The 122,201-nt window shown below is 35.3% G+C and overlaps 2 protein-coding genes and 2 long non-coding RNA genes across 14 annotated transcripts; 2 read left to right on the top strand and 2 right to left on the bottom strand.

The window, feature by feature from the left end:
- Window positions 1-2,795: 2,795 nt before the first annotated feature.
- On the bottom strand, window positions 2,796-31,496 carry LOC105228730 (protocadherin beta-9). 10 transcript variants are annotated; one of them, XM_049448792.1, is made up of 6 exons: window positions 30,020-31,495; window positions 14,997-15,298; window positions 5,498-6,541; window positions 3,833-4,146; window positions 3,438-3,760; window positions 2,796-3,386 (listed from the first exon to the last, which is right to left on the bottom strand). In XM_049448792.1, the coding sequence occupies exons 1-6, from the start codon at window positions 30,084-30,086 to the stop codon at window positions 3,124-3,126; spliced, it is 2,313 nt and encodes a 770-aa protein (XP_049304749.1). In that variant the 5' UTR covers window positions 30,087-31,495; the 3' UTR covers window positions 2,796-3,123. The 10 variants fall into 10 exon arrangements, 8 of the variants coding, with proteins under 8 accessions (XP_049304749.1, XP_049304742.1, XP_049304743.1 ...); XM_049448785.1 differs by having other exon boundaries at window positions 3,438-4,146; window positions 30,020-30,500; window positions 30,619-31,494; XM_049448786.1 differs by having other exon boundaries at window positions 3,438-4,146; window positions 30,020-30,500; window positions 30,993-31,494.
- Window positions 12,659-14,990, top strand: LOC125776504 (uncharacterized). Its single transcript, XR_007421768.1, has 3 exons — window positions 12,659-12,879; window positions 12,940-13,075; window positions 13,129-14,990. It is a non-coding gene; the product is annotated as an uncharacterized LOC125776504 (long non-coding RNA).
- A 5,810-nt stretch (window positions 31,497-37,306) lies between the features above and the next one.
- On the bottom strand, window positions 37,307-117,842 carry LOC125776501 (uncharacterized). The gene is made up of 3 exons (XR_007421765.1): window positions 117,700-117,842; window positions 37,873-38,002; window positions 37,307-37,653 (listed from the first exon to the last, which is right to left on the bottom strand). It is a non-coding gene; the product is annotated as an uncharacterized LOC125776501 (long non-coding RNA).
- LOC105228854 (protein hunchback) lies at window positions 93,286-102,252 on the top strand. 2 transcript variants are annotated; one of them, XM_011208844.4, is made up of 2 exons: window positions 93,286-93,822; window positions 99,188-102,252. In XM_011208844.4, the coding sequence occupies exon 2, from the start codon at window positions 99,243-99,245 to the stop codon at window positions 101,652-101,654; it is 2,412 nt and encodes an 803-aa protein (XP_011207146.2). In that variant the 5' UTR covers window positions 93,286-93,822; window positions 99,188-99,242; the 3' UTR covers window positions 101,655-102,252. The 2 variants fall into 2 exon arrangements, with proteins under 2 accessions (XP_011207146.2, XP_029408362.2); XM_029552502.2 differs by lacking the exon at window positions 93,286-93,822 and adding an exon at window positions 97,839-98,316.
- Window positions 117,843-122,201: the final 4,359 nt, after the last annotated feature.

The following is a 122,201-nucleotide window of genomic DNA, read 5'->3' as shown; positions in this document are numbered from 1 at the left end:
AGCACGGACAAGGAGAAAATAGACCAACTCGGCAGCTAGACGTTTCATTTACCGACATAAACGGGGTTAGATCCTCGAAGTATCCCTTAGACGAATCCGAGTCCACCTATGACCTTTACAGCTATTTGCAACCAAATTTACAACAAATTGGACTACAAACGGCAGAGTTAAACACCTTCAAATTTACAGTTCAAACTCGATTTCAGTTCGGTTAAGAATTAATGTAGTAAAAAAAGTAATTTTATTTGGTATGGGAAATCGATCTAAATTAGCGCTTTAATTGAACAAAGGCCTGTTAATTGATCAATTAACTCCTGAACGAAAAGGCTGTAACACCGAATATTGTGGGGTTTGACGTCATTAACTTTTTGGTATTAAATTCCGAATTAAAACTCATTTGTCCAATACAGTACAGTATTAGGTTTCGTGCAGTAAGGAGAGGAGATCATTAGTTTCAATGGTTGGTATGTATGTTAAGTTTATACTATGTCAAGAGCTAAATAAATATTTTTAGCAATGATGGATTGTGGTTAATTTCGCTATCTGAAGTAAGTATACGTAGATGATATACATGATAAGAGGGTATGTAACCCTCTTATGTTAACAGTTTTCTCCAGAAAAATTCGCGAAAAATGCATGTTTTTCGGTCCCTTTGATAACTCGTATTTTTCTTGAGACAAAAATTGAAAAATGTGCATCAAAAGCCTTTACAACTCGTATTTTTTTCCCCTAAAAACCGTACATGACGAAAACATACTAGTACGTTTTTTAACCGTTATTATTTTACAGTTACGCTTATTCATAAGTTTTGCTTTGTTTTCTAAAACTAGCGTAGATTAGTATCAATTAGGACGCAAGATGTCAAGTTCTCGTAAGTGCAAAATATTGCCATTTAAAAAAAAAAGAAATTATTCTTGCCGTAAAAAATGGTGAAAAACAAGTAGAAATCGCGAAAAGGTTCGGTAATTCGCCATCTACTATCACATCAATTTTGAAAAAAAGTGATCTGTATTTGGGTTTGCCCTCAAACACCAAACGTAAGCGCCAAAAATTTCCAGAATACCCGGAATTAGAAAAGAGAGTACTCACTTGGTTTTTGCAATGCCGAGAATCTAATACTATTCCAGTTGGAGGACATTTACTAAAAGAAAAAGCAAAGGTGTATGCCGCAAAATTTGGCTTAACACAATTCAACGCAAGTAATGGCTGGTTGGGCAATTTCAAGAAGAGAAATAATGTAAGTTTCAAAAAAGTTTGCGGTGAAAGCGCGGCCGTTGATGATGAAGTGTGCGTTCAATGGAGAGAAAGCATTCAAAAGTTAATAGAGAATTATGAGCCCAAGAATATTTTCAACGCGGATGAAACAGGTCTTTTTTACAAGTGTCTTCCTGATCGCACTTTGTCTTTAAAAGGCCAAAGTTGTCATGGTGGCGAATTGAGCAAGGATCGTCTTACTCTGTTGCTTGCTGCAAATATGGATGGGTCAGAAAAATTTAAACCATTAATTATTGGTAAATCCATGAAACCCAGATGCTTTAAAAACATCAAGACGTTCGCTAAACTTTAACGGTAAAAATTCAAAGTCATGGATGACACGTAATTTATTTCTTTAATGGCTACAATTGGTGAACCAACAAATGATAAAACAAAATAGAAAGATTTTATTATTTATTGATAATTGCACCGCCCACACTGCAATGGAACCTTTGAGCAATGTGTAGACTGAATTTCTCCCACCTAACACCACTTCAGTTTTGCAACCACTCGACAAAGGCATAATCAAAAGTTTCAAAACATTGTACCGTAAAGAAGTTGTTGTTAAACTGCTTGAAAGCATCGAGGAAAAAAAGGATTATTCCATATGCCATATGCAATGAATATTGCTCATAAAGCCTGGACAAATATCAGTAAATCGACTATTAAAAACTGTTTTCGAGCTTGCGGTGTTTTTTCTATGGCTTTTAATAAGATGTCTTGTAAATTTACTATCAATTTCCTCAAAAACCGTATTGTGAAAATTTTGAAACTTCAGAATTTGCGTGGCTTCTTAATGTCGAAGATATTTTTTAAAAATTCACTTTTGTTTTGTAGATAAAGGGGGGCGGCAGAACATCCTTGGCCCCGGGCGCCCGAAGTTGTGGCTACTCCACTGAATATATTTAAACTTCGCATTTTCTTTGAGTTTCATTGGTTTTCATTTTTTATTATCGGTCTTGCACGTTTCATATATTTTTGCTACACATGTGGAGCTGTAGCAAATGAAAATTTTTATTAGCTATGCTCTCTAATTTTTTGCTACCGCTACGCTAGAGCAGAGCACAGCACTTCATTTTTTGCTATAGTTTTTACCTATCTACCTTTTTACAAAACTCGAAGCAGAGCAGGGCACATACTTTTACATTGTTATGCTATGGCTCCCGACAAAGTGAGAGCGGTAGCAATAGCAAAATGATATTCTACGGGAGTAGCGTAGTTTTTCAAACGTTGGTGAGCGGTTCTCACATTTCCTGGGACAGGAGAGTTGGGCATATCTTTATTTCTGGTGCTAATGCTTGACTAACGTAAGAATTAACTAATCAACTAAATTTTCGTTCACAAGAATTTGTATTTTAATAAATACTAAATAAATACATTATTGAGCAAATATTTACATGTAAATAAGTATTGACATATTTTAAGGAATTATAAGTCGACTTAAACTGAAGTAATTTGGTATTTTTACTGTTCTATGTTCTGTAGGTATGTAACTCCAACCGTCCCATTTATCCTATATCCACTTATGCTTTTTCAAAATATACACAGACACAGATTTTTATTACAAGTAATTCTTAGAGAAACAATAATAAATATAATTCCACCGGCGAACTGACGTATGTACTTCGCCAATGAATTTAAGTTTTCATATACAAAATTTTAATGTGGAAGTATAAAGTGGGAAATTCATAATAACTGTAACTGTTTTCGTTGAAGACATGGAATGACAATTATTCAAATGACTATATTATTATATATTATATATATGACTAAATAAACAAATCTAAAAATTATCAATTACTATGAAAATTTTCCAGTTTCGACAACAAGGAGGATTGAGGGAAAGTTTTTGATTGATTTTCAAAATGTCTAAAAATATACAGTTAAATTATTTTCCGAAGAGCCCATTATTTCTGTTGCCGCCAGAAGATTTGAAGCTCTAACGATACTACAGTCTAAATTTGGTATAGAAGTTGCTCCTCTTTGCAAACTACTTGACTCTTCCCACGCTGTTTCTTTATTGTTGTTACCTGATTCCCTGTTCTTGTTTGAAAGGGAGTCATTCTCTATTTCATCTTCTTCGTACAACTGCCCATTGGCAGAGGCTCGTGACACTATACCTGGAAGAATGACTAATGATGCTCTTGGCAATAATTACATAACAGTACTAAACTTAAACTTACTTCTTACTGTCGCCGCATAACTTTCTCGCTGTCTTTCCCGATCACGCTCCTGATCACCCTTAGCTTCATGTTCCAAATTCGTTACCAGACCCTTGCCAATTGCGGAATGATTTAGACCACTGCTAATTGGGTTTGACATTGATATATTACCGTCATGCTTCATATGCAGTACAGAAACTCCACTATTGCCGCTCGTGACAACAGTTCCAGTACCATTATTGGAAATTTTTTCGTGAGTAACCAAGTTTGCGGAAGACATTGTGCTGTGTGCGTGGCTGTGGACCCGATTTCTTCCTAAAGGTGGTGTGCCCTTTCGCCGTTTGCTTTTTGAGTGGATTATGTAACATGTGAGAATTATAATAATAATAATAAATACACTTATGATTATGCCTAACATTCCTATGAAACTGGTACTCCAAGACGTTTGAGCAATTGCGAGTCTTTCCATGGTCACAGTGACTGGCACAGAGGTACTACGTGGTGGAATCCCTGAATCAGTTGCTGTGGCTATTAAATGAACTGTGGATTCATTAAGCCCTTGTAACTCCTCAGGACGCATGTAAATGCATCCCTTAGTATCTATTTCAAAAAGACCAGCGTGTTGTCCTTTCAACGATAGCTCAAGTTTGTCGTTACGATCCCCATCGGCTGCTTCTACTTTTCCAATAATTACACCTTCCAATGATTCAGATGACGAGTGAAGAGCCTGCTAAATTGTATTTAGAATAGAATTTGGTAAAATAAGATATTTTGGACTAAAATATACTGACTAATCCGAGTTCAGGAACTATAGTCATGTTGAATGATATTACGTTATAAATATATAGGACTAGGAGAAGGGTGTACAGACTTCAGATTTGGATCAAACCATATCAGGTGATCCAGGGAAATTTCGCAAAATCACCGAATTTGAAAATTAGCAGTTTATTAGGGGGGCCAGAAGCATACCCCGTGACATAAATATATCGTTAAAATTCTTTTTTTCTGTTAAAGTTATTGAAGGTTAGAGCAAAATAAAATTGTAAAATTAATTTCTCATAAACTACTAGAGATAAATCGATTTTGTGAAGTCAAAGAAAACTATTCGTGCTATATTATAGATATTTTTTCACCGTCCATTTGTTTAAATAATAATATTTTAAATAATTATAATTTTTTATTAAACTATTGACATTTCTTTGTGTTCTTCACGCTAAAAAAACTGAAAAGTATGTGACACAACGCGGAAAATATTCACCTTTGATAATCTGCAAAATTTTGCTTGTACTAAAAAACTGTATCTCTTAATTTGCGGCAAAATAAAAATACAAAGAAATGTAAATTATACATTATTCTAATTATGTTCGTCTATATGTACATTATTATTTACAATAATTTATTTTACGAGTACTCTATTAGAGCTATTGATTATTTTCCTTATAATTTTATGCTTTTCTTGCGGCACAGATGTCGGGAGTTTACGAAGCGCACTGCGCATCGATGGATCTGCACGTTTTAAGAGTGAAAGGGGGGAAATTCAATATCTTTGGAATGGCATGAATAAACAAATTTTTTTTCAGATCATTAAAGGTGAATATTTTCCGTATTGTGTCATGCACTTTTGAGTTTTTTTAGCGTGAAGAACACATGAAAAATTTCAATTGTTTAATAAAAACTTATGTAAAATATTATTATTTAAACAAACAGACGGTGAAAAAATATCTATACGAACATTTTTCTTTGACTTCAGAAAATTCAATAACTTTAACAAAAAATGAATTTTGATGAAATATTTATATCATATTTTTTTTTGTTTATGAATTGTTTTTACTCTTATCATATATATAAAATATGCTGTATTTTAAGTTGGATCGAAATGAAAACAATGTGTTAAATTTTATTCAAATCGGTTCATTAGTTGAGGAGTTATCTGGAAGACGTGATAGATACATACATATGCAGATGTCCAACTGTAATGTGAGTATATTTAGTTAGGGAATTTCAGGAAGAACTACATATATAAATCTACTTGGTTAAGGATTTCTCTTGGAAAAGGACTTCAAATGTACATATGTACTTACGTTCTTTGGAATCACAAACTCGTAATGTGTCTCTCGAAATCTAGGCTCCCAGTCATTTACATCGATAACTTCCATCGTTATATCTGCAGTAATATTTGTTAAACCATCCGTTGCCATTACTTGAAAATTATGTTTTGTCATCTTCTCATAGTCGAGAGGCTTAACTAATATAACTTCACCCAATGAACCCACACTAAAAAATTGAGAATTTACAGGATCCAATATTGTATATTTTAAGTGTTTTCCCGGTTTGTTAGAGGGCAATGCTAAAATGCGATTTCCCACAGCCGTATCTTCGCGTATTCGCATGAAAAACTTTTTCTGCACAAATGACAGCGCACTTAAATCAGAACGCACTCCTTGCCGTGTTAACATAACGGTTGTTAAAGCATAGCGATCGGCGTTGTCTATTTGTGTTGCCTTCACCACTAGTGTCGCACCGTTAACTAGATCCGCATAGCCAATGGGTGTCAGTAATGTTATAATGCCGCTATGAGGGTTTATTCGAAAGTATGTCGTATCCTGTGATTGAACAATTGTATACTGAATAGGAGCACATATGCCTTCATCCTGGTCCACAGCGTTTATGGGTTCTGGACGTAACCTTAAATCACCGGGACGTCCATCGCTCGGGAGCTCTCCAGTGTAGGAGTTATATTGAAATTTAGGGTTTTGGTCATCTGCATCTGTAATCACTACTCTTAGTGTTGTGTCCGTATATTTTGGCGGACTACCCTGATCTTGAGCCCTAAGTTTCACTGTAAAATTTTGCATAGTTTCGTAGTCCAACGACTTTTTTAGTACTAATGTACCTTCGAGAGGGTTCAAAAACTGGACAAAATCCGAATACGGCCCGGGTAATATTTGGTATTCGACCGTAGAAAATGGACCTGGTTGATCTGCGTCTTCTGCATGTGCACCTTGTAGTATTCTTGTACCGGTTACAGTAACTTCAGAAAGCGTTACGGTATATGGTGCACTTATCCAAATCGGGGAGTTGTCATTGACATCGATTACGCGTACATTAACCGGAATCACAAAACTCTGAAAAGCAAATACGAAAATCATTACTTTGATCGTCCATATTATTGAAGAGTTCCTAAATTAAAATTTATTTATTTATTATAAGTAATAATAGTGAAGTATTACTATTAATGCAAATGGAGCATTAGCTTGCAGCACTTACAGCTGACAGCGCTGAAGTGCCTGATATGTATAAGTATGTCAGAGCGGTAAAATGAATGTTTTGGTTGAATTTTGTTTGGTACCGGATTCTCTATTATTTTAGAAAAAACGATCGTCTAGGAGTTGCAAATGCTTTCAAACAAGGAAAATAGTGATCCCATCTGAACGAATTACGGAGATAATTTACAGCGTTTGTCCGGATAGTAATAGGACTAAGTCGATTTAAAAAATTTTATTGAACCAATCGTTACAATTCTTTAAAAACTTTCCAAATAGGCTTCTTCTGCGTCGATGCAGCGCTGCCAGCGCTATTTCCAAGCACGGAAGACATTCTTCTTGCCTTGAGAGCCGAGATGCATGCTGCTTGGAAGCGGAAGCGTTGGGATGCCGGCCTTGATTAGGTAGCTGGTCACAAGAAAAGCGGTGTGAGCTGAAGCGAACAAGAAAAGCGGTGTGAGCTGAAAGCGTGGTGCAACTTCCAAACGGCTGCGATGTCTTGTCGGACCCGATTGAACTTTCGTAAAACTTGGCGTTGACGGTTTATCCATATTCATGGAACAAATTCATAGTGGACGATGTCTCTGATGTCAAAAACGGCAATGAGCATCTTTTCACTTTCGATTTGCTCATTATTCCCTTTTTTGGGCGAGGAAACGCCGGCATGTGCCACTCGGAAGATTGTCTCCGAAACACACCACTTCTTGCTGAAGCAACATCTGGGTAAGCCTGCTTGATCATATCAAATGTCTCTGTTGCAGATCTAACCTCTAACCAACGCTGCATTTTCGGATTGCACCACTCACAGAAACACGTCCCGCGAAAATGTTTGTACTGACTCTCCAGGTGGCCGGAGAGAACTGACCAGCCGCTCGTTCGTTAGCAATTAACACCCTCTACCGAATCCAGTCGGTGCGCGCACGCTCCGAAGTACAGTCGCGGCGAAAGAAAATCAGTCCTATAATTTCTTGAGTATAGATTGTTCTTCTTCTTAATTGGCGCAGACACCGCTTATGCGATTATAGCCGAGTCATTTAGTATACATTGTTATTTTATATAATATGATATAGTCGAAGTCGTAGTGTATAAAATATATTATATGTGAAAAATGTTGTTTGCAACGGCTGATTCTGACATTCATAGGCGATAATCTATACCCGACAAATTCGTATAAAAGAAAATTGTCAATTGTTGCAAAACGCCATTATATATTTTAAAGAGAACTTCATAAAATGTGTTTATAAAATAAAAAACTAGCTCGATCCTTAGGAAACAAGCAAATTTCAGCTTTGAATATATAATACAGATGAACACAACAATCTCTTCTTACAAATTATGATTTCTTGTTACTAAAAGGGGTCGTCTCAGTGTGAAATTTTCGATAAATCGATTTTTTTCGGATAGTATACGCTGTAATAAATATCCTGTCAAATTCAAATTATTAAAGAAAGGGAATGGATCGAGATAATTTTTAAACGCTTTTAAATGGGGTTTTTCAAAACGGTATTTACTCTCAAAAGAACAGTTTTGAAGATATCTAGTTCCAATTTAGAAACACTTTTAAAGTCATTCTCTATCGCGCTATGAAAGTTTTTTTTTTTTTGAAATCTTCCCATTTTTTCTACGAAAAACTATCAAAAAATAGTTCCAATTCGATACTTTTTATTCAAATCGTCACCATTTTGTCAGTTTTCAAAAAAAAGCTTCCATAGCGCGATAGCGACTTTTCTAACTACAAATTAATAATCTTTTTGAAATTTTTTTCTTAGATCAAAATTGAGGCCGCAATCGTGGACATAGTAAAGGACCTTTTCTTATGTGTAATTTCAATAAATTATTCAACTATTTTACTCTTCTTTTTCTTCACTGGCATAGACACCGCTTTCGCGATTATAGCCGAGTTAACAACAGCGCGCCAATCGTTTCTTCTTTTCGCCTCGTAACGCCAATGGGAGATTCCAAGCGAAGCCAGGTCTTTCTCCACCTGTTCTTTCCAACGGAGTGGGGATCTTTCTCTTTCTCTGCTTCCTCCAGGGGGTACTGCGTCGGACACTTTCGGAGCTGGAATGTTTTCGTCCAATTGGACAACATGACCTAGCCAGCGTAATCGCTGTCTTTTAATTCGCTGAACTACATATGTCACTGTCGTCGTATGTCTCATACAGCTCATCGTTCCATCGAATCCGATGTTCGCCGTGGCCAACGCGCAAAGGACCATAAATCTTTCGCAGAACGCGGGAATAATGAGTGAGTTATAGAGTTTAGTTTTCGTTCGTCGAGAGAGGACTTTTCTTCTCAATTGCCTACTTAGTCCTAAGTAGCACCTGGTGGCAGGAGTTATTCTGCGTTGGATTTCCAGGCTGACATTGTTGGTGGTGTTGATACTGGTTCCAAGATAGACGAATAATTTTGCGGGGATACCAAATTCAGACAACGCGGCATAAAGGTAGCTACTTTTCGTGAACAAGGCAAGAAAGCTCTAAAACATGAACCAAAAACGTTTCAATATTTGTAAGAATTCTGCCATCGACCTTAAATAATTATACTCTCGCAACAAAGTTGCTAAAGAGAGTATTATAGTTTTGTTCACATAACGGTTGTTTGTAAGTCCTAAAACTAAAGGAGTCAGATATAGGGTTATATATACCAAAGTGATCAGGGTGACGAGTAGAGTTGAAATCCGGATGTCTGTCTGTCCGTCCGTCCGTCCGGGCAAGCTGTAACTTGAGTAAAAATTGAGATATCATGATGAAACTTGGAACACGTATTTCTTGGCTCCATAAGAAGGTTAAGTTCGAAGATGGGCAAAATCGGCTCACTGCCACGCCCACAAAATGGCGGAAACCGAAAACCTATAAAGTGTCATAACTAAGCCATAAATAAAGATATTAAAGTGAAATTTGGCACAAAGGACCGCATTAGGGAGGGGCATATTCGGACGTAATTTTTTTGGAAAAGTGGGCGTGGCCCCGCCCCCTAAAAAGTTTTTTGTAAATATCTCGGAAACTACTATAGCTATGTCAACCAAACTTTATAGAGTCGTTTCCTTTAGGCATTTCCATATACAGTTCAAAAATGGAAGAAATCGGATAATAACCACGCCCACCTCCCATACAAAGGTTATGTTGAAAACCACTAAAAGTGCGTTAACCGACTAATCAAAAACGTCAGAAACACTAAATTTTACGAAAGAAATGGCAGAAGGAAGCTGCACCCAGGCTTCTTTTAAAAATTGAAAATGGGCGTGGCGTCGCCCACTTATGGACCAAAAACCATATCTCAGGAACTACTCCACCGATTTTAATGAAATTTGGTATATACTATTTTTTTAACACCCTAATGACATGTACGAAATATGGGCGAAATCGGTTCACAACCACGCCTTCTTCCAATATAACGCTATTTTGAATTCCATCTGATGCCTTCTCTGTATAATATATACATTAGGAACCAATGATCATAGCGGAATAAAACTTTACACAAATACGGTATTTGAGCTGAGGTATCCCTTGTGGAAAAATTGCCGTGATCGGACTATAACTTTTCAAGGTCCCTGATATCGAAAACGAAGAACTCAGTGCCCAACCTAACCTAATCTAATTTTTGACCGAAAATATCGGTAAATCTCTTCAGAATTTCTAATTAATTTTACAGCAAAATAAAAAAAATATGTAAATGACGGATAATGAAATCTGGATTATCACTTTATCATGCGAAAGTATAAAATGTTCGGTGACACCCGAACTTAGCCCTTCCTTACTTGTTTTGGATTTAGGGATACTCAAAATAGTAAACTACGTTTCTTTTTTTTTTGTGGTTTCTTGTAACGGGCTACAAATTTCAGTCCAGATTTATAAGAAGCGTTTCAGCGTAAAAATGAGTTCTAAGAAACCTGAGTGCTAGACGGTAAAACAGCTGAATTCTCGAATTCTCGGTCATTTACAAGGGTGGGTGTGACGTTCTAAGCGAAGAAATATAATGTTGCTAAAACCACAATTTGAGGCATTAAAGCAAAAAAGACAAATGCTTTTAAAATGTCTAAACAACAGGGCGTGGAAAAAGAAAAATATTGCATTCGTCAGAGCCGTCCAAAATAGAGAAAGCTTGGTTTACTCGTATGAAAAATAAGAACTGGCCAGTAAGTGCTTTAATACTTAAAAAAAACAAAAACCTGTATTCAAAATTAAAGGAAAACGAAGCTGAATTTTACGATACCGATGGAATATCAGGCGAAAAGAAAATAACCGAATTCGATTTGGTCAGCGATCAGCTGTATAATGCTGATGAGTATGGTTTATTATCACGAAGCTGCACTACAGAAACAGCCTCCAAGATTCAATAGTAGCTAACAATAAGAACTGCAATACATCTTTTGAAAAGTGCTTGGAGCCATGTGAGTAAATAAACCCTAGCTAATTGCTGGAAGAATATTTTTAATTTCGTGGAAAACGATGATGATCCTGAAGATAGTATGTCGTTGGTGATTTTAAAATAGAAATGGGAAGCTGAACTTCGCTCCTTGTTGAGCAACACAATCGATCTCTTGCACAGTTTAAATCCTAAGATTTGTTTTTGTCCGCAGAAATGCTCAAAGATATATAAGTTACCAACCATTCGTGAAAGAAACGAAGATATTTAAGTAGATAATGCGGACGACGATATTGAACCACAGGACGAATCAAACGAAGACAGCATCTCAGAGACACCGGGGAAAATGAAACCAAATAAAGCAGTTGAAATTTTCAATAAAGCTAATATGAAGACGTCGATCAAAACGATGTAAATGTACTGATACTCCTAAAGAACAAAGCTGTATTTCAATTATTAAAAAAAAAAAAAACTGAGAGTACAAAAAGTATGAGTTATTATTTTAAATAACTTACATTTCCCAACATATCCTTTAAGTAGAAATTAATATGTACTACGTATACGAAACAATATTAAAATGTGAATTTGAATGTGTAAACATGCATATATTAACTTATTATTTTTGGGTATTCGAAAAACTTAACATTTCGCAAATGTGAACTATCTTGGTTTTAATTAGTTCACGTTTTCGAGCGTGAGCTGTATACTTATTTCCATACATATGTTATACTACACATAGTATATTACATACATACATATATAGTATATAGAATGTGTGTCTATAAAAGTGTTCTGCTAAATTAACTTTCTTAAAAATCTATGCTTTCACCGCATTGTTTAGCTTTGGAAACAACTTTCAAAGTATAAGGCTTGTTGTCAGTGTGAATGTAAACTACCGACACGAGTTTGTGTACCGTATGCTGTCGACATATGTATGTATGTAAATTACCACAGGTAATAAATGAATGAAATAATAAAATGAAACACAATACCCACATAGAATTTAATTCATCAATATAAATATATAAAATTTACATTTTTTTTTATTCCTTCACGGACACATGAAAGTTTTGTTTTTTTATGCTGAAAAAGCCTCTGATAATTTGAGCTCCTAATTTTGACTTTAAGTACTTCTTTTTCGATTTTTCACGCTTTTAACATATTATGGAAAAAATTGAGTAAGCGGCTGGTTTTATCGAACGACTTGTGTGAAAAAGTTTTAAGAAATTAATTAAAAAAAAAAAAAAAATAGTACTTCCTCATACAGTATGAAATAATATTTAAGTTAAGCACGATGTAAGGGCTAATGTGGGTAAAAATTACAATTGAAGGGAGTTAGACTACTCGTATTTCCAGCCCATACTTATGCCTTTTACGCTTTATACGTATGTATATATTAGGGTGTGTCATTCTGAGGCAACCTTTTTTTTCAACTGAAAAACAGGCTCAAAACTTTCGAAAATGTGAAAAACAACGTCACTCAAAAGATGAGCTCTTAATATTAATATTATGAGGTGCCTCTTTCAAATTTTCTGTTTTCCATATAACATATAACACAACATAACATGGAAAAAAAATCATTTTTTTTGTGGTGGTTATTGTGCGGAGGTTATTATATGTGCAAGCGATGGCTGCCAGTGGGGATGGTAAACTCGATTCCCATTCTACTCGAAAATCGAGTTTTCTCGTAAAATAATCGATTTTTTGTAATCGATCTTCAGTAGTCGAAGTCGATTAAGAATCGATTCTTGACATTCGAAAAATCACCAAGAAAAGAAGTGCAACATCTTTATCTTAACAGAAAGGGCTACTACAGTTTAAACGTGATGATTGTATGTATAAAATCTGAATTATATTAGAAACAAAATAGTATAATTTCTTAAAATGTTTAGTTTTGTGATTAGAAAATGTCTATTCGGTATGTGGATGCTAGGCATGCAGGCGCAAATCATGACTCTTTTGTTTTCAATGTTAGCGATTTGAAAGTGCATTTACAGAACAACATACAGAATAACACTTCGATCTTGTGTAAGACTTTATCGTATTTATTGCTAAAAAATTGGAGTAATGTAATTTCTTAGGCGATGCTGGCTATCCTCTGTACAAATTTTTAATGACGCCTTATCGCTTGGCGGAAGCTTCTTCACCCCAAGCACGCTACAATACAGTACACTCAAGCCCGGAATATTGTAGAGCGGACAATTGGTGTACTCAAGAGTAGATTTCGATGTCTTTTATCTGTACAAGGTTTACATTACACTCCTGAAAAGGTTACGCAAATTGTGAATGCTTGTTGCGCATTGCACAACATTTGCCAAGACTTTCAAGTGGAATCTCCGGAAGAAATACCATCTACTTCAAATACTACAATGACCAATGATGTTTTGGACATAGAAAGAGAAGAAGAGGATACGGCTCGAATAATTCGCAATAATATTATGACTTCCCTCTAAATAATTAAAATATTAAATTTCATTTATTCTTTCTAATGTGCTATTTATTCAGGCATATATTTAAATTTTATTTAAATAAATTCATTTAATAACAATAAGTTTGTCACGATGTTTGTAACACCCAAAAGGAACCATCGGAGACCCTATAAAGTATATATATAAATGATCAGTATGTTGAGCTGAGTCGATTTAGCCATGTCCGTCTGTCTGTCCGTTTGTCTGTCTGTATATATACGAACTAGTCCCTCAGTTTTTAAGATATCCTTTTGAAATTTTGCAAACGTCATTTTCTCTTCAAGAAGCTGCTCATTTGTCGGAACGGCCGATATCGGACCACTATAGCATATAGCTGCCATATAAACTGAACGATCGGAATCAAGTTCTTGTATGGAAAACTTTGACATTTGACAATGTATCTTCACCAAATTTGGTATAGATTATTTTCTAGAGCAACAATGTAATCTCCGAAGAAATTGTTCAGATCGAATTACTATAGCATATAGCTGCCATACAAACTGAACAGATAGTTACTACCAGAAATGCACCTGTGAAAGGTATTTAGCTTCGGTGCAACCGAAGTTAACGTTTTTTCTTGTTTAATGTAAACTTAAACTATGGTACAAAAATATAAAATATCACTGCATTCTTCAATATAAACTTAAACTATGGTACAAAAATTTCCAAATTGTGGCTTTCCTCTTCCTACTTCTGGAAACTTCTCCATTAACTCCACCAATTTTTCGAATTGCTTTTTGGTTGTAACTTTATTTTTTCTAAAAATTTATAAAAAATATTAATTAAAATTAATTTAACATTGATTAAAATAGTTATTTTACACGTTCTCCATTTTTCTTTAATATTTAAGTCGAAGCTTATTTATATACTAGTCAACCCCACTTGTACAGTAATACCAAAAAAAGTTGAAGTTCGATCATACTTCAACCGCAATTTTTTTTGACGGATTGAGTTGAAGTTGGCAATACGGAATTTTTAAACTTCGACTGAAATGCAGTTGGGTTGAAAACCGCAATAGTATTAACTATACTTACATATATCGGTATTCTGCTTGATGTCTCTAATTGTCACAATCTTCATTTACTACTATACAGTATACTACTTTACTGTATCTGCCAGAATACCAAAATGAGACTCCTGACTAACAGAGTCACTAAATGAAGATTGTGACAATTAGAGACATGAGACAATCGCCTCAAGCAGAATACCGATATTACTATTGCTTATTTGTTTATATTATGTGAGCGAGATCGCCCAGAATCGTTTATTGTTACTTTTGATATTTATTTGTTTATTTAAAAGTGGCTGTGCCAAAGTAATTGGATTCATTTAAGTGGAGTGTGAAATGAATATGTCACTTTCAATTAGGTAGAGTGTGAAGTAAATTCGTCACTATATAGTATACACAACTTATTTTTCAAATGCATTCATATAAGAAGAATTAAAAAAATTTGGTTGATACGAGTAGGACAAGCACTTACCGGATCAGTAGATCGACGACGAGTACAAATAACATTTACATAAACTGATGAGGGTCCCAGAACTCCTTCCTTGTCCAATTCCACAGTTAGAGACAAATCTTTGGTGCTTGATATTATTTTTATTGGAGCGTCTTTTTCGCGTAGAGATAAATCAATATCACCTCCTTCTATTTCGGGATTTCCATTTATTCGTAGCTTTCCAATAATAGCTCCTACTTCCAGATCTTCATTGGCGAGAAAGCTCTCTGCTGAACCGCCACCTTCAAGATAACAACGTGAATCCAAGATCGCACCAGTAGTGGCTAAAATAATAATAAAAATTTACGTATTTTATATATTTAGTATTTTAATTTCTTATTTCCAAGTGTGGTGCTAAAATACCTTCAATACATATGGTACTCGTTTTCTATAGTCATTACATTAATAAATTTAGAATTTATTAAAATAAAAATTGTAAAGCTTAATTAATTAAAAAAACTAATATAATATAAACAAGTAAGAAAGGGCTAAGTTCGGATGCAACTAAACATTTTATTTTTGCAACTTGCAAAAATCAGAGCCAGGGAAATACCTTAAGATGTAAAACGTCAACCAGAGGATCGGAATCTACAAATTCGGTATAAGATTTGTTAGAAAAACGAAAATCATTATGCGTAGTATTATCTATTTTTGGCACAAATATATAATGTTACATATGAGTAAAACACGTTTTGTAAATTTCTTGAAATAACTCAAATATAAGTATATGATACATCCAGCATAAAGAAACAAGAAAAAATGTTAACTTCGGCTACACCGAAGCTAATATACCCTTCACAGGTGCATTTCTTTTAGTAACTATGTGTCCAGTTTGTATGGAAGCTATATGCTATAGTAATTCGATCTGAACAATTTTGTCGAAGATTATATTATTATCTTAGAAAATAACCTGTGCCAACTTTTGTGAAGATACATTGTCAAATGTGAAAGTTTTTCATACAAGAATTTGATTCCGATGGTTCAGTTTATATGGCAGCTTCTTGAAAAGAAAATGACGTTTACAAAATTTCAAAACGATATCTTAAAAACTGAGGGACTAGTTCGTGTATATGCCTACAGACAGACGAACAAGGCTAAATCGACTCGGCTCAACGTACTGATCATATATGTATGTATATACTTTATAGGGTCTCAGACGCTTCCTTCTGGGTGTTATAAACTTCGTGACAAACTTAATATGTATTAACAAATTTTTCTGCTCAGAAAATTTGGTTGTTGTAGTTTTAGTATATATCTCCATATGTACATTAAACTTAATAGAGGGCAGGACCAGGCCCACTTTTTCAAGAACTTTTTGATCAGAGGTGCCCCTTACTACTGTGAATAGTTATGGATAAACAGGAGCAATCAAAACAAAACCCTTATTTCTAAACATCTTTGGGCGTCATTGTGCTTTTGTTCCAAGATATCGCCATTCGAAACGATCTGGTTGTGGAATGGTTGGGTTATTTATGCTATTAAAGTTTTTAATTTGGTCCCGTTCGGTATACCAGGTTTGGAAAAATTTTCCAGTTTTCCATCTTTTTCTTGTTTGTAAATGATATTTTGCAAATCAGCAGGAAGGATATGCTCAAAGATGTTATCGTAGAAGAATTACAAAAAATTTTACCGGAAACAGAAAATCGTCAACAACTCGGTATAAGAGAAATATGGGACGATATTTCAAGCTCTTTGTGGTATGGGATAGATACCGAGAGTTGAAGAGGGAAGCGAGACGCATTTGCAGACACAAAAAGGTGAGAGGAATAAATGCGCGGGTATGAAGAGCTTGACAAACTGACCGACAGAGGTAATGTTCGAACATTCTACGAAAAAATGTGACGACTAACATAAGGTTTCAAGACTGGAGCATACTCTTGTAGAATCCACAGAGGTGATTTAGTAACCGATGACCAGAGCATACTAAAACTATGGAAGGAAGACTTCTCCAGCATGCTGAATGGCAGTGAAAGCATATTCCCACGAGAAGGCGAACCCGATTCCCAAATCGAGTAGCAATTAACCGTCTGAAGAACAACAAAGCAGCGGGGCTGATGGATTGCAGGGCGAGCTATTCAAACACGGCGGCGAAGAACGGATAAGGAGCTTGCATCAGCTTCTTTGTAAAATATGGTCGGACGAAAGCATGCAAAACGATTGGAATTTAAGTATGCCCTGCCCAATCCACAAAGAAGGGGACCCCAAAATCTGTGTCAATTACCGTGGGATAAGTCTCTTAAATATCGCATATAAGGTTCTATCGAGCCTTTTGTGTGAAAGATTAAAGCCTACCGTCAATAAACTGATTGGGCCTTATCAGTGTTGGTTTCGGCCTGCAAAATCAACAACTGACCAGATATTCACCATGCGCCAAATCTTGAAAAAGACCCGTGAAAAGCGAATCGACACATACCACCTTTTCGTCGATTTCAAAACTGCTTTTGACAGCACGAAAATGAGCTGCCTTTATGCCGCGAGGTGTGATTTTGGTATCCCCGCAAACCTACCTGAGCAATACCAAAAGCTCCGCCAGGATCCGGAAGGATCTCTCCGACCCGTTCGATACCAAACGAGCTTTCTGACAAGGCGACTCCCTGTCGTGCGACTTCTTCAATCTGCTGCTGGAGAAAATAATTCGAACTGCTGATCTAAATAGAGAAGGTACCATCTTTAATAAGAGTGGAAGCAAAGCAAATGGGTCTGGCAGTGAACAAGGCAAAGACGAAACATCTCCTGTCATCAAACAAACACTGTCACTGTGACAGTTATAACTTGTAGATAATTTCGTCTATCTTGGAACCAGTATTAACAGCAACAACAATGTCAGCGTCGAAATCCAACGCAGAATAGCTCGTGCCAACAGGTGGTACATTGAACAGAGTAGGGAATTAGTAAAGTAAAGTCCTCTCTCGACGAACGAAAACTAAACTCTATAAGTCACTCATTATTCCCGTCCTCCTACATGGCGCAGAGGCATGGGCGATGACAACATTTGATGAGTCGACGTTACGAATTTTTGAGATAAAGGTTCTGCGAAAGATTTATGGTCCTTTACTTGCTGGCCACGGCGATTATCGCATTCGATGGAACGATGAGCTACATGAGATATACGCCGGCATTGACATAGTTCAGCGAATTAAGAGACAGCGGCTGCGCTAGTAAAGAAGAAGAAAAATTAGTTATATAATCAATTCTTATACATTGTTAGAGTATCTTGCCGATTGTTAACCGATGAACGCAAACTTTACCGCCCTGAACTCAAACTTTGTATCATTAAATTATATTGTTATTAACTGAAAGCAAATCTTCACATTCCTATTTCAGAAACCAATGACATTTGAGGAGAGCTTGAAGTGGTCTACCAAGGCATGTTTCTGACCAATAGTAAATGAGCTGATTCGAAACTCGCTTACGATATGCTCTACTAAGCATGTGCACTTATTTAAAATTTCAACTTTCACGATTTGAACAAAAAGACGATTGCATGACATCGAAACTTTCTTGTGTGCAAATGACGTTTTGAAGCCAGTTTCAGTGTTGCCGCACTAAAACTATTCTCCTGAATGAGATTTTAATATTTTGTTAAAAGTGAAATTTTATGTGCAAAAAATAAGTAAATAGGTCGATTCATTTGTTTTAAATCATCGATTGTTATTACAAATGATACATATGTATATCAAGCTATTGTATGCTTCTGTTGGTAAAATAACGTCAGACTTGTTGGCAACACCACAGCTGCTCATTGCTTTCGTCAAAATAAGAAATGGTTTTAATTTAGCGACGGCGACAATTGGAAGCCTGCTGCCAAGAAGTCGTGCTATCATCTAAATTGATTACCAGTATAACGACCAAAAATAATGTGTGTGTATGGGACTGTGCGGTACTTACAGTACGTTTCAGCCTGGTATGCGAATTGGCAGGTTTTGTCTGTTATTTTCAGCCACATAGAGGAGCATATTGTAGTGTTACCAAAAAGTTGTAATGTTATAAATTTAAATACTAAGAATGAATCAAAATACTAAAAAATTTGCAAGCCTGCTGCCGTGAAGTCATGCTATCTTCTATGTAAATAACTGTTCCCATAAGAACGTGTGTATTTTAATTTTCGACATATAATAGGGGGATTCTCTTGTTCTTGCAAGATTGCACAATGACAAAAAGGCAAAAATCCTATACCGAAATATGCAAGGCCAAGAAAGCACCCATTGCAGAATCTAGTGATATACGAGGGCTGCTATATATATTTCTGGCCTAATAATGAAAATAGGAATATTTATCAACGAAAATGGTTTTATTGTTTTTCAAAATATTCTCCATCAAGATTTATACACTTTTGCATGCGCTCAAACCAATTTTCGAAGCACTTTTTCCACTCCGATTGAGACACCTCCAAAACATGGTTTTTGAATGCTTCAACAGCATCTTCTGGCGACAAAAATCGTTGACCACGCATTATTTTCTTGATGTGTGGGAATAAAAAGAAGTCATTGGGTGCCAAGTCAGGGCTGTACGGCGGATGACCCATCAATTCGACGTTTTGGCCGGTCAAAAAGGCGCTGGTTTGAGCCAATGTGTGAGAGCTCGCATTGTCATGGTGCACAATGATTCGTCTTCTCTTGTTCGTTTTTCGAATTTCTCCGAATACTTCAGGCAAACAAATGGTAGTGTACCACTCAGAATTGACCGTCCTACGTTGCTCAAGCGGAACAGTCGCCACATGACGTTGGATTTGGCTAGTCTTGGAAGACCCACACGGTCGATTGCTGTTTTGTTTCGGGATTATACGCATAGATCCATGATTCGTCACCTGTGGCGATTTTATAAACGTCTTTTGAAGCACCGCGATCGTATTTTTTCAGCATTTCTTTACACCAATCCACACGAGCCTTTTTTTGAGCGATTGTCAAATTGTGCGGGATCCAACGAGAACAAACCTTTTTTACGGCCAGATGTTCATGCAATCTCGAAAGTATGCTGGTGGGAGAAATGCATAGGCATGCCTCTATCTGAAGGTATGTTACATGACGGTCTTGCATTATCAGTTCACGTACGGCATCGATGTTTTCTGGCACAACGGCTGTTTTTGGACGACCTTCACGGAATTCGTGTTTGAGCGAGCGTCGGCCCCGATTGAATTCGTTGTACCAGTTTTTCACAGTGCTATAGGATAGTGCTTCATAGCCATACAAAGATTTTTTAATTCCCTGTAAATAAAACAATTCACGATTAAATGACAAAACGTTCTGAGTGATGTTATGCTAAAAAATGTCAAACTTTCCAATGGAAATGTTAGATTGCACCTGGCAATACTTAATGTTGCCTAGGCCAGAAATATATAAGTTAGCACCAGCTAAGTTGAAACCAAAGCTGACACCAACACTATTGCGCTAAGTCAACAATTACAAAGAACTGGGAAATAGCCCAGATGCGCGCTCAGCAAAATTGTCAATATCAGCATGCGCCGATCAAAATTCTGGATCGACCTAAAAAAGGAATAAGCAAAATAAAACACTTGCAACAACATCCGGCATGCGCCGACCATTACCAATTCCAATACTTATTGAATTAAGTTTTAGTATTAATGTTTTGGTGATTCAATAAAGGTCTTGCGACCAACGAAAAAATCTTTTTTTAGACTTGTACAATACAAGTCGATAACTTACATAGCAGCCTACGTATGAACGGCTGATTCGGTCAATTTATTGAGAATGTAGCATTTGAAAGTTTTAAGGGACCGTCTCAGTGTGAAACTTTCGAAAAATCATTTTTGTTTTGCATTATCGGATAATATATGTATATACATATAATAAACATTCTCTCAAATTTTGAAATTAAAATTATTACGGTCGCTACAGCGTTTCTTGTAGAAAGGGAACAGAGTGGGGAACGAAGCGAGACGTTCTTTAAACGCGTTTTTCTCAGAATGGTGTTTTCCAAAACGGTTTCCACTCTCAAAGGAAGAGTTTTGAAGATGTCTAGTTCCAATTTGGAGAGCATTTTTTTAACTTAATTCTAACTGTCGAAAAAATCGTACTTTTTGTTTAAACCGCCGATATTTTGTCAAATTTCAAACAAACTCTCCATATTGCAGATTAATCATCTTTTCGTGTCATTTTAACAATTTATTTAGGCAAAAAAAAAAACATAAAAAATAATAATTTTGTATTCGTCATGAAAGTATTTATTTATATAAAAAACCGGACAGATTAGTTAATTTCAACAAATTCATAAAAAGTCGCGAAAATCAGTGATTTTCCGAAGGGTCACATTGAGATGATCCCTTAGCATATTGATAAACCGTCCAGTAAATTAGTTTCAGCTGAAAGGTAAAATATAAAAATTTCTGTAGAATTTGTATTTTATATAAAATTAATAAATTTATTGTGGCTTCTATTTTGTCCCTGCTTTTAGCACCGTTAACTGCTTTTAATTCAAAAACATTTATAGAGGAATCTTTTACAAATTGTATTCAATATTACAAACGAAACAAACAAACATCTGACTTTCTTAAAACATCACATTATGATTAGTTCACTTAAGCAGAGACATTTTTAAAAATCTAAAATTTTTAGTTAACGTTGCAGAATTAACAAAAAATATACAATTAAATTAAAAAATGTGTTATATTTTATGAAAATCCATATGAAGAATAAACATACTTTCTTTGCGAAATTGTATTATATAGTTCATAATCTAATCTGTTTTATGAATGTTGACACTAAGTGGAGTTCATGTGCTCTACATGAAGAGTGCTCCAGATTTTTTATACATTATACCAGCATTTTAGATTTGTACGAGTCTAAGGCGTATAAATGTATTTTTATAAGAAAGAATTTATACATGTTTTATGTATTTATATGATTATATGGCACACAGTAGCTACTTGATTACCACACACCTCTGCAAGTGTGGTTTATAGATTGAAATCTGGTAAGAATAACGCTTACTTTCTAGTGCTAGTAGAGATGTTATTAATTTAAGAGGTCTTCGTAGCAACTACGATGCATTTTTACAAGATACACGAAAACTCTTCACTTTATTTTAAATAATAACTTTTACGTACATATATTAGTCTAGTATAAAGTAAAATTTATGTATAAATTATCTAAAAGAATGAATCGAGTTATTTAAATATGGACTATCTTAATTAAGCAAAGACTGATTAACATTATTCGTATTTTAAATTTACAATACCGTTATGTAACCGTAGAAGTATTAGTTACATAAACAAAAAAGTTATACTTGTTTAATATTTTGGAAGAGCATAAAAAATAAATTGTTTTCACAGTTAAAAATTTGAGTCGTGCTCAGTCCAGAATTTGAAGAGTTGCAATAATTCAGTGGTTACTGTATTGGTAGGAAAGAGTGTACATATTATGTACTTGTATGTACGCACATAAAGTATGAAATATTTATACAAAAGTAGTTTTCCACAGCAGATAAAAGATACGTAAATGGAAGAAATGCAAACAGAGGTATTCGCGACAATTTAAGTATTAAATGTACTTATGTACCTAGCACTTAATGTACCTAAGTGAACGTACATAAGTAAGTGACCGCAAAACTGTTATGCCAATACACTAGTATCTAGATATTTTCTAACCAAATGTACCTGTAACTTAGATTTTTGTTTTATATATGTACATGCACACATATGCAACTTATCTGGCATACATACTTCTCGCACGTTACCCAGTTGGAAAATGTCTTGGCAATGCATTGCATTATGTGTTGAAAAATCCATGGTGTTACAAGTACAGCGATCAAAAACAATGTGAGTGTATGAGACTGTGCGGTATGTACATACTATACATATAGTACAATTCAGTTTGGTAGTACATATCTAGTTTTTTTAACACCACTGAGAAGCATGTTTCAGCGTTACCAAAAAGTAGTAATGGTATATGTACATTTAAATAACAATAATTGAATCCAAATATTAACAAGTAAGAAAGCGCTAAGTTCGGGTGTCACCGAACATTTTATACTCTCGCTTGATAAAGTGATAATCGAGATTTAAGTATCCGTCATTTACATATTTTTTTATTTTGCTGTAAAATTAATTAGAATTAAATTCTGAGAGATTTACCGATATTTTCGGTGAAAAATTAGGTTAGGTTAGGTTAGGCACTGAGTTCTTCGTGTTCGATATCAGGGACCTTGAAAAGTTATAGTCCGATCACGACAATTTTTCCACAAGGGATACCTCAGCTCAAATACCGTATTTGTGTAAGGTTTTATTTCGCTATCATCATTGGTTCCTAATGTATATATTATACAGAGAAGGCATCAGATGGAATTCAAATAGTGTTATATTGGAAGAAGGCGTGGTTGTGAACCGATTTCACCCATATTTCGTACATGTCATCAGGATGATTAAGAAAATATTATATACCGAAATTCATTGAAATCGGTCGATTAGTTCCTGAGATATGGTTTTTGGTCCATAAGTGGGCGACGCCACGCCCATTTTCAATTTTTAAAAAAAGCCTTGGTGTGGCATCCTCCTGCCATTTCTTCCGTAAAATTTTGTGTTTCTGACGTTTTTTGTTAGTCGGTTAACGCACTTTTAGTGATTTTCAACATAACCTTTGTATGGGAGGTGGGCGTGGTTATTATCCGATTTCTTACATTTTTAAACTGTATATGGAAGTGCCTGAAGGAAACGACGCTATAGAGTTTGGTTGACATAGCTATAGTAGTTTCCGAGATATATACAAAAAACTTAGTAGGGGGCGGGGCCACGCCCACTTTTCCAAAAAAAATTAGATAGAAATATGCTCCTCCTTAATGTGATCCTTTGTGCCAAATTTCATTTTAATATCTTTATTTATGGCTTAGTTATGACACTTTATAGGTTTTTGGTTTCCGCCATTTTGTGGGCGTGGCAGTGGGCCGATTTTTCCCATCTTCGAACTTAACCTTCTTATGGAGCCAAGAAATACGTGTACCAAGTTTCATCATTATATTTCAATTTTTACTCAAGTTACAGCTTGCACGGACGGACGGACGGACAGACAGACATCCGGATTTCAACTCTACTCGTCACCCTGATCACTTTAGTATATATAACCCTATATCTGACTCTTTTAGTTTTAGGACTTACAAACAACCGTTATGTGAACAAAACTATAATACTCTCTTTAGCAACTTTGTTGCGAGAGTATAAAAATTTTAACAATTGTAATTATTTTTTTGTAATGAACGGATCGAATAAAAAGTATACGTGGTGTTTCTGTGTGGAAGAAACACAGTACATGAAACAGATATGCATGCCGGGAGTTCTGTCATGTTATGGAGATGTATGTACCTATGTTTGTCCTAGGTGTGGGAAATGTAGTGTTTATCGATGGTTGTATGGATTAGTGGAAGTATCTTAATATGCTTAAGAACAATCTCAAAAAGAGCGAAAAAGTAGGTATTGCAAGTATATTTAAGCTATAAGCTAACTAGTAAGGAAGGGCTAAGTTCGGGTGTCACCGAACATTTTATACTCTCGCATGATAAAGTGATAATCGAGATTTCATTATCCGTCATTTACATATTTTTTTATTTTGCTGTAAAATTAATTAGATTAGTAGTTCCTGAGATATGGTTTTTGGTCCATAAGTGGGCGACGACACGCCCATTTTCAATTAAAAAAAAAAACTTGGGTGCAGCTTCCTTCTGCCATTTCTTCCGTAAAATTTAGTGTTACTGACGTTTTTTGTTAGTCGGTTAACGCACTTTTAGTGATTTTCAACTTAACCTTTGTGTGGGAGGTGGGCGTGGTTATTATCCGATTTCTTCAATTTTTGAACTGTATATGGAAATGCCTAAAGGAAACGACTCTATAAAGTTTGGTTGACATAGCTATAGTAGTTTCCGAGATATGTACAAAAAACTTAGTAGGGGGCGGGGCCACGTCCACTTTTCCAAAAAAATTACGTCCAAATATGCCCCTCCCTAATGCGATCCTTTGTGCCAAATTTCACTTTAATATCTTTATTTATGGCTTAGTTATGACACTTTATAGGTTTTCGGTTTTCGCCTTTTTGTGGGCGTGGCAGTGGGCCGATTTTGCCCATCTTCGAACTTAACCTTCTTATAGAGCCAAGAAATACGTGTACCAAGTTTCATCATGATATCTCAATTTTTACTCAAGTTACAGCTTGCACGGACGGACGGACAGACAGACATCCGGATTTCAACTCTACCCGTCACCCTGATCACTTTGGTATATATAACCCTATATCTGACTCTTTTAGTTTTAGGACTTACAAACAACCGTTATGTGAACAAAACTACATATAATACTCTCCTTAGCAACTTTGTTGCGAGAGTATAAAATTAACCCAAAGCATAAAGCACATTTTACATGAATATGGGCTCTCTGAAATTGGACAAAAGTACTGAAGCTCCAGCATTGTCCTCAAATTTCAACATATTTTTACCTTATAAAGCGCTTTCCAAAGTGATTGAAGGAAAATAACCCCAGATTATAAAAAATTGGTTGATTCAATGCCCAAACGTCTACAAGCTGCTGAAAATAACAAAGCTTTTACAACTAAATATTAAATATTATTTTTCAGCATTCAAACTTATTTTTTGTATCGTTTCTGTATATTTAAAGCGAATAAGCACAAATCTCGGGGCCCGACCGACCAATTTCGGATAAATTTAGTACGTAGCATTCCTCTCATATTCCTATGTCACAGTGTGAAAATGTCTACTTTCCATATAACACAATTTTAAATTCCATTTAATTCTTTTACCTTCTAGTACACAAATAGTAATTAATATAATGGGATACAATTTTACACTAATAATTCCTTTAAAGTATGCCACCTTATATGCAATATGATATACAATATAAATTCAAGAGAATCCTTTTCTGACAATAGTAATTATGTGTATCAAAAATGAGTTGAAACGGGTCAATACTTCCTCGAGTCCCCATATACCTTATATAAAGATTTTCGAGCTTCCAGGTGACTATGTTGGATATATCGGCAAATATTGCATTTGAGTTATCTCAATTAAAATTACGGATCATTTTTAGCTCGTAACAGTATATCTTTGTGCCTAAAGTATGTAGATACAATTGGGCGAGAACTTGACCTAGCACCCACATAACTAATTTCAGTATATTCGAACATCTGACTTCACTCCACAAGATTCCTGATTGTATGTGAGGTACCTTAAGGAAGCCTAGGGAACATTTTTTTAGTATGTGGCATGTTAATAGTATTGGTATTGGCAAAAATGAATAAAATCAGGACGATACTTAATATAAAGCTTTGTCAACATCTGAAGTTATGTCTCGGTGTTTGATCTTTGCAGGTTGCAAGAATATAAAATGTTCGATTTCACCCGAACTTAGCTCTTCCTTACTTATTGCAAGTGTTTTAAATGGAAAATAATAAAAACAACAATAAACGTTAACTGCGGTTGCACCGAAGCTATGTATAACACCATTCCCAAACACAAAACATACCAGGAGTTGATTTTGCTCAGCAGGTTTATATGGCAGCTACATGCTAAGTGGAAGGAAAAAGGAGGAAAATTTTCAGATTGATATCTTAAAAACTGAGACACTAGTTGGCATATAAACACAAAGATAAATCGGCTCAACGCGCCACTATCGTTATTTATATGGTAAATGTCTATATTTTATAGGGTCTCCGACTTTCTCTTCAGGGTGTTAGATAAATAGACATAAATTAAGGTTTGCTTCGCAACCTAAGCTCTAATGTGTGCTACCCTTGTCAGAATGACTCAAAACATTGATATATTAAAGTGCACTGGTGTGAGCTGTTATGGCGATGTGATTCCTATCCTGCGTCTGCAGAATGCTGTATGTATAGTTAGCAACATGTACTCAGGAGTTCCCCGCTTCTTGTCGCAGAACCGTCAATTTCAAGGTGACAAGTTTAATATAAATTGTTTAGGGTATAAAAATACATAACTTGCAAGAAATTTTTATTTACATTCTGCTGATATTTTCACGTTTGAAGCTTGTTCATTCAAACTATATATAAATGAACTAATTCTTCCCTCACAAAAATTATTAAATACTTTTATAAAAATTTTAGGAAGCATCAACGCATATCCAATATACGTACTATGTACATATGTATGTGTAAAATTGTAAAGCTGGCATTGGGCATAGCTGCTATGCAAGTATAATAATACGTGGGGCACAATGGACCCTATGTCGCGGTGCAATCCTCAGTGTTTTATAAAAAAAACCTTATAGTTTTTAAAAAGTTTATTATTTTTCAAGCTCAATGGCAGAATTGCTGAAGACAATAATGTCTCAAATTGCCGTGATAAGATTCTTCAGATAAGTACCCTTCACAACTTTCAATTCTGAGTCTGTGATGACTGCAAGGTTGAGCTTCATGAATCTATAATACATTGACGACATACAAGATTGCTGACAACAAGGCCTGTGAAGTGGCTATCCTCATCTTAGGCATTGTATTCTTTATCTTGAAGACCCCAAAAACGGTCGCAACCAAACCAATTTTTCCATAAATATTGTTATTGACAGCCTAGGGTAAAGCGAGTATGACCCTAATCTTAATTAGGAATGAGTTAACACATGCGGCTTCGCATAAATTGATGGCGCTTTGATCATCATGTACAATAAGAAGATCATGCATAGTGGTAAGATTTTTCATGTATTTGATTTTTAGTTGGATTAAAAGAATAAAAGCGTCATTCATAAAACTAACAAGTAAGAAATGGTGCAACCGAATATTTTATACTCTTACAACTTGCAAGAATTAAAGCCAGGGAAATACCTTATAGGAATCAAAGAAGTTTTATATATACATACATATACTCTATATAACTCATACACTGGCCGACAAATTCGGCATAAGATTTGTTGGAAAAACGATATTCATTATATGTAGTTTGTAGGGGTTGGGTTAGTATAGACCCGATATTATCAATTAACTAAGGTGCCTCACATACAATCAAAGTTCAAAAATCCTGGTAATCGATATAAGGGGGCCAGGTCAAGTTTTCGCTTAAATTTATCCATTTTTGGCACAAAGATACACTCACAAGATCACGATTAAAACACACTCTCCCAATTTTATTGAGATAATCAAATATTAGCTGATACATCCAGCATAAAGTCACCTGGAAATTTGAAAATCTTTATATGAGGTATATTGGGGCTCATACAGACATACCATTGTCAAAGAAGGATTATCCCTGAATTTCAATTATATATCTCACACCGATCCGATTTTGCTTATTTTAACACTGTAACATAAGAATTTTAGAAAAATTATACGTACTTAGTCGAAATCGGTTGGTCGGGTCCCGAGATATGGGATTTCACCAAAAATTGGGCTGTACCACGTCCATTGACTAATATTCACACCAGCTCTCATAAAGCATATTCATACCATCTTGGAGGAAAAATTTAATGTCTTTGGCGTAATTATTTATGGATTTATTGCGTTTTTAGTAGTTTCGAACAGTATCGTTATATGGGGAGTGAGCGGGGTTAACACTGACGGTTGAAGTTCTTCTAATATTCGAGATGAGCAAATTTGCTTGTTGTAGCTTTAGCGGTTTAGGAGATATGTATGTACATTCTGTCAAAAAAGTACTTTCCTCCTCTCATCTCCCGCTTGTATGGAAGACAAGTAAATTTTTTTTTTTGGGTTGGTATAACTGCCCTTAATTATGATGCCAAAAATTAGGGCGATCTGTCAGCCAGTGTGTTTACAGCAGCTGTTTATGTCAGTCGACCTCAGTAGTGTTTGTCGAATTGTACAAAATTTTTTAACGTATTTGTGTTAAATTTTGGCCAAACAATCAACAAATATCATTGAACAAGTACCGAATCTCCCTGATTTAGCTCCATGTGACTTTTACCTTTGAGTTGAAGGTCATCCCGGAAAGGGCCAATAACAAAATGATTTGACGATTGGACGAAGCGTTGGAACATGTGCATCGCTTCAAATTGATGTTCCTTTCAACGCGATGAAATAAAATTGGATGATGATTGAAAATTTTCGTTTTATTTATAAATTCCGGATACTTTGTACATTAAACCTATTAGAGGGCGCAACCACGCCCACTTTTTCAAAATTTTTTACACACAGGTGCCCCTTGCTACTGCGATCTTCTGTACCAAATTACATTTTTATATCGTAATTAAGTGCTTAGTTACGACACTTTATATGTTTTCGGTTAATAGCGATTTGTGGGCGTGGCAGTCGTTTGATTACGCCCATCTAGCAGTGAATATGCACACCAAGTTTCATCAAGATATCTTAATTTTTACTAAAGTTACAGCTTGCACCAACGGACGGACAGACAGACAGACAGTCACCCGGATTTCAACTTTTCTCGTCATCTCGATCATTTATAAATATACAAAACTATATCTACATATCTCGATTAGTTATAGATTAGAGTATAAAAAGTCTCTGGTTACTTACATTAAAGTTTACTTGTAAGTGGATGCATTATGGTGTGAATGTGTTTTTATGCTACCTTTTGAGAATGATTTCAAAACAGTGGTTGGTGGGTCTTTGGGGCTCCGGACAAGGGAGTTGAAGTAATCGATTGACCTGAACAATATCCAGACTTAAATCCTGCAGAAAATTGATGAAAGTAAAGTCTGTAAGGACTCGACTATGCAAGGTGCTAGGACTTAGTACTATTCTCTAACGCTGTAAACATAATCTATATTTACAATTTACGATTTCGATGAGGAATAATATATATAGTATTTTATTATTTAAAGTATTGCCTTTTAATAGTTTTTTCGCCTTTGCGATATCTATGGTGTGTTATATTCTTGGCTCAGAACAATCTCGGGGATTAATTTCATTAAAAAATCTTAAAATATAAGTAAAATAAAAGCTAAAAATAAGGCCGAAAAAATGATTAATTAAAATTAACTTCATGTTCAGATTTAGTTTTTTGAGAGTTTGTTGAATTCAACTATTTGCTGATTATACAAACATAAGTGTGAATACTAAAAAACTCACCATTTAATTTGAGATACAGGAAAATTGCGCCGTATAAGAGAATTGTGCGTTGATAAGTAATCCTCATTTTCAATTCAAAGTAAATTCAAAATTGTTGTTCGGAGTGATTACAGTCACGGATTTCTTGATAATAGAAACTGTTTAGGCTGTCGTTGCTTTTTATTGTGTCGATTAAAACTAGTGATTTTAATGGCAGTTAAACTATATTGTGCATTAGCATAGCAGTCCTTTTGGTCGATCATATTTGTATCTGATTATAATTTCGTTGCTATCAAAAAACTATGACTAGTTTTTGTGGTATTTGCCTTTACACATCATTATAATACCATTTTTGATTCTCAGTAAGGAAGACTGTAACTTCACTGCACAAAATATGATTTCGAACTTTCTTGATGTTTTGGGTTTTTTACATATAATTTATATGGACACAAATGAATTTGAAACAATAGTAACTATAAACAGTTACAATAAGCAATTGCAGCTAAAAAAGGGAGTTTTAAGCAACATAATTACTTTTATTACAAATACGAATGCACTCACACATACATACATAAGTACACATTTAAAATTTAAGATTTGTTAGATCCTTTAACTTGTACCCCAATATTAGGCGTTATGCACCATAATTCATCAAAAATAAAAATAATTTTGCTTCACTTGAATGGTCAGAAACATAAGAAACACCACCGTAGTTCATGGTTCTTTCATTTGCGATAACTACTATGTTTGTAAGCAGTCATATGTACATAAAAATGTGTGTTTACACGTACACATTACAATGTTGTCGTGACGAAAGTCAAAGGGTGGCTTGACCGGAAGCCGATAGCATTCAAAAGAGTCATTCACCTGGAACACTTTCAACATTTAGTGTAGTCGTGAAAACACTGACCGAGCGGCAAGCAAAAGTGGCTCTAAGTTATTGTATATTTGTAATTTCGAATTACGTGTCACAAAAAGTGCACCCTCATATTACCCGCTCTAATTTCGGCAAAGACGGTGAAAGAGTTCTGCGAACTTCGTTCTCAACTCATTTTTATATATATATTACATATATTAAAGAAAATGCGCACAAATAAAATTAATCGGGATATGATGGTTTGTTTTAAAAATTAAATAAACAATATTCGAGAAAATAGTTCGATTTGTCAGCACACTTTCTAAACCGTTGCGGCACCGTTGCTCGGAATACTTAGACTAAATATCAGTATTGTAACTAAACAAGAAATACCCTCTTGCTTCAAAACTTGACGGTTACGGCTCAATGCGGCAGTTTGCTTACCAGTAGAGAATGCGCGGCTTAAGTATGTGCACATACACACACATTTATCTATACAACTAGTTGAAATTTTTACCAACTTAAGCTGTGTACCAAATGGTAGGAAAATGAAAATTCTTATATGTACATAGATGAAAGTGATATTTTGACGTTTTTCGTGGTGAATCCGATTGCCAGAATTTTACACAGTTCAACTTATAAATATGAATACAATTATGTTATAAAATATGTTATTCATTTGTAATTATTCTTTTCTTATGTTGTTATTTGTTTCGTTCAATACAGAAATGATACTCTAAATAAGGAAAGTTCTTAAGTTCTTTTGATTTTATTTATTTATTTATTCGAAATATTGCAAACTAAAATAAAGACGAAAGAATTAAGTAAAAAAATTATTTAAAAAAATATGTTTGTAGTTGATTTAAAGGTCTTACAGTAAATGTATTTATGTACTATGTATTTGTATATATAATTATATTTTTACATATGGCTACCGAATGCGAGTAGCGTCGTAGTAGCCTAGCACGATGCCTAAAATTCTCAATTAACAAAAAATTTTCAATATTTGGCATAGCAAAATGTAAAATTTATTTACCATAACAAAATTTTTCCCCCTAACTCATCACAGATAAAAATGTTTGGCTTGCAGCCTTATTAACCCATAAATTATTTAAATTTACGATGAAATATGTTTATGTACATGCATATTATGTAATGTTCATTGCGAAAATGAATAATACACCGATAGTAAAACGATAAACTTAATAATAATTTGTTTGTTTTCAGTGTGAAAATTCCGTGAAACGTATAATTGTGATCTGATAGGAAAATTTTCCTACAGGGTTGATGTGAGCTATGCTTAATGCAATAAACTTGGCCGACCAAAATCTCTCTAACCGAGAAAATTTTTCCTTTCAGCTGCATTCGTTGTTGCTTTTAGGCTTTCGTATGTAATTTTGTGATGGAAATGTTTCCACATCACTCCTCAAGCGTTTCAATATTTTATTTACTTGTGTTTTTGAGTCGGTTGCTAAAGATGTAAGAATACAAGTGTGTGTGTGTACAGTTTTGCAACGTCACATGCGTGAATGCTTAGGTTACATACATAAATACATAATCTGTACATGCTTGCAATGTAATAGAGGGCTATGCCGATAGCCATTGCGACGGCGCAACTTCTCATAGCCTACATTCAATCAAGCTTTTTAAGAAAACATAACGTTATAAAATGAAATAAATGAAAATGTGATTTCTAAAAAAGAAAAAATTATATGTATATTCCATTGTTAAATTATATAAACGTATAAGGACCTAAAGAAACTCATAGAAACTTAATAGTTCAGTTAGAGGGTGACTCGTAGGGAGGGATCCCTATACATAACCAAAAATCAGTTGTTTTTGTGTTATTTGCCTTAAGCTAATTTTTAATTTTATTCTTTACATACAAAAATAAATAATAAAATTCAAATTTCAACATATTTAACATATTTAGACTGTGTTCAATCAAAAGCTTCTTTGTCGCCCATTAACGGCTGTAATTTTGTTCGCATACAATGATGTCGATTTTGTTTACAGCTGTTCTTTGTTATTGTAACATACCATGATAATTTCCTAAGTATGTACATTGCTGTGACCAACGCTCATGATACTTATTAATTGCTTGCACTGAAAAGTGATTGTAACATTGCATATACCACGTACTAAGTATGTATGTGGATACTTAAATAAAAGTAGGTCCTTATTATATTATGTCCAAGATACATACATATATTAAGTTGTCACGAACATTCTAACACCCAGAAGAAAACGCCGGTCCAAATCGCTATAAATACATACATAAACATTTGCAACCATAATTACTATTTTATTTAAAACCATTTTTTTACTTTTGATAAAGTATTCCTTTTTCTATATTCATTTTTTTTTTTATTGGAGGTCTTGTTTATACAAATAATCATAAAAACTGAAACATTAGTTTCGATTGTTATGGTGGTAAAAATACATAAAATTAAACAAAGTTAATATTCATGTGTTCAAAATATTTTGAATTTTAATTAATTTGAATTTAATTAAAAAAAATATTTTTTTTTTCAATTTTTAGTTGCATAGCCATTATTTTCAATAACTTAAGCACATCTAGGCATTGGAGCTACTAGACTTCCAATGTAACTGTAAGGGATCGCACTCCATTCCGTTTCCAATCTGGCGAAAAAAAAAGTTCATCACCATTCCGGAATATTTCACTGCCGATTTTGCGTTTAATCATCTGAAGTCTGAACCCCACACGTAAACGGCAGCATAACACTACTTAAAATGTCTCTATAATTTACAGCAGTCATCGTGTCAGTTATACGATGATTTGGACCAATAACATTACTGGAGAAGCACCCCCACATTAAAATATTACCACCTCTGTGTTATACTGTGGCAGTGGTGTACCTTGGGTTATAAAATTCACATCGCGAACGCCGAATGCTTTGCCATCTGAGCCTCGGAGGTTGAATTTCGATTCATCTGACCATAAAATGGAGTTCCAATTCTGATTAGTCCAAATTAAGTGTGATGGTGCAAAATTTCAACATCGCTTTTCTATTTTTTGCTGACACCAATAGTTTTTTCGTACATCTGTAACTACTCGGAACAAACTCCAAGGCCAGTCTTGTTTGTCTACTTTGAATTTCGGTTTTAGCTTCTCTTGGAACTGCTTTGAAATATTTCGTAAAGAACTTTTTTATTTGCCGGTCTTCTTACTGTGTGGATATTTTCAGTCCGAATAACACGGCAAATCGTTGATTTATCTATAGAATATTTTAAGGATATTTCTTTCTGCGAAAGTCCATTTCTAAATGATCTTTTATTTTTTCTTTAAGTCCGAACTGTATTTATTGCATTCCATTTTCAACCGAAAATATTACAAAGGTCAGAAAATACGGAAAAATATGTTAATTCTAGAAGCGCGAAACACTAAATTCAAACTTTTCGTAAAATAAAAACGCATGAAGTTCAATTAATCATGTGGAATGTGATTACGTTATATGTTGCCTTTTGTTAACTAGCAAAATAAAAAAAAAAAAAAATCGGTTGCAAATGTTTTGAATGCTTGCTTTTCTTATTCTCCCCTGGAATATTGCTTTGCTTTTGTTATAGGTTAAAATAACTATATTAACAGTACATATGTATGTGACAAATACATTAACTAAAGCTCAGAAAAACAAAGATCACAAAAATTACTTTAGCAACAAAAAAAAAATTGTAAAAACAAATATTTGATTTTGTTTGCAAATGTTTTGACCACCACTGTAGATATGTATATAGCCATAGCCATCTGTGTATATACGAACTAGTCCGTTAGACTTTGCACACATCATTTCTATCCAAGAAGCTGTTCATATGTGGGAACCAGCCATACAAACAGAACATTTAAAATTATAAACTAAACTTCCTTATTTGTAAAGCTGGCTTCGGTAATCACAGTAAAAAGAGGTAGTTTAGTAGTACATAGTGTGTATAGCGAATGTACGAGTATATATGTACATATATTGAGAATACTTCCTGATAGTTGATCTGGAAAATACATAGTAACTAACGTAATCGGCTCCCAAATCTTTAAATGTTTTCAGAGTCGGTGAGCGAAATTTTTCAGAGACAGCTAAACAAAACCGCTTGAAATTTTTTACATTTTTGTTCTGATCATCATCAGTACCACCCCGTTCATAATGGCTTCAGAACGTTGATAAATACTTTCATTGTTAATTTAATCATTTTTTTATAAAATATCCAGACGGAAATATTCACAAAAAGTAAAATAAGTTAAGTAAAATATTAAAATAAAACTAAAAGAAATAAGTAAGGCATAAGTTGGAGTGTAACTGGAAGTTGCATAAGTAGATCAAAAGCGATGCAATAATTATAGGTGTTGCAAAACTTTTTTTTATCGCATCGAAGCAATAATATTCTTCCCAAATACAAACGATTTCTTAGAAAGATGGAATGTACGTATATATGTACATAAGTATGTATAAGCTATAGTGACTTGGACTGAATAATTTCTTCGTAGATTGCACCGATGCACAGTGGTCGGTCTTGTATGGAATCAGCGGCCAAAGATACTTTCACTACCTATATAACAGTGAAACTTTTCCCAAAGCTTTTTAAAACCTCCCTCTCCCGTTTCCCACTCCGACACCCTCTTATGGTAACAAGTTTTAATTAATTATATTAAATTAGAAAAAGTTGATAAACAAAAAAAGGAATTTTTTGAATATTATTAAACTAAATCAAAAACTCATTTTAATAAAACTGATTTACTTTTGCATGATAGTTTCTTTGACTGGTGATGATAGGATCTAAGCTCAAAAGTAATCAGTTTAGCAAGTCCTGATTTGTAGCGATCCGTTAGTGCTTTCATGTATGATGGAGTCGATACATCTTAACGTCTTTATTGCTTGACTCAGCAGATTCTTCTGAGAGCCCTCCAATTGAAACTGGTGCATATTCAATAACATCTGGAGCGATGTTATGACTGAAGGAAGATAATACCAGGAATAATATGAAGTTAATTACTTTGCAGGATCTAGCGCAAATCTACTGCTAAATTGAATTCGAACAGGACAGCAATAGCGAGTGGACGAAGGTCTGCAGTTTTTCCAAAAATGTTTACGCTCTTCAGCATTTTGCGACTTCATTATCAGTTATACAGGGGCATTTGTCGTGACAAAAAAATTGTTGTTTTCCAAATTATTATTTTTAAATTTCTGCTTATATTCGCTCTGCCCAGAATTGCCATCAAAGCCACATATTCCTATTGATAATAGGTAACTAGAGGACTCATTCTGTTCGTTAACTACATTTGAGACGCAATATGGTCTCATAATTTTTTTATCTCAACTTCAACATCAGATTCTGAGAACTTTATTTGCTCAGGAAAACTGTTTTTCCTTTAAAATGTTATCAGAGCTCGGTAAAAAGTTAATATGAAGGTTTTTGCTAACGAAGCTTCTAATAAGTAGACACTGAAGCTTTATTAAATTTGCTTCGGTGAGAGGTGATATTTCTTCACACATTTTCTAAACACCAAAATTCAAAAATGTAACATAATAAAAGTACGTATAAGACAAAGATTTGATTAAAGTGAGAAAATGATAAAATGAAAACCAAAGCTCAAATATGTAAATAGATTTATGATGAAAAAAAACATAAAAAACAATAAAATATTTACGAATATACATACACGTAAATACAAATAATTATACAAAATTACACACAAAAAATCGCATGCCTGGTAGAATAACATGAATAACAAAAAAGTTGCAGCTGAAATCAATAGCATAGACTTAGAAAACATAAACTAATATAAACAGACTTGATTCATTTGAAGGCGAGACAGGGATCACAACTTTTTGTATACCTTAAATCGATGTATAAAGAAAAATATACCTCTCAAAAGGTCACTTTTAAAGCAATTGTTTTAAAATAATAAAACAACATATTATTACATAAAAACAACTTTATTACATTACATATACCTTTATTATCAATACTCATTTCGATTTATGGGGATTAAACACGATTTTACATTGCATTTTAATTTATTATAAGAGATAATTTTTAAGCTATTTTCACTGCACAGTCCGCGTGTTTCTATTGTCAATGGGATGGAGCAAAAATGTATTTACCGTTAGTTTTATTGGTATTTTAAGAAATAGCTTTGATACAAACTGTGGTAAATTTCAAACTTTTATTTTTTTATTTTTGGCCTAAGAAATCGACCAGTGTGCGTTGCTAGTTTGTTTGGCATTGGGCGCAGCACCGCTGGCGAAATTGTGATGGATTTTTGCCGTTTCTATGCAGTTTGCGATAATCTTGCGGATTGCATTAATGTATATCCCCCATATCCTCAAGAACTAAAAAAGAACTGTGAAAGGGTTCAAAATGATGGGAATTCCACAATGCTTTGGTGCTGTAGTTGGATGCCACATCGAAGTTCAGCCCAAAAAAGACGAAGCCATAGATTATGTATTTCATACAAGTGTGTTTAAATTTTTTTATTACTTGCAGATCAAAGTTTACGTACATATATTTGAGAGGAGCTCACTTAAGCATTTCCATGAACACGCTGGTATTTTTGAACAAAATAACAAAGAAATTTAAGGCATCAATGTACCTGTGCTTCCTATTGGTGATTCAACCTTTCGTTTATCACACCACATGATGAAACCATACCCATATGTGGATAATCAATCACCAGGAGAAAAGCTCTTTAACTATCGACTGTCCAAATGTCGCCGAGTTATTGAGAATGCTTTTGGTCAGCTTAAAGCGCGCTTCTGTAAAATTGGAAGAGGCTTGCAAGTATCTCCTAAAAATATAAATATTATAATTAGAGCGTGTTGCATTTTGTACAATTTTCTAAAGATTGAGAACTATGAAGTTTCTTCATCTTGGATTCACAGCAGAAGATGCAACAAGACATCAACCCAATCACACAACAAGATTAGGAGAAAAGGATTCAACAGCGACAGCAATTAGGAATGCCATCGCAATGAGTTTCCAAAACGGTACAAAACACTTTACTTACCGCAGTAGCTATTGTATTCCACAACATTTCCAAAATTAATATTTAGTTTAAATTCATTTTTATTATATTTACATTTTTTTCAAAATTAATATTCAATTTAAATTCATTTTTATTATATTTTTTATAATACCTATAAACTCTTTTGTATTACTACTTTGTTGTTCGATTGCAGTAACAACTCTCTCAGTCAATACTTCCCCGTCCTCCACCACTGTCTTCAGCAATTCGTTTTGTTCCTTTGCCACTTTTATTAGTTCGCCCATGTAATTTCTCTTTTTACTTGTAGATGTACCCGCTGCTACTGTCGATCTACCTAATGGCGACAATGATGGCGAGTTCGTCAATGTCATTACTGGCGTACACACCGGTTCAGGCGACATTGGTTCCGGTGATCCTATAGCTATAGATGACTGGAACGGAAGTAATATTGAATTCGATATGTTTTAAAGAAAAAAATATTTGAATAATAAACGTGTAAAACTCAGCTTACCAGCTGCTATCAGTCCGATAATTTGATGGACCGCATCAAAGTGTTTCTACAGCATAGTATACTTATGTATATTTTTGTGTAAGATACCGTATTTTAACATGCACTTCTTTTGGAGTAAATTTGTGCGCCATTTGCACAGATACATATGTCGGCAAAATGGCGAAATCGGACCACAACCACGCTATTTTCCGTTTCGCAGTTTTTATTTAACTATAATTATTTCACCATACAGTTAGTGAATTAAACATCAATGAAGTTATCGGAATAAATCTTTCACAATAGTACCATCTCACGGCGCAAAATGGTCGAAATTGGATTATAAGTTATTACGCCGCCAGAAATAGTGTCAGTGCTTGTCCTAGTCCTCTTATACCTCCTATAAGGATTTACATACATACATATGTAAGATTAATTGGCATTTATGTAAGATATAAAAATTAGGTGAATGTATAACAATATGTCCGCCATAGTTTAATAACGAAATTCGGTGAACTAGATCCACGAATTATTCTAACCGTCAGAACCATATATTCGGTTCGGTTATAACCGAACTTTACAGCCCTACTCTGAGAAAACTTCACAACTGGTTTGTTTAGGATTTCAAAATGTGAAAGAATAACTTAGGAACAGCTGCATCATTACAGCATATTATTTAAACATAAATATCTTTTTTTAATAATACATGCATATATATTTACAAATAAAATCTTATCCAAATTATTTAAAAATAAATACATCTATCTACTTCTGGCAACGATGGCGTCGAATAAACATGTGTGTATAACTTGCTCCAAGATTATAAGGGGAAACTCAGGAAGTATAAGCTGCAATAGTTGTAAGAATTGGTTCCACAAAAAGTGCAGCGACTTGAGTGACGATGGTTTCAAGAAAATTGCTGCTGCGTTTCGGAAAACTGGTCATATTGTTTGGCGGTGCTCTGGCTGTCACTCAGAGGTTAGTATTATGACAGTGATGAGGACGACAATGATTTGCCGTTATCAACAAGCAAATCAGAGTTGGAGAATATGTTCGAGAAATACTTAACACCGTTTAAGAAAACAATTGAAAATATTCAGACCAGCGTTGCAGGGATTCGGCTGGACTTGAACAAATTGGCAGAGAACAACAGGGCATTCTCGCAGCATTATAAGCAATTAGAAAAGAGGGTCGGCACTGTTGAGATTAAATTAACATCGTTCGATGCACTTAATGTGGATCCCAACATTATAATATAGGAGATAAATGATCGCAATAAGCGTGAAAGAGAAGTTATTGCTTTGAACGTGCCGGAGTCTGAGAAACCGGTAGGCTATGATCGACGTCTGGATGATTTGGAGAAGGTTGTCGCATTATTACCACAGGAGATGTCAGAGGTTGGTCCGAAACTCAGTCTCCGTAAACTCGGCCGTCCTGTGGTAGGTAAGATTCGTCCGCTATTACTAACTACGGAGTCTGTAGCAGATGCTAGGAGTCTATTGCGTATCAAGACAGCTGGTGAGTCTGGCATCTCTTTTAAGGCGAACCTAACTCGAGCTCAGCATCTCAGGAATCTACGTACGGAGCTTGATAATCTAACTAAGGGCGGAGATTACAGCAAGACAATTAGATACATTAATGGGGTACCGAGGATAGTCGATAAGCAGACTTTTCGTGCGCCAAAAGAAAAGCCTAAAAATTCGTAAGTTAGATACATATATACTATCAAAATACTCGAGGGTTAAGAACAAAATTAAAAGAGTACTTAACCTCATCAGCAGAACATCAATGTGATTTGATTTGTGTTAGCGAGTCATGGCTTCATGAATCAATATGAGATTGTGAAGTTGTAGATGATACGTATTTAATATTTAGGAAAGATAGAGACAACCAAACAAGCAATTGCACGAGAGGTGGAGGTGTTTTCATTGCGATGAAACGTAATATTAATGCTGAACTACTGCCAACTAACTGTAGTAGTGTCGAGGAAGTTTTTATTAAAGTAAAATGTACCGAGGGCGATCTTGTGGTTGGATGTGTGTATATCCCACCCTGTCGTCGTTGGATAAGTATGCGAGTCATATGTCAACAATTTCGTATTTAAAGGAAAAATATCCCAACTGTGCATTTATTATTGTTGGCGACTATAATCTCCCCAGTAGCTGTCCTCAAGATGAATGTGCAAATATGGTATACAGTGAGATGAGTGTGGCTAACTGTTAACAGTATAATCAAATTCGTACGAGTAATATAAATGATCGTACGCTTGATTTATGTTTTAGCAGCATTGAAATATATGTGGACAGTGCCGAGGCTATTATTGATGAAGATAAGCACCACCCGGCTATAAGTATACGTGCTGAAATTAAGGCCAACCTAAAAACGAACGTGGCACCGACTTATGCATTCAAGAAGGCGGACTACTGGGGATTGAATTACTTCTTTTTGAGGATTAACTGGATTGAACTGTATAAATTAGTATCACTGGATGACAAGGTAAACTGGCTATAGATAGAATTAACGATCGGATTGTGCAATTTGTTCCTGTCCATACGAACAGGAAAAGCAATTATCCATGCTGGTTTTCTAGGGAGTTGATAGGGAAAATACAGCAGAAAAAAGATGCGCATGCAACATACATACAAAAGATTGAAAACCAGTTACGCCTACAATGTCTTTCGTCGGTTGCGATCGGAATGCAAAAGAATCGGCAAAGGGTGTTACAGCGCATACACGTCCAGGATGGAGGAGCTTGTACGGGTAGACACGAGTCAGTTCTGGAAATTCATCAAAAGCAGGAGACGGAACAATATGGATATTCCATCCGCCGTGTCGTGGAAAGATAGTGTAGCTACGACGAGTGGGGAAGTGAGCAATATTTTTGCGTCGTTCTTTGGTAGCATCTATGCGGGGAAACTTAATGACAATGGGGAACCAATGCCCACAGCTCAAGCTGCTGAAACATTGACTAGTTACGATATGAAACTATCGAAACTCACCATCCGCTTCGATGAAGCAAATGTGCAAACTAGATGGAAAGAAGGGAGCCGGACCAGATGGAATACCAAACATATTACTGAAGAGCTGTGCAGTCGGACTGGCCGAACCAGTAACCCACATCTTTAGTAAATCACTGGAGATGGGTATTTTTCCGTCGGCGTGGAAACGCTCGTATATTTGTCCAATTTACAAGGCAGGGTCGAGATCTGAGGTGTCCAACTAAAGGCCAATATGCATACAGCCGGCAATGGCTAAGTTGTTTGAGAAACTATTTTTGCCGCAGGTGAATTTCGCCTTCACACAGTGTTCCCATCTGGGGCCAGTGCTGTTTAGCATGTTTGTAAACGACATTAGGACCAAAATGTCGTCGGACTTTCTACTTTATGCTGATGACCTCAATATTTTCAGAAAGATAAGCACTGTGGATGATATTAGCGCATTACCGCAAGACCTCGATAGATTTGAGGAGTGGTGCGACGAAAATAAATTAAGTTTGAATTTAAAAAAGTGCGTGGTGATGTTCTTGTCACGGTCCTTGAGTCGTCGTACAGCTGTTTACTGTATTGCTGATCATAAGCTAGAAGAAGTCACAGTTGTAAAAGATCTTGGTGTCATGATCGACAATGCACTAAATTTCACCGGGCACATTGACAAAATTACATCACAGGCATACAGGACACATTTTCAGATGTGGTGATGACTTCAGGAATGCTGATACGTTCGTAAGGTTGTACACGACTTTGGTGCGTCCGATGTTGGAGTACTGTTTAGTGGTTTGGTCTCCCCAGACCGACTGCCTCATTGACAAAGTGAAGAGAGTGCAGAAGAAACTCTGTAAATATGTCGCGTACTTCCTGGGACGTAAAGCATGGGTCGGAGGCTCGGAGGAGGTTCGTGGTCAATTTGGGATTTGTGTCGGAGACAAGTATCAGATCTCTTGTTTGCTTTCAAATCACTGAATGGATTAATCGACTCTCCGGAAATAAGGAAACAATTCGGCATTGTAGGCCGTATGCCTGGTTTGAGGTCGCACAGACTGTTAAAAACAGTTAACTCATCGAAGAACTACGTGCGGGGTGGACCGAGGAGCAGGGTTGTAGACTTAGTCAATAGACATTATGAAAATATTAATATGTTTGGTTGTACATATGCGAGCTACGTCTCTAGGGTTAAGGAATTAATTAATAATGTATCAATACTGTATCATTAATGTGTGATTTGCCTAGTCATGGGTATGCCTTCTTTTTATTTTTATTTTTGTTACACTTTTCTGTACAAAGCCGATTGGCGTGAATTAATAAATAAATAAATAAATACATATATTTATTTTCATTCATTCTCAGAAGGAAGTAAAATGTACAAAAACCGTAAGTTATATATTTATTGTAATGTTTTTTATAATAGATAACGCCTTTGGAATATTTCCTTCATTCTATTAAAATAAAATAATTGCAAATTTCTTTAAAAATATTGAAATTAACAAAACACAACCGATTTTGTATTGTGGTTTACTTTCAGACAACACAAATTTGTGAGGTAATTGTGACCATTTGTGCTTTTGAAATCACCTCAGGATACCGAAAAAGTCACAACTCACAAAAACCTCACAATAGCGAGGGTGGTGATTTTTGTGAGGGCACGACAATAGTACTATAAATCGCCTAACCAGAGAACATAAAACATAGAGAAGGTGCAAATCGAATTCTGTATGAAGGTTCGATTGCGCGGCTAACAGAGCTTATAGGATTCGCGAAGGGAATTCACCATTCTCGCTGCTATTTAGCAGAAATGAGCATGTCTCTGGCAGAATTATATGTAAAACCACTAAATTCATGCGAGAATGAGTAAAGAGAAATGATATGAAGAAAAATATACAAAGTCACACAGAGAATGTAAAAAAGCATTCTCTGAGTCACATATGCATGATGATCTTGTATCATATGAACCATTTTTTTCAGAAAAATTATAAAAATTTTAATTTTTTTACAAAATCGTGATAAATTAGGAAAAAATAATTTAGTTATATTATTATTATATTTCAAAAAAGTTATATTTAATTCGTGTATTACAAAGTGAAGATGTATCAAATGAACTTCATTTCTTCAAAGAAAATTGATGACCTTCATGAAATATGCATATTCGCATTATTTCGTTATCATTTCCATATTTGCACCAGTAGAATTTCTATGGCATATATGTACATACATATATTATTTCTTTGGCACATTTGTCCGTATGTTTACGAAAGCAAATGCGAGCCACATACATACATATGTTCATACATTCATAATAACAAGTGTCGCACGCATCTTTCGCATCTCCGTTTTCACGGTCAACCAATGGCCGAAACAGGCGTTTTGTCAAAGAGTCAAATGCTGAACACATTGAGCGGGGATGACTGCAAGCGACATCTGTCAAATATTAAAATATACACATTCATATGGACACAGTTATGTAGTTGTGCAGCTGTCTAAATAACTGTGTCCATAAGAATGTGTGTATTTCAATATCAGATTTAGATGGCGCTTGCAGTCTGTAGTGTTCTATATGTTCAGCACATCAATCTGTCGAAGCACTGACGCGACGAGACGCGAAAGAAACTAACAAACGATTGCCGATTGTTACCGCTTCCCTTGCCGCTGTAACAGCTTCGCCTACGATCTAGCGTAAATTTGTATGCATATGTATGAGCTTGCATACATATCGACGCAGATTTTTGCGAGTCACGGAAAAATATTTTAGACAAATATTATAAATCGACAACTCCTATGTTGCCACTTTTCTCACTTCTTTCTGTGAAGAAGCATCAGAAAGATGTTCAATTTATGATTTTTAGCTTTTGCCATCGTCGCGAAAAGACGCTTGTTGGCAAAGGCATGCTCGGGGAGATGTTACAGCGTCTGTTTATATGAATGAAGCGAGGTCGCTTGTGGCATATGCGCCTGCGTTTATGAATGAAATCGTTTTTGTTGTAGAATTTACTACATTTGGGCTTCGCCAATTCGGCTGCCCTATTGACTTGCCATGCTTCTGCTATTTAGACAATTGTTGTTTTTGTAGAACAATGCTTCAATTTTTTGTTGGCGACATATTCACATGTGTACGCATATGTATGTTTGTATGCTTGTGCATTATTTGTTCGCAAGTGTATACAAATATATGTACATATACATAAGTATATATGAATGTATGAACATGCAGATCAATGCGCGCACATATGTATGTGATGCTTCTTCACAGAAAGAAGTGAGAAAAGTGGCAACATAGGAGTTGTCGATTTATAATATTTGTCTAAAATATTTTTCCGTGACTCGCAAAAATCTGCGTCGATATGTATGCAAGCTCATACATATGCATACAAATTTACGCTAGATCGTAGGCGAAGCTGTTACAGCGGCAAGGGAAGCGGTAACAATCGGCAATCGTTTGTTAGTTTCTTTCGCGTCTCGTCGCGTCAGTGCTTCGACAGATTGATGTGCTGAACATATAGAACACTACAGACTGCAAGCGCCATCTAAATCTGATATTGAAATACACACATTCTTATGGACACAGTTATTTAGACAGCTGCACAACTACATAACTGTGTCCATATGAATGTGTATATTTTAATATTTGACAGATGTCGCTTGCAGTCATCCCCGCTCAATGTGTTCAGCATTTGACTCTTTGACAAAACGCCTGTTTCGGCCATTGGTTGACCGTGAAAACGGAGATGCGAAAGATGCGTGCGACACTTGTTATTATGAATGTATGAACATATGTATGTATGTGGCTCGCATTTGCTTTCGTAAACATACGGACAAATGTGCCAAAGAAATAATATATGTATGTACATATATGCCATAGAAATTCTACTGGTGCAAATATGGAAATGATAACGAAATAATGCGAATATGCATATTTCATGAAGGTCATCAATTTTCTTTGAAGAAATGAAGTTCATTTGATACATCTTCACTTTGTAATAGTCCAATTAAATATAACTTTTTTGAAATAATTTAAAAATTAAAAAATATAATTAAATTATTTTTTCCTAATTTATCACGATTTTGTAAAAAAATTAAAATTTTTATAATTTTTCTGAAAAAAATGGTTCATATGATACAAGATCATCATGCATATGTGACTCAGAGAATGCTTTTTTACATTCTCTGTGTGACTTTGTATATTTTTCTTCATATCATTTCTCTTTACTCATTCTCGCATGAATTTAGTGGTTTTACATATAATTCTGCCAGAGACATGCTCATTTCTGCTAAATAGCAGCGAGAATGGTGAATTCCCTTCGCGAATCCTATAAGCTCTGTTAGCCGCGCAATCGAACCTTCATACAGAATTCGATTTGCACCTTCTCTATGTTTTATGTTCTCTGATTGTACTATTTGCAATTTGAGCGATATGTTTATTAAACGGTAGATGACGTTAAAATGGATGCGTATGAACTTTAGCATGGTTACAAACCAATAAAAATTTAACGGGTAGAGGGCGCCACACAAGAAAGTATATATTGTCACCTAAAATGCAAAGCAACGTAACAACATTTTCGGAATATTACAGGTGAAAGAATGAAACACGTAATAAAATGGAACTTGAGTGAAACAAAATTTAAATATTGGTTAAAACTGGGTTATATCGGATAGCATAACCTTAAAATGTTGGATATATGTACTTATGTGTCTGTAATTTGAAGTATTGATCATACGTTATTTTGCATTTTAGGTGACGATATAAATAAGTTAATACATACATACTTGCAAGATGTTGCTACAGATTTTGGAAATAAAGACGTGGCCCCGCCCAGAAGAGGCCTAATGTACATATCTCCTAAACTACTAAAGCTACAATAAGCAATTTCACTCAGGACAAATATCATAAGAACTCCTATCGATGAAGGCCTAGGGCCTATATTCGCTATTTAACATTCTTCTGATAAAAAAAAAATAAAATAAAATAAAATATATCAATAAAAGTAAGTCTAAGTTTATGATTTAATATAAGTCAAGAAGATACAAACTTTGATTGAAACTTTTTTTCTATTAATGACATGTGGCGCAAAAAATACCTTTCGATGTTTTTTGGAAAATGAAAAACGTTTTTAAAAAATGAAAAAACTATAATTCTGCTTATGGATTATTTTTATTAGGTCTTTTAAATTTTTTTACATCAAGCTGAGAATATGATATCATGTAAATGGCCGCCGCCACACTTTGGCCAGAACTTCCGGTCCTCACATTCTTGACGGATATTGTCTTTAAGAGCAGCAAGAGTCTGAGGCTTGTTGACAAAACCCCGCGACTTCAAAAAGTCCCACAAAAAGAAGTCTGGAGCGGTAAAATCAGGCGATTTTGTGTTTACTACACAAATGCCAAAACAGAACTGACATTAGACGTCAATTGCAAAATTTATAGGATCTTCTGATCATCTTCTGACTTTTGCACCACCCATTATAAAATTTTACCAGTACCTGAAGCATTTTCGTAGCTTTAATTCTTCCTTACTTGTTCTCTTATGGCTGATTCACAAAGAACTTTCGCTTCCAAAACGATGAGTACGTTCACATCGAAGCTCACCGCAGCAAAGCGAAGCAAAATGTTTTACATCACTCATCTTTTTACGCTTTCTAAAGCATCACTCGGTATTATTATTGTAGCTTTTTAGTTTACCAATTGGTGGCTAAAATATGAATTGTCAAGCAAAGGGAGGAAATTTGTATGTGAATGTGAAAAATAAAAATTCTGACAGAAGAATGTGAAATTTTACCAATTTTCATGGTGAATCGAAAGTTAGAATATTGAAGGTAAGCGTGGCTGTAGTTCCATTTCGCTCATTCTCACACTATAATATAGGTATCTCATATGAATTTCAAGTACCAAATTTGGTTGAAATCAGCCTTGCGGTTCCCGAGATATATGATTTTACCTAAAAATGGGCGGTGCCACGCCCATCGGTCGATTTTTACACCGGCTCGTATAAAGTCCTCTTATACTACTTCGATATAAAATTTTATGTTCTAGCATATTTTGTTATGATTTATCGTGCTTTTAATATTTTTTAACAGATCTGTTAAATGGGGAGTGGGCGGGGTTATCATCCGATTTCTCCCATTTTTAACCTGCCGGTAGGAGTTTTTATACTATTTGCGCTAGGTGATTTACGTATATTAAACTTACAGTTACAATCATTTATATATACTATATGCATGTATACAGCCCTATATCTATCTCGATTAGTTTGTTTACCCTACGTACAAGCGTTAGGTGAACAAAACTACATATTACACTCTGTAGCAACATGTTGCAAGTGTATAAATATGTAGCGAAAAGGTTCAACTTCATTGTTTGACGAAATTGTGGATGAATTACAATCAAATTTTGGATAATATTAGTTTATTTTGAAATTCATAGTTAAATTATTATATTTTACTTCCTGTCAGCGAAAATTTTATTAAAATCATTGGAGACAGATAAATGAAAGAACGGATTGCATTAGTTTTTGATATTTCTAAGAATTTCTACATGAGAACTTATTTTGAAGTATTGAAGTATTTTTATAAATATAAACATACACATGGAGTACAGTCTATTTTGTGGTTAAAGCAACAGCATAGAGGTACTCTGTTAATAGAAAAATACACCCTTTCAATTTCATTAAAATAACCCCCACATTGAGGGAAGATGAAGCCATGTGTAAAAGTTCACGCAAGTGAACTTTCCTCTGAACGCCATTCAATTGAAAGTGGTTAGAAACGATTCTTTAACATATAATTCAAGCAGTTCGTGACTTCCGGTCTTGGACCTCTGAGTAGCCAAAACACATCAGTTTCAAGGCGAGCTAAAGTGAGAAGGCAAATCAACCCTCCTCGGGGATCCTCCAGCGTTGTGCGTTGCGTTTGGGAGCCTCGAATGAGGGGTCCCCCTTTTTATCATGACCACTGCAAAAGTATTATGGATTACGATATGACCTGAATGTTCGGTCGCTTTATTGGGAAGATGCCGCTGCCCAGCTGGTTGATGTCCTCGTGAAAATAAGGATTGACATCACCGCCGTCCAAGAAGACCGATGGACCGGACCAGGGCTGAGATGAGTAGGTCCCTGTGGCCTTTACTACAGTGACCTTATAAAGGAGCGCAAATTCGGTGTGAGATTCTTAGTAGGAGAGGGACTCCATAGCTAAGTCCTGGAATTCACCCCGGTGAATGAATGTCTAGCCACAATCCGAAGTTCTTCAGCATATCGCTAATTTGCGCCCAAGCCCCGACGGAAGAGAAGGACGAAGTGACCAAAGATGTCTTCTATGAGCACTTGGAGCGCACCGACGATATGCTACGCAACTTTAACGAGTTGGCACAATGGTCCATCCCCAAATAGGTTGATGCTGATCGAGTTCGCTGGTGCTAGAAATATGGTTATCTGTAATACTAGATACCGGCATAGGAAAATTCATCAAGATACCTGGCTGTCTCCTGATCGAAAAGCCACCAATTACATCGTACATGTTGTGATAGACGGAATACACGTTGAAAGTGTTTTAGACGTGCGTACGCTCTGAGGTTCTAACATTGCCTCGGACCACTTTCTTGTTGCAGCCAAGATACGCACCCGCCTCTGTGTAGAAAAAAAATGCAATCACAACAGACAGCCGAACGATTTTCCACTCGACGTGCACTCCTTCTTTCTGAGAGCACTCATTAGCAACTCGGTATAAGGGAACTGTGAGACGACATCAAACGAAACCTAAGTACCTCGCAACGTTACAATCGACCACAACACGTGCGAAATAAGAGAGAAGTCGAAATGCGTGAGTATGAGGGACTTGACAAGCTGAACGATATGGGTAAAATTCTGGGGTCCGAAAATTCTACCAAAAGATGCGACGACTAGCATACTCTAACTCCCAGAGGGGATCTACTGATTAAAGCCAAGAGCATACTCAAATTATGCAGGGAACACTTCTCCAACCTTCTAAATGGCAGTTAAATCATAACACCTGGAGATGGTGAACTCGTTTTCCCAATCCAATTGGAGCTGACGTTTTATTGCCCGTTCATGAAGTCGAATAGCAATTAACAGTCTGAACAACAAGAAAGCGGCGGGGCCGATTGTTTGCCGGCCGAGCTATTTAAACAATTTGGAATTTAAGTATGCTCTACCCAGTCTACTACCGTGTGATAGCGTTCTCAACATCGGATTTAAGGTTCTATCGAGAGTACTGTGGGAAAGGTTAAAGCGCACTGTTGACAGACTGATTGGACCTTATCAGTGTGGCTTTAGGCCTGGAAAATCGACAACTGGTCAGATATTCACAATGCACCAAATTTTGGAAAAGACGCGTGAAAAGAGGACAAAACCTCTTCGTCAGTTTCAAAGATGCTTTTGTAAGTACAAAAAAGAGTTGCCTTTATACCGCCCCATTTGTATCTCTTTCTCCAGGTTGGACAAAGAAGCTAATCAAATGGGTCTGGTAGTGAACGAGGGCAAGCCGAAATATATCCTGACATCAGAGAAACAGTTGTCGCATTCGCGACTTGGCTCCCACATCACTGTTGACAGTCATGACTTCGAAGTCGTAAATAATTTCATCTATCTTGGAACCAGTAATAACACCAACAACAACTTCAGCTTCGAAATCCAACTCTTACAAACAGGTTCTACTTTGACCTAAGTAGGCAATTGAGAAGTAAAGTCCTCTCTCGACGAACAAAAACCAAACTCTATAAGTTACTTATTATTCCCGTCTTGCTAAGTATATGATGCAGAGGCATGGACGTTGAAAACATCTAATGAGTCGACGTTACGAGTTTTATTTGAAACATTTCCATTGATCAAGGTTTGGAGATAGGTAGAGTGGCTGCCTCACCACGCAGTTAGGAGTTAAGAAGGCGCATTGTGATGGCAGTGGGACTAAAGTCCTCTCCCTCTATTCCTTTCTCTTTGAATTATCCCATTCTTCTGAGCAACCCCCGAGACGTCATCAAGAAAACTACGAGACGCTTCCGCTAACCTCTTAAGGTCATACAAAAAATAATAGACATTACACTCCTACTCCAAATTAAATTGCTTCCTGCAAATCTTTCTGAAAATTCTTAAGTACGGAAGGCCACCATGGGAACCTAATCCTTCCCACATTTTGTCTTGTTGGACAAAACAATTTTAATGCTTATCGGCAAGAGTCTGTGAAGTGTTTAACGAGGATGTCCAGGTACTCTTTGTTCTCTGGTTGGAATAGAGGAATCATAGGAATACCTTTTTAGCTCTTGTAGGTGTAACTACCAGATCGTTTTATTATAACTCCTAAAATTCTTTATTTTTACTACATGCCCTCAAATTGTGTATTCAATCGACGTTAGGGCGTCGCTCAATACTTTTCTTTCATTATGCCAGTTACATAACAAAACCCTAGTACCTAGTAAGTAGTTAAAGAGCGCATACTCCTTTCGTTGATTTATGTACGTGCTATCGCATACTGTGTGTTGAGTCCCATACTCTCTCTCTTCTTCCTCATACGGCAAATAACTTGACACCAGTCGTTATTTACTACCGTCTCCCAGCTTCAGGGGCGGATCCAGAGTAGAATTTTGGTGAGGGAACTATATAATTTTGTACTTGCAACTTCAAATATTTTTTCGCGAAGTGTCACTTATGATGAAAATAACGTATAACTTTTTACTTTTGGTGGGGGAATTCTTCGCAGTTCTCCCTCAGTGGATCCGCTCCTGCCCAGCTTACTGTTGTGGTGTCATCATTACTCAAGCTATGTAATACATATGAAAACATTGGGTTTTTTATTAGCTTTGTAAATAATGCGGTTTCGAGCCAAATCAGCAAATAATTTTGAAGGTGTCACGCCTCTTCAGTCTCTTGGTTGAAGGCTTAGCATTTTCAACTGACCTCTGTCTCTGTCTATCACTGTTGGCCATTTAAGTGTAAAATTTTACAAAACAGTTCACGGGAAGTCACTCAACAGGTAGGCAGCACGTCGCTTCTTCGCGTTCTTCGACCTTAACACTTCGCCATTATCTGGCAGGCGCACCACTAGCGTCAGCACTTTTGGCATCTCCCTGCTCCCTTTCCTTAGCATCAAAATTTTGGCTACTGGGTTTTCTACCGGCTGAAGCTGGTGCTGTTACTTTCCTGGATCCAGTCTTGTCTTCAACTCCTTTGCCCAAGCTTCGTTCCTGTCTTTGCATTGGTCGTACTTGAGCTCGTTACAAACGCTAATATCTCCTGGGAACAACTGGAATTTTTATGGGAGATTCGGACTCCGTTCAATTCATATTTTTGTTGTTGATTTGACTTAAATTTTTGACCACGAGTCTAAAAGAAAGTATGTCCGCTTGCATATAGCTTCCGTTACGTAAATAAGACTATCTTATTACGGATGGTGTCAGGTATCCGGAAGCTACATTCGAGAATGGGGAATTCAGGGGCCCCCAGAAAGGTTGATTCCGGGCACGGGTGGATGAAACCTTGATCCAGCCCTTTTTGTACCTTCTGAATGCAGTGCTATTGAGCAGCTACGAACACAAAGGTAAAAAGTTACGTCACTACTACAACAGGAGCTAACTGTTGCTTACTCGTTCCTGCGCATGCCCCGATGCTGTGGTATCAATCACCAGCCGGTTCAGCGGGGGATTTTGTATATGTTACAAGTCTGGGCGATGAATACAAAAAAATATTTCAAACGATTCGTTCCAATCACTATATCTTCTTCTTCTTTACTGGCGTAGACACCGCTTACGAGATTATAACCGAATTAACAACTCCAAATCGACTAAGCTCGACGCGTTGATCATTTATAATTTAAAGATATTCGGTCGATTCTTCTTTTCGCTACGTGGCACTAAATGGATATTCCAAGCGAAGCCAGGTTCTTCTCTACTTGGTTCTTCCAACGGAGTGGAGGTCTTCCTCTTCCTCTGCTTCCCCCGGAGGGTACTGTGTCGAATACTTTCAGAGAGTTATCGTCCAAGCCTTATAGAGTTTGGCTTTTGTTCGTCGAGAGAGGACTTTACTTCTCAATTGCCTGCTCAGTCCGAAGTAGCACCTGTTTGCAAGATACATATGTACATATGTATAGTCTGCGTTGGATTTCGTGTCTGACATTGTTGTTGGTTTTGATGCTTGTTCCAAGATAAACGAAACAATTTATAACTTCGAATTTATGACTGTCAACAGTAACATGAGTGCCTAGTCGCGAAAACGACGACTGTTTGTTTGATGACAGGAGATATTTCATCTTGCCTTCGTTCAAAACCAGACCCATTTGCTTTGCTGCCTTATCCCTGAAGAAAGCAGAACTAACAGCGAGGTTGTTAAGGCCAATAATATCAATATCATCAGCAAACGCCGGCATCTGTACACTCTTTAGTAGATGGTACTTTCTCTGTTCTCCAGAAGTAGGTTGCAGAGTCACACGAAAGGGAGTCGCCTTGTCTGAAACGTTTGGTATCGAACGGCTCGGAGAGGTCCTTCCCGATCCTGACGGAGCATTTCGTGTTGCTCAACGTCAGTTTACACAGGCGTATTAGTTGTGCGGAGATACCAAATTCAGATATCGTGGCATAAAGGCAGCTCCTTTTCGTGATGTCAAACGCAAGCTTTGAAATCGAGGAAGAGGTGGTGCGTGGCGATTTCCTTTTCACGAGTCTTTTCCAAGATTTGACGCATGGTTAATATCTGGTCAGTTATTAATTTGCCAGGACTAAAGCCACACTTATAAGTTCCAATCAGTTTGTTGAAGGTGGTACGAATGGTTTTATTGTTTTTCTCCATCAAGATTTATGCACTTTTGCATGCGCTCAAACCAATTTTCGAAGCACTTTTTCCACTCTGACTGAGAAACCTCCAAAACATGGTTTTTGAATGCTTAAACAGCATCTTCTGGCGACGAAAATCGTTGACCACGAATTATTTTCTTGATGTGTGGGAATAAAAAGAAGTCATTGGGTGCCAAGTCAGGGCTGTACGGCGGATGACCCATCAATTCGACGTTTTGGCCGGTCAAAAAGGCGCTGGTTTGAGCCGATGTGTGAGAGCTCGCATTGTCATGGTGCATTATGATTCGTCTTCTCTTGTTCGTTTTTCGAATTTCTCCGAAGACTTCAGGCAAACAAATGGTGGTGTACCACTCAGAATTGACCGTCCTACGTGCGGAACAGTCGCCACATGACCAGTTTTGCCGAAGAAACAGGCGACCATTTGCTTCGAAGTGCTTCTTCCACGAACAACTTTCGTTGGATTTGGCTCGTCTTGGAAGACCCACACGGTCGATTGCTGTTTTGTTTCGGGCTCATACGCATAGATCCATGATTCGTCACCTGTGACGATCTTATAAACGTCTTTTGAATCACCGCGATCGTATTTATCTTATAATATCGAATGTATGCTGGTGGGAGAAATGCATAGGCATGCCTCTATCTGAAGGTATGTTACATGACGGTCTTGCATTATCAGTTCACGTACGGCATCGATGTTTTCTGGCACAACGGCTGTTTTCGGTCGACCTTCACGGAATTCGTCTTTGAGCGAGCGTCGGTCACGATTGAATTCGTTGTAACAGTTTTCACAGTGCTATAGGATGGTGCTTCATAGCCAGACAAAGATTTTAGTTCATCGATGCACTCTTGTCGTGATAATCCACGTCGAAAGTTGTGAAAAATGATCGCACGAAAATGTTCACGAGTTAATTCCATTTTTTGGCCGAGATGAATTTTTTAATTCCCTGTAAATAAAACAATTCACGATTAAATGACAAAACGTTCTGAGTGATGTTATGCTAAAAAATGTCAAACTTTCCAATGGAAATGTCAGATTGCACCTGGCAACACTTAGTGTTGCCTAGGCCAGAAATATATATAGCAGCCCTCGTATTTAATCTTTCACACAATACGCTCGATAGAACCTTATACGCGATGTTGTGGAGGCTTATCTCATGGTAGTTGGCGCAGATTGTGGGGTATGGCAGGTCCCAAACCCAGCGCACAGCGGATGTTCTTTGGCTACCCAGAGGACACTTGGTCAAAGAACGGAGGTCGTCAGCTGCTTGAGCCATATGTAAAAATTTCGTTTCTAGCAACCCCCAAGTGAAGGTCGATCAGGGAACTTTCCTCACTTGTGTGAACTTCTACACATGACTCCATCCTCCAGATCTTTAAAAAAATCTATGCGAAAAAGTCTCGATGTATGAGATCTTAGTAACCGGAAGATCCTCCAGCTTGCAGTTTTATATTTTGTCCTTAATATCAGATAGAAAATTCCAACTGGAAAAAATGTAAAATTATGACTTACGACGTTTTCGTAAACCTACCCATTCAAAGGATCTTATTATTATTTTTTTTCTTATAAGCTGACTCCCTTAGAAAGTAGGCCGCTGCAATGTTGAGGTCGGAACTCTGAAATGCAAAAGAAATCAATATGGTTGATTTGTCTCTCACACGAGAGATGCTAGACGACTCTGTCCTTACGTTGAGGCCCTTGACCTCTCCTCTATAAGTCCATGGCTCTAGGATCAGGTTCTGGTCACTGTACTCATCCTTGTCGCGGTTCTGCTCCTTCAGTCTTTCCAAAAGCTCCTATGTGGAGAATGGCTTCTTTTCCCGCTCGACAGAAATTTTCAAACCTTTTCCAAACTTCAATTTTTATAATCTGTATCTTTCGTTTATTGCTGCATTTGAAGACCATCAAATATTCCACCTTTAAATTTTTCCAGACTACGGAAATTTTCTACAAATGCCACTAAAAGGTCCACGTCCAATGCCTTGACAACTTGATATAGCATTCTTAACTTAATCACGTATTACTTCCCTTAGTTAATTTTTTTACCCTGTCATTCACATCCATTTGATGATTTCTGAGTAATCCAGGCGAATTACTTTTAAAACGAAAGCGAAGTAAACCAGAGTATTTTAGGCATAATCTTAGATAGCTTCACATTTGATTTTAGTAAAATTATTCGGACATTTTCTGTAAGGAGCGTGATTATAAGGATCACGTGACGTTTGTATGCGCGAAAAAGGTGCACAGAATTCTAATCATGACTAGAAAACTAAGTTTTTATTACTAATTCAATATTTCGTAAAGTCGACACTTGAAAGCGTAAAATTTTGCCAAGATTTCAAGGGCAACAAAAAAATGTTTTGTTTAGTTTTACATAAACAAATTGCATGTAAAAAACTACCGAATAACAACTAACGAAGTAATAAAACTTGTGTGAATACTAATGTGGTTATTAACGAAGGGAAGTATTTTCGTAAATTTTATTTTACGAATGTAGTTATTTATTTAATTAACAAGAGAAAAATTCCAACATCGCATTAGCGTTTGTTTTGAACTTCAACTGTCAAAATAGTTCTTTTCATTTGGCATAGGAATTTGTAAAATATCTTTACACCAAGATAAAAATTTTGACACATACATATAGCAGAGAAAAATGTTGGTTTTATAGAATTGTATGCATAGAGTTCACCAAAAAGCAACCATATATCGAACCCACATGAACTGTAGCATAATCACAAACCAGTGCAAGTTTAAAGAATAGATGACGCCCTACAAGAAGTTATGTGGCAACTCCGCCTACAGCAAATTCCACATTACAACTACAGCTGTTAAACTGAATAGCAGTTACGAGGCTAATGCCATTGAACAGTTACTATTCTAGCAAGTTCTGAAGCTACCACATGCTAACACATTTTATATTTTAAAAATACAGAAACGTTCATTTTTCAAAGTGTTGTTGTATTTCATACAATAGTCATTTGATACTATTGGAGCAAAAAGGCTTTTAACGCTAAAGTTATAATCAATCAAATAAATTTCTTACAGATTTTTTTGAATTGTATGCATAGAATTCACCACTTTGAAAGGGACAAGTAATCCTGGGAACAGGAAATGCATGAACGACGTTAAATTTTAAAATATCTCAGAAAAATAATAATAACACAATTAAGTAAAGACATTGTTTTAAAATCGAAGCGATTCGAAATATTTAATAATGAAAACAGTATGTATAGGCCTGACCACCGAAGGCTTTTTCCAACATTATTAACGTTTCTGCACCAGAAATTTGATTACACACAGAAAATTTAATGGAAATTCGCTATTGAATAATTTCACTCAACTTAAAAATCGCCGAATGCTCTTTATGTACTTTAGAAAGATAAACTTACATACATATGTATATTAAACACTTATGATTATTTTGATGTGACATTTGGCACAGATATCATTGGCAGTCATACCAACATAGAAATCACCGAATGGGTTTTCACGAGAAATTTAAATTAAAAAGTATTACTCTTTTTTTCCACAGATGTATGTACATATCGCTCATTTACTTCAATAGTGTCATAACTCAAAAAACGCATTTTTTCAGGAGAGCAATTTTTAGTTTTTAGCTTTCTTTTGTGGGTTAAATAAAAGTTAAGATCGCAGATTTTCTATGCAAACTAGTGATATGTCATGTGTAGTATACATTATAGAAGAAATTCGACCGAAATTAATGATTTCCCAATTTTTTCTTGAACAAAAACTTTTCTGCTTTGAATTATGTCATTGTTTCTGAAAAAACATAGAAATTTCTCGGTTATAAACTAAATGTGTCATTATTGTTGAGAAATAAAATACAAACCCCCATATTCATAATCAATAAAAATGGTTTATAAAGTTTTTTAAAATGACATTTCCAGCTAAATTTCCATTTATAAGAGCTTTATATTTATTTTTTATGAATAATGGGCGAAATTTATACATTTAGACATTTTATTTTCGGGGGTTTTTAACGTAAAAAAAATAAAATACAAAAATTCATAGCATCAAAACATATTTTTATATGAAGTTAATTTTCAGTTTTTAAAAATAGTAGAAATAATTAAAGGGTGATTTTTTAAGAGCTTGATAACTTTTTTTTTTAAAAAAACGCATAAAATTTGCAAAATCTCATCGGTTCTTTATTTGAAACGTTAAATTGGTTCATGACATTTACTTTTTGAAGATAATTTCATTTAAATGTTGACCGCGGCTGCGTCTTAGGTGGTCCATTCGGAAAGTCCAATTTTGGGCAACTTTTTCGAGCATTTCGGCCGGAATAGCCCGAATTTCTTCGGAAATGTTGTCTTCCAAAGCTGGAATAGTTGCTGGCTTATTTCTGTAGACTTTAGACTTGACGTAGCCCCACAAAAAATAGTCTAAAGGCGTTAAATCGCATGATCTTGGTGGCCAACTTACGGGTCCATTTCTTGAGATGAATTGTTGTCCGAAGTTTTCCCTCAAAATGGCCATAGAATCGCGAGCTGTGTGGCATGTAGCGCCATCTTGTTGAAACCACATGTCAACCAAGTTCAGTTCTTCCATTTTTGGCAACAAAAAGTTTGTTAGCATCGAACGATAGCGATCGCCATTCACCGTAACGTTGCGTCCAACAGCATCTTTGAAAAAATACGGTCCAATGATTCCACCAGCGTACAAACCACACCAAACAGTGCATTTTTCGGGATGCATGGGCAGTTCTTGAACGGCTCCTGGTTGCTCTTCACCCCAAATGCGGCAATTTTGCTTATTTACGTAGCCATTCAACCAGAAATGAGCCTCATCGCTGAACAAAACACGCGCGCGAAACACATTTCGAACCGAACACTGATTTTGGTAATAAAATTCAATGATTTGCAAGCGTTGCTCGTTAGTAAGTCTATTCATGATGAAATGTCAAAGCATACTGAGCATCTTTCTCTTTGACACCATGTCTGAAATCCCACGTGATCTGTCAAATACTAATGCATGAAAATCCTAACCTCAAAAAAAATCACCCGTTAGTAAATAGTGGAAATACATATATGATTGAATCACAAATTGTTATAAAATTCTTGATAAAAGCGTGGAATCAAGTTCTTTTTAATTAATTCGTTGATATCTTGTCTTTTATTATTAGGAATTTCGATTTTGGAGTGGTAGGCTTTTTGTAAATCAATCGGTGTACTATGTTTCTTCTTGGATTTGATTATAGTGGCTTCCCTGAACTTCTCCTCGGCGTATGATGATTTGAAAAGCACAGAGTTGGGTGACTCTCGTTGAACCTTCAGGATTTTCACTTGAGAGAGTTAAATTTCTCCCATATTCAATGGACCCATGTCATTAGAGAGTAATTTGAGGTCAAAGAAATCTCCATAAGACACTTCTTGCACTAAGAATGGGTGGCCTGTTTTCTTAGCTGATCGAATTGTAGTAATGAATGAGTCAGTGGTGTCAACGAGTTTCATACAATTGGAAATAAATTGCCTCTGCTTCTCAATGTCGCCAAGAGCCCAATATGAGGAAAATATCTCTTTTCTCTACTCTTCGCTAAATATATTTGAACATTTATACCGACAGTTTTCACCGCACGGAGGTTTAATTTCTCTTTTGTTTCGAATAATTTTTTTAAGCTTTCATAGTGTTCAGCACTATTTCTCTTTTTTTTTACAATACATATTTTTCTTCCAATTTTCTGGCTGCTTCCTCTTTTTTTTTTCATCGCCGGACTAACAAGAATGGTGGAAGAATTGTTTATGTTTGAAGTTGATGTGCTTGGTTGCAGATCAAAGGAGTTTTGTTCAGGTACTGGCGTACATAATTCTAGATCTGGAGAATCTTCCTCGAAGCAGTTATCATAAATTATGCTGTTTACCGCGGTCGGATGTGGTGGGTTATCACTGGCTATCACTGGAATCGTTAGCAGAAACTGGGAAGTATGTCACATCAACTATGGAATTGTCACTATCTTCTGAGAACAATGATGTAGAAGATCCGCAATTATTTTTGGATAATGACATTTCCAAGTAAGCTAGAAAAAGTCGAAATTCGTAATTTTATTATCAGCAATAGCGTATCATTTTACGCTATGAGAAGGTGTTTTATATTATAGCCGATACTATTTTCGTAAATAATGACATATTTTATATTAACACAAAATCGCCATTTCTACACAGCCCATTTTTTCACGAAAAAAACGTCACAAAACAAAATACCTAGTTATGTAAATAATTTATTTTCAACAACAACGTCACATATTGTGTTGCGCAAATTATCAGGAACTAAAATTTTTCAACAGTATAGTCACAACGCAAAATAATACCATTTACATGAAAATTAGCAACATGAAAAATATAACTACCTTTTCACATAAATCGCTGTAACACAAAATATATCGTTTTTTCGGAAAAACTAATAATCTTTACACGACGACGACTCATGTTAAATTGAAATGTGTCGATGCTGTAGCAAAAATTTGACGCGTCACAACAAGTGGAATAACGGCACTTTTTCATCTCACGCGCTCAATTTTCTACTAATCACAGAGAATTTTTTATACAATATTAACCATGATATTGAGCACATTTTTTTGTATTTAACTCAAAAAATCAGTTTTTTGAGTTATGACACTGTTGAAGTAAATGAGCGATATGTATATACTTTGAAGTTAAGTAAGTAAGTAAACTTATATGAGTAGAGTCCACAAACCAGATTATGTAAAAACCTAATGACACAGCTACACAGAGTCATAAGTAAACAGAGGCAGCAACCGTTGCTTTTTTAATACTTTTTCGGGAAAGCACTAATTCTTTTTTTTGAAACGGTTACTAATCAAATGAAAAAGGCACTAAAAAGTATTTTCGGATATTCGCTAACAAAGCAGATTTTGCAAAAGTTAAACAAAATTATTAATTATTATATTATATTCTGATGTTTGGACTGTTGAAAATTTGACGCGGTCGGGCCGACCAAAGCTCCATACCGACACTGAAGCCCAATCAATAGTACGTGATGTAAAGGCAAATACAGCTTAAAGCGCAGTTCAAATATCAAAAGATATGTATAATGTATGTAGATGTCAGGTAAGCACTTACATAAGTGCCAGAACAATCAGGAGTATATTGCACACAAGCGGTCTATATAGGCGAATACCACGCAAGGACTCCAAAATCGCCTTTGATACATAGGCGATTCAACAGAAGCGCTGGTAATTTGAAAAAAATTATATAAATGATGCTGTAAAATTCTGGGAAAACATTCTGTATATGGTCGAAAGCAAATCCAATATATTTGTTTATATATTTATATACATATGTATGTATGTACGTATCAATACTAATATTATAAAGCTGAATAGTTTGTTTGTTCGAATTGAATAATATTTTTGTGTTGGATAGTCCATTTATCGAGGAAGGCTATAGGCTATATAGCATCACGCTGCGACCAATAGGAGCGAAGAAACAGTGGTAAATGTGTAAAAAACGGGGGAAATTATTTATCTTTGAGGGCTTCCGTTCCTTGCGCTGCGAAAGCGGTTCAAGATACACAAAAGTTATGTATGAAAGAATTATTTCTCTTTTAATGATCTAAAAAAAAGTCCGTGACTACCGTTTTTGTGATAACTAATTTGGTCGAAATTATTTTTTAGAGTTGTATTAACATAATAATATTAATTTTTCTATATTTATTGTTATTTTCTTCTGTCGTTACATGCAGTATAAAACTATTCAAATTTTTGAGGTAATCCGTAATTTTTATGGTTAGCAGTCATTTTATTATTTTAGATCTTACTCGCTGATGTTAATTCTTACTCTGCTTTTCTTAGAAAATGCCACGGAAGCGGAAATCTAGTATATCCAAAATGGCATGGTAGTTTTATTGACTGGTGATTTCCGTCAAACCCTCCCAGTGATTCAGAGGGGGACACCAGCAGATGAAATTCAAGCGTGTATTAAATCATCACGCTTATGGTCGACAGTTGAAAAACTCCGCCTGAAAACTAATATGAAAGTGCATCTTCAAAATGACGTGAATTAAGGACTTTACCCAGAAATGTTGAAAATTGGCGATGGTTGTTTAGCTGTTGACGTTGAAGGCTATATATTACTGTCAAGAGAATTTTTTAATTTGCAACAAAATTTGTGTAGTGATCAGGAAAAATGAAGGAATATTTGCCAATGGATATCCTGTGGAGTTTTTAAATTCACTTGAACTATAGGGTGTAGCGTCACATAAACTTCAATTGAAACTAAATATACCAGTAATGGTTATGCGAAATCTAGATGCTCCTTTGCTATGTAATGGAACAAAGCTTCGGATAACAAAATTGGGACAGAACATGCTTGGTGCTACTATTTTAACAGGTGTCGGTAAGGGAAATATTGTTATAATACTTCTTCTTCTTTACTGGCGTAGACACCGCTTACGCGATTATAGCCGAGTCAACAACAGCGCGCCAGTCGTTTCTTCTCTTCGCTACGTGGCGCCAATTGGATATTCCAAGCGAGGCAGGTCCTTCTCCACTTGGTCTTTCCAACGGAGTGGAGGTCTTCCTCTTCCTCTGCTTCCCGCGGCGGGTACTGCATCGAATACTTTCAGAGCTGGAGTGTTTTCATCCATCCGGACAACATGACCTAGCCAGCGTAGCCGCTGTCTTTTAATTCGCTGAACTATGTCAATGTCGTCGTATATATCGTACAGCTCATCGTTCCATCGAATGCGATATTCGCCGTGGCCAACGCGCAAAGGGCCATAAATCTTTCGTAGAACTTTTCTCTCGAAAACTCGCAACGTCGACTCATCGGTTGTTGTCATCGTCCAAGCCTCTGCACCATATACCAGGACGGGAATTATGAGCGACTTATAGAGTTTGGTTTTTGTTCGTCGAGAGAGGACTTTACTTTTCAATTGCCTACTCAGTCCGAAGTAGCACCTGTTGGCAAGAGTAATCCTGCGTTGGATTTCCAGGCTGACATTGTTGGTGGTGTTTACGCTGGTTCCAAGATAGACGAAATTATCTACAACTTCAAAGTTATGACTGTCAACAGTGACGTGAGTGCCAAGTCGCGAGTGCGACGACTGTTTGTTTGATGACAGGAGATATTTCGTCTTCCCCTCGTTCACTGCCAGACCCATTTCTTTTGCTTCCTTGTCCAGTCTGGAAAAAGCAGAACTAATGGCGCGGGTGTTGAGACCGATGATATCAATATCATCGGCATACGCCAGCAGCTGTACACTCTTATAAAAGATTGTACCTGCTCGATTAAGTTCTGCAGCTCGAATAATTTTCTCCAGCAGCAGATTGAAGAAGTCGCACGATAGGGAGTCGCCTTGTCTGAAACCTCGTTTGGTATCGAACGGCTCGGAGAGGTCCTTCCCGATCCTGACGGAGCTTTTCGTGTTGCTCAACGTCAGTTTACACAGCCGTATTAATTTTTCGGGGATACCAAATTCAGACATCGCGGCATAAAGGCAGCTCCTTTTCGTGCTGTCGAAAGCAGCTTTGAGATCGACGAATAGGTGGTGAGTGTCGATTCTCCTTTCACGGGTCTTTTCCAAGATTTGGCGCATGGTGAATATCTGGTCAGTTGTTGATTTACCAGGTCTGAAGCCACACTGATAAGGTCCAATCAGTTTGTTGACGGTGGGCTTTAATCTTTCTCACAATACGCTCGATAGAACCTTGTACGCGATGTTGAGGAGGCTTATCCCACGGTAGTTGGCGCAGATTGTGGGGTCTTCTTTTTTATGGATTGGGCATAGCACACTTAAATTCCAATCGTTGGGCGTGCTTTCATCCGACCATATTTTGCAAAGAAGCTGATGCATGCTCCTTATCAGTTCTTCGCCGCCGTGTTTGAATAGCTATTCAAACTGTGCGCGTTTATTTAATACAAAATCACACAGGCGACGCAGATTAGAGGCTGACCGAAGCCAAGCGTAAAGCTCATCAATGCGTGAAAACAGTTTTGAAGCGTTTTAGGCTTTAAATTGGGTAACAATTGTGGCTCGATGCGATGGTGCAGTATTATCGTGTAAAATCCATGAATTGTTCTTCCAAAATTCCTACGCAAAGTCTCAATACGGCCAAATAGAACTTCTTATTGACCGTCTGTCCCTCCGGAACATATTCTTGATGCACCAAGGTACAGTTAAAGAGGTCGTCCATAACGAGGCACATGCAGAAAACAGTTTTGATACGTTTTTCGCCGCCTACCCATGCTGAAATAGTTAGGGCATATACAAATATACATATGTATGTATACTATATACAAAATAAAATCGCACCCAATATGCGGTACGTAGAATCGATCAACGCTGATCGAAATAGTGATGTCCGAAATGGAATAAAGTATCGATATATATTGTATCGGTAATTTTTGAATATATCGATATTGATATTTTTATTTAAAAATATCGATATATCGGTATGATATGAAAAAAAATATTTGGCCTAATCTACTTTAATCATCTTACATTACTAGATAAATACTAATCAGTAGACATATATAATTTTTAATAAATCAAGAATAATTAAAATATTAATTATTTATTAATCGAACCAATATTTATCTGATACTGTAATTTATTGGGTACTGCGAGATTCACAGCAGATGCCACTCTCTCTCTGAGGAAACCGAGGACGTAAGCGATATCAAATACTTTAGAGCTATGTCGGAAAGGACTGGGTAAAATGACGACAATCAATACAGAATTTTGTAGGATTCTCTTTTCTGGGTATTATAGGCTGATCTAGATATTGCTTTAGTTCGCTAGGCAGACCATCCGTGGTTGAAGTTGAAAGTAAAGAGTTTGCTGAAGCTGCAGCAATATCTATCATAATGTTTTCATGTCCGGATCACAACGACGGCGAATAATTTTATGAATTTTGGTATTGGGAGTGGGTCTGAGTTCAGACGTCTATGTTCTAAACGTTTTTTTTTTACAGTGCAGTTATTGCAGTGGAAACAGCTAGCTCTAAGCTAAAATGAATACGCTTAAAGCCTGGGTCTAAAATTGTTGCTTTGGCCAGATGTAAATGTCGCTTTCGTGGTTCTAGTTTGGCAATAACTAACTTTAGTAAACTCTTCTGAACAGCAATACCAAATTCGGTGAAAGGTTTTACTTGTTCAAGGCCTTTCTGAAGTAAGTCACGTACTGATCGCCGCTAATTTCTTCAGTAGCTTGCTTAAATGGGGTAAGCAATATTATCAGATCTCATATGACACCTAACTCCGAAGAAGTTATCATATCAAGACAAGAATTCCACTTTCTGCTTACTGATTGTATTGTGTTAATACTTCTCCCTCTTTTTTTTGTCCCTCTTGTTTTGCTCGCAAATCATCCATTGCGTTCACAGGTTGTTTAAAATAAGTATGTTACAATGGCTTTGACACGATTGGCAATTTGAAGAACTGGTGCATTATCTATTGTTGCGCCATCCACTATTAAATTCAACAAATGTGCCATGCAAGGAATTCTTTTTCCATCTTCCAAAAATTTCTTCACTGCAGCAACCATGTTAGCACCACCATCAGTGGTAATTGATAAGATGCAATCCTTTTCTATTGAAAACTCGTCGGTAATATTTTCAAAGCTCGCGCTCGCGATGAGGTTATAATACGCGGGACGGATAACAGACTGACACTGACAGACGACAGTTGAATTGAATGACAGACACTGACACTGAAATGACATTTACACTTGACAGACAAAGTTGCCTACTTAAAAGCCAACTTTAGTACTAAATTAAGAAGTAGGAAATCGAGTCGACCATAAACAAAAAAAGTTAAAAAATGTAAGTTTAAAAAAGGGTTTTGAATTTTTTGATCATACAAATATTGATTTTTATACCTTTTCAATACTTGTAATATTATATCGATACCTCGATATATCGAAACAATAAATATCACTCAAAAATATTGATACATTGAAAAAATTATCTCTATATATTTATGTATCGATATTTTTTCGACAAGCCTAGATCGAAATCAGTTCTGCGTTTGGGCCGACTTTCAGCGTCCACTGTGTGTAATAACAACTTCAAAGTTGCTAAAATTAGTGTTTACTATTTTTTGACGCTCACAGTATCTTCTTTTTAAATCTTTAAGTGTGTTTATTTGTAGTATTGAACACACAGTTGTATGTTTTTATTTCCTTACATATGAGTATATGCATGTAGCATATTTCTTTGTTCATATTCGCAGAATGCGTGCTTTCGTCTGATAATCAGTTGTTGATACTTTTTAAAAAGGTAAACAATGGATTTTTTTCACTTACATATTTACGTACAAACAAACGCACATGCGTGCGTAGGAACATTGTTTTTAATACCATACATACAAAAGTCAGTTCTATAATCAAAATAATTGTAATTTGAGTTAGAACTATGGTAACTACTAAATGCCACTGATTCGTTGCTATCTGTTAAAGCGTAAATAGATTTGTGTCTTTGCTGATCTTACATATACTATTACTATGTATGTACATATAAATTGTGGAGCTGGTAAACATACATACATACATACTTGGCATGCAAATATTTACTCGCACTTGCTTAGTTTTCCAAATTCAATCAAAAAAGTGGGTTTCATTCAACCTAATTTCTAGACATTTTAAATTCATTTACCACAATTTCTTCTGGGGAGTAGAAAAATTATTTTTATTATTATTGGCTTGGACTCGTTATCTCAATACATAAGGATAGGTGTATATGTACATATATGTACATATGTAAGCAACGTGGTAGGAAGATTTTATTTATTGTATGTGTATTTCACATTCCATGCGTACATACATATGTACATATCGCTCATTTGCTGCAAGACCGGCATAAGTCAAAAAAATCGATTCTCCAGAAAACGCGTTTAAAGTTTTCAACTGACTACAACCTTACACGGTGACTCCAACCTTACACCTCTTCTCAAGCGGAGCATATAAGAGGTATTCATATGAATTTTTCACTCAACATGAAGTATGATATAACGAACAATTCTGCAGCATTAACTCAAAAATCACCTTTTTTGATTTATGCCGGTCTTGCAGCAAATGATTTGTATAATAAAAACCTTTTTATATTTACATATATTAAATAGCCCAGAGATTTGTGATATCGGTATATGATAGCTAGGATGGTAGGAGAAGTAATATAAAAAAGTTCGGATGATATTATGCTACCAATTTGGCTAAAATTGTAAATGTAGAATATGAAATTTGATGTACTGACGTATGTATGTACATACATATGTATGTACATATGTTAATGAGTTACCCCACTTTCAACATAAATCTTCTATGGGTTGAGTGCGCGGTTAACATCTGATTTCACTCACTTTCATAGTGCATAATTAAAACCTAAAAGAGCTTGCTCAAATGGGTTAACCATGTACATACATATGTATATGTAGATCGAACGATAATTTAACGTGTATTCTTCTTCTTTACGTAGACACCGCTAATGCGATTGTAGCCGAGTTAACAACAGCGCGCCAGTCGTTTCTTTTTTTCGAAACGTGGCGCCAATTGGAAATCCTAAGCGAAGTTAGGTCCTTATCCAACGAAGTGGAGGTTTTTCTCTTCCTCTGCTTCCCCCGGCGGGTATTGCGTCGAACACTTTCAGAGCTGAAGTTTTTTCGTCAACACGTACGACATAACCTAGCCAGCGCAACCGTTGGCTCTTTATTCGCTGAACTGTCAATGTCGTCATATATCTCATACAGCTCACCGTTCCATAGAATGCGACATTCGCCAAGGCCAATGCGCAAAAGACCATAAATCTTTCGCAGAGAGGACTTTACTTCTCAATTGCCTACCCAGTCCAAATTAACACCTGTTGGCAAGAGTTATTCTGCGTTGGATTTCGACATTATCTACAACTTCGAAGTTATAAGTGTCAACAGTGACGTGGGTGCCTAGCCGCGAGTGCGACGACTGTTTGTTTGATTACAGGAGATATTTCGTCTTGACCTCGTTCACTGTCAGACCCATCTGTTTCGCTTCTTTATCCAGTCTGAAGAAAGCAGAATAACAATGTCAATATCACTGGCATATGCCAGCAGCTGTACACTCTTATAGACGGTTGTACCTGCTCAATTAAATTCTTTAGCTCGAATTATTTTCTCTAGCAGCAGAATGACGAGGTCGCACGATAGGGAGTTGGCTTTTCTGAAATCTCATTTTGTATCAAATGGCTTGAAGAGTCCTTCCCGATCCTGACGGTGCTTTTGGTGTTGCTCAACGTCATTTTAACATCCATATTAGTTTTGCAGGGATACCAAATTTAGACATCACGGTATAAAGGTAGCTCCTTTTCGTGCTGTCAAAAGCAGATGTGAAATCGACGAAGAGGTGGTGAGTGTCGATTCTGTTCTCACGAATCTTTTCCAAGATTTGCAAGGTCTAAAGCCACACTGATAAGGTCCAATCAGTTTGTTGACGATGGACTTTAATCTTTCACACAATACGCTCGGTAGAACCTCATACGCGATGTTGAGGAGGCTTATCCCACGGTTGCTGGCGCAGATTGTGGGGTCTCTTTTTTTGTGGATTGGGCAAAGCCCACTTAAATTCCGATCATTGGGCATGCTTTCGTCTAACCATATTTTACAAAGAAGCTGATGCATCGCCACCGTGTTTGACCGGCCGGCAATCCATGGGCCCCCGCCGCTTTCTTGTTCTTTAGACGGGTAGTTGCTATTCGAACTTCTTCATGGTCGGTCAATGGAACGTCTACTCCATCGTCTTCGATTGGAGAAATGGGTTCGCCTTCAACTGGCGTTGTACGTTCACTGCCATTCAGCAGGCTGGAGAAGTGTTACCTCCATAATTTAAGAATGCTCTGGGCATCACCTCACCTCTGGGGTTTCTCCAAGAGTATGCTCCGGTCTTGGAACCCCCTGATAGTCGCCGCATTTTTTCGTAGAGTTTTCGAGCAGTAGCTCTGTCAGCCAGCTTGTCAAGCTCTTCATACTCACGCATTTCGATCTCTCTCTTCTTTTTTGCAAATGCGTCTCGCTTCTCTCTTCAACTCTCAGTATCTATCCCATCCCGCACGTATTCTGGTCGATCGTAACATTGCGAGGTTGACAGTCTGTTTTCTCTCCGCTGCAGCACGGCACTCCTCGTCGTACCAGCTGTTCTTTTGCATTCTCCGAAAAGCAATGGTTTCGGATGCAGCTGTACGTAAGGAGCTTGAAACGCCGTCCCACAGTTCTCTTATACCGAGTTGTTGACGAGTGATCTCAGAGAGCAGAAGTGCAAGTCGAGTAGAAAATCGTTCGGCTGTCTGTTGTGATTGCAGCTTCTCGACGTCGAACCTTCCTTGTGTTTGTTGACGTGCGTATTTTGCTGCACAGAGGCGGGTGCGTATCTTGGCTACCTGAAGATAGTGGACGCACGTCTAAAATACTGGAGACGTGTCTTAAGTCTATTCTTCTTCTTAATTGGCGTAGACACCGCTTATGCGATTATAGCCGAGTTAACAAGCGCCTGTTTGTTTGATGGCAGGAGATATTTCGTCTTGCCCTCGTTCACTGTCAGACCCATTTCTTTTGCTTCCTTGTCCAGTCTGGAGAAAGCAGAACTAACGGCGCGGGTGTTGAGGCCGATGATATCAATAAAAACAGCTTTGAAATCGACGAATCGGTGGTGAGTGTCGGTTCTCTTTTCACGGGTCTTTTCCAAAATTTGGCGTATGGTGAATATCTGGTCGGTTGTTGATTTTCTAGGTCTAAAGCCACACTGATAAGGTCCAACCAGTTTGTTGACGGTGGGCTTTAATCTTTCACACAATACGCTCGATAGAACCTTGTACGCGATGTTGAGGAGGCTTATCCCACGGTAGTTGGCGCAGATTGTGGGGTCTCCTTTTTTATGGATTGGGCAGAGCACACTTAGATTCCAATCGTTGGGCATGCTTTCGTCCGACCATATTTTACAAAGAAGTTGATGCATGCTGCTTTTCAGTTCTTCGCCGCCATGTTTGAATAGCTCGGCCGGTAATCCATCGGCCCCTGCCGCTTTGTTGTTTTTCAGGCGGGCAATTGCTATTCGAACTTCTTCATGATCAGGCAATAGAACGTCTGCTCCATCGTCATCGATTGGGGTATCGGGTTCGCCTTCTCCTGGTGTTGTGCCATTCAGCAGGCTGCAGAAGTGTTCCCTCCATAATTTAAGTATGCTCTGGGCATCGGTAGCTAGATCACCTTGGGGGTTCTACAGGAGTATGCTCCGGTCTTGAAACCTTCTGTAAGCCGCCGCATCTTTTCGTAGAATTTTCGAGCATTACCCCTGTCGGCCAGCTTATCGAGCTGTTCGTACTCACGCATTTCGGCCTCTTTCTTCTTCTGTCTGCAAATGCGTCTCGCTTCCCTCTTCAACTCTCGGTATCTATCCCATCCCGCACGTGTTGTGGTCGATCGTAACGTTGCGAGGTAGGCAGCCTGTTTTCTCTCCGCTGCGACACGGCACTCGTCGTCGTACCAGCTGTTCTTTTGCACTTTCCGAAAACCAATGGTTTCGGTTGCAGCTGTACGTAAGGAGTTTGAAATGCCGTCCCACAGTTCCCTTATACCGAGTTGTTGACGAGTGCTCTCAGAGAGCAGGAGTGCAAGCCGAGTAGAGAATTGTTCGGCTGTATGTTGTGATTGCAGCTTCTCGACGTCGAACCTTCCTTGTGTTTGTTGGCGTGCGTTTTTTGCTGCACAGAGGCGGGTGCGAATCTTAGCTGCAACAAGATAGTGGTCCGAGTCGATGTTAGGACCTCGGAGCGCACGCACATCTAAAACACTGGAGACGTGTCTTCCGTCTATCACAAAATGGGAGGATGGAGTCATGTGTAGAAGTTCAATCAAGTGAGGAAAGTTCTCTGATTGCCATTCACTTGGGAGTGGCCAGAAACGATTCTTTTACATATGACTCAAGCAGCTCACGACTTCCGGTCTTTGACCAAGTATCCTCTGGGTAACCTAAGAACATCCGTTTGAAGGCGAGCTAACGTGAGAAGGCGAAACATCCCCTGCATAGGGTTGTGCGCTGGGTTTGGGACCCACCACGTAAAAAAAACACCCCCAGTGAATAGTCGTCTATTACAACATGTGTATTAGTTGTGAGTTAATTCGGATGATAATGATAATGCGTCCCGAACCTTAATTTTTAATTCACTATACGTATATACATACTATGTATACATGAGTAAAATTATATTTTCTGTATTTTGAGAGTCCAATTTTTTATTATGTTAATATACTACATACATATGTATGTACAATACATATGTATGTGCCCCTAAAATACAATAAAATTGTCAGCTCTATTCATTGCTTAGTTTGTCTGTTGTTGCCGCTAAGGTTAGACGTGTTTTTATACGTCGTATATGACGTGTCCATATTTGCCAAATATGGCTGCGTGTGACTTTTTTCTATTACCAAAAATTTAGAGAACCTCAAAAGCACGTTGTTTCAACCATGATGACATTAAAAGCGCATCGCTGAAAGAGCAGAAAGTAATCTCAAGAATAGTGTTTGAGAAATGTTTCGACGATTAGAAGTAGTGCATAACGTGGAATGGGGACTATTTCTAAGGCGACGCCATTATCGAGATAAATAAATAAATATTTTCTTAAAAAAAATTGTATGTAATGAATCCAACAGAGTAAGCTTAAACTTGAAATCAGTAGGCTGATAAAAGGACGTCATGTGAAGACTATGAACATTTCAAACTCTGTCTACTAAACCAACTGTTATATACATACATAATTATGTATGTGTGTATGCAGACAAGAAGATGAATATATTTATGCCACTATTCGTATATACTTATGTATGTAAGTAATATACTGTATGGTAGATAATAGTGAACCTTTGATTATATTGCAATGTCTTTTATTCTTTGCAATTCTCCTTTTTTGCGTACATAAACATTCCTTTTTATGGTTGCTTTTATCAGTAATTGTAAGCCACTAACGGTTATTTCACCCCTAATCCAGATATGAGGGTGGTAATACATACTTACATGAACACTAACATACAATGGCTGATGAATTTTAGTATCATATTTTTGGTTTAATGTTTTATGACGCATATTTTTAGTGGAAGCATATTTTGGTTTTGTCATTTCCGCAATAATTCGTTATATTATTCTTTATTTGATGTAAGATAAATAACAAATAAAGCCAAAGTTTTCCATACAATGTTATAAAAATAAATAAGACTATGTATGCAAGTATGGGTTATGCGGATACCTTCGGGCTTTAATAATTATTATTTATGAATATGTATACATATGTATGTAAACGTATAGAAACATATACATATATTTACATACATATATACATATATGTATGTATTTATATATGTATAACGTATCGAAAAATTATTATGCGTTATTTATTATGCCTTTATTGAAACTGTTTTCGATTATGCAATGTTAGTACTTATGTACATATGTACATATGAATATGTTTCCATTTGCATACATAGATATATGTACTTACCTACTTGTATACGTCTGTATGTATACCACATCCTGCAGATTTTTAAACCCTGAACAGGGTATATTAAGTTTGTCACAAAGTTTGTAACACCCAGAATGAATGGTCGGAAACCCTTTAAAGTATATAAGTATATACATACATAAATGATCAGTATGTTGAGCTGAGTCGATTTAGCCATGTCCGTCAGTCTGTCTGTCCGTCTGTCTGTATATATGTATACGAACTAGTCCCCCAGATTTTAAGATTTCGTTTTGAAATTTCGCAAACGTCAAACTGAACGATCGGAATCAAGTTCTTGTATGGAAAACTCTCACATTTGACAATGTATCATCACGAAATTTGGTATATCGGTTAACTATAGCATATAGCTGCCATACAAACTGAATGGTCGGAATCAAATGCTTACATGGGAAACTTCCTCATTTGACGAAATACAAAAGTACATACATATGTATGTATCTTCACGAAATTTGGTAAGAGTTATTGTTCATAGAAATGATGTAATATCGGAAGAAATTGTTCAGATCGGCTTACTATAGCTTATAGTCGCCATACAAACCGAACGATCGGAATAAAGGGCTTGTATGGAAAACTTTCGAATTTTACGTGGTATCTTCACGAAATTTGACATGGATTACTTCTTACAGTAAAAATGTAATCTCCGAAAAAATTAGTCAGATCGGATTACTATAGCATATAGCTTCCATACAAACTGAACACATAGTTACTAAAAGAAATCCACCTATGAAGGGTATATTAGCTTCGGTGCCGCCGAAGTTAACGGTTTTTTTTTGTTTGTTGTTCTCTTAAAACTTTTTGTAATATATCACACCAAATCAAAATAAAAACTATAACTTCATAAAAGACGTAACAAATTAGTAAACAATATTTCAAAATGGGGTTCTGTGCAGATTTCATTAAAATATGGGCAGTGCCACGCCCATTGTTCAATTATGACTTCATTGCAATGAGGCGCTTTCTTACTGTCTTAATTATAAAATTTTTCTGCTCTAGCGCATTTACTTACTACAAGTAGATTATCCCATTTTTTTAGTTTTCAACATAACCGTTATCTGGGGATAATCTGATTTTACCAATTTTCACAGAAGTTTTCAAAATAATTATTTTTTGGCAAGTTTGGTCGAAATAGGTTAAGCGATTACATGGGTTTCTTCGGGCAAAAAAGCCCTGAGATATGCTCATTAAACCTCTCATAGGACGGGGCCATGTTCACTTAAAAAAATTTAAGCCGCTTTTCACTACAATACCTTGTACCAAATAACGGTTTTATTTCTTAATATTTTGCCGATACCATTTTCCAACCAAACTTAGATTACATTCAATCTACTCGTATTCACTTATAAAATAGCTGTTTTTGACATTAAAATATTCACATCGTTTAATATTTGTTAAAAGAAAAAAATGTAATGTCATATTTTGTTCTAAAAGTCGTCTTGTTTTAAATATTTTCCATTTAATGACAATAATAGACGCACTTTTTGATTTGGGAAGTCGATTTCCACGTGAATTGTTTGTTTACATTTTTTTCTTTGTAGTAGATAATGTAATGAATTTCCCTACTGACAAACAGATGGCGCTAAATCTGAGGCGCACTGGGAGATTACAAGTAGATTAGCTTCCAATCTCCTCGGTGACAAGATTAACAAGTGTCAATTTGGTCTAGGGAAATCTTGCTAAATCTAGTAAATTGGTAAGATCATTTAATCAACAGCCCAAATCTCGAGATTAAAGTGTGGTCGGAACATCGCTTGCAAGGGACGGGCAGACACATAGTCACTCGGAATTCAACTCATCTTGACATCCTGATCATTTATACATACATAATTCTATATTTATTCCGATTGGTTTTAGATGTTAGAAGCACCTCTAGGAACATGTTGCGAAAGTTTAATAAGTCACAATACATTTAATATATATTTTTACTAAAAATCATTTAACTTTTGCTTAGAAGTCAAAAACTGGGTAGAATCAACTGCAATTTGAGCAAAGAAATAAATTGTATGATAGTTTCTATATACTACTTGTAGTATTTGCTAGAAAAAATGTGAAATTGTAGTCAAATTATTCAATTGTTTTAGAAATACTAAAGATAAATTTGTGACAATAACATTAAATACCATTGGTTTAATTAAATAAAATTCCTTTTTGGAATGATTTTTTTCGGTAATGCACACGCATTCAGGGCAACTTGAGTAAATTCCTCTTCAATAAATTACGTTTAAGGATACTCAATATATCCATCAGTATCTGCAAGTACCCAGACGAGAGGGGTAAGCTTTACTTAAAAAACCGTCAAAATAGAATCCTGACTATACAAGCATGTCAACGCTAAATCCAAATTCAATACATTATTATAAACCTCGGAGATGGCAATGGCTCTCAGTGTCTTCAGCGTATTTTCATTTAATCGATTTTAGCCATTCGCTAGATTGTTGGATAGCTTCAGCACCATTGTGTTCGTGATAAAATACTCTCTCCAAAACACGTCTACAACATTATCGGAAAATTACCCACTACCAAAAAGCTAAAATTACATAAAAGTTCCTGATCATCAGCATACTGAAAGACATAATGTTGTACATTATGTTGTATGACCGGTGTAAACTTCTAAACTACTTAAGCGATTGCAATAAAATTTAGCACACTGTGTTAAGTTTGATCCAACTTAAAATACATATGTATATGTACATATGTATGTAGGACAGTTAATATCTAAATTATGTGAAAAGACAAAACAATCAATCAATTAAATTTTCTTATATTTAAAGTCATAAGCATATGTTTAAAATTCATGTAAGAATTATTTCAATATTTTATTACTGCAAGAATACTGAATGTTGTTATTGAAGAAGGTTTTTTTTCTTGGACGCACCATGTGAAAACAGTAAAACCAGTAACTATGTATATCGGCAATAACGTTTTCGTTATGTTACTAAATAATATTTAAACTGTATTAAATAGTTTATTACAATAGTACAAAATGTACACCATCGCCACAGCAACATTTTAACATCATTTTAAAAGCAGTAAGTTGGATTATGTTTTGATACGAAAAATGTAAGTATATGTATATGTATATGCGGTATACAAAATTAGTATTAATTCGGGCTTGATAAAAGTATGCTTAATCCCACCTACGATAAATTTTCAGTTAATCGACTTTTTTAGAGTTGTTCTTAAAAATAGTATTGCTGTCAGGTAATGTTTTGTGAAAATTATTGTAAAACTGCTACGTAAAGAGTATCATTTGAGTTAAGATAATTTAATTAGAATTTATTTAGGATAAATAAATTTATTTAGGGTAAAAAATCGGTTGTTCCAAGTCCTATGCCGAAGGATCTATAAATTTATCAAACCCTTTAAAATTGCAAATAAAATAATTAATATTCAACCATAGTGGTGTCAAGTTGTTTGAAAATTAGGAAAAAACTGAGAGAATGTTGTATGAGGGTGCCTTTTCTATTTCCAGATTAGAGAATAAAAGTTGTTTTTCATATTATTGAACTAATTGTCGATTTTATTTATGCACTGTGAAGTCATTCGGTATAAAGTCAGGACTCTACAGTGGATAACTTATCAAATCGATATTTTTAGTGCTCAATAACGCAGTTGTTTCAGTCGAAGGAGAGAGTGATTTCTAGAAAGAAAATTGGCAAACAAATGATTCTGTAATACTCAGAGTTTACTGTTCTGCGATGTTATTGTACTATGGTTGCGACATGTCCAGTTTTTCTAAAACCCATACATCCAACGCGAACAAATACTTTTACAGTTGAATCTTCATGCAACATTTAATGTGTGCTGGTCCTACTAATACCTATAGTTGTCTCAATCTCACATGACGATCTTGCTATATCAGTTTGGCCACATCATAAATAGTATCGACTTTCAAGGAATTCTCGTATTGATCTACGACCTCGATTGAATTCAACATACCATCGATAAACACTGGCCTTTCATGACTTCATCGTTAAAAACTGAATTAAGTTCATCTATGAACTGTTGCTTAGTTAATCCACGTTGAAATCAATACTAATAAAAATTACTAATAATAATTGAATTAAGTTTTTAGCTTGGTACTTTTTTTAATACACATAAAGTATAAAAACGTTCAATAAAATTGTTCACAAAATAGTTTATGCTTGCAATGCTTCATACAAAATACTTATGTATATATGTACATATGCCAGTCACTGTACTTTATCATGCTTAAGTTCTGTTTATACACATATGTATGTATGTATGTCGGATATATGTATGTACTATATACATCTCGTCACCTGAAATGCAAAATAACGTAACAACATTTCCGGAAACTTACAGTGGCATGAATGAAACACGAAATAAAATGGAACATGAGTGAAAAAAAATTTAATATTGGTTAAGACTGGTTTATATCTGAGGGCAGAACCTGAAAATGTTGGACATATGTAATATTATGTATGTATTAATTGAAGTAGTGAATTGTAATCAATAAGACACTCAATTTCGAATTTTTTGATGATACGTGATTTTGCATTTCAGGTGACGATATGTAAGTATGCAAAATTTCTCGATTATTTTTATTAATTTAATTTTTCGATCATTTAATTGTACGTCTGATTTAATGTTCGTCCTTACGTCTGGACATACATATGTATGTATGTACGTACATATGCATGTGTGTGTAAAAGTATATAAGACAGTAGTATTATTGTTCACATACATACATATGTACATACGTTTGTAATAGCACCAAATACCAAACATCCACGATGGACACAAATGTGTATGAATTTTTCGCGCCAACGCGCTTACAACAAGGTATTACACTACTGAAGCTTAGATCTATCCAATTCCATGCTTTCCTTAATAGTTGTTCGTTGCGTTTTCATTTCAACGCAAATCTCGATTCGAAACAAAACACAAACTACACATTGGTGACCCCTGTGGCGAGGATTTTGGTGAACAACTACAAAAAAATGCATACAAAAAAAATCAGCATACATATGTAAATATGTATGTACTTACATATATGTATAATATGTATGTACGAGTGCATTTACATTAAAGTGAGCATTTTGATTATGTTTGAAAATCAGAATTATTTAAAACATTTTGCACGGCCAGCGAGGTGTCGCTGAAGACCGAGTGGACACACTTAGGGTGTAGATAACGGTCAACTGCATATACTCGTACAGAACGCATTGGTCAACCGAATGGGTTTGCGAGTGCAGGAGTGCATGACCCCTTGTCAACGAAGTAACAATAAAAGCAGAAATAATGTGACCTTATAAATTTCCGCAACTTCGCACCAATTGCTGCGAAATCGGGGTCAGCCGTGGCGAGAAACACAAAGAGAAAAATTAAACATTTAACAAAAATTCAAATGATCCTTTCCCTAAATTTTCAACATTTATTTTGCTTTATGTCCATGGGTGTGTAAGCATGTATGCATGTGTGTTGCGTATGATCCTACACGGTCTCAGAGGTCACGTATAAGAAGCTGTAAAAGAAGTTCAACACTTTAGGGGTGGAAATTAACGGATGATCATAATGCAACTGCCACAGCCGCAATTGTTGTGTTATATCTGGTAGAGATGACCCGGTTAGCTGGCGCTCGATTTTAAATTTATTACCTTTTTTTGATTTTACTATGTCCACTTACATACATACATACATACATATTTACAATCCCTTTGTTATGCTGATAGCAGTTGTAGGAGCTAGGAAACCCCTAGCGCTTTTGGCAACAATTTTAACGGAATCAAAAATATTTGCTGTATACATATGCAATCTACTTTTTGATATAAGTATTAACAGTTTTGATCCCGAAATGCACACAATTTACACAGGGCGGTCATAAAATATGATGAGTGTATACATACATGCGTATATAGTATGTATACACATATGTACACATATGCATGTGAATACATAGGTACGATTGAAAATTGTAATGCGTTTATTTATATACGAGGGATTCTATAAAACGGATTTTGAAAAATTTAAGAATTTATATTGGTTCACACAATTTGCCCAATTAAATCCGTGAACTCTACGAAAATATCAATTATTAAACTCGATTATTTTTTCCTTTTTGGTACATGCAAACCTCATTTCTTAAAAAAAAACACTGACAGTTAGTAGTTAGTCTCTGACCTTTTTTTTATTATAAAAAAAAATATTTTATGCGCTCATCAATACAAGTTGGAAGCTGATTTTCTTACTATTGAACCGTTAAAACTAATACAATATGTACGAATCATAAAATAATATTTGCACCTATTACAAACTTTTTAACTTGATATTTTAGTCGATTCTTCCTAAGTACATACATATGTACATATGTAAGTATACGCATGTTTATGTTATTTATTCATATTTATTTACTTTTTAAAGTTTTATTTTATATACATACAATACACCAGTATTGTAGAAAGATGTATTTTTTTCTCACTATTGTACTCTTGCAACCATTTGCTACATAATATTATAGTTTTGATCACCTAACGCTTACGTACGACCTAAAACTAATCGAGATAGATATAGGGTTATATACTATACTATATATAATATATAAAGATCAGGATGACGAGAACAGTTGAAACCCGGTTAACTGTCTGCCTGTCCGTCCGTGCAAGCTTGTAACTTGACAAAAAATTGATATACATATCTCGATGAAACTTGGTACGTGGGTTTCCTAGTACAAGAAAAATTACAAGTTCGTAGGTGGGCGTAATCGGACCACTGCCACGTCCACAAATCGCCATTAATCGAAAACGTATAAAGTGCCATGGGCCATTGAACCTTATCAGTGTGGCCTTAGACCTGGAAAATCAACGACCGACCAGATATTCACCATGCGCCAAATCTTGGAAAAGATCCGTAAGAAATAAATCAACACTCACCATCTCTTCGTCGATGTCAAATCCTTTTGACAGCACGAAAAGGAGCTGTCTTATGTCGTGATATCGCTATTTGGTATCCCCGCAAAACTAACACTGCTGTGTAAACTAACGTTGAGTAATACCAAAAGCTTCGTCAGGATAGGGAAGGACTTCTCCAAGCCGTTCGAGACCAAACGAGATTTCAGACAAAGCGACTCCCTTTCGTGCAACTTCTTTAATCTACTCTTGAAAAAAAAATCGAGCTGCAGAACTTATTTGAGTAGGTACCATCTTCTATAAGAGTGTACAGCTGCTGGCGTATGCCGATGATATTGATATCATTGGCCTCGACATTTCCGCCGTTAGTTCTGCTTTCTTCAGACTGAATAAGGAAGCAAAGCAAATGGGTCCGGTGGTGAACAAGGGCAAAACGAAATATCTCCTGTAATCAAACAAACAGTTCTGGCACTCGCGACTTGGGTCTCACATCTCTGTTGACAGTCATAACTTTGAAATCGTAGATAATTTCGTCTATCTTGGAAACAGTATCAGCACCACCAACAATGTCAGCCTAGAAATCCAACGCAGAATAACCCTTGCCAACAGATGCTAATTCGGACTGAGTAGACAATGGAGAAGTGAAGTCCTCTCTCACGAACAAAAACCAAACTCTATAAGTCACTCATTATTCCCGTTCTGCTATTTGGTGCAGAGGCATGGAAGATGACAACATCTGATAAGTGGACGTTACAAGTTTTCGAGGGAAAACTGTACGAGATATACGACGACATTGACACAGTTCAGCGAATAAAAGACAGCGGCTGCGCTGGCTAGGTCTTGTCGTATGTGTGGACAAAAACACTCCAGCTCTGAAAGTATTCGACGCAATACCCGCCGGGGAAGCAGAGGAAGAGGAAGACCTCCACTCCGTTGGAAAGATCAGGTGGAGAAGGACCTGGCTTCGCTTGGAATTTCCAATTGGCGCTACGTTGCGAAAAGAAGAAACGACCGGCGCGCTGTTGTTAACTCGGCGGAAGCGGTGTCTACGCCAGTAAAGAAGAAGAAGAAAGTGCCATAACTAAACACTAAATAAAGATATAATGCTGTAATTTGATACAGAGGATGGCAGTAGCAAAGGACACCTGTAGTCAAAACTTTTTGAAAAAGTGGGAGTGGCTCCGCCCTCTAACAAATTGAAATTACATATCTCATAAACCACGTAAGCTACAACAACCATATTTAGTAAGTACAAGTCTTATAAGAATTTCTACCGACAGTGTGATGGATGATGGATAACCCCGCTCACACCCCATATAACAGTACTGTTAAAAACTACTAATCCAGAGGCATTCAATTTTATCACTGAGATGATATGTGGGAGCTTTAAGGAAGCTGGTGTGAAAATTTGACGATGGCCGTGGCACCGTTCACTTTCTGGTGAAATTCCATATCTTGGCATCCGCCCAACCGATTTCGACAAAATTTAGTACGTAGGATTCTTCCTTTCTAACTGATTTCGATAAAATGTAGTACGTGGTAGTCGTTTCTTTTATTTTTATGTCACATTGTGAAAATGAACAAAATCGGACAACAATCACGTACACTTTTCATATAGCACAATTTTAAATTCCACTTGATTCATTCAGCTTCCCGTATACAAATGAAGAAGCAATTAATATAACGGGATACAACTTTGCACGAATAATGTCTTTAGTCTGTGCCACCCTATAACCAAAAATTGTTTAAATTCCTTAAAAAAAATATTTAGACTCAGGTAACTATAGTTGGCTTTTGATCGAATATGACCGTCAACTTGTGTTATATATAACTAAAATTAATGGATAATCCTTCTATTATAATGGTAGGTCTTGGTTTCAAAATTGGATTGAATCGGACCAATACTTCCCTTAGCCCCTATATACTGCATTATATATACTTATGTACATCTCGTTCCGGAACCACCGCGTTCGCCTGATTTACCTTCCTGTAACTTCTGGCTATTTAGCAAATTCATATGACCACTCCGATGATACCGTCTTGACTCAATTGAGGATATAAAAGCTGAATCGAAGAAGGCTCTGATAGCCATCACGATTGAAGATTTTTCCAAATGCTATGATGATTGGAAATTTCGTTGGTATAAGTGTACTCCAGCGGAAGGGAATTACTTTGAAGAAAATTATATTTAAAAAATTTAACTTTCAATTTAAACTATTTTTCTTGCTTTGATTCTTGCAAGTAGCATAAGTATAAAATTTTGGGTTGCACTCGAACTTAGCCCTTTCTTACTTGTTCTTAATTAATTTTTATACGTCACTCAATTTTTCCATAAACTAAAATTTATGCTGCTCTATTTCTTATTTCTTTTCGGTTATAGTTAACTCTTCTTTGTATTTCTGAAAACATAACTGACATAATGATGATTTGATTGTAGGATGTGTTTTGATGATTTGATTGTAGGATGTGTTTACATTCCACCGAATGGAGACTGCAATGTGTATGCTAAACTCATACAGGACACGGTAAATATAGTGAATAGATATACTGGTTGTAAAATCCTGCTTATGGTGACTACAACCTTCCGGACACTAAATGGATCAGGACTGGAGGTGAAGAAGAATTTATTGGAGAATCTGAGCAGGCGGGTTTGGTGATTGAGGAGTATTCTCTACCGGGTTTGACTCAAATTAATAAGATCTGTAATTCTGCCGGCAAATTTCTGGATTTATGCTTTACTAATTGTGATTTTTTTGCTAATAAAATAGCTCCTATGGTTCAAGAGGACAAGTACCATCCCACTATTGGAATTGAAGTTACACTACATGAGACTATCAGACAGAAAACGGTAGAATACTTGGACTTCAAAAAAGCCGACTACGGTGCTCTAAATAATTTTTTTCTTCAAACAAACTGGATTCCTATGTACGAATTGAAGGATATTGATAGTATGGTAGAACACTTTTACGGAATCATTTCTGAAGGGATTAATAACTATGTGCCGCACTCGGTAAGAAAGGATTACAATTATCCTTGTTGGTTTAGTAGACTTCTAATCCACAAGATTAAATTGAAAAGGACAGCGCATCACAGATATATGTACATAAGTGCTCTGGAAGTTACTTGGACTATGAAATTTTTAGGAAACTGAAAAGGAATGTAAAAGGTTATGTAGTCAATGCTATAAAAACTTTACCAAAGGCGCTGAGGAGAAGATTAAATCTGACCCTGTACATTTCTGGAAACTTATAAGAATGAAAAAAAGCAAAGACAAAGGAATACCATCTAGTATGGAGTGGAATGACCTCAAGGCGGAAGGTGCTGATAGTGTACGAGGTGTGTTCAAAAAGTATCGCAAATTTTGTGTTTTTTCAAAAATTATTTATTTATTCATGAATATCAATTTTGTCCCCTTCAAAGTAATCCCCATGAGATATTATATACTTGTGCCAACGGTTTTTCCAATCTTCGAAGCACTTCAAAAAATCATATTTTTTATCTTCTTCAGCTCCTCCTTCGATGCCGTCTTTATCTCGTCAAGAGAAGCCTTTCATGGGCCTCTTCAGTTCAAGAAACAAGAAAAAGTCACAGGGGGCCAGATCTGGGGAATACGGTGGCTGCGGCATCATTAGTGTGTTGTTTTTGGCCAAAAAGTCGAGCACAAGCAACGATGTGTGAGCAGGAGCGTTATCGTGAAGCAATTTTTTTGATAGGTAAAAATCGAAGACGATCCAAAACACGCGCACGCAAAGCAGCTGTCAACAATTAAATGAACATTCAAAATAGCCGAGCTTGTCGGCATAAGTGAGAGACATGAGTACCAACATAACACCACAAAAAATTCGAAATTCGAATATACGTAACCCGCGAAAATTCAAAATTCGCGATACTTTTTGAACACACCTCGTATGTTACTTGTTTGCGGATTTCTTTAGCAGTATTTATCAGAAAGTGGACACATTACTACAAGAGGACATCACATTCTCATTGGAGCGGCTGAAAAATTGTAATAGCAACTTGGAAGATCTTGAAATCAGCTTTGATGAATTATTGAAAAGGATGTTAGCTCTTGATCCTAGCAAAGGCCCAGGCCCAGATGGTATTTCGAACTTCTTTCTAAGAGAATGTGCTGTGGGTTTGTGTGAACCACTGAGCTTTCTGTTAGACAAATCATTAAAATTGGGAATTATTCCCAATTGCTGGAAAGATGCATACGTAGTACCTATATTTAAGGCTGGAAGAAAGATCGACGTGAGTAACTATAGACAAGTCTGCATTCAATCCGCATTACCCAAGCTGTTTGAAAAGTTGATATATAGTCAGATTGAGACATGGTTTAAGGATTCTCTGATCAGACAGCAACAAGGGAAGATCAACCACCTCGAACCTCATGATGTACGTAGAATATATCTTACAGCATTCTAAAAACTTGAGGTCCATGCACTATATACGGACTTTAGTAAAGCGTTTGATATGGTGAATCATGAAGTCCTGTTGCTAAAGCTGAAGAAATATGGTATCACGGGTTGTATATATGAATGATTTGAATCGTATTTGAGTGGAAGAAGACTCCGTGTAAAGATTAGTGACTCCATCTCTAGAGAGTTCAAGGTGACATCGGGTGTACCACAAGGGTCACACTTAGGGCCTCTACTGTTATGTATCTTTGTTAATGACATTGGAGCGGAATTTACATCTCGGTACTCACTCTTCGCTGATGATTCGAAATAGGTATAGGTGCATTGAGAACATCGGTGACACGTATGCACTTCAAGAAGATATAAGCTGGTGAGATGGTGTGAGTTTAATAAATTGAAGCATAACGTGGGAAAATGTGCAATCATTAAATATAGCCGTAAATCTGAAGTTAATCAACACCTTTATTATGTGGGTAATGATATAGTTAAACAAGTAGGGTCGATAAAAGATCTTGGAATACATATGGACAGTAAACTTACATTTGTTGGTCACATAAATAATATTGTAGCCAAAGCCACTAAGATCCTAGGTAGCCTGTTGAGAACAAGTAAAGATTTTGAGAATGGTAGTACGCTGATTGGTCTGTTCAATGCACTAGTGAGGCCAGTGTTGGAGTATGGATGTGTAGTCTGGGATCCAATCTATAGTTATCAAATTGATAAATTGGAGTCAGTACAAAAAAAGTTTAATAGACACTTAAAATATCGTCACAATATGAGTAAAGATTCAAGAGGTGCAATTGATGCACTAGAACCTAGTAATCCCACACTGGCCAATAGAAGAAAATACATATCTAACTTTCTGCACCGGAGCTAATATCATTAATGGACATTGGGATGTTCCAGAGTTGGTGGAAATATTTGATTTCGTGGAGTACAAAGTAAACTTGTGAAAGTCAAGAGTTATTTAAGTACCAATAGTTAGATCGAGATACAACACTCGTGCACCGACCCATAGGATCACGAATGTAATTAATGAGTATGCTGACCGTACACATGTTTTCGACATGTCTGCAGAAAAAATTAAAAGTGAAGCTAAACGTTTAATTCTTACCTGATATTCTTATAAATAAATAAATTAATAAATAAAAAATTGATATTGCTTAAGGTTTTCTGATTCTGATCTTAACTAATTCTAACATTTGTTATAATATATTATTCTTCATTATTCTTCGAAAATTTCTCTCTTAATACTCAACATGTAAAAGAAAAAAATTCTATAAAAAATCATAAAGAAATGTACTTAACCAATTAACGACGGATATACTATATGCTTGAGAAGAAGCTTTAATCGTTTGGTGTCATTAGTAGGTTAAATTAAACAAATTAGCAGAGCAAAGCAACCGTGTTTAGTTTCGTTTGTTGTGCGAAGCTAAAAAAACTAGTAAGGAAGGGCTATATATACAACATATTATTAATAGAAATAAGTAAGGAAGCACTAAGTTCAGGTGCAAACGAACATTTCATACTTTCCAGGACCAAAGCCTGGGAAATACCTTAAGGTGGAAAACGTAAACCATGGGATCGGAATCCAATCAATTACCACTATATTTGGCATCAAGTTTGTCACATTTTGACGTTCTCATAATAGGTATGTATATATGTATGTACATATGTAGAAGATGGTATTGACCCGATTTTATCTATTTTTTTGCCAATATAACATGCGTTTAAAAGGCCAAAGACTAATAAAATACTCCTAAGGTCAAGGTCCCTCACTTACCATCACCAATCATATGGAGTAAGGTAAACCAGTTGATCGAAAATCTTGACATTAATTAAATAGGGGCTAGGTCAAGTTTTCGTTCAGTTTTACCCATTTTAAATACAAAAACACACTTTTATAAGTAAAACACGCTCTGTCAATTTTAATCTTTTGTTAGGTATATGGGGGGCTAAAAGAAGTATTGTTCCGATTCCATCCATTTTTGACATACTATTATCAGGAAGGGATTCTCTACCAATTTCAATTATATATCTTGCACTTTTACCGATATTTTCAGTAAAAAGTCATCTTTAAGTACTGAGTCCACATATTCATTACCTAGGGGCTTGGACAGTTTTGGTCCGATTTGGACACTTTTAGTCATAAGTTCCCACAACTCAAAGAACTATTCAAGGAAAGCCGTCCTTACCTTTTTGCCAAGGAGCATACATATACCATGTTTCATTAACATGTCTCAATTTTTGCTTAAGTTACAACTTGTACGGACGGACAGACATACAACCGTTAGCTGAACAAAACTATTATACTTGTAGCAAGAGTATAAAAATAGATAATGCCAATCTGAGTTTGTGTAATAAAAATTGTTAAGTTTTTTATGCAATGGTGTTATGTTTAGTGGCAAAAATAGCATTTACAAAAAACTTGTATATTTTATGTGCTCAATTTTTATAATCAGACATAAATAGACATATTACTAATGTATATATACGTATATGATCCCAGGGGTTTGAACAGTTTTGGTTCGATTTGGACACTTTTTGGTCATAAGGTGGCATACTTCAAAAGCCCCATACGTGCAAAGTTTTATCTCGTTAAATTGATAGCTTCATGATTTGTATACAGGAAACTGAAGGAACCAAATGGAATTCAATATTGTGATATGATATACTATAATATAGGAACTTCAGTAGAATGTCATATTTCGAGTTTGGTTGAAACCGGTCGGGCGGTTCTCGAGATATGTGACCTCACCTAAAAATGGGTGGAGCGACGATCTAATGCCTTTGGCGTATATAGTTATATATTTATCGGGCTTTTAGTAGTTTTTAACAGTACCGTTATAGTGGGCGGGGTTATCTTCCGATTTTATCTGTTTTCACACTGACCGTGGGAGTTCTCATAGTGTTTTTGTTAGACGAATTTGGTTGTTGTAGTTTTAATGGTTTATGAAATATGTAAGTACATTAAGCCTCTTAGAGGGCGGGACCTCGCTCAAATTTTCAAACATTTTTGCTTTTTTCTCTTGTGTCAAATTAGAGTTCTATATCTTATACTCGTCTCGTCATCCTGATCATTTATATAGTATATAACCCTATTACAATTCGATTGGTCTTAGGTGAAACATACAACCGTAACGTTAACGAAACTAATTGTAGCAACACGTTGCAAGAATATAAATGTAGGCACTAGTCTTTTGGAGTCACCAGAAACTGATGCCAGATTAGCATTTCTATGTTACTATGGTACCGTAACTCCTAGAGAAAACATGTCGCCAAAATCATGTCCATTATCTAAAAAAATTCTGAAAAAATAGCGTGCCTTTGTTGCCCCTAAAAAAGTTGAAAGTGGGTCGACAATTCGTAATAACTATTGCTTTCGCCGTTTTTGAAAAAATCCAATTACTACAGTTCGCAGATATTCTAGAACTGAGAACAGAAAACTGGTATGGGTCGGGTTGACACGATGGACCGATATGTTATTGATTACCAGCTAAAAAATGGAGCAAACGTCAAGAAAATGGAAAATGGTGAAATTTCAACGAAATAGCCCGTAACATTATATTTGTATCGTTATGTCCTAGTAAAAATAGAAAGTACAAAATAAAACAAAAACGAGGCCGTGATTACAATGAAATAAAGAAAATAATAAATCCATTTTGGTTTCATTCATTTTGTGTATTTAAAGTTAGGATGACGTTCCAGGGTTAATCACAACCAGCTTAATAGAGCGAAATAGAAAAGTTCGTACTTTCGACTGATTTTATACCAATATATCAAATTTCTCCTCTTTGACTGAGTTTATATCATACCTCTTTTATGTTAACTAGGTTTAATTATGTTGCTACAGAATGGCATCGAGATGACAAGACGAGTTGAATTGAATAAGTTCGGGTAAATTTAACACCCAAGAAGATTGATTTTAAAATAATTATTTCAGACACACAGGAAAATAAGTTATTAAAATATTTAATTTGATACTTGAAAATTGCGATATTATAAAATGTTCAGATACAACACAACTTAATTGTTTAATTTAAAATTTTGCTAACGTTTGAAAGTGTTTCCCTGGCTTTGTACGTCGCAAGATATGAGAGCATGAAATGTTTATTTACTCCCAAACTAAGGCTTCCTTACTTGTTTATTAAACATTTTTACCAAAATAGCCTTTGCAATCAAATTTTAAGAATTTGCGTCCACTGAATAATTGCAATACAATAAATACTCTGCTTATATCCATATGTGCATATGTATGTAGATCTAGTGTATAACATACATATGCATATATGTATATATATTTATAATCACTAAACTAGTAATCACTCATTTTCTATATTTCCAATTTTTATATGGCAGCGGTAATAAAATTTTATACTAAGTATATATGTGTACATACATATGTACATATAATTAAGAGATATAGCCGAAGATTCGCGACATTTTCCATGGGGTAAACCATAATATAATTTTCTTTGCAAGAGATAAATTTGCAGATGTGATGAAATCGGTACAAACATTGTTGAAATCTGCATGTTGGTTTTCTTTTAAACACTCAAAAAATAACACATATTTATGTAGATATACTTATGTATGTACACACATACATATCTACCTTTGCGTTTGTACTTACATATATTTTCATCGCATTTACATACATATGTATGCATTTCATGCTTTCAGTTTGGCACCCGCTTTTACGCTTGAGGAAAATTGATCCATTGAAGTAAGCAAATTTTGCAGATAAGACTCTTACAATTATAGCCATATAATTGAGATTTACCAGTGGTTCAACATCAGGTCATATTTGTGACTTCTGAAATAGAGATATTGTATTTGAATTTCATTCATTTTAATACATACATACATATGTACATACCAAAGGTCATCAAAAAGTACGTTTACGGGCAAATATTTTTAAGCGAATTTCTATCACTTTGGTTAGCTACTTACATAAATAAAAAACATTGTTTGCAGTCTGTTTTTACCTTTTTGTGGTTTTACGTAGATACGTTATTTTTCGGTTCGGAAGACATCCATAAAAAAACATCTTCAGAATAATAATTACATTTAGTCAATATAAATCCAGTTTACATACTAATATTTCAAACAGAGTGTAACATTTCCAATTATTAATATGTACAAGTATATTAAAAATATGTATATGAAGGCTTGCATGAAGAAATAAGTTATGAACAACACTTTGTAAGCGTTTCGCATTTTTATATTTGCCACGAATTCTTCGCCTTTCGAACAAAAGAGGGACAAATTGAAGCATCCAAATATAGCTTTATTAAAACTTTCTCTTAACTTTTGCGTTTGAAAATTATGCGTCTTCTATTTATTGTGATCAACAAAGAATATCCGTGTTATATTTATATCGATGGTATTGATTTTATTTTTATGAAACGTAAAGGTTTTTTAACTTATTTTTATTCACCCTTTGCCGCTAATGAAACTAAGTATGGTGTCTAGTGAAGACTTTGCAAACTAATTAAATTTATCGAAAAATACATTATGTAAATCACATACCCTTCTCAACCCATCAATAATTAGTTCACCAATATCTAACAATCTAATATCGCTTTTAGTAAAGATTCTTCCCACAATTAAACAACTGATAAATTTAAATCGATTCAAGTATAAACCACTTTATTTTTAAGAAATCTACTTAATTTCATTAAAAAAAAGCACATACATATGTACATCTTGGGCATTAAGTTGCGGTATATACTTAATTTTACAAAGACTTATTGTTGGCCGATATATACGGTAGAAATTCAATCGGAAGTTTATATTCTTGTATTAGGTATAGAATTATTACAAGTAATCACAGGTGACGAGTCATGGATCATTGAGTATTATCCCGAGCTTTTTTGTTTCCTTGTGTGAAAGAGAGTGAACAAATTAAATGAAGTTTTGATTTATGTTACATCAACGAAATGATTGTAATCAAAATTAATGTGCTCCACATTCCTACATAGAAGGCTGATCACTTAAATGACTTGGAACTTCCAAGCAACAAGTAACAAAAAAATTGTAGTGGTTTAATGTTGACATGAATTCAATGTTTTGCTGAGGGCCAAACCTAGCAAACCTAGTATGAAATTAAAACAAAAAATGGATTTCTTTTGTTTTTCGGTAGGTTATACATACTTTAAAAACTAAATAACTAGTATATTGTAACTAATACTTAAGCCAATATCTTAAATAGCTTTTGTATTTACAGTCTTTTAAAGTGTAGCCGCTCAATTCAGTATATCGTTGAAAACAATATTTTTCAAAAGTTATTCTTCACCTGATCAAAAATGGAATTTGGCCCAAAGCGAACATAATTTTATAAAAAATCGATTTTAAAAAGCGTCCTCGAAAAGCATCTAATTTTTTCTTTAAAAATTTGCTGAGTTTTCTTAAAATATGTTTATACACACCCTTAAGATTTCAAAACAACTGATACAGTAGGGGTTTTTTTATCACTCCCGAGAACTGCCTTTTTTAGGCTGTCACATAAAATGTATCCCTTAAGAAGGTGTCAAATATTATAGAATAGTTTATTTGGTAGAAATGGAGCTTCAGTAATATTATCGTATTGCATTGTATCGATTAATCATGTTTGCCTCACTGCTTTCCAATTACTGCTTGCCTACTCCAATTTCGAAAATTAGTGGAAATAGTGGTAGCTGAAATTATTTAACTAAAGGTAATTATGTTTATAGATTTATCAACAAAGTCCGTCTAAATATATACTCAAATATCTAACAAACTTTAATATTTATGTATGTGATTAAGTGTGCATGTCCAATGGTACTAAAAGGTAATATGCGATACACTAATTTAGAACAAGGATAAACCAACCATTGTAAAAACTAATCCTAGTCCAGGAAAATTTGGACCAAGACAGTATTTTAAAAGTGCGAAAACAAATAAAAATATCCTTTTTTGTTCCGAATGGCATTCTCAGAAATTCTGTAAGGGATTAAGCATAGAGTCATGGTAACCCAGTACACGAAAAAACTCGAAACTGGAGCGGTCAAGCATTGTTCTCCTCACAATGACAAAGAATGAGGAAAGGTTCAAGTGAAATGCATTTTCGCGTCGGGTCATTGCTCTACTTTTCATTGTGTCTTTAATGATCGGGGGCACGAAATGGAAAATGATAGCGTGAAGGTCAAGTTTTATGTGTTTCTTACGCGGTTAAAAGTTTCGCTTAACGTCTGGCGTGCGTCCGTGCATATTTGACCGAGAATAATAAAGATAATGTGACAACGACAGGTAACACCGAGCACCCACACATAAGAACGTTAACTATAAGGAAAGACCGACGCATTTGTATATCATATTATGTACTTACTTAGATGCAGTGATGAATGTGCGTGCCATTGACATACGTAAACCACCAACCGCTGGCCGCTATCCGTCATGCAACTATTATTGTAGCACATTAATATAGGTAAATGAGTCTTGCAAATATTTTGGGCGGTCATGGGAAAGTGAAGTTAAACCAGAACAATTTTTAATAAGAACGGTTTTTGCAAAGAATTTCACATTTTAATCTTTATTTAGCCATCAGGTATGTTTTGACGACTTTAACCGATAGCTTTGTTCTACAAGTATTTGTTCGTGTGAATCTGTATAGATAATTTCTATGGCACATAGAACACAGAGTCTAGAAAGCATAGTTAGCAAATAACAGCACTTATGCTTGTACATATATTATATATGGTAAATATGTATATGTATATACATATTTACATAAATATGCACGGCCATTCGCGGGCCAGAATAAGACGACTATTATTGTCATATATAATCGTCATTATTTTTTGGAATATTGTTTGCTACTTCTTCGACTAGTGGTGTAAAGCAGCAACACGCGCAAAATAGCACATACATATGTATGCATATGTACATAGTATTAACTGCAAGACCCTCAAAGGACACGCTCTATATTTTAAATGACCATACTATTCCCAGTTATTTTACGTTAAACGAAACAAGTAGACATACGTACATGCATATGTATGTACATAGTAACTATATAATGACGTTAAAGGTTTTCAGTGTTTACTTGTTTATTGCGAGCGTATCAGCAAGATATTCAGATCTATGGCTGTGTAAGGGCAACCATTTATTTAAATGTATACTTAAGCACTTAAATAGTGCTGCTTATGTGTATATCATTTTTTAACTATCCTTGGGTAACTGCTTCCATGAATCCTATTGCTTTGCTATTTTTTAATAAAAAGAAATCCTCTACAAATATAAATGCGAAGGTTTTTCCACTTTAACCCTTTCCGACGTTCACTAAAACGGACAATAACTAAAGGTGACCCTGCACTGTTACCAAAATCCATTAAGTGTTGTCCACCAAGTGATTTTCTTTGATCATTGTTTCTTTGTGGCTTTAAATTCCATTTTCTAACACGGTCGAACTAAAGGAAACTAACCCTTTCGGGGGATAACGATTCGACCATAACAAGTACATACATATACATATGTATGTATATATACATATATATTTTTTGAAGAAAAAATTTAAAGTTTGCATGCTGAAATACATATATGTATGTATGTATGTATATTTGATAAGCTAGTTGAGCAAAGTAGTGTTTTTTGATCTAAAATTAATTTGGTCCTATTAATATACATATGTATGTATATAAGTACATAGGATAAACTTATTTATGTAAATCCCGGTTACCCGTATTGTCTTCCCGGATCATTTTGAAAAAATCTAAACAAAAAGAATCGATATAAAAAGCCCTACTATAGTACATATTTACATACATGAAAATTTATCAAAGATACAAAATTACAAAAACAAATATCTTAATATTGAAAGTTAATTTAACAAGCATAAGTTCATAGTATGTATTGTATATAAAAAAAGAATCTTACAGTTAATCCAAAAATTGCACTTATCTAACGAATATGCATAAAAACATACATATATTAATTATAGAAATATGTACATACATATATAAACATGTAAATAATAACATCGTATGAGGGAGGGAAATTGAGAGAGAGCAAAAGTATACTGAACAAAAATCTAACTTTATATCTGCAAAGGAGAGCCGAATGACACACGATTACTGGTATACTATTCTATGGAACGAATAGGAATTGAGAAAGGAATAGGGATAGTTAATATAGTAATGCAAAAGAGAGTACAGTGCAATATTTTGGAAGAGCTCATTACGAAATCAGTTTTAAATATTATAAAATAAGAAAATAATATTTTTTCTTTGATAAGTTGGAACAACCAATTTAATAGTGATTTTTCACCCATAGTTGTCCAACTTCTAAATGATATAAAATTACTAAAAATGTTAAATTGGTATAAAAAGATTAGTTTTACAAAAATATTGAAAATTTTTGACATTCATGTCTTTATACTAAATTTCGTTTAAAAGAGTTCTAACATTTTAAATATTTTAATTGGTTTTGGTATTATATTTAAAAAGTTGGACATTGGGAAAAATATAAATATTTATTATAGCTAGATACTTAGAAATAGAAAATGGTTGAACTTTCGAATATAAACTGAGGTACTGGTGTAGTATTTATTACGCAGTACAATCGAGTTTAAGTAAAAAATGTATGCACCTTTTTCAGAAAGTTTTAACTGTGGATATTTCGTAGTTTTTGGAGATGGTTTACTATTTTGCCATTCATCTCCTACAATAAGTAAAATAACCGAGTGATACAGTCACAAGTCTCTAAAATTGAAATTTTAAATTAGAGACAATATATGTAAGTGACTGTCACAAAAGCCTATTACATTTCATTATTTAGAGACTTGAATGAAAATAAATATGTCTATAACAAATATTAAATTTTCTATAACATAGTCAAAAAACATGATTATCAATAAGTATAAAAATATATGTATGTTGACTTTGTTTCATAATATTTACGAAATGTATAGTATGTCAATTTGGTTTATTTTTAACTTTTTCGTGTTTCAGTTGCTTACAAAATAGAAAAAAAAACGACAATCGATTAATATCTATGATAATATTACTTCATTATACTCAAAATGGCAAATCAGAGTTATTGAACAAACTAGTCTCAAATAGTGACTAGAGACCGCTTACAGAATTCCGCTATAAAACTAATGTTATTTTCATGCGATTTTATTATTCCTTGATACACTGTATAGAATGAAAATGCATTCGCCATGCAATGAACTGCCAAACTAAAAATCTACCTGAAAATTCTCTCCCAAACGTATCAATGCAGCATCTGTGCAGACGACTGTAGTGTTGTGAGTCCGCATATGTGTGAGTATGCATTTGACATTTACGCATTTATACTTTTCAAAACAGAATTCTGAAATTATTTTCATGTCTACAATTTGCGGCGCTGAGAATCTAATCAGTTAGTTGTGCTCAGAGCCTTGATGCAAGAAGGATTCGCATCATCCGCAATTTTCACATTGTTTAAGACTTTATAAACACTTGAATAAACTGAAAAAAATTGACGAAAAAATATAAAATAAAATACATTGTAGATTTTAGTGAGCTGGTTAATATTGTATTTGTTGAATATATTTTTTTATTAAATCTTATTCAAATTATTGTGAATCTGTGACAAATATGAACGTGTTTTAAATTTCTGCTCATGCGTAATTTTCGAAACAAATATTGTATAGAGGCTAAAAAGTGGCGCGTGCCATTCGTGGTGTGAGAAACGTGAATCGGGCAAATTGGAAGTTGCAAACGCCACGCATCACGCTATTCTCATAAAATAATAAAATCTAAACTCTTCAAATTGCCATAACTATTAGCAAAAAGAGGATTATCTCATTATATATCGACGTATTGAACAAAACTGAATGCAGAAATTTTACCTTGCTGGAGTATACAAATAGAATTCACCATCAGCCGACGAGATTTACAGGTAAATACAAAATTTTATTATCTATCCTATTTGTTCACATTTTTTTAGATATTAGTGCAAATGCTTTTACTGTAATATAATCACCGGCAGAAGGAAAGTCAATTAAATATGTATTTATTTATGTGTTCTGAATCAACTAACAACAAAATAATTGCGTATTGATATTAGGTATTTTTGTGAAGTTGTGTGTATTTTTGTAAGTAAATACATATGTAGGTGATTTAATGGTATCTATAAGTAAGAACCTAAAAGACAAATATGATTTCATTTCAACACTGTTATTAATTTACAATGTAAATGTGTAATACTTACATTTTTTAAAAACACTTTATATAGACGTAAGACGAGTTTCGATTTAACTGAGTGACAAATTTATAAAAGAAAACTGAGGCTGTAATCAGAAAAATCACAATGCTCATTATTACAATTAGAGTAATCGTTATCAAGATGACCACAAAAATAGTTATAGTGATGATTGTAATCATGTTGACTTTAATCGGTCCTAGCAATGGTTGACATAAACAATTACTTTCTTGTATAACTGCACTGCATACATACTACATATGTACATTTGTAATTTCTATGCGCTAGTTTGTCTTTGATAATTCTCAATTTTATTTCAGCAGTTTCACAAAAAATACTATTTCACAAAAAAATGTATACAGCTTGGTGAATGTCAAGTGCACCAAGTGAGCTGATGATTTCTGTGTATGTATTTTGTTTACATAAATGCATTTAGCAAATATAGCATACATAATGTCTTAACATTTTTTTCGAGACTTAAATTAGGATGTGATAACAAGATATGATATTAGATATGTACATATGCACATATACATTTATTCGTACACATATGTATGTACAATGTATATATACGGAACACTTTACACTTAGTTTAAACATATATTTCAGATGGATATATGTACATACATATGTAATTCCTTTGTTTACCTGAACAACTACTGAATTTAAAGCTAAATGACTCGACCTTGACTTTGAAAAGCCCAAAGGAAAGCAAAGGCTTTTACGTAGGAAGTAATACAATCTAGTTTAAATTATTTTCTAGTCAACTGTTCATTATGTTTATTATCATATATTATATGTATATTATATTGTATATTGTTGGCAAAACCTTGATTTTGACTTTTGGGAGTAGTAACACAAATTAAAAGTCGAAAGGTACCAACTTTTTAAGTTGTTTATATCTTTGAATGTTAGGGGCGTTAATTCAAATATTGTCTTATACAAAATATTGATAATATAAATGGACTTTGTATTAAAGCAACAGCCGATAATGAATACAAAAAATGCTTATTTTTATGCACACTATTTAATTCTAGAAAATTCATTGGGCATTTCTTTTCAATTTATCCTCAAAATCTTGCTTGCCGCATTGTAAAGAAGAAAGAAAAATGTAATTTTTTAATCTCTCTATAGCAAAATACCATATATTTATTAGCATATACATACATATTAGCATGTGTACATATGTATGTATGCCAATGTATAGAGTTAAGATCATTTAAATAAATGCATTTGAATTGTATAGTTGTACTCTGCACAATTACTATACTTACATCTCTTTGGACCTGGGGTCGAAGAGAGCGGTGGTCATCATTTCATGCCTCGGTGCATACATTTTCAACAATTCATTTTAATTTTTTTTTGCGCTGCAACTCACTGTTGCGCATTTGCTAAAAACCGCACCGAAAACCTATCGTTCCCTATTCTCAATGCTCGCTTACCCGCATCGGCATAGTATCCAAACCTCTGCCGGCTGCATTTATTATTCGCTCCCGCATGTGGATTCTCCTGCACTACTCGCGCTGTTATAACCGAGCGTTTTATAATTTTTGCAAAATTTTTTATATGCAGATTTAGACAAACAAAAATGAAAGCCAAAATCAATCGATATCGACGATTTTCATAAACCGCCACATTGCCTCCCATCCAGCGCCAACCAAGTTTCTTCATCCCCATGTTGTCGCCGTCTCCATTTGTCTTCCTTTTAACCATTTTTTGTTTCTTTTAAAAATAAACGCTGATGCCTGCTATTGGCTTGCCGTTACCGAGTATGTTGTTGCCGTTTTTGCTGTCGATTAGTATAAACAACAAGTTGCTTTTCCAAATTATTCGCAAACGCAGCCTGCAACAAAGGCAAATATGTGCAATTTTTTTACTTTTTCATTGCATTTTCTTGCGCATGCGATGACGATATTTAGTGGAGGTGAGGAAAGAAGATCTGAGATCTCTTCCAAAGTCTCTTGTTCTGCTTTTGTTCATTTCATCGCCGACAGAATTTTGGCTATCATTATCGCAGTTCCTAAGCAATATAGCTTGCAAAAAATGCATCCATAAAAATTTTCCATTTCCCATTTTTAGTTGTTGGCAACAGTTCCTTCTCTATCGTATGAAATGTGTAAAAATTAGCGGCACATGTTTTTATTCTCTTACACATGCATATAAACTTATGCATATATTAGTATATCAATACCCAAATATATGTATACGAACGTAAGTGCATCTAGATGCATCTACATATATCTATTAGGATATATGTGTGCGCGGATTTTCGTTTCAATATAAACACATTCGTAGCATCTTAACCGACCAGCAGGGTATAATAGCAGCAAGTGCAAATATTAATTTTACACTTGGCCTTTAAAAACGACGAGGCATGCAAATTTTGTGTGTTGCACCGCCAAAGAGGACGAGTTCTGGGGCGGTGGGAGAGTGTACACGTACAATGAATGTGCATGAATCCATGCATGTGTATGTAAGCCTGTATATACATATACATATGTATATAAAAAAGAGAGATTACATACATACATATGAATGTATGCGCTAGAGCATTTGAATTTCTGCGAGGAGCGTACTTACATACATACATGCATATGTATATATGTATGGAAGTATGTATGCATGTACGTACATAGTAGTTGCGTACAAAAGTTCGTATATAAGTACTTTCTTGTTTTATTTAGAAAATTCAAATCACGAAAAAGTCAAATGTTGGCTTAGATTTATTTTTATTTAATTTTTATAATAATTATATTTTCAATAAAATAGAGATGTACATGTATTACAAAACTTGACAATCGTTGCTGTTGTTGACGGTGTTTATTGATGGGTTTTGTTGTCGGAAAAACATTCACAAGACAAATATCAACTGCACACTTGAACTGAATTTTTATCGTTCTGTAGTAAATATGTACTATGTTTCGCATATTGCAAATTTCCGCAAAGCAATGTTTTATTTTTAATGTTGTTATACATGTGTATGTATATTTATGAGTGCACTTGACCACTTTAATATTAAAAACTACGGTGCACAAAACAATTTATTCCTTCAGGATATCAGTTTTGGCTTTTCCCGATGTATCGATCAATTGTTTTAACCACAAATTTGAAAAAAAATTGAAGAAAAGTTGTGTAGATCAGTAGTAATCATAAATTTCTTTGTAATTATTAGTGGTTAAATAGTTCATGTAACTTAGGTGCATAGTCAGTCCGTATTTAAAAAAAATTAAGATTGTTAAACAAAGGTTCAAGTGTGCATATACATACATATGTATGTACAATATACTAAAGAGAATCCTTGAAAAAGTGCAATATTGGAGGCTTGGCATACTATCATTGCCCCGTGTAAAAGAATGAAGTAATTTTAAGTTAATGGTATAAGATTTTTGAGAAATCCGTAGCTTTCCATTATATTCACTTGAATTCTATGATGTGGGTACGGCGATTGTTATCAAAAAGTAATTTAGCATGTTTGTGAATAAACAAATGTTACGCACGTACATATGTACATACAATAGTTTGTTAGTATGTATGTATAGATGTTTTGGTGACTTTTGCTAACTTCTAAACTTTCAGCTTTGTGTAACATTTAAAGTCAACGCCTTCGGCTGTGCATTTTTTGTTTGCTATTCTACCTAAGGATGCATAGTCATATTTTGTGTAACTACATACATATGTATGTATGTTATTGTTAGTGAACTATAAAGATTTGAAGTTGAAAAGTTAATTATATCTTTCTACAAAACATTGGTATCCTTTATAATTGTTTTACTGCAACACCTCTGAACAACCATAGTCCACTGTTTTACGCGTTTCTAAGGTCATATGCAAATCTTTAGGCGGACATAGGCAGATTAACCGTTTCAATGCTTTAATAAAACCCACATTACAGAAATCGCTTCGGTGCTACCTGTAATACTCGAAATGCATTATATTGAACTTCTTATGCAAATAGAACATGAGATTGCCTGCTTGTTCGGGAACGCGTGCATGTATTTCAGATTTTTACCTGTATTTTACTACAGATATTTACAAAGGACTACCGGTTCAAGCTATTTGCATATAAGCGGCGGAGAAAGATTTTCACAGTCAGTGTTAATGAGTTCTTACAGAAGTGTAGATCACTGCCGGAACGGCAACCTACAAAGTATTTATTATTAGAAAGTACCGGAAAACGCACAAATTTTAAACGTACGTAAAAACCACATAGTGAAGAATACTCCATTTTTAACGGAACAGCAGTCACCAATCGCAATGCAGTACATATAAAATACCAACCAAATCGTCCCCATGAGAATACGCTAAAAAACATAAAAACTATTTTTTTATTGTTACATAAAGATCATAAACATATAAATACATATACACATTTGTGCAACCCCCAAAAAAGTGATTATACCCAACGTTGAAAGCATCAAACATAAATAAAACGCTTATGTATTTAACTACTTTTGTAGGCACATACATATATTACACACAAGCATATAAGCATGCATAAGCATAGTGGTACAAACGATTACAAACATAAGCGAAATATACTGTTAACCTTCGACTACACTCCACTTAGCCTAACTGGAAAAAACCTCCCCTTAGGCTTCTGTTCTGTACGCGTGCTAAAAATGGCAGTAAATTTCGATTTTTATTGCCTTTTTTGTGTTCCCATTTCCCACTTTTTGCACGAACTCCTCTTTGAGTCACAACCATGCGAAACTTGTATGCTGTTGACGATGCGAAAGTCACTGTCAGCCGCCGCACATGGCATGAGGGACGGGAGGGCTTAGATAAAAATGAGTAGCATAATGGCGATGAGAACTATATTCCACCCTCCCAGCCCTAAAGAAAAGAGAACAAAAAGATTTAAATTGCTTTCTACTTGCAGGCAGTATTTAAGGGTGGCAAATGTGGAAAAAAGAGAAATAAAAAAATATAATAAAAGAATGAAAATGAAAAATCAGCGCACGCGCAATAAGCGTGTCAAAGCTAAATTATTAATTTTCTCCTGCTTTTGCTAAACACACTATTTCATATTACTAATTACAGTTTCTTCTATTCTTTATTACAGGCTGCATATTTTATACAGCAAAATTAAATACAAACAGTGATATTTTGGCGACAATATGCAGAATTGGGACACCATGCAGGCTACATCGGCTAGCTACGAACAACATAACTCATGGTATAACAGTATGTTTACTAATACAAATATTAAAACGGAGCCAGGCACTACAAGCCCATCTTTGGAACAAGAGCTAAAGTCGCCAGAGTCTAATGTAGATGTTATTTCACATTTGGAAAATTATTTAAAACATCACCAACAAACTTCCCATCAAATATCCGCTATGGATACACTATCAGCGATGACGCCATCCCCCAGCAACGCAGATAGTATGCAACATCTATATGATGGAAGTCTCCAGCAACAGTTACTACAGCAGAAACATTATCAACAGCACTTCCAACAAGCTCAACAAGCAGCCGCACACAATCAAGTTACGTCCTCGAATTTACCGCTTGGTTTCAATCCGCTTACGCCGCCCGGATTACCATCAGCGGTTATACCCTCCATATCCCAATATTATCATCACCTGCCGCAAAGTAATATGCGAACGGAACCTCAAACGCCCAGTCCTCTTTCACATCAATCACATATGACTACACCCATGGACTCAAGTGAGAAATTGCAGACCGCATTGACACCACGTAATACACCACCAATGGATATTACGCCGCCTAAATCGCCAAAACCTCAAAGTGCTATTTGTTCTGAAACAATAAATTCGCTGGAAAAAGATCAAGATGTGCAGTCGAATTCTAGTGATGACATGAAGTATGGAGGCGAATCAGGAGATGACGAATCAATTCGGTTCCCACTTTATAATTCGCATGGTAAAATGAAAAATTACAAGTGCAAGACCTGTGGTGCAATTTGGGTAACAAAGATTCAATTTTGGGATCATGTACGTACACATATGAAACCCGACAAGATTCTACAATGTCCTAAATGCCCATTTGTGACGGAGCTGAAGCATCATCTGGAATATCATATACGTAAGCACAAAAATCTGAAGCCCTTTCAATGTGATAAATGTTCTTATACCTGTGTTAATAAATCGATGCTGAACTCTCATCGCAAGTCGCACTCCTCTGTTTATCAGTATCGCTGTGCAGATTGTGATTATGCCACCAAATACTGTCATTCTTTTAAATTACATCTACGCAAATATGAGCACAAACCTGGTTTGGTGCTAGATGAAGAAGGTGTACCGAACCCATCGGTAGTTATTGACGTGTATGGCACACGGCGCGGCCCTAAATCAAAGTCCACATCATCTAGCATCAAACGAAGTAATAATACTAACAGCAACAACGTCAATGAGCGCTTGACGGCGAAATCACTACAAGATCAGAAAAACAGCACAGAATATAAATTGTCCGAAGCGCAGCTTTCGACAGCTTTACAATCTTTCTCATTACCAACTCAACATCACCAGATGCCTGTGTCACCTGCAAAGAGTCCAAGCTCAATATCTGAGCTGTCTTCTCACTCACAGGGGTTATCTCAACAAAATACACGTCAACAGCAGAAACGGAATCTACCAACAGAAAACACTGAAACATCCTCTACCATTTCCGCTATTACGGATACGAATTCCCCTATGACAAGTTTGCTACCACCTCTCGCTACGCTACTCCAACAGAATCCCAATATGGCATTCTTTCCTTACTGGAACTTAAACTTACAAATGTTAGCTGCCCAACAACAAGCTGTGGTTCTAGCTCAAATGTCCCCCAGTAGGCGAGAGAAAGCATTGCGGAAACTACAGAATGCTCAATCGGCTGAGGCTGATGACGAGGAAGTGGACGACGTAGAAGATGAAGTTGACCGAAAATCAACAGACTCAGCAATGGATCTCTCACAGGGTTCACCAGTTAAAGATGACCCGGACAACCGGAAAACGCCCGTAATTGCTTCTAATATAAGACTTCAAGACGAATCTAACAATACGCCAATTGTTAGCACTAATGGTGCTGCGAAACGGAAAGGACGAGTGCTCAAGCTAGATGCATTTTTGCAAGTAAAGTCTACGTCACAATCACCAGACGAAAAAGAAGAGGATACATTCAGTCAAATAAATACCGATGCATTAGTATCTGCCGCCCCACCACCGTTGCCAACCTCATTTGGCACTTCAACTGCTCAAGTGGAAGGAACCTCTAAAGAGAATGAAGAGCTTGTGCATGATACGTTGCTTACCGCTAAAGAAATCACCAGTTCGACCGCCTCGTCGTCGGGAAACAGCTCAAATAGTTCCAGCACTTCTTCAACCGTAACGACAAATGAACGAGCGGCTACTGGCACCATATATGAGTGCAAATATTGTGATATTTACTTCAAAGATACCGTGATATACACCATCCACATGGGTTATCACAGCTGCGATGATGTTTTCAAATGCAACATGTGCGGCGAGAAGTGCGACGGTCCTGTCGGCCTCTTCGTTCATATGGCGCGAAATGCGCATTCATAAGTAGAATCGAATATTTATTTCAGAAACCTCTTTGTTAGATAAAACTGGCTGCGCTGGTATAGAATTGTAAATAGTTTTGTATTTATAGATTTAAATGTAATTGTAGATTTGAGTTAGTAAAATGTAAAGGGTTAAATAATCATAAGGAATATATTTCACACGAATAATGTAGTTAGGCTTACATTTATTAAAAAAAAAAAAACAATTAATTTATTTATGTAAAATATTTAAGAGAGGATAAATAAAATGATAAAACAACTTTTCAAATAATCTAAAACACTCATGAAGTCATAGAAAATGGTTACGTTCCTAAGTATTTATGCTACTCAAATAGTCCCAGAAACCAAATATACTCTGTTGTACAAAAATTTATTTATATGTATTTATTTGTGTGTGTATGTATAATATTTATGACGATTACTAGTATTTAGTTGAGATTATATTATTTGCAATCATGTCGAGAGTTATGTTCAATATTTATGTATATACTGACATTTACATAAGCGTATGTTTAGGTATATGTATATGTATGACATGAACAAATATTCAAATTGTATGATCAAAAATATCTGTAATAAAAACACATTTATTAATAAAATCTGTCATTTATTTGAAGATAATAACATGTCTCTCTTTAATACTAACCATAGAATAGTAGAAATAATAATTGGTTAAAAGAACTAAGTTAATTTATGCGTATATTCTCCAAACTCGAATAAAATACATTCTGATGTTCTTGCTTCCGGTATTGAGATAGATATAGAGTTATGTATGGTATATATTATATAAATGATCAAGATAACGAGAAGAGTTAAATTCCGTTTGATCGTCTGCCCTTTCATCTGCTTGTACCATGTATAACTTGAATACAATTTGAAATATCTTAAAAAAACTTGGTACTCTTATTCCCTGGCTTTGTACAAGCCAAATTTGCTCAGGACAAATCTTTTTGGCACATCATTCTACACAGTGGAAATAGGTAAAATGGAGGAAATCAACCCGCAACCTTACTTCCATATATAACTTTTTTAATTTTTATTTTAAATTCCGTCCGATTCTTTTATTTTACGGTTTATAAATTGAAGGCCAATGACCATTATATTACCACTGAAAAAATTGTGCCTTTGAAATATTGCATATTCGCTTTTTTTATGCCTTTGATAATATTCAATCTTTGAGGTGGTTTAATGAAAGTCAGATAGAATATATATCGTACACATATGTATGTACGTATGTATATTCTAAAATTATATTTTATTACCAAAACTGGCTAAAATCGGGTTAATATGTGCCCATTTTATATTAACTGATGGCTTGGTAATAGTATGTTTTATTGGCAAATAGATAAAATCAGGTCGATATTAACCACCACTCTCTTAATTTTTTATTGCAAGTTGCAATATATAATATTTTCGGTTACACCTAAATATTAAAACGAACATTACTTTTGATATATTATACTTCACAACGATTTGTTTGGACCAAAACTAGTGTGTGCGCAAACGAAAAAGCCTTCGTAATCACTCAAATCCATTAGAGAAATCGTTAACATCAATTTAACTAATTAATTAAAAACTAAATGGCTTTTAAATAACCTTGTTGCAGATTCGTAAGTTATTTTCGTTTAAAAAAAGGAAATGTGTACGAAGAGCGGCCATACATTCTACGAGTATAATAAAAATCTGGCATTCAATATCATACTTGTATGGGACTGCTTATTTTGACCATATCTTTTGAATTCGTACAACGAAATACTTATGCTTACACCTTATTAAGAAAATAAAACATTATATATAAAATATATACATACATAAGTATGTATGTATAATATACATACTATTATCAAATACATTGTATATTCATATACATATATTAAATACTATGTATTCGTAAATGGTATGTATGAGTCAACGCGATGTAATGTTGATTTTTTGATATTTGCGGAGTCATGCACGTCATAACTTATTGTTTAACAATTTGAAAGTTCTATACGCTCCTTGAATATACATACTTCGAGTACATACATACTTATATACTCGTATGCATGCATGTATACAAGTATATGTATACTCAAACGATAGGCGTTTTCTTTATGCACAAATGTCACACATGATGAAACTGCTTCCTTTGTCCCTTTTTAATTGTATTTGCCAACGAAAGATGATAGATACGCGTATATGTTGCACTGAAAAGTGAAATGGTTCGTGTCCTGATGTCAAGATATTAATTCATTTGCCCATATCGGGGAGTTGCTATTTCTGTTTATTTTTTGTAGAATTCGCCTTCGTTCTTTGAAAAGTTGCATCGGATTTGCGGTAGCCCATGCGCTCATAGAAAACGCACACATGTTCGCCATCGCATTGATGAATTCATTGTTTTCTTGTCGCTCATAATTTGTATACAAGTAATATACTCGTATTTGACTGAACTTATGTATCAACACACATACGGTCTTCTATGCATTCATGTGTGTGCAACTACATTATTTGGGCAACGAACAATCGCTTCACTGAGTTGCCTAAAAAGACGGATTCATCACGCACAATTAGCAAATGATGTTGCATATTACTATTATCAAATCCATTTTTAAGGTTTTTTTTCTATTATTTTCATATTTGAAACGAATACTTAATGCACTTACCAGATTTTCAATACTTCATTAGATGGCGCGCTTTTCGCGTTGACAGTTGGCGCCCGCTATATTAGATGTCTCGAGAAATCCGATTTTCGATTCTACCAAGGAATTTTAAGCGCTGCATTAATTAAGTACCTGGATTTGAGTGAAGAATTTCTTAGTTAATTGAATTGACGAAATGGAAACATATACTAATTCTACATACATACATTTGTACATATGTATGTGCTTATAAAAATTCTATTTTGTTAAATACTTTTGCAAAAAACGCTCGTACTCACACAAATGAGCACAGATAAATTTTTGAAACATTTCGTTAACTCAAGCAAACTAAAAAAAAATTGTTAACTCCACCATCACCCATCTGCTCAGTGATTGGCTCGGCACAATAGGCTCATTTGGCTAGCTGGCAGTTGGCATGTGGCTGAAGTGCGCCTGAAGTGCTCCTTTATTCCACAGAATGACCGAATTCCCTGACCCCTACTTTACATTAACAAACTGCAATAAATACGAATAGATGATAGGGACACTGCCATTCACATACATTCATATGCTTAGAAATACTTATGACCATAAGACGCTGATACGCATTCCTACATACATACATACATACGTATGAATGTGATTTCTGTGCGTACAACAATATAATGACAAAAGAGTCAACCACCAGCTTGCGACCTCAGGGTGCCAGCGGAAGGGAAATTGTAGAGAAGTTGATTGCGGAGATGGACATAGTTTTTATTTGCCGTCTTTTGCAGTTTCGGGTTGTTTTCTTCATTTATCTCCGATTGTGGATTGTTTCTGAGGGATTTTCTTACTATGCATTGTTCATACTCGTAATAGGTAAGATAAAAATAGCCAATTTTTTGTACCCATTTAAAAAAATCTAATAGTTGCAACAATAATACAAGTACATACTATATGTATATGTACATATGTACATAATCGGAAATACAAGCCTAACAAAGAAATCAACAAAAAAGTAGTTGGATAATATGAAAAGGTGTAATTTTGGTTTTGTTACTTGCGCATTTATGGTCTATTTATAATTTCGCAGTGTGTTCGGCATATATGTAGGTATTTTGTGAGGGAGGAAACGTCGGCTTGTATCAGCTGCATTATAATTTATGGATAAAGTTAACATCCTTATTTTGCGGTTAATGAAAACTAAAGGCAAAACGTTTGCCTATTTATTAGTACATTTAAAATAGTAAAATGTAGTAGTATGTATACACATACTTATGCATACAAGTTAATTTCCCCTACGCGGGAAATAATAAAAAAAATGTATTTTTATTTTGGTCAGAGCACGAGCTCTGGCCGTCTTTATTCGAGTCTAAAAACGGACTGAAATAATTACAATTATCAAACTTAAATGTAAGCTTAAACTAGCCTTAACTAATCCGGTCACCTGTCTTGCCTGGTGATCGGATTCCTAGAACTCCCTTCTGATCGCTGCCAGAACGTTGGCGCGTGTGCTGCATCAGCAAAAGCTTGGGAGCGGAAGTGATGTCTGGGTGTTGCAAGCAAACGTCGGCGCGTGTGCTGCGTCAGCGAAAGTTTGGCGTTAACTCCTCCCCTCTTAATTTCGAACGTCCGCGTTCGGCAGCCAAGTTATTGTAAATTTTTGTTTGGAGAACTGGGAGACTTCAATGTAATGAGTACTACGTCTGAGCTCTAGAGTCCTCTTTCGTATCGTAAGCATTTATTTATTAAATGTTTCATATGTAGTGGCATCTTTGGCACTGGTATCATATTCATTGAGGATTGGCTTGATTCCAAAGACTGATGATAGGTGCTGTTTATTCGCCTTTGCGTAACTAAGTGGTGTATTTCTTAACTATGTACATATTTTACATGATTTGTTGCTTTAAATGTCAGAAAAAGGGTTTACAATTCCTTTTAATTTTTACAATTTCACATTCATATTTAAATATTGGAAAAAAAGTTTACAATTTGTTTTAGTTCTTACAAGTGATTCTTAAATTATAATATTGGCCTTGGCTCAGTTAATAACATATGTAAGTGTATGCAGTAATTTTTTCTTTTTACAATTTCATTTTTAAATATTTTAATTTTTACTTTTAGATAAGCATTTTATTTCTAATGTACAAAAATTTAAAATTTTTTAATTTATAAATTTTAAATTTTTTACATTATTATTTATTTACCTTCTTTTTTTGTTTGGGAAACGGTATATAGGAATAGGATCTTTTTTCCTCTTTTTTTGTTTTTTTGAATAGTGTAGTGATCATAATATTAATTTTTTGTGTTCGACTATTTTTAGTCATAATTGAGTTTTTCCTCATTTTTAATTTTTATTATATTAATTTTTTGTGTTCGACTATTTTTAGTCATACTTGAGTTTGATCTCATTTTTAATTTTTATCATATTAATTTTTTGTGTTCGACTATTTTTAGTCATACTTAAGTTTGATCTCATTTTTAATTTTTATCATATTAATTTTTTGTGTTCGACTAGGGATACACCTTTAAATACACTTTTTGTGAAATGAACAACTTTTTAAAATTTTTCGTTATTGATAAAATATAATATTCTTTTTTTACACTTTTCACTTGTTTAGTTAATTGATATAGATAATTAGAAATCAAAATTATAATTCTTAAAGCTAACATCTTACAAACGTGCATGACTGGAAGAAGTATCCCGTTTAATCCTTTTCGTCATTACTAAGGTTCCCCCGATGGCCACTTTCTCGCACGCTTCTCTTCCTCATGAGTGGGTAAGAGATCAGATGGACGATTAATTCGGCTAAGTTGATTGAAAAAAATTCCGCTGCAGACTTCTTTTATCAGGGTCAGTCAAGTTATTTCTATATACCGGGTCGATTCCTTGATCGGAGAAATCGGCAAAATTAGAATTCGGATTTAGTGCGTTTTGCACAAGACGCTTGCCGTGCGTTTGAAAAATATTTTGGACCACACCCATGACTGCTGCAGTCAATTGGTCCTGATTGGCTCCTAATCCTACTCTATGGGCGGCCTCTGAGGTCGAGGGGCCCTCTTGAGCACCTGCTGTCGTGCCCTGCAGAACAGGCGGGCGTATCAAATTATTCGGGTTCGACATTTTATTTTTATATGTGATACCTCTTTTTTTATTTTTTATTTGTTTTTATTTTTACCCTTTCCAGGAAAGGGCGCTTTTCTCTTCTGGAGGGTCCCGTAGGAATCGCAGAATTAAGCTGTATTATAAAATATTGTTAGATTTCTGTTATTGGCTGTACAAGCCGTTGTTTATAATTTTGTTTTTTATTTAATCTTCTTAATACTAGTATCTCTTTCTTTCTAATACAAAAAATATCTCCTTATTTATAATATTGTATATGTGGTATAAATAAAAATGTATAGCTACGTAAAAATCCTGTGAAGCATGGCGAGGTGACGTTGGAGATTGCTCCCTTTCCTCCTGCTGGCTACTTGGGATCTTCCTAGTCGCACGCTCCTCGTCGACCTCTTCCAAGCGTGGCTTGAGGAGTCTTCTTGCGGATATTCTGCTTGCTATTTTTCGCTAATATTGCGATTGGGTTTCGGCAGATCGGCTTTATTTCTGCACACAATGCACACAAGCACTTTTGATGATTTACAGTTACTGGTTTCTTTTTGTTTCTGCCTTAGTTAGATACACGAACTCATTGCGGCAATATTTGCACATGTACGAGGAAGCACATCGAACTGTATTCAAAATTTTGGTTTTCCCTTTGTGAATTTTTAAATTACAAGCTTAAATATTTTCATTCACTGTCTTTCTTATAAATTTCTTAGCGTTCAGCGATGCACTCATAAGTCATTTATGTTTATGTAAAACGCTGTATTTTTGTTTCACTTTTATAATTGTCCAACTGCCGTTAGTTTGTGAATTACTTTTATGCACTTTTAAATTTTCGCTTATAACTTTCTGTTTGTTCTGCGCTTCGATAATTGCGATTGAATAACTGCTTAATTCTGTCTAAATATTATTTATTTAGCTTGAGTTAGTTCAACTTTGTAAAAAAAATTTCATTTATTTTTCAGCTATTGCAAATGCTGAAATTTGTAACTTCAACTTTTCACCAGATTGCACTTGCACTTTATATTTTAATTGTCCTTTTTTTAGAGGACTCTTTAAGCGGCCGCGTAAACTTTTTTCGCGAGCGGTCCCTGCTCGGGCCCCAGTTAATTTCCCCTACGCGGGAAATAATAAAAAAAATGTATTTTTATTTTGGTCAGAGCACGAGCTCTGGCCATCTTTATTCGAGTCTAAAAACGGACTGAAATAATTACAATTATCAAACTTAAATGTAAGCTTAAACTAGCCTTAACTAATCCGGTCACCTGTCTTGCCTGGTGATCGGATTCCTAGAACTCCCTTCTGATCGCTGCCAGAACGTTGGCGCGTGTGCTGCATCAGCAAAAGCTTGGGAGCGGAAGTGAAGTCTGGGTGTTGCAAGCAAACGTCGGCGCGTGTGCTGCGTCAGCGAAAGTTTGGGGGCGGAAGTGAGGTGCCTTTGGCACTGTTAACGTATTTGGCGTTAACTTACATATCCATATGTGTCCTCATATGCACGAACGAGGGCACCCATTCTATTCAATTGCAGTTCCGTGGAGTGCGGTTTTAGACCCCAAGCTATGGAACCTCATGTATGATGGAGGGCTAAGATTACATCACTCAAAATCGGTAATACATACTAATCGCTAATGCGGGTTGACCTCTTTGTGGTAGCAATGGGGAAACGTCTAGATGACCACCTGATCAAATGCGCGAACAACTTTCCTTGGATTCCGCTCATCTGGGAACACCTATGCAGTCGCATTTTTTACCATTTCTCTCGGCCAATCGAAACGTGCCTTTTTTGAGCGATTGACAAATTGTGTGGGATCCAACGTGAAAATTTTGTGTACAGTTAAATTTCCATGCAATATTGACGATCTGGCAAAAATAGTTTGTGCACAGCACACAATCATAGTTTCTGAAACAACAACTGATTTTGGACCACCTCCAAAAAAGCCGTCTCTGAGTGATCTACGACTTCGATTGAATTCACCATACCATTGATAATCATTGATCCTTGATGGAGCGTCATCGCCAAAAACTAAATTAAGTTCATTCATTAATTCACGTCGAAAGTTGTAAAATGTAATCGCTTGAAAATGTTTGCGGGTTAATTTTGTTTTTTTGGCCGAGATACATGTTTCAAGTTACTGTAAGCAACACAAATAACAAAAATGTCAAAATTTACGATGAAATTGTGAGTTTCCTGATTATATCACCCAGATTGCCAAATCCCGAAATATAAAAGGCAACCTTCGTAATAGAACGGTTGGGGGTTGGGGATGGAATGCTCGCAAAATGTTTGAGTTTGCCCAGCAGTATTAGTTAAAAGTATATATTAAAAAGCTTCGCCATCAATTTCCGTAAATTATGTTGAAAAAGTGTATGAATCGGTACACAATTGGATTTTAAAGATCTGATCTGAACAAGGCGGTATCGACTCATTGTTTAAAAAAAATGTTTTTCGCTAAAAATGTTGAAGAATATTAAAAAAGGTGATAGTGATAACCTCATGACCGAATTAAAATTGTTAATCTTATCTTTTTTATGAAACGGTTCGAAGTGAAGCAGTCTAGCGAGCTATACTAGCTCGAAATAAGTATATAATTAAAAAAATTGGTCAAGGAGAAACGGCACTATTTTACGTTCTTCCTTAATATCAACAAGGAAAATTAAGTTGTAACCGAACATTTTATACTCTTGCAACTTACAGGACTAAATCCTGCGAAATTCTTTCATGTGCTGGCAAAACTTTATATTAAAGAATAAATCATATATTATTGGATAAAATAGTGAATGGTTAACAATCAAATTAGGTATCTTCTTCACATAAGTATATTGATGGCAATACACTCCGCCTTAGTTTTATCGATCTATTTTGTTCATGTCTACAAATATATCAAATTTACTATATATAAGAGGCTAAACTTAATATATCGAGTTATTGTGGAAAATGTCAGCCAACGGATAGGAATTCATTATGTTAGTGATATGAGGCTTAGGCCGAGGTCTAGACCAATTCCATTCTAACTCAGCGCTAAAACTCGAAAATTTAAGGAAAACTTATCCATTTAGCTTCATTAAAATATTACATTGCGACCAACCGTTTAAATACAGGAAATCATTTTATGGGAAGGGTTACGGTTTTAAGAGAAAAAAGAATTTATTTCCGAAATTATTTGGTTAATCTGGATTGCGTAGTTTTATTCGGACCTTTTCTACATTATTGGGCACACTTTTGACAATATAGGATAATTTTTTTCGCCACTTTTTTAGCTCCTACGCGTTATTCTCAAAACTGCTTTTTCAAAGTCCGTGTTCAATGTCATTTCAAAACTACTTGACAGATTCATTTCAAACTTTGTATACATTTTTGACGCATATCATACCGCCCCAACGTTTCGTAATTTTGTTTTTACATCAAGGATGTTTTCCACCCACAAAATTTTTTAGTGGAAAATAATAGTTACACTTCCGGAGGAAGTTCTGTTTTGGGAGCAGAGAAATGCATACATTTTGACATTGCTGAGGTACACATTATCGAGTATTTTGAAGCAATTTTATATACATATGTACATATATGTAAGCAATACTCATTAAATGACATATTGGACATAAAAGTTGTTAGTTGGGCAGAATTGACTTCTTTTAACTGTTTTTGCTAATACTACATACATTTAGCATGCTTTAAGGTGCTAGATCAAGTTTGCGCCAATTTTATTCAATTTAGGCACAAAGATAAACTGTTATGACTACAACACGCTATCTCATTTTTACTGACACTGACCGGTAAATACGGATTCAAACTAATTTTAACGCACCGTTTTTACCAATATCGTTATATGGGGACTGGGTGCGGTTATCATCCGATTTCAGGTATTTTTCAAAATAAGGTGCTACTTACTAATGGGATTCTCTTTGCCAAATTACAGTTTTATATCTTTATTAAATACTTATTTACGGTACTTTATATGATTTCGTTTAATGGAGCTTTGTGAGCTTAGAAGTGGTCCGACTACGTCCATCTACGATCTCGCTCTTACTGTTTCGTCAAAAAACACGTGCACAAAATTTCATTACGATGTCTCAATTTTTACTCAAGTTATAGTTTACACGGACAAACAATCACTTGGAATTCAACTGGTCTCATCATGTTGATCAATTACATACATACATATAGTTGTATAACCCTGTATCATGAAACAAACAACCAACATGTTGCAAGAATATAAAAATTAATTCAAACAAAACTATTCCGTCTTAATGTCGCGTCATTTCCCAGAACTATGACGCCATTTTCTTCCTATAGTCTGGGGTTCATATTAACTAAAATTTTAGCACCCTTTACTCAAAATATATGCAACGTATGTAAAAATGTATATACATTAGACGCATATATGTCTGAATAAACATATAAGTCTACGTAAATGTATAAATGCGGATGAAATCTAAAAATATTCCTAACCGCGGGGAACAGCATGCTGTTATACACCACATCAACATTAGCTAAATAACGAGGGTGGAAGCGTTACAAGATTCTGCATCATGTCGCGTGGAGAAACGTACGCCAAAATTCTTTTCAATGGATTATTATACATTTTAATATTCGTGGGTGTGAGCTAACCGAGCCATCGATCGATTCATTCAAAGGCGCAAGTAAGAAAAAAGAGGAGTAGTTTATTCATTGAAGTGTTGATGGCTACGAATTAAGCTGGGGTTGGCAGCTTGAAATCAAAATTAACGAGGGGAAGCTAACAAAAAATTTTACATATACTTACATATGTATATATACATTTTTATTTTTATTTTTATTTTTCTTTATTTTTACATACGTATGTAAGTATGTACATATGTATACTTATATATACATGCATATTTCCGCATGTACAATATTTAATGTTTCTTTGAGTTAACACGGTGAGCAAAGTTTCTGCATGAAATGCTGAGCTAAAAGACTAGGAGAATAGAGAGAAAGTCAAGAAGGTAAAAAGTTCTTTACTATTTATTTTGAATTAGTTTATTCTTATGAAATAATTGCCATTGCATACATTACATACTTTTGAATTTTTAAATAAATATAAAAAAAAACCAATGATGAATTTTACAAAATGCCTTATATGATCTATGTAAGCTACAATTTGTTTGAAATTATCAAATTTCAGTTATTCATACCATGTAGTCAATGTCGGATGTGCCCTAAGGCCCAGTAGGCCCGGGCCTAGGGCGGCCAGATACAATATTAAGGGCGGCAAATCGTGCCAAAAAAATCACTGATAAAACAAGATTAACAAGAAATAACTCAAATGCAAAGTATCTTAACCGTATGCTTATGTAATCTTCCTAAGTCACTATTTTTGCGTATCAAAGTATAAATAATTTCGTACATCGTACATATAAAGTATCTAGGAAGAATAGGTACATAGACACCTAACCTATTGTTATTACGCGCGTACGGTGCGTCGTGGCAGGTATATCAAAAGAACAAGCCGAAGATATCCCACTCGTACCAGGAGTGGCAGGAGTAGGAGTGCAGCCCAATCCTCCGGACCAGGAGCTCTACGAAATCAACGACGATCCAGCTAAATGGACAATCGACAAGTTCACACGTGATCACATTTGTAAGAACGGAGCAAATCAAAAGATCCAAAATGATTTTCCCAAGATAAAGTGCGACAGTTGTCGAGACATTTATTCGAACGTCAGCTTCTAAATGGTGGTGTTCCGCGAAAGTGTTTAATTTATTCCATTGTTTACTTTTTAATGGCGGGGAGAGTTAGTTCGACAAAAAAGAAGGTTTCAATGACTGGAAAAATGCATATCATCGAGTGTCAACTCATGAGAATTCGCCTACTCACAAATTATCTGTTCTGCATATGAAAGAACGAAGCAACGTGTTAGGTCACATTGACCGACCATTAACAATGCAATTAGATGAAGAAATAAATTACTGGAAAAACATTCTGAAAAGAGTAGTTGCATGCGTAAAAGCACTTTCATCACGTGGTTTGCCTTTCAGAGAACACGACGAAAAATTTGGATCAATCCATAATGGAAATTATTTAATGTCCTTAGAGCTTATCGCCGAGTTCGATCCGTTCTTAGCTAAACACATTACACGTTATGGAAATCCAGGCTCAGGATTTACGAGTTATCTTTATTCAACAACATGCGAAGAGTTCATTCGGTTTATGGGAAACAAAGTTTTGGAAACAATTGTAATGGAAATATTAACAGCAAAATATTTTTCTCTGATCATTGACTGGACACCGGATATATCTCACGTAGATCAGCTCACTTATGTAATCAGATATGTCCTGCCTGTAGAATGGTTTCTCAAGTTTATTCCAAACACAGGCCACAAATCACAACAAATGACAGATGCTGTTACTTCAACTTTAACTGAATTGAGAGTTGACATTTTAAACTGCCGCGGGCAATCATATGACAACGCAGCTAACTTGTCAGGCAATTATAACGGCCTGCAAGCTAAAATAAAGGAAATTTCACCCCTTGCCGACTATGTTCCCTGTTCAGCACACTCGCTGAATTTAGTAGGTGAATGTGCAGCTGAAAGCAGCCAAGAGGCTTGTTCGTTCTTTTCTCTACTCCAAGAGTTCTACAATTTCTTTGGGAACTCCTTCAAACCCATTTCACCGTCAAAAGTCTATCAACGACTCGTTGAGTTTACGCGAATCCTGGAATGAAATCCATAAAGCGCTAGTCACCATCGAAAATGACACACAACGGAATAGAACCGTTATATGCGAAGCAAGAGGTATTCGTTTGAAACTGAAACGTTTTGAAATGGCCCTCATGGCTGTTTTTTGGGGATGTTTACTAGATCGCATTAGCGTCACAAGTAAAAAACTTCAGAGTGTGGAAATTGACATTACCATTGTCATAGAACTGTACGAGGCTTTAATACATTTTGTTGGCGAAACAGGAGAGAATTTCGATGATTTCGAAAAAAAGCGAAAAACTGTCCTTCGTACAGGAATACGATAAAGATTTTCGATGCAATCGAATGCATAAGCTGCTTCCTGGCGAAACAAATACATGTGAAGAGATGCAACAAAAAAATGGCCGTGAAAATTTTAGAATAAATACTTTTTTAGTAGTAATTGATACATTGTCAGAAGAACCGAAAAGACGACAGGATGCTTATAAATTATTCTACAATAAATTTTACTTTATTACAAACCTGACAAATCTAAACATCTCAGAAGTCGAAGATAAGGCCAAGGCATTGCCAATGATTTATTCTACTGACTTAGAAGACAATTTTACAGAAGAATGTCTTCATTTTCGTTCTCACTGCAACATAAAAAATGAGGAGTGAAAGAGTGCAGTCAGTTTGTTGAAATGGTTACGAACCGAAGGTCTTCAAACCATTTACCCAAACGTGGATATTGCTCTTCGTATGTGTGTGTGTACACCTGCCAGTAACTGTACCGGGGAAAGATCGTTTTTTTGTTTGCGGAGAGTGAAGCTGATTTTTTAAGCAAATTGGATTGCGAAGATTTGATTAATGGTTTTGCTGCGCTTAAGTGCAGACGAGTTTTGTAACACATTATACGAGTAAAACATTTATTTTATTAAAAACAAAACCTAAAACCATTTTTAAATTTTTTATTGAATTGTCCAATCCTCCCTGAAATCTCGGAAAATATTATAAACTAGCTTTATCCGCTAGCTTTTAGTTAAATAATTTTCTGAATCAATTAAAAGTGGGAATAAAGTAAATTCATGAATTATGTCTTTAGTCTATAATGATGGGTGCTGAGAAAGGGGCGGCACATGGCCTGGGGCCTAGAGCGGCTAGGACTGCAAATCCGCCACTGCATGTAGTTGCCATCAATTATTTTCCTAATTGCGTTTTTTCTTTGCTTATTTTTTTTTTGTTCTTAGTTTCAATTTTAAAAGTAACTATTTTTTTTTTTTTGAAAACTAGATATTCATAATGCTACAGAAAAAACTTGATATGAGTACATTTAATTTTAAAGGGTCCTAAAAATTCAAGAAACCATGTGAACTCAAAATATTAATAAGCCGAACGATTGCATTTGCTGTTTAGCTTGAGGACAAAGCTGACTAGTCACGCTAGTCTGCTAGAATAAGGTGTTTAATTGAGTGTAGAACATAGGAGCATGGATAATTGATGGACCGATTTCGCGTATTTTCGACATTAAATTGTAGTACGAATATATCCAATATAACGTTCAAGATTTCTTACATACTGACCGGTGTATAAGGTACAAAGGCAACCAGATGTTTGATATACTTATGTTGGGTGTAGCCCTTATATTATATGTAGGGGTAATATTGACAAACTGTTATCAGAAAAAATTGTCTGAATTTCACTAAGATATCTCACAAATTAACTACTATTTATGGAATCGAGTCAACCGAAATTTGAGAATTCTCATATATATGTAGATAAGATATTGTATGAGATATATCAACCCGATTTTAACCATTTTTGGCGCAAGGGGAGATTAGTTATTAATAAAAAATATTATATTTTAATAATATATTCAACAGACCTTAAGTACTAAGGTCCACATGTTCGGCATCAGGGTGCTTAAAAAGATTGTCACACTTTAATCAAATTATTATTTATTTATTGCGAACAAAGGCAAATGAAAATGAATAAATTCTCTCACCTAACGCAGGTAATAAGAGTAAATATTTTCTTTATATAAATATACTATTAGTATGTATGTATATACTTGTTTATATATTACAACTATACATCTAAACGCATGTGAATATTCATTATTCATGCATTTAAACGCCTACTTTAAGCATTGACCAGCGTTGCTAATTGAAAACTGCCCCTTTCATAAAATAGCCGTACAAAGGACGAATGTATAGGGAAAAAATATTTTGTACATACATATGTATATTTATAGAAATAAATTTCACTTTCGTTAAGGTGATGCTAATAGTCAAACACCGTACAACAAACCACGGTTTTCTAAGTATAAAAATGTTTTTATGGCATATTGCAACAAGCGCGTGTAATGCACATGTCGTTAAGCAAAACTACATTTCAAATTTACGTAAAACATACGCATCAACTACATACATACATACATATGTTGATATATTCGTACAAATTATGAACAGCAAGTCCTTCTATCTGTACAAAGGAATACAAGTTAAGAATGAATTGGATCGAAATGGATTCGATGTTCGAAGTTAAAGTTACGTACTAACATATGTGCTTGTATATACATACATATGGATATGACCATCCCTTTGGCTAAATACGATTAGTACAACTATTTGCTGATAGATCAGCCTCTGTAGCCCCAATCGGCGTTGCATGGACGTTTCAATAAAAATGAATGAAAAAGGTGAAATGCTACAGAAATTTTTGAAAATAACTACCCGGAGTGTGTGTGATTAAACAAAAGAGCCGCGCAAGACAGATTGGGTCAACTACATTTACAGTCAACTTTTGGATAAACCAATCAACAACTCAGGACGTAATTTGACTGAATTGGAATTCATCGTAAATATGGAAATTGAAAAGCAAAAATAAAAATAATTCATTAAAATTGAATAATGATTTACATCTAGGTATGTATGTATGTATATACAGTGAAATCTCCCATAAACGGACACTGTCGAGACCTGCCTTTCTGCCCGGTTAATAGAGTTATCCGCTTAATTGAGCGTCCTTTTTATAAAGCTTTTACTGTACATAAAATTACGTGTAATTTTTTGTCAACAGATAAACTCCTAAACTTATGAACCAAGTTTAGTAAAATTTAGCACAATGTAGTCTTTTTTGTATACGAGCCCATATATAGATTATAGTGCTACTGAGTAAGGCAGTTCTTCTATTTGCAATTCTTAATTTGACACAGGGGCTCACAGAAGGAGCCTCGGTAATTTAAAATTTAAAAAAGTGGGATAGATTTAATGTAAATATTTCAAAAAGCTCTAAAACTTAATCATTTGTAACACATAAAAAGAAACGTCGACATACATACATACATATAAATGATAAGCATCTCAAATTTGGAGAGAACATTTGTAACGTAATTCACTATCGCTCTTTGGAAGCTTTTATTTTTTATATCTTCCTATTTTTTCTACGAAAAACTAACGGAAAAAGGGTAAAATTCGATTCAAACCGCCGCCATTTTGTCAAATTAAAAAAAAAACGAAAAAATTCCATAGCGCGGTAGCGTCTTTCTGTAGTTCAATAATCTTTTTGAAAATTTTGTTTTAGACAAAAATTATGGCCGCAATCGGATCTTTTTTTTAGGTGTCATTTCAACAATTTATTTAACTATTATATATCCGATCAAAAACATAAAAAAAGAATTTTTTATTTGTTATAAATATACAGTAGAAACTCGTTTATCCGGCCCTCAGTTATACGGATTCGCGATTATCCGGACTACCAATCGCGACCAATTTATATGTACTCGTACCTACGTAGAAATTATGGAATCATGAACGTGTCGGAACGACGTAATATGTCTTTATGTAAAATGTCAGCTAAAAATGGGTTGCAATTATATTTTTCCATGACATTGCACGCAAATATACATGGGTTTTGATCTGACATATTTTACAGCCATTGCAAATAATTATCTACGTGTGTTTGTTGTTGTGCCGGTGCACCGAGAGGAAATATATCCAATTTTCGCACCGTGCAAGGGTTTTGCAAGAGCAAGAGAATACCCCTAGAGTGATACTGTGAGTCTGCTACAACTGAAACGAATTCGTGATATAGCAGCAATAAAGAGAAAAAGTTGCTTACGTCAAATGACAATTACCAAATATTTTAAACCAAATTAAATTTATTACCTACGTACTTATTTCATGATTACCAAATGCAAATTACCAAATACATATTGTACACAAATTATTCGTACATACGTACCTAAATATTTTATTGTATTTCATGATTAATGCTGCAGTTTAGTATTACGTATGTAGTGTAATCTAAGAAAATATGTCCATACATACATAAGTAAGTGATCATTTCTTAATAAACATTGATTTTCGTTGCAGGATATGAATATCTATTTGTTTTTCTTCATACATTCATATATCCGAATGCCTATCGACTACAAATAGCCCGGTTAATCGAGTTTCTACTGTATTTACTTATAAAAAAATTGGACTGATTAATTGATTCCAACATTAAAAAAGAACTCACAAAAATCAGTGACTTTTCGGAGGGTTACACTGAGACGATCCCTTAAGTTGTTTAAGGCAGCGGCAACTTCCGAAGAAATAGTTCCGATCGGACCACATACAAATTAACCGATTAAAATCAAATTCTTGTAAATAATCTTTTTTGTATCTCTTCTTCTTATTTGGTCCACGATTGTAGGGCCAGCCTGGGTCGAGAACACAAAACTTCGCCAGTTGCCTCTATTCTTTTGAGGTCAAGCCAGTGACCCAAGTGCATACTGGTTGCTATGCAATTTGTTCTTTTATTGGAACGTGAACGCATTTACTTCCGCTGTCCACCCACGGGTCTCGAGGCGAAAGAGCTGGAGCATAATCTTCCATGTGAACCATATGGTATTGTGAAAATCTTGTCTATAGTGGATTTGCAAAGCCTAGAGTCATACTGATCAGTTCATTTACAATGGGCTTAAGTCTTTCACCGATTCCGCGATAATTAGCGCACACTATGGGATCTATCTTCTTGCATATACCATTTTAGGAGAAAGATTATAACTTAATTTCAGTTATATATAATATATATATTATATCACACATTGACCGACATGTTCGATCAAAAGTCAACTATAGATACCTAGGGGCTTAAACACTTTTTTATTGGATTTAAACAATTGGCATAAGGTGGCGCACACTGAAGACATTATTCGTGCAAAGTTTTATCCCGTTATAATAATTGCTTCTTGATTTACATATGTACTGGAAACTGAACGAATCAAGTGGAGTTTAAAATTGTGCTGTATGGGAAGTATGCGTGGTTGTTGTTGATTTCCACTTTCACAATGTGATATAAGAATGTAAGAAGAATGCCATGTACAAAATTTTGTCGAAATCGGTTGGACGAGTCAAGAGGGATTTCACTAAAAAGTGCACCAAAAAGTCCAAATCGTACAATTTTCACACTTGCTCTCATAAGGCTCTCTCAAACTTTCAGTAGTTTTTAAGAGTGCCGTTATATGGGGAGTGACCGATTTTATCGATTTTCACGCTGTATTAAATACAGTTTTACATAGTTGAGGCGTGGCAGTGGTCCGATTACACCCATCTACAAACTCGAGATTTTTTTGTACTACGGAACCACACACTAAGACTCATCGAGATATCTCAATTTTTACTCAAATTACAGCTTGCCCGGACGGACAGACAGACAATCAACCGGATTTCAACTTTTCTCCTAATCCTGATAATTTATATATATAGTGGATTATATACTATCTCGATTAGTTTAAGGTGATACGTACAACCATTAGATGAACAAAACCAAAATACTCTGTAGCAACTGGTTGCAAGAGTGTAAAAATTATTAGAAGAGCTCAATATACATATGTATGTACATATGTATGTATATGTATATTTTTAAAAAAGTTATTTTATTATGATGAAAAACTACTGTTTCTATTTAGTAATTACGTTTTTTAAGACACAATTGAATTTTTGTTAAAAAAATTATGTCAATCAGCTGTGCACACTAAACTCCAACGGACAGACAATTCACTTCCGTTAGTTTAAACAAGTTCCTACATACATACATATGGACATTCATATGTATACACAAAGAAAGGAACGGGCCACACAAATGAACATATTTATTCATACCTATTTATTTGTCATCGATGGACATTGGTGTGCACTAAACAATGCATTGAACATCCCTGCATCTACTTCCCCGTTCTAAAACGCCACCAAAACGACCCCTAACAGATGCTTTCTACCGCTACCAAACAACTGGACATCGGCAACGCCACTCGTATAAAAAATCCGACTATAAGTTCAAAAATTGTTTTGTGTGAATTGTGCACTCGTTTTGCTATTTTATTTCAATTTTTTTTCTATATTTTGTGTTGTATTTTCACAGAAAGAAACTCGCAGTTGTTGGCGGTGCATTATTTGGTTACTAAAGTGCCATCACAAGCAGATGTTTTTGCTACTGATTTTTCTATTTTTTCCATCACTCTTTCATTACTATTTACTTGGATTGTGTGCGAGAGCGTGACAATGACGGTGGTAACGAAGAAGCCAACGTCCATTTACTTACATACTTATATGTTTATTGATTTAAATGTATATGGTATGTACGTATGTATATGTAAATATCGACATACAAACACGTAGTTACCATATTAGCACTCATATATTTGATGTTCATCTATTGCTTTTTTAGGGCTTTAACTGAGTATGTATATATGAAGGTGACGGGTTTTTCTATAAAGACGCTACAAATTTAGACCGATAGGGACAGCAAAAGACGCCATATTTTTCCCCGCTCTTTTGGCATTTCTCTTCAGCAAAGTTTGTCATTTCATCATGGAAAGGTATACGATCAACCAACGAGTCGAATATTCAAATTGACTACCGAAATTCGGTGTAAGTGGCCTCAACTTTAAGAGGGCGGCGCAACAACTTGAAAATGATCCGGATTTTCATCGAAAAATCATCTTAAGCGATGAGGCACATTTCTGGTTGAATGGCTTCGTCAATAAGCAAAATATGCTTATTGGTCAGGCAGCAATCCACATGTACTCCAAGAGTCACGATTGCATTCCGTAAAAATTACTGTTTGGTGCGGTTTACGGGTTGGGCCGTTCTTCTCCCGTAATAATCCAGACCGGCCCGTTACTGTGAATGGGAATCGGCAATAATAACCGAATATTTTTGGCCTGAATTAAATGATATGGACTTGGACAATATGTGGTTCCAACGGGACGGCGTCAAACGCCACATAGCGAATGTCACAATCGATTTATTGAAAATTAAGTTTGGTGAACGTGTTATCTCACGAAATTGCCCAGTCAATTAACCGTCTTGGTCATGCGATTTGACGCCATTAGACTATTTCCTGTAGGACTACGTCAGGCCTATGGTCTATGCCAACAAGCCAGCGACGATTGATGAACTTCGTACGAATATCGAACGTGAAATTGCAACAGTATCGGCCGATTAATGCGTGAAAACCGTCGAAAATTGAGGTCAGAGTCTGGACTTCTCTAAGCATGCCCGTGGTGCCCACGCAAAAAAAATCGAGATCCATTCATAATGACATCGGAAGTACTTTCACAGGAATAAATAAAGCCCTAGATAAAGTTAAGTAAATCGACCTTTCATAAGTCGATCATATCTACTTGAAAAACCTCAATTACTTTTCTGAAATTGTTTCTTTAGTAAATGAACATAATGCGAAATTTATACATATACATATGTATACCTAATATCGATGTCTCTTACCTTATAATCATACCAAATTTAAAATCAATATTATAGGGAAAAAATATTTTTTTTAACGCCGCCGAATTGGACAGATTTTGATTTGTTTCTCAACTTACATTAGACAATATCTGTAGTTAGTTTTTAGGTTTCATCCACGGATAAGGCTGGAATTACTAGAAGAATTGGAGAACCCTTTTTAACGCTTTCGGAGATCGTGTACAACTCGAAGAATATTTATTTTCATTAAAAAATTTATTCTGTATTCTTAAAATATGTATAAATATCCAAAAATTAAATTTTAAAACAATTAATAAAATATTTTTTTAATCCTTAAAAACAGAAAATCTGAATCTGAATAAATCTTCATTAATTTTTAAAACTTTAGTACATAGCGTACACTCTTTTCAGTTCAATAAAACTTTTCTTTATTGAATTCGTTAACAAA

Source organism: Bactrocera dorsalis, chromosome 2 (genome assembly GCF_023373825.1).
Source record: "Bactrocera dorsalis isolate Fly_Bdor chromosome 2, ASM2337382v1, whole genome shotgun sequence".
Taxonomy (NCBI): Eukaryota; Metazoa; Arthropoda; class Insecta; order Diptera; family Tephritidae; genus Bactrocera; species Bactrocera dorsalis.
Note: the sequence above shows the minus strand (reverse complement) of the source record. Positions and strands in the feature narration are given on the sequence as shown.

Excerpts from the sequence above, each read along its gene's own strand:
- LOC105228854 (XM_011208844.4), top strand. The coding sequence starts at position 99,243 with ATGCAGAATTGGGACACCATGCAGGCTACATCGGCTAGCTACGAACAA.
- LOC105228730 (XM_049448784.1), bottom strand. The coding sequence starts at position 30,086 with ATGAGGATTACTTATCAACGCACAATTCTCTTATACGGCGCAATTTTC. Across the intron at positions 4,147-5,497 it reads AGTTTGTGATTCCAAAGAAC|CAGGCTCTTCACTCGTCATC; the intron begins GTAAGTACATAT and ends AATACAATTTAG. Across the intron at positions 3,387-3,437 it reads TTATGCGGCGACAGTAAGAA|TCATTCTTCCAGGTATAGTG; the intron begins GTAAGTTTAAGT and ends GAGCATCATTAG.